The sequence below is a fragment of the Panthera pardus genome, unplaced genomic scaffold, assembly GCF_024362965.1.
Source record: "Panthera pardus isolate Hobbes unplaced genomic scaffold, ASM2436296v1 HiC_scaffold_13, whole genome shotgun sequence".
NCBI lineage: Eukaryota > Metazoa > Chordata > Mammalia > Carnivora > Felidae > Panthera > Panthera pardus.
This window is the reverse complement of record NW_026526688.1, coordinates 142,494,565-142,638,743: the sequence shown is the minus strand read 5'-3', so window position 1 is coordinate 142,638,743 and position 144,179 is coordinate 142,494,565. Positions and strand designations below refer to the sequence as shown.

General features: G+C 41.3%; 3 protein-coding genes and 1 long non-coding RNA gene across 10 annotated transcripts; 2 read left to right on the top strand and 2 right to left on the bottom strand.

Moving 5' to 3' along the window:
• Nucleotides 1-12,153: 12,153 nt before the first annotated feature.
• Nucleotides 12,154-16,678, bottom strand: SOWAHB (sosondowah ankyrin repeat domain family member B). The gene has a single exon (XM_019466804.2). The coding sequence runs from the start codon at nucleotides 16,133-16,135 to the stop codon at nucleotides 13,796-13,798; it is 2,340 nt and encodes a 779-aa protein (XP_019322349.2). The 5' UTR covers nucleotides 16,136-16,678; the 3' UTR covers nucleotides 12,154-13,795.
• A 35,037-nt stretch (nucleotides 16,679-51,715) lies between these two features.
• SEPTIN11 (septin 11) lies at nucleotides 51,716-140,048 on the top strand. 7 transcript variants are annotated; one of them, XM_019466826.2, is made up of 11 exons: nucleotides 51,716-51,911; nucleotides 95,369-95,483; nucleotides 106,678-106,873; nucleotides 113,661-113,847; nucleotides 116,987-117,148; nucleotides 121,818-121,914; nucleotides 123,160-123,328; nucleotides 128,923-129,055; nucleotides 130,499-130,686; nucleotides 136,747-136,814; nucleotides 138,806-138,985. In XM_019466826.2, the coding sequence occupies exons 1-10, from the start codon at nucleotides 51,885-51,887 to the stop codon at nucleotides 136,769-136,771; spliced, it is 1,299 nt and encodes a 432-aa protein (XP_019322371.1). In that variant the 5' UTR covers nucleotides 51,716-51,884; the 3' UTR covers nucleotides 136,772-136,814; nucleotides 138,806-138,985. The 7 variants fall into 7 exon arrangements, with proteins under 7 accessions (XP_019322371.1, XP_019322367.1, XP_019322396.1 ...); XM_019466822.2 differs by lacking the exon at nucleotides 138,806-138,985 and adding an exon at nucleotides 139,493-140,048 and having other exon boundaries at nucleotides 51,717-51,911; XM_019466851.2 differs by lacking the exons at nucleotides 136,747-136,814; nucleotides 138,806-138,985 and adding an exon at nucleotides 139,493-140,048 and having other exon boundaries at nucleotides 51,717-51,911.
• On the top strand, nucleotides 56,323-57,545 carry LOC109277290 (mitochondrial import receptor subunit TOM5 homolog). Its single transcript, XM_053901471.1, has one exon. It carries the CDS (start codon nucleotides 57,036-57,038, stop codon nucleotides 57,222-57,224), a length of 189 nt encoding a protein of 62 aa, XP_053757446.1. The 5' UTR covers nucleotides 56,323-57,035; the 3' UTR covers nucleotides 57,225-57,545.
• Nucleotides 138,050-140,672, bottom strand: LOC109277299 (uncharacterized). The gene is made up of 2 exons (XR_002085089.2): nucleotides 140,513-140,672; nucleotides 138,050-139,619 (listed from the first exon to the last, which is right to left on the bottom strand). It is a non-coding gene; the product is annotated as an uncharacterized LOC109277299 (long non-coding RNA).
• Nucleotides 140,673-144,179: the final 3,507 nt, after the last annotated feature.

Genomic DNA, 144,179 nt, shown 5'->3' with positions numbered 1-144,179 from the left:
CTCCCGGAAATATTGGTGGTCTTATCTGAAATTTTCCACATTATACAATGCCTGAGGAATGCAGAGCAGAAGTCAGTCCTCAAACTTCAGTGAGCAGAATAATTACCAGAACCTCGGAATTAAATGAGATTCCCCAGTCCTGGCCCCAGAGGTTCAGACTCACTAAATCTGGGTTGGAGGTTAGGTTTCTGCCATTTTTTTCTAAAAAGAGAAGTAATGATACAGATGAGCCATAGACCACATGCTATGAAAAACATGCTTCCCATCATCTTCCAAGGTCATGACCTATTTGTCATCCAGAAGTGGCCAATTGTCCTGAGCTCTGTCTGCTACGGAAGATAAATTCTGCAAAGTTCACCAACTTACAGCACGGCTGACCCCTGCCACCCCAAGTTGGAAGCTTTACAGAGCACTTCACATTCGCTTGCCCGCTCTGATGGAAAAAATAGAAAATAGAAAAAAGAAAAAGAAAACGCCTATGCTTTAAATTTGAACCGGTGTCTTATGTCTTGTCATTTTGGGATAATAACACTATAGGTGAGCAGTCACTTTTATCACTACTAAACTGGCCGCGTTGATAGGTCTGTTAATGTAAAAAAAACAAGCTGAAGAATCGCTCTAACTTTCCTTTCCTGATTCTAAGAATCTCTGCTACTCAGTCACTGGACATGCACTTCGGATAAACAATGATAATATCTCCTCAGTGCTTCGGTGTAATTTTATCATCTTAAAACTTGGAGGGTGCAGTGAGAGTCTGGCTGTCTGGCACGGATTCCTCTCCCAGAGGTGCCCTAGAGGCGAAACGGTGGGATGTCCACACATTCCATGTGATCACCATCCTAGCACTTGCCAAATAATACATCCAACTGCTTGGAGACTATACTGGGAGGAAAAGGCAATCTTTGCTGGAAGCTTTCACCTAATTCTAAAGGGAATTTTATTCCATTTGTAGCCAGCCCCGAGTTCCACTTCTCCGTCAGGCGTGTAATTAAAACACAATGATTCTTCAAGAGTCTGAGTCATAAAGTGAAGCTTGTAAGAAAAAAATTGCTTCAACACACCCATCAACCGCTGTGCTGCTGTTGTTGTTACACTGTATAATTTAACTTCTTCCTTATTTCTCCCCACCACCCCCCTTTTTTTTCTTACCTCAGGTTAAGGGGTTGGTGCCGGTGCATATATCTACCTCTTCCCCTCTCCAGAGGGCGTCTCTATGAAATTGGCTGGGTAAAGGAATGGTTAGGTCAGGAGACTGTGGGGTCTTTGGAAAACTACCAGCAGAGAAGACAAGGGCTCAAGATACCCTTTTAAAACTCAAGTGATTTTGGCAGCTGGGTGGCTCAGTTGGTTAAGCGTCTGACTTTGGCTCAGGTCACAATTGCGCAGTCTGTGGGTTGAAGCCCCACGTTGGACTATGTGCTGACAGCTCAGAGCCTGGAGCCTGCTTCCGACTCTGTGTCTCCTTCTCTCTCTGCCCCTTCCCTTCTTGCGCTCTATCTCTCTCTCTCAAAAATAAATAAACATTAAAAAATTTTTAAACTCAAGTGGCTGCTAGGATATACTTCAGGATTACACTGGAACCTTTATTTCTCTGGCCAGAAAATAGCCTGTAGTTATTTCCTCCTCTAGCCCTGCCCACTTCCTCCTTGCAGGGACCCGGATTCTGCCCAGTAACATGTCATTTGAGATTCCCATTGGCTGTGACTAACCTTAATTAACAATATCAGCAACAACCCTTTATTACATTGAAGGAATAATTATTGTTGGGTCATTGAGGTTAGGTTTAGTTCAAGAAAGGGATCATCTGTTACATATTTTTTAACTTTCTAGTTTGAAATAATTTCAAACTTGGAGAAAAGTTACAAGAACTGAACAAAGAACTAGTTACCTTTTACTCCTATTCCTCAAATGTTAACATGTTACCATCTTTATTCTGTACTTCCCTTCCTATCTATTAATAGACTTATTAAGAACAACTTTAGATTTACAGAAAAACTGAGATAGTACATAGAGTTCAGATATACTGCCTCCCCCACCCCCACAGTTCCCCTATTAGTAATATCTCACTAATAAGATTACTATAAACAGGTATAGTACATTTGTTTCAATTAATGAACCAACATTGATAGCATATTGGTATTAACTAAAGTCTACAGCTTATTCAGATTTCCTTAATATTTACTTCCTTGCTGGTATCACTTTACCTTGACTCAATCTTTCGGAAGTACAAGCTGATAAATGTAACAAAAAACCTAAAATTGCACCTGGTAAAATAGCCAAGAAATAAAAGAACCTCCTAATTATTTTTTTACAAAGATATTGACATCAGTACTATTTGTGACCTTGAGAAATGACCCAAATGTCAAACAGTAGGGGAATAGCTAAGCAAACTATCATATATTAACATAGCGGCGTACCTTCTGGCTATTGAAAATGTAAACTAAATTGTTTACATTTGTTCTGAAAATAGTTTTAATGTATGGAATATGTTGTTAATGAAAATAATGCAGGGCAAAATGAAATATGCAAGCTAGTTTGAATTAGGCAACCCGAAGTTAAAAAGGAATGTAAAGGATTGGAAATCATTAGAATTTATTACTCCTTAGACTATATCTTCTGTGAGCATGACTGAATTGCTTTTAAAAATTATTACGAAAAAAATAAAACTACAACATTGCTCATCTTCAGAAAATGCTTTCAATAAAAGATCTATGATAAGATGTAATATATGATAAAATAAAAATATTTTCAATTCGGGGCGCCTGGGTTGCTTGGTCGGTTAAGCATCCGACTTTGGTTCAGGTCATGATCTCGCAGTCCGTGAGTTCGAGCCCCGCGTCGGGCTCTGTGCTGACAGCTCAGAACCTGAAGCCTGCTTTGGATTCTGTGTCTCCCTCTCTCTCTCTGCCCATCCCATGCTCATGCTCTGTCTGTCTCTGTCTCAAAAATAAATAAACGTTAAAAAAAATTAAAAAAAAATATTTTAGATTCCTATTCTCCCTTCTGCATCCTTTCGTTGAGTGGTAAAGTAGTTCTAAAATAGACTCCCTAACTCTCAGGAAAAATAAAGATAAAAAAACTGGACCAGTGGTACTGGTAGATCTAGCCCATTTTGAGTTGCAGTCAAGCGTAGGAAAGGTTCTTCAATCATATCTGGCCCACACCTGTCTCACGTCTCCGCTGCCCCATAAGCAGTTACAGGTGAGAGATGGGTAGTCACATTTGGGAGTTCCTTCCCTGGGTGGGAGCAGGCAACCAGTTTCCTGGAGGAGGGGCCTCATACCTGAAAAATCGTGCACCCAGAACAATGGGCAATGAAGCTGGACAAAAGCAAAAGAAAATTATTGCTTCTAATGAAAGGAATGCAAAGAATGACTTTTTAAATAATTCAACACTTAGTACATTTGAGATATAGTTCCTTGGTTGCCAGAGAAAGGAAGTGACACTGAAGCAGAATCTGGTCTACAAATAAATTCTGAAGTGGCCCACATTCAGCCATCTGAAGACAGAAATTTTCTTTACCTTGAACTCAATATATAATACCTAATTCAAGTGGGAAAATAACAATACATTAAACAAAATAAGTTGGAAACTGCTATGCATAGCATCGTTTCATTTTTGTTATAAATTCTGGAAGGATACACACAAAAATATAACTAATTCCCTTAAGGTGAAGTGAAGGCAGTTTTTGTGTTCTTTTCTTCTCTTTACCTGTGTTATCTGATCTTTTTTTTTTTTTTTTAGCAATAAGCTTGTATTATTTGTATGATTTTCAAATTTTTTAAAATCATACAAATGATGTAAAATTTATAAAACTCAAACTTTCATCAACTGACTTTGGTTCTGTGCATCTAAAATGCAGAGATAGGGGCGCCTGGGTGGCTCAGTCGGTTAAGTGTCCGACTTCGGCTCAGTTCATGATCTTGCGGTCCGTGAGTTCGAGCCCCGCGTCGGGCTCCGTGCTGACAGCTCAGAGCCTGGAGCCTGTTTCAGATTCTGTGTCTCCCTCTCTCTGACGCTCCCCCGTTCATGCTCTCTCTCTGTCTCAAAAATAAATAAACGTTAAAAAAAAAAATTAAAATGCAGAGATAAAGGGCGCCTGGGTGGCTTAGTTGGTTAAGCGTCCAACATCAGCTCAGGTCATGATCTCACGGTTCCTGAGTTCGAGCCCCATGTCTGGCTCTGTGCTGACAGCTCAGAGCCTGGAGCCTGCTTGGATTCTGTGTATCCCTCTCTCTCTGCCCCCTCCTCCATTTGCGCTCTGTCTCTCTCTCTCTCTCTCAAAAATACATAAACATTAAAAATTTTTTAATGCAGAAATAATTGATATTCATAATGATAAGCACAAAGCACTTAAAGATCTGCATGGTTTTTTGAAACACATAAATTACTTTGTGCTTAGTTTTACTGCTGTGTATATTTAACTGTAGTTCAATTATCTTAAACTATTAATTATGTAAAGCATATGTAAGAAAACTCTGTTAACTGGAATAATTTATTAATCAAAGCAATCCATTTCCCAAACCTACCAGATAATGGGAATATATATAGTGGTACCTTTCCACATCACAAAATACTACTTCACTAACCTCTCCTCATATAAGTTTTCTATTTCTTTTTATGAACACCAACAATCCATTACTTCAAAGCCATTTTCCATCATAAGTCAGTATTCAGGTGCTGCGGCTTTACATTTATAGATAGGATTTCCTCAACATTTTCCCAACTCACAGACAATACATAAAGGCATAGGGAGTTTTGAACTGAAGAATATACCACACTAAAACCTCCAAAACAGAATCTGAGTCAGAGATGTACCACAATAAAGAGGGAAGCATTAACTATGGCAGAATAAGAGCCATCTCGTGCCCACAGTGCTGGGATTGCCAGGTGATACTTGTCCACCTGCTCTGCCACTCGGCTTTTAATGCTTTGAAGAAGCATTTATAGGGAAAACACCTGGACCCAAGAGACCACAAGAACGTGTTAGGTGTCACACATGTAAGAGACAGAGAGTTACGGTCAGGTAACCTCTAATACAACTTCTGCCTACAGATGTCTGTCTTTGCTCTGTGCTTAGAGAATTAATCCTTTTCTCAAAGAATCACAGGCTATTCACAGGATTAGGAATTTTAGTGGTCTCTGGGTTAGCTGCCTCATGCAGATGCTTTCCTTCACTAACAATCGGGAACACATCTTAAATAAGTACAATAAATCCTATGGTGGAAGAATACAGCTACAACCAGTTCAACTCCCTATTACGCCTTTAGAACATACATGGTGGGTGTGGGGGTGACAAAAATATCAATAACACCAGTAATTGATGTTTTCAAATAATTTTACCATCTTAATAAGTAGTCTTGCGTTTCAACCCCTCAGTCAGTCCCTGACTAAAGCCTGTAGCTGGCCAAGAACGAAGATCAGAAGAGAAAATTCCTGTGAAATATCATCTACACTGAAATTCACACTGATTCTGAAAGAAGTGCTTATACCTCAGTTTTGAAAGGTGGTTCTAGAATTTGGTTTTCCCAAGCATCTGTAACAGGCATCAGGAATCTTGCCCAAGAAATCAGGGCAATATTTTCTGATCTCTCTGCAATGCACAGAGAGATGGCTCCACGGATTAGCTAATTATATGCCATTACGAAATGTTACTTAGGTCATATGCCCCTTAGGAATCAAGAATTAAAATCACTACTGTGAGAAGATTTGGCCTCAGGATAAAGCAAAATCCACCTTTTATGGTTTCCCCAAATTTGCTGCTACCTGTTAGTAATATTGCACATTTCAGCACCTTCCATCCTGAAGATCAGAGGCCAACTTGATGCCATTGGTCTCTTTTTCTTTTTCTTTCCCCTCTCCTTTCCTCACAAAATCAAGGCTCACAGAGATTTCATATTCAGCATAGAGCAATTTAGTGTCATACGAGGTGAAAATTAAGAACATTCAGTCAACATACACTGTAAAAGCATAGCCAGTCCTATGTAGGTGATATATGCTAGCCCTTTCCAGAAAGAAAAATCAATATGACTCCCTAGACCATCAATTCAGACAAAGCTATTGGCATTAACTGAATGAATACTCATTTGGTCACTTTTTTTTTTTAAGTTTATTTATTTTGGGGACAGAGAGAGACAGAGCATGAATGGAGGAGGGTCAGAGAGAGAAGGAGACACAGAATCTGAAACAGGCTCCAGGCTCTGAGCTGTCAGCACAGAGCCCGACGCAGGGCTTGAACTCACGAATCACGAGATTATGACCTGAGCCGAAGTCGGACGCTCAACCGACTGAGCCACCCAGGCACCCCTCATTTGCTCACTTTTAAAAACTTTTTTTAATGGTTATTTATTTTTGAGAGGGAGCATGAGCAGGGGAGGGGCGGGGAGAGAGGGGCACAGAGGATCTGGAGGGGTCTCGAAGCAGGGCTCCAACTCGCAAATGCAAGATCATGACCTGAGCCAAAGTTGGCCGCTTAACCAACTAAGCCCCGCGGGCACCCCTCATTTGCTCACTTTTTAAAGTTCATTTTAATTACAAACTCCAAATACTCTCATCGAGACAACCTTATGTGATCCGGCAAGCCTAAGTCCTCAGACCACTAAGGAAATAGGACTATTCCTGGCCTGATTCCTCCTGGTCTCAGTCCTACCTTGACTGGCTCAGTCATTCGTACTATGAGACCCCTCGTGGGATTGAGGTAAATTGCTTGGTTTCACTATAGTCATGTCCCTGCATCACTTCCCTAGTTGACAGCAAAAGATAAGAGCTCAGTGGAAAGCTGATTGTATTTCAGGACATAAATGGCAAAAAGCTTCAAGTCCTGTAAGATTAACTCTTATGGTTTCAGAAAGACTGATGGTATAGAAATACCTATTAGAAACTGCTAGATTTGGGAGTGTTTACTCATCTCAACAGAAGAAATAGAACACAGAAAAGAATTAGACCCTCTCAAAACAGGGTGCTGGCTTTGGTCCCAACAAACTAGTTGAAAATTATCTTTATTTGTCTTATCATTTCCTTGCCTAATTGAGGCATAATTTACATACAATAATGCTTTTTTTTTTTTTAACCCAACTCTTAAAAAGTAGAAGAGTTAAACTTGGAGGTGGGGATCAAGAAGTACTATTTTCAGACCAAAAAGGAGGAATAATTTAATATGTCAATAATTTTTTTTAGATTTTATTTTTAAGTTATCTCTACACCCAACATGGGGGTTGAACTTACAACTCTGAGATCAAGAGTTGCACGCTCCACTGACTGACCCAGCCAGGTGCCCCAATGTCAATAATTTTTAATCCACTTCAATGAGATTTGATTTTGACCAAGTTAGTGAAATTTTGATGAAGTTTACTACATAGTTGAATTTAGATGTTTTAAATTTCACAAGTGATAATGGCTTCAAATAACCACACACTCAACTCCTCATAAACCTTACCTCTTCAGAGTTTTGCCCGGTTTTTAGTTCCAGGCCAGAACAGAACTGCTAATTTGACAACTGTCAGTTTATGTGACTTCAGTTCGACATAATTCTGTTTAATGACATATCGTAATAGCTAGTGATTGTTACACACAAGGGATAGTTAAATAGACTTTTTCATCAGAAATGAGAAATGCGACCATCTTTTTTTTGTAGGAGCATAAGGAAAAAGGTTTGAGTAGCAAACCTTGTTCTTGTAGCACCTTTTTAATCAACCAGAGGATTTTTGTCTCCAGCATAGATGGAAATTTAAAGTGAACTGCTTTAATGCTTTTAAATGGTGTTAAAAATAACAACAGCTGGGGTGCCTGGATGGCTCAGTCGGTTAAGTGTCCGTCTCTCGATTTCAGCTCGGGTCGTGATCTCACAGTTTTGTAGAATTGAGCCTTCTGTGGGGCTCCATGCGGACGATGTAGAGCTTGCTTGGGATTCTCTCTCTCCCTCTTTGCCCCTTCCCCACTCATGCGTGCTCTCTCTCTCTCTCAAAATAAATAAACATTAAAAAAAAGATTCTCTGTCTTGTCCCTCCCCTGCTTGTATGCACATGCTCTCTCTCTGTAGATAAATAAATAAATAGGTAACAGCTAACATTTATTCAAGATCTATTGTGGACCAGGCACAGAGGAACTCAGGCAACCTAGCTTCATTGTCATGTGCTTAACTACTGCACTTCCCTTTGCTTTCATTACACATTTTGAATTATTTGTTTGATGTTAGCAAACACAAGCACACACTGTAGCTCTGCTATGCTGATCAGCCCATATAGAGTTTGACACTCTTAGATCCAGTGGCATCATGAACCTAGACAGTCATCAGAGTAATCAAATGATATAATCACTGAACAAGGGCAGTTTACAGATGAGAGGAAATAGAACCTTTTGGTTCTTCCCTAATTCTATTCAACCAAATCAGCCTCTCTGACTAGAATTTGCTCTCCTCACTGTAGGCAACCAATCTTATTCACCTTATCTGGCTACGATATTTGTAATATTTCTAACATAAATCTAAGAAACTATAGTGACTGGTCTCCGCTTCTTGTTTGTTTCCCTTACCCTAGCAAGAGGAATCTGTTTTGCTTCAGTCTACATAAATCATTCCCCTGCAATAAACTGTCAATGGCTTCCCATTGCCTGGGTCAGTAGGTCTCAAACTTATACAGGAATTTATTGTGGTGATGGTTGAGAATACACTAAAACCCACCGAAATGTATGTTTTAAATAGGTGAATTGTATGGTATGGGAATTGAATGTCAATAGTTATTTTTAAAAATTTACAATCAGGGGCGCCTGGGTGGCTCAGTTGGTTGGGCGTCCAACTTCGGCTCAGGTCATGATCTCACGGTTTGTGAATTCGAGCCTGGCGTCGGGCTCTGTGCTGATAGCTCGGAGCCTGGAGCCTGCTTCGGGTTCTGTGTCTCCTTCTCTCTCTGCCCCTCCCCAACTTGTGCTCTGTGTCTCTATGTCTCTCAAAAAATAAATAAATGTTAAAAAAAAATTAAAAAATTTACAATAAAAAATGTCTGGAAGCCTTGGCATGCTATAGGTAACATCCTGAAATGTTGAACCATAAGCTATTTTACTAGAAGGAAATAAGACTATGGTATATACCATATATATTTATAAGATTGAAATTCACTACTTTACAACTATGCCTACACAAAAAGGCAAGAGATTGAGCTAAGGTTATCCGACAGTTTCTGATGTTTGTCTTTATTATTAAATTGCCATTTGTTAAATTATTCTGTTGCCTACCACTACTTCCTGGCAAATAAGCATTAACAACGCTGAAGACTTAAGAAAGATTTGAAAGGGAAACTTTTAAACTAAGTACATCCTACCTAATACTTTGATATATACTTTTGTCTTCATATTAAGACTTTAGGAAATCATCTATATTTGCAATAACACCAAGGCTTTCTGGAGGAGTTTCGACAATCCTTAGCTTCTTAGAAAGCGCCTATATTTCTTTAAAAACATTTTTTAAATGTTTATTTATTTTTGAGAGAGAGAAAGACAGAGTGCAAGCAGGGGAGGTGAGAGAGAGAGTGAGACACAGAATCTGAAGCAGATTCTGAGCTGTCAGAACAGAGCCCGATGCCAGGCTCAAACTCATGGATGGCGAGATCATGACCTGAGCTGAAATCAGACGCTCAACTGACTGAGCCACCCAGGCACCCCGAAAATGCCTATATTTCTTGACATAGCATAAAAGACCCTTTTCTCAACCTGGCCTTAAATTACCGTTATATCTTCATCTGTCTCCACACTACCTCACCTCAGCCTGTGTATTCGCCACAGCACAAGTGTCCAAGTATCCCTCAAACACACCCTGCAGCTTTACTCAAGCTCCTTCCTTCTTCTGGAATATTCTCTCCTTCTTTCTCCACTTGGCCCTTCAAAGACTAACTTCCATTTTACCTTTTTTTTGTTGTTATTTTGTTGTTTTCTTTCAAGAGAGAGTGTGAGAGCATGAGGAGGAGGGGTGGAGGAAGAAGGAGAGAGAATCTTTTTTTTTTTATTGTTTTTATTGTTTATTTATTTTTGAGAGAGACAGAGACAGAGTGGGAGCAGGGGAGGGGGCAGAGAGAGAGGGAGACACAGAATTCAAAGCAGGTTCCAGGCTGTGAGCTGTCAGCACAGAGCCTGACACGGGGCTTGAACTCACAAGCCATGAGATCATGACCTGAGCTGATATTGGATGTTTAACTGACAGCCACCCAGGTGCCCCAGAAGGAGAGAGAATCTTAGGCAGGCTCCACTACCAGCACAAAGTCCCACAGAGGCTCACTGGATCTCACGACCCTGAGATCATGAGCTGAGCCAAAATCAAGAGTCACACAGTTAACCAACTGAGCCACCCAGGCAACCCCATTTTACCTTCTCAACTTCCCTGGTCCTAAAAAGTGCTGTGAGAGCAGGAAATGTGTCTACCTTATTGGATGTTGTATTTCTATAAACATGTTGTATGTCCTACAAACATAGAGCCTAATACAAAGAAAATCCTCCACAAATACTATTCTCATAGTCTAGATGCACTCATCTATCCATCTACTTTGCGGTGCTAAAATTATTTTTCAGTGACCCTCCTTCCCCAATAGATTATGACTTCTTGAAGGTAAGAATTATATCTTTGTCACATAGTAGATGTTCCATAAATATCTGCTAAATTTTGATGCATTGAAAACGTATTCTCCAATCTTCAGACGTTCAAAGTCTTCAGGAAAAATAAAACATTCAAACAATTTATTAAACTGCCCTGTGGCAGAAACTTTCAGTGAAGTGTGTGCACAGCATTATGAGAATTCTGGTGAAAAAGCTATACATCTTCTGGTTTGGAGGTGTTTACCCTGGAATCTTCTTAGAGGCTTGACATTTGAGCTGTCCCTTGAAAAATAAGGAAAAGGTTGCCACTTAAACTGTGATAGGGATTCTGAGCTGAGGGAATTTAGCACCAAGACAGAAACAGAGAGGGTAGGGCCATTAGCACTCCAGTGGGTCTGGTGTGGCTGCAGTTTAGGGTTCATGCCAGGGAGTGGTTGGCAGGAGGCTGGAAAAATATGCTGTAGGCCTGTCAGCCCTCCTAGCCTGGACTTCACAAGTTGAGCAAGAGAGTGACACAATCAGATTTGTATTTTACTCTGCTCTCAGTACCCTCTTCAGCCCTTCCCCCTCCTAACATAAATGTTGACCATGTAAGAGAGTTAACCAAAGCCATAAGTATGATGTGTGGACAAAGGCCAAAGGAACCTGAATCCTCATAAGAATCAACATGAGACCCAGGACTGTGTTCTAACCAGTGAGCCATCTGTCAACACCAGTGCTATGCAAATCACACACTGAAACAGATGTCAAGAATGTGGTAGAACCAATAAAGCTGGTTTCTTTGGAAAGCCGGCAGCATTCACTTGAAGATCCCAGGCCTCCATGAAGCCCTCCCTGATTTTCCCAGCCCAAGGAAATCTCTCCTTTGAAATTCTCTGGAGCACTGAATTTTGTACTTAGGACACTTTGAAAATTTTTTCTTGCATAGTGGCTGTTTTGTCCTCATTCCTGGTACCACCTTTTTTCTCTTTGTCTCATTTTGTTTTAAGTAGGCTTCACACCCAGTGTGGAGCTCAAGGTGAGACTTGAACTCATGACCCTGGGATCAAGAACTGAGCTGAGATCAAGAGTAGGACAATTAACCAACTGGGCCATCCAGGCGCCCCACTCTCTGTCTCATTTTAAAAACTTATATCTAATATAATGCAGCTTTGAAAGACACCTTGGGAGCAAGATAAGGTATACATCAATCAGCAACAGATCTCATTAGATTTTAAGTTAAGATGAATTATTAGATGGTAAGTTTCAAGAAAGGTGAGGTCACAGCGCACTCACCCCCAGCACTAGTCAATAATATGTTTGCTGAATAAATTGATGTTGTAATGAAAATACGGTAAGGTAAAAACATTCTTTGACTTTTAAAAAAAGTTGATATTTATAAATTTTTTTCCTTGAAAATCTCTCACTAGGGTACTTATATAGTTGTTTATCTTTTATGCTTTCAAATTTCATTTCTCCTAACCATGCCCCCACCGTCTGTGATCGTTGTTTTTTTCTTGATTTGATTTGCCAAAGCTTCATCTCTTATAAAGGTCTTTTTGGAAAAAAACAACCTGTAGAGTTATGTATTATACCTATCTTTTGTATGTTTTCTAATTGAACAGTTATATTTATTTCAGCAAAATTATAAGGTAAAACTACAAAGAAAGAAATATTTGACACTCATTTGAAACACAATTTTCTAAAGAAGAAAGTCAATAGTAATCAGCATAAGTACAATAACTTATAAAGATTTGTTGATATTTCAATGGTGAAAAATAACTAGAAGAAACACAAAAATACTGTGAAAATACATCACTGACATTGCACATGAAAACATTCCATAAAAAATTAACAATTTCCATATGGAAATTTAATTTTTCAGCTCTGTTTGAATTTACATTCTGAAATCTTAATGTTCTACTGCAATTTACAGGGTAGCCATTCTCTCATTCCATGGACCCACAGAGATCAGAACCATCACAAACAAATAAAAGGAACACTTCCTGTTAGAGATACAGCACTTCAAGGCTAATGTTTAATCTTAATTGGCAACAAGTTTAGTGCAAATTAAATTATATTTTTAGCAGCTTAGAAAATTCCCGGTGGGGAAGCATTTACCTCTTAACCCTTATTGCTTCCCCAGAATATGAACATTGGCTCTTCCATCCTATTGAAAACTACTAATGCTGATTTTGCCATTTGTTACACAGGGAGTTTCCATGAAAGATGATTTCAGCAACTATGCAAATGAGCCAACAGTTTTACATTTGGAAAGTTTCCCTTAGGTTGATTTATTTAAAAAAGCAGAGCCTGAATGCCAGTCATAACTGGATCTTACCTAACTGCTTCTCTAATCATGGAGAAGAGATACAAATAAGGTATTAATCATCTCACATATTAGCCACCTTAGGTTGTATTCAAAGGAAGATCTGAAGATAGGGCTGAGGAATCCTAAAATGAGTTCCACTCTCCAGTAATAATTTTATTTCATTGATTTGGAAAGAAAGGAAGAAAGAAAGAAAGAAAGAAAGAAAGAAAGAAAGAAAGAAAGAAAGAAAGAGAAAGAAAAGGAAGAAAGGGAAAGAAAGAAGAGGGAAGGAAGAAAGGAGGGAGGAGGGAGGGAGGAAGGAAGGAGGAAGGAAGGAAAGAAGGAGAGGGAAGGAGGAAGGGAAGAAGGAGGGGGAGGCAGGGAGGGAAGGAAGAAAGAAAAAGAGAAAAAGAAGAAAATAGGAGCCATCTGATTTCAAACCTGGTGCTTTCCACTCAGCCAGGATTTATTCTCCAAATGAATAGAGGCCAAAGAGGTACTAGCCAGAGGATTTTGTTTGAGCTTCCTCAATCCCTTGAATTGGCTCCCTTTTTCTTAAACATCTGTTCTCTCTGTAGTCAAGGCCTGGGGCTGCTGCTTCAAAAACCAATGTGGCTCACTGTGCCCAGATCTGTGGTGACAAGGAAAGAGGAAGACTATTTACTGGGTTTTAAGTCTGACTCCGCCCTGTGTCTAGGTTTCACTGGCCCAAAGACTTGAGCTGTCAGAAAGTTTGGGTGACCCCTAAGGTCCAGGATGTGCTGACATAAAATCCAGGCAGGTAAACACGAGGTAAACCACGTCAGACGATCTCTTCCTTACCAACGCCTCAGCAATTTTTCTATTCCCCCTGAATTTTCTCAATGAACACCTCAAGGATGTGCTGGTGTGTGGTGTGTGGCTGCATGTTCAAAAGAGGGGCCCACCTCAGTCACTGTACTCTTCTCTTTCCCTTGGATTGGGGAATTTCTCATACTGGTTGGCCAATTTCCATTTGCTGTGCTGACTTTTGAGTAGTGCAGCAAAGGAAGACTTCCGGGTGATATTTCTAGATATTTCCCGGCTCTTGGCCTTCCTGGTGGGGGAAGAGCTTCGGACTAAAGGATAGACAGGAAAAATGGGCCTTCCCCGAGGGGCTTCCAGTAGCTGCCATACCTCCCCAGAGGTATTACTGGTCAGATACTGCCATGGCTTCTTCCCACTGCTGTCCCGGACATTGACCCGAGAAGCCAACCTCTGCACTAGCACTTTGATGACCCCCTGGTGGCCGTGAATGGCTGCAAGGTGCAGAGGGGTATATCCACAACTGGACTTCACATTTACATCAAGAGTAACCCCAGCTTTCTGTGCACTAGAGACAAAGTCCTGAAGGGCCCTGAGGTCACCATGTTTGGCTATCCAGTGCAAGGCCGTGTACCCAGTCAAGAAGTCTTTGTGCAGAGCCAGCTGGGGGTCCTCCCAAAACAAAGTCAACACGTGAATCCAAGAGCCACTGGCAAGCTTCACGATCCATTCATGCTCCCTGGCATCTAGGGGGACCAGAGATGACTTGTGCTCAGGTCTGTGCGGGACCAAGGCTGCAGATTCCTCCCCACCCTCGGCCCAGGGGGTGTGAGGACGCCACTCAGCAGCAGCAGCCTTAATGTCTGCAGGTTGTGGTGTCAAAGCAGCATCCACTCTTGGGCTGGACACTGCTCCTGCCTTGGAGGGTTTCCTGGACCGTGGTGGGCGACGAGTCCTTTTCAGCAAGTCCTGCTCAAGACACTCCTCATCGGAAGAAGACAATTTGGCTCTCCCTGCCTGTGAGCTCCTCCTGAGGGCTCTCCTTAACTTGGGAGTTGGCCAGGGGAAAGACTCCTGGGGGTGGCCTACAAGGCCATTAGCCTTTGTCGAGACCTGCTGAGAGGTGTGACCATCCCCTCTGTTTCTGAGGCCCTGAGGGCTCCTGCTGGGGCTGCCCTCTTTTGGAGAAAGGCCCCCAGCCGGATCCCTGAGCTTTCTCCAATCTGGGGTTCCCAGGGTAACTTGCAGCCCCTCTTCAGAACCCCCTGGGGACTCTTTGGGCCCACTGCTGCTCTCTTCGCTGCCATGGCTCTCTTGGTCCACAAAGTCATCCAGATCTTGGAGGGACAGCTGACTACGAATGCTACGAAAGATTGTCAATGGAGGATTCTGGGGACTGGATTCCGGAACAACAGGAAGGAGAGAATGAGATGAAAGAGAGGGGTCTAGAGGCTCTGAGTCAGGTTCTGGGACACAGAGGTTGGGCTCAGATGGTATCTGGGGGAAATTGTCCGGCAGCACTGACCAGGCTCTGATGGGTCCTTGGTTCCGGGCCTTGGGTATCTGGGGATGTCTGGCCACCCATTCCCAAGTGCGCTGTTGCTGCTGCTGCAGGATGGAATAATGCAGAGAGCTCGGGGTCAGCAGCTCTGGCTGGTCTGCAGGGGAAGTAGGGAGGGACAGGAGAGGAGGCGGCCAAGCCCCACTTCCAGCAGCCTCGACGGTTGCAGGAGGAGAGCAGGGCGCTGTGGGCACCGGTGCGTGCTCAGCGGGCAAACCTTCCGGCTGCTGCCCGGGAGGCTCGCGATCATCCCGGGCCAGCGGGACACGCGCCGGCTTGTTCCCGGCGGTGGCGGTGGCGGGGTCTGGGACTGCGCCGAGCACCTGCTCGCCCGGGAGTCCCTCCAGGCTGTTTTGGTGGCATTCCCAGCAGCAGCGGCCCTGCGTCTCCACAGCCGCGCACCTCGCTCCGGCCCTGTGGCCAGAGCCGCCCCTCCGCCCGCCGCCTCCCCGGGCTGCCTCCCGGGTGCGGCTGGCGGTGAGTCCATTACAACCTGCGTGGGCGGCTGGGGCTGCGGCACCTGCTGGCTCCTCCTCTGGCCCCTTCTCGTGCCGCCGCCTCCTGGGCGGCTGCGGCGGCGGATCCCTTTGGCGCGCGCCTTGCGGGGAACAGGGAGCAGCTCTCCCTGCAGGGGCGGCGGCAGCGGGCGGGTCGCGGGGTCGCTGCAGCCCCTCCTCCCCCAAAAGGTCCCTGTACCTCCTCTTGAGCACCACATACTTGGTGCCGTCGGGGTCCTGGCGCACTGCGGCTACCGAGTTGACGAAGCCCTTGAAGAGCTCGCGGCGGCGCTGGTGTTGGCTGGGGGGCGCGTCGGGGTCTCGGAGAAAGCTCTTGAAGTGGCCCAGCAAGGCGGCGTTGGTCACTCTTCCTCCAGCCTGGCACAGAAAATCCAGTAGTGCCTCCTGGCTCAACTCTCGGGCCATCGCTGCCTTGTCGTCCCCTGGCCCCGGGTGTCCGCGCCCTCCCAGCGCTCTCCCCTGCCAGCCGAAACCCTGGCCTGCGGTGTGTCACCTGCGCTCGGGGCGGCACCACCCGCCTCCATCAGCCTTGGAGGGCGGCGCTGCTTGCAGTCCCGGAGCGCGCCAAGAGCGCGCGAGGCCCCCGGGCTGAGCCCCCGCACGCAGTCCGGGTGGGAGAGGGCGGTTCCCCCACCGCCCCTGCGCGACGCGGGCCTCTCCCAGCGAGTCCCCGCAGCGAAAGTTCCCGGGATAGGTCGGAATCGGTTTCACCTGCGCCCCGGCGACGCCTCTTCCCTGGCTCTGGAGGAAGGGCCCGGCCCGCCTCCTCCTGTCCTTCCGCCCTCTGAGGTCTCCCCGGCCCTGCCACCTCTCCCAGATGAGTCAGGCTGGTCCCAGCCAGAGACAGCTCCGTAGGTGAGTCGCCAGCCAGAGGGAGCCGGCAGCGAACCTCTCTGCAGGACCAGGAGCCCCTCCCGGGCCGGGAAATGGAAAGCAGGTAAGCGACCGGCCGCTCCTTTGGGTCTTGGCCACATAGAAACGAAAGCAAGGAAAACCCGTTCCTGCGCAAGTCATGGCGAAAGTCGATGGGTGGGGAAGAAGGTGTAAATTTACTGGCATTCTGCGGTCTCCCAAAAAGGTGCCTTTATTAACGCTCTGGGGTAGTAATTTCAGATTCCCTGAGGTGGTATTGAAGTCGTGGTATTGAAGACTTTGCATCCCAAATAAGCCTTCCTTGATCTGGACACACTGCCCCGGCTTCTCCTCCGGCACCCGGCTGCAAGAGATCTAAATACACCTAAGTCTGTACTGAAAAGAGAAATCATGATGAAAGTTGCCGGTTGGTTTCGGCCTTTCTTTGCCTTAGTAATTGTCTCACGTTTAGGAAAAATCAGATAGTTGATTGCCCCAGCAGCTTTAAGGGAACAGGAACTATGCAGTTAAGGTATTTGTTGTCTATTGTTACCTTGCTTCTATTTACTCCAAAGTTTGTGAACAGAAGAGATTTTTGTACAGTCCCTTTTGTGTTGGCCTGAGTGGTGTTTCTTGTCTTTCCTCTCAGAATGTAAGGTTTCTCCCCACACGCTGAAGCCTATTAAGGTGCACATTACAAGCTTGCCTACTTTAACCCCACTGCTCCCAACCTTAGAATGGCGGCTTGACTCTCATTCTCCATTGAGAGCCTGCAAACTTCCTAATATCCAGTCCATTTGTAGATTGGAGCTGTCTTTTTCATTGGCCTCAAGACTGTGGAATTACAGTGCTTTTCCTAACAACTGCTTTCCCCTTCCATTTCATCTGTTTATTTTCTTTAATTGAGGTCTTTGAGTGGAGGTCTTTCTTGTTTGTTGGTTCTGTTTCCATGCCCAAGATACTTTTATTGTTTTACCTGTGTGTGTACCTGTACAGTTCCATGCCCTCCCCCACTCTTTCCTTCAGCTGTATTTCTTATTATAAAGTCTCTATCTCCTACCCTGTCACACCACTTTTCTCTCCTATACTCCCCGCTTATCTTTGCACTTTTCCTTCTGCTCTACTATTTTTGGTGGTTTCATGAGTCCCTATCCTTTTTGCCTAAGGGAGGGTGTTGAAAGTATGTTGGCCCGACAGTTGTCAACACGGACCAATCTTCGTGACTGCCAGGCACATGAGCTTTAAGTTCCCAGTAGTACCCTGGTAGTTTTCCATGAATGAATTGGAATCCTTGGCTTTACATTATCTAGGTCAGAATGAAGAACTGGGAACGATTGTTGTCTGTTTTTGGCATTTTCAAATGCCAGTGGTGGTTCAAACCCAACACTGGGTTGAGAAGAGGATAGGGGTTTTTGCTGAGGTGGAACATTAACATCAAGTTTTTCAGATGATTATTAAAATAAAAGTTTTGTATTAAACTTCAGCTTCCTTTTGTGTTTATTTCCTGGTGTGGAGTTTTGATGGGACTGAGGTGTGTGTATGCCTAGGTCAGGAAGGAGTCCAAATGGTAAACTCAGGTGGGCATTTTAGAGCAGAAAGTAGAAAGAACCACCCTTCCCCTCCCCGCCCTTTGATATTTCTCAAAACTTCTGGTTAAAACAAGGGGTCTTGGGGCACCTGGGGGGCTCAGTTAAGCATCAGACTTGATTTCAGCTCAGGTCATGATCTCACAGTTGGTGAGTTGGAGCCCCACATCAGCCTCTATGCTGACAGTGAGGAGCCTGCTTGGGATTCTCTGTCTCCCTTTCTCTCTGCTCCTCCTCTGCTTGCTCTCTCTCTCTCTCTCTCTCTCTCGAAAATAAATACGAAACATTTTTTAAAAATAAAAGAAGGGGTTGGGGTGCCTGGGTGGCTTAGTTGGTTAAGCGTCTGACTTCAGCCAGGTCACGATCTCGCGGTCCGTGAGTTCGAGCCCCGCGTCAGGCTCTGGGCTGATGGCTCGGAGCCTGGAGCCTGTTTCTGATTCTGTGTCTCCCTCTCTCTCTGCCCCTCCCCCGTTCATGCTCTGTCTCTCTCTGTCCCAAAAATAAATAAAAAAATGTTGAAAAAAAATTTAAAAAAAAAATAAAAGAAGGGGTCTTATGGCAAGGAGGAGTGATGATATGGACATAAGTTTGGACTTGAAGCACTACTCGTACACTTGTATTGCAAGACATCATTCATTTATCAAGTTAAAATTTAGTAGAAATGTTTGCTCATCTTGCAGAACACTCGCAGAACAAGTTACTGGTAATCCAGGTTTTACTGTACTAGGCTTTAAGGAAGACTGTGTGCAGATGTGCTGGAAAAGAAACTGGAAAAGCAGGAGAGTCAGAAAATGAAGGGCCTATAGCATGGAGGGGAGTGGAGGTGGGGTGTTGGGGGGGATGGGGGAGGGGAAAGGAGGGGAGCTTTGAAGAATTTTGGCAAAGGTAGTGACCTGACTAGATTTGTACTTTAGAAAGATCATCCTGGAGGCAGTGCTGGTTTGGAATCATGACCCAGATTAATAAGTAAAAATAGTACATTGCAGAACAGTAGTATATTTAAGAAATTTAAGATGCCATGGATTGTATGATACATTTTGGTTTCAGAGATGTTAAATGTGAGGAAAAACAAGTGCCTCTTAAAGTAAAACAAATAGAATATGTTGAATATGATCATATTTTTAGAAAAAACAAAAGGCTTATTTGGGAGTAAGATTTGAGGACTGGATTAAGGTGACTTTAACTTTTTCTTTATGACCTTATAAACTTTTTGGCTATTTTACAATAACAGTGTATTACTTTTTAGTTTGAAAAAGACACTAAAGAGAAAAAAGGACATAAATGAATCGCCATGACAAAGAAAAAAACATTATCAAATCTCCAGGCTGGAGGAGGGAGAGGAAGCTCTCAGCAGGGAGAACAGTCCAGAAATTATTGAGATGATCCAGAACAAGGTTGTGAAAGGTCTGAGTTCAGCAGTATCAAAGACAGGGAGATGAACAGATGGATTGAAGAGATAGCTAGTGGGTAAATTCGACAGGATTTGGAGCCAGAGGAGCCAGGACGGTGGGGAGGACACAGTTGAGGTGGGGAGGAACAAACTTGGCTTCTCTCTTGTATCTAGCCTGAGTCACTGGATGGATAGTTGTTATATCTACATGGATAGAAAATATGGAGGAAAGTCAGTTTTTGAAATGGGAAAGATTATAAATTCCATTCAAGGCATATTGAGGTGGAGGTGCCTGTGGGCCATAAAAACAGGAATATCTAGAAAGCAATATAGGTTTGAGACTCCAAGAATGTATGAGATTAGCATATGTGAATAACTGTTGAAGCCTTAGGCAATGACAAAATTGTTTAGAGAGAGATTTACAGGTGGTGGGAAGGGAAGGGGTGGAGGGTAAATCCTCCCTTACCAAAGAGAAAGAGGAATAGAAATGAGTTAGGGAGACTTAGAAGGAGCTGCTGGAGGGGCGCCTGGGTGGCGCAGTCGGTTAAGCGTCCGACTTCAGCCAGGTCACGATCTCGCGGTCCGTGAGTTCGAGCCCCGCGTCAGGCTCTGGGCTGATGGCTCGGAGCCTGGAGCCTGTTTCCGATTCTGTGTCTCCCTCTCTCTCTGCCCCTCCCCCGTTCATGCTCTGTCTCTCTCTGTCCCAAAAATAAATAAAAAACGTTGAAAAAAAAAAATTAAAAAAAAAAATAAAAATAAAAAAAAAAAAGAAGGAGCTGCTGGAGGGGAAGAGGAACACCACAGAGTGGGGTGGCACAGAAGCACAGAAGCAGAAGAAGGGACAGCTTTCTAGAGATGACGCCAAGTTTGATAAGAAGTGAAATAGGACCGTAGCTTGTTAGGTCACTGGAGTCTGGTCTGGAGCAGTGTCAGAAGAGTGGTGGGGACAGAAGTCAGGTTTCAGAGGGATGAAGAGTGAGTGGGGTGACCATGGGGTGAGAGACTTGGCCATGAAAGGAAGGAGAGAAATCTAGATAAGGAGAATATCAGATCCTGTAATCTAAGTTTGGTTGGTTGTTTTTTCAGTAGTTGTTTGAAGAGATATGATCTATGTGCTGAGGGAAAAACGCCAGGAAGAGATAAGTTGAAGACCTAGAGGAGAGAGTAAATAATTGATAAATTAGGAGCTGGAGGTGGGGCTGGAGTCCAGAGTTCAGGTAGAGAGATTCCCTGGGACAGGACAGGGAGAGCCACTTTACCTATTGAGAATAGAAAGAAAAAAAAATAGCTACTACATTAATTGGTGGGCTAAGAGATGGGGAGAAAAGGTTTGAGGAAGTCTTGGTGGGGTTTGAAAAGCAGGGACAATGGGAGTAAGTGAATATGAGAGCTAGAAGGGTGGGATATTGTGAGCGGAACATCGAATATTCTTACGTCTTGGGGCTGAAGGTTTCCACAGTGGAGTTGTTTTGAGGGTACGATAAGATTCAGAGTGCAACCATGAGAATGAAGCATAGTGGAAGTGAGAGCATCGTAACATTACGGAACCATAAGGGGGTGCTGAAGGAGATATGGGAGTCATCTGGGATAGAGAGGACACAGAAATCGCCTTTGTAAACCCCCCAGTCTTGTGGCATGAGTAACACAGAGGACATTTTGCCAGGAGTACTCACTTTCCTCATCAGCAGTGTAATATAGTGACTTATCCATGTGTGGCACAATCCAGATCACTTCCCTTTATCTGATCTTCAGAATACATGTGGGAAATGTGTAGAGTAGAGACCATTGCCTTGCACAAAGTAGCTCTCTTTGCTATTAATATGATTGTATTTCTTGTAGGATGTATTCTGATGTGCTTATTCTTTGCCTTTGGTCCAAACCTCTACAGTGGATATAGAATGACATTTCCATCCAAGAAGGTGGAACTGCCCAATGTCCATCATCCAGGTAGGCAGGGAGATCCTCAGGGGAAACCAGAGCTAAAGTGAACCTTACACAAGCATGAGAGTAAACCAGGGCTCCCCACCACTCTGTCTTTCTCTCCCAGTCTCTCTTTCTATCTCTTCTCTTCCTTCTCCTTCCCCTCCTCTTCCTTTCTGCCTTCCTCTTTGTCTCTCTCTCTCACTCACTCACCCACTCACTATAAGTCTGGGTAGTCCCCAGGGCACTCTGAAGTAGCCAGGGGAAGGCATTTTCCTGCTGAAGTTCAGGGCTCTAACTTACAAGTCAGATGAACTAACGATACAGGGCTCTCTGCACTTATGTCCTTTCTCCAGCCCAGAGCCTACCTTTATTTATTTGTTTGTCTGTTCATTGGTATTCATTGAAGGCCTACCATGCATATGCATTTTTCAGAGGCTCCAAAACCCAGTGGTAAACCAAACAGACAACTTACATTCCAGTAGGGAACATTACAACTTACATTCCAGTAGGGAAGAGTCACAATAAACATAAAAGTGAACATGAAAATATCACTAGTGACAACTAATTAGAAACAAAAGCCAATGGATATGATGGAGACTGACCAGAGAGTTACTCTAGCAAGGATGGACAGAGAAGGCCTCTCTCCGAGGGTGACAATAAACAGAGACCTCAGTGATGAGGAGGACAGCCATGTAAAGATAGAGAATAGCAAAGCAGGAGGGGGAAGGCACCCCAGATAGAGGGAATAGCTAATGTTACATCAGAAATGAGTGTGGTGTGTTTCAGGAGCAGAAAGCAAACTGGGGGCTAAGCTGGATCAGAGAGCGAGAAAGAGGGAGTGAGAGATGCGGAGTGAGAAGAAGTCCAAACAGTGAGCAGGGTTGGATCTTATAAGGCCTAGTGGGGTTTGGGTTTTAATCTAAGTGCGATGGGAAGCCTTGGAGGTTTATAATCAGGAGGGTAACCAGTGATTTCCATATGAAACAGTTTATCTGGTTGCTGTGTGGAGAATAGATTAAGGGGGATGCTGAGGTAGAAGCAGAAAATCCACTTGGGAGACTAATGCGGTGGCCCAGGTAAGAAGAGATGGTGGTAGTTTGCAATAGCAAGTATCAGGTGTAGAGAGGGATTGAGATTTGGAAAATGTTCTGGAGATAAAACCTAGAGAATGTGCTCGTGTGTTGACTAAAACTCACCAAGATCGTGACTACTGAGGTAAGACCTGGTTTGGGGGCAGGAAGTCAAGGGTTCCCTTTTGCGAAGCTTAAGTTTGAGATGATTATTAGACATCTAAATAATGGTCTAGAGTAAGGCAGCAGGGCATGTAGGTTTGGAGCTCAGGGGTGAATTCAGAAATGGAGAAATAAATCTGAGAGTCTTGGGGCATCTGGGTGGCTTAGTCAGTTGAGCACCCGAATTCGGCTCGGTTCATGAACTCGCGGTTCATGAGTTCGAACCCCACATCAGGCTGCATGCTGACAGCCTGTCAGTGCAGAGCCTGCTTCAGATCCTCTGACCCCCTCTCTCTGCCCCTCCCCTGCTTGCACTGTCCCAAAAATAAATATTTTTAAAAATAATAAAATTATTGAAAACTTATTTTATTATTAAAAATAATAAAAAATTAAAGCTAATGGATGAGATGAATTTATCTACAGAGGGGATCTAGAAGGTGAAACAAAGAGTTCCATGACCAGCCCCAACATTAGAGGTCTAGCCTTTACTAGTATCTTACTTAATATTATATAACGTGTCTCAGCCATACTAATGGCAAAGAGAGGAACTGTAAATCCATGTTTTCCTCCCATGGCCCATCTGCTGGTTGTGGCTATGAGTGTGACAGAAACAAGAGTAAGGTTAATTTCAGGGTCTGGACTAAGGTCCAGCTACTGCTCTCCAAGTGGAAAGACTCCTCCCAACTTTAGAAGGTATAGGTATCAATTTGTCAAAAGAGTCAGTAGATTTTCCACATACGTCCTGATTTTACCCGTGGGAAAACCAAGTCTCTCAGAGTTTAGCATCTTGTGGAACTGATACTCAAATCAAGTTGACTTCAAATGTAGCATTTTGCACTAGAGTCATACTCTTCCCTCAACTTTCTGGAGTATTTGACTCAGTTGACCATTTTAATCCTTTGAAGTCTCTGTCTTGGCTTCATTACTCTTGTCTGGTGCTTCTCTTACCTCTTTGACCACACTTTTTGCTAGCCCTTCTTTCCATTTCTCCTTTCCACATTCTCTGCTCATTCACTGTGTCCTACTTGAGTTACTTTGACTGTGTGCCCAGATTCACTTACCACTTCTATTCTTGGGATTTCCAAATCTATATGTGAAGCCCACTCAGGGAAAGCAGACTTTCAATTGATTAGTCAAGTCTTGGCTCTGCCTCCAACTATTTCTTTAAACTTGGCCAATTTACAAACACTCTCAGCCTGAGTTTCTCCATTTGTACAATGAAGGCATCTGACTAGATGATTCTGAAGTTCCTTTCAGTGCTCACATTCTGATTCTAAACCTGATGCTACTTTTAATAATGTTAATAGTAATAATGACATTTATTGCATATTCATTGCCAGACACTGAGCCAGATACTTTAAACACATATTAATATATTTAATTTTCCTAACAAATTCCTATGAGGTAGGAGCTATTGTTATGCTTTTTTATAGTTGAGGAAATGAAGATCCAGCGAATGTAATTTCCTACTATTTTACAACCAGTAAGTGACAGATAGTTTTAATCTGGAGTCAACATCATTTAGCCTTTACTCTGTACCTGTTTCCCTTCAAAGACCCTGATACCTACACTGTTTTCCCACCTTTGCCTCATAGCATCCCGCCTGCTCTGAAACATTACTCCTTCTGAACCCCTCTGCCCTGAATCTGCAGCCTCTTCTCATCACCTCTACTGGCTGTTTTCCTTCCTAAAGTAAAACAAAAGCAAAAATGAGAGCCTTGTTTGGAACTGCCCTACCTTTAGTCACTGCTTTAGCTCATCTATTCTTCCTGCATATATCACCTCCCCCAGACCATCTTGATCAGTGTCCCACCTCCATGCATCTCAGGCATTTCTATTTGGGAAAAGTTAAGTTTGAGATGCCCGTTAGACATTTAAGTAGAGATGGCAAGTGGGCAATTGGATATAGAATTCGGAGCTTAACTTTCATAGCCCCTAACACCTACTACTAGAAATAATTTATGGGGGGGGGTGCCTTGGTAGCTCAGTTGGTTAAGGGTTCAACTTCCGCTTAGGTCCTGATCTCAGGTTGTGAGTTTGAGCCCCACATCAGGCTCTGTGCTGACAGCTCAGAGCCTGGAGCCTGCTTTGGATTCTGTGTCTCCCTCTCTCTGTGCCCTTCCTCTGCTCATGTTCTCTCTCTCTCTTTCAAAAATGAATAAACATTAAAAAAAATTTTTTTTTAATTAAACAAAAAGAAGTAATTTATAGGGGCGCCTGAGTGGCTCAGTTGGTTAAGCATCTGACTCTTGGTTTCGGCTCAGGTCATGAGCTCATGGTTCATGAGTTCCAGTCCTGGCTTGACACTGACAGTGCAGAGCCTGCTTGGGATTCTCTCTCTCCCTTTCTCTCTGCTCCTACCCCACTCATGCTCTCTCTCAAAAGCAATAAAAAAAATTAAAAAAAAAAAGAAATTATATATTTGTTCATTTTTGTGTGGCCCTCTCAATCAGAATGTAGGCTCCATGAGGGCCAGGACTGCATCTTGTTCACCACTAGCAAAGAATTAGTTGTGCAGAGGACTCAGAATAACAATGTGTATTATTCCCGGGGCTGCTGTGATGCATGGTCACAACCTGGGTGGCTTAAAATAACAGAAATGTATTCCTTCATGGTTCTGGAGGTTAAACGGTAGAAATCAAGGTGTTGGAGGAGCTGGACTCCTTCTAGAGACTCTAGGAGAGAATCCTTCTCTTCTTCTTCCAGCTCCCAGTCACTGTCCACATTTCTTGGCTTCTTTGGCTTGTGGCCACATCACTCCAATCTCTGGCTCTCTTCACATGGCCATCTCTTCTTCTGTCTCTTACAAGGATATTTGTCATTGGATTTAGGACCCACTCAGAAAATCCAGGATAATATGATCATAAGATCCTTAATTTAATTACATCAATAAAGCTTTACCTTTTTACAAGTAAGGTCACATCCGCAGGTTGCAGGGATTTGGACATGCACATATCTTTCTGGGACCCAACATTCAGCCTACTACACAAGAGAACAAGAAGTTCAGGAATGTCTTTCTCTATATCCACCCTTTTTCCCCTTATGTTAGCTAACTTAAATTGTCTTCAAGATTCATCTCAGTTGCCACCCAATTGAGGGAGCCACACTCCTAGGCCCATTACCTGCCCCTCCTATAATAACAGTTAATACATATTCAGCACTGTTTTAAGGGTTTAATGTGTAGAACTTATTCAATTCTTGCTACAGCCTATGAGATAGTCCCTGTTACTATCCATATTTTATTAAATCCTAATACTCTGTTTTGTTGTCCCTCTTCCCCAGGCCATCAACCAAGACTTAGTCATCTCTCTGTCCCTGGCACACACTGTGGCACATCCAGGCTCTCTGTAAGGACTGATGGGTTGAATAAAAGACTGAACAAGAGATAAGTTGGCAATAGACTGAGAAGAGTTTTGAGTATTGATTTAAGACATTTGGATTTTATCTTTTAGATCACAGGTGTCCAACAGCCTTAAAGCTGAGAAGTGATAGGATGAACTTCTCTTTCAAATGTATCATCTCTTTGGGAGAAATCTCATCATCAAATATTGTTTTAATTATCACCTCAAAATAGGTCATTGCATTTGAGCCTTCCTCCTGAGCTCCAGTCTCACATTGCCAGCTTTTTTCTGGGTCTCTGGGGCTCAAATTCAGCATGTCCAGACCAGCCCTCATTATCCTTTCCTTCCCCCAAAGTCACTCTTCCTATATTATCAAGTTCACAGGCATCCAAACTAGACAACTTGAATTAATGCCAAACACTTCCACACCCCCACAGCCAATAAGTCATTAAGTCCTATCAACTCCATCTCTTGAACTTTATCTCAAATTCCTAGCCTTCCTTCTCCAACTCCAGTCCATCCTCCACCCTCCTGCTCATCTTCTAAGCCTAAAAACTAGATCTGATCATGCTGCTGTCTTGTTAAAACAGTAACAGAAAAGGTCTACAACTCTGCAATGGTTCTTCATTGCTTACAAGGTCAAGATCTTTAAGATCTACCTACAAAGATCTACCTTTTCTCCCTATTCATTCTTTCATTCATTCAATACATGTGTATTGAATGCCTCCCGTGTATATCGTATTGTGCTCATTGACTTTATATACTAATGAGGGAGATGTCACACGCATATATAGATGGGCACTTGGACCGCCTCGTGTTGTAGGCAGTAAGGGAAGTACCCTGAGGGAAGATGCTACAGGTTGATGGTGGCATCCTCACCTCTTTGCTTTAGTATAAAAGTTTTTATACTAAATAGTTTTTGTTTTTATACTATACTATAACATTGTTGGTATTTGTATACCTTTTTAAAAATAAGTGTTTATTCATTTTTGAGAGAGAGAGAGCGTGCATGCAAGAGAGAGACCAGGGGAGGGGTGGAGAGAGGGGGACAGAGTATCCGAACTAGGCTCTGTGCTGACAGCAGTGAGCCACCCAGGCGCCCCTGTATTTGTACACCTTTTGAGTGAATTTGCAGATTATATTATGTAGTTTTAAATTAATCTTCACCAAGAAGGCAAATGATTTTTTAAAAATTCTCAAAAGAAACTACAAATTAAAGATAATACTTAATTTTAAGCCTAAAGGAGGCTTACACCTAGTATGAGCCTTAAACAGCCTTAAACTTAAAACAGTATCTACATCTGACAAGAATTGGGCCCCAAATTTAAAACTGTAGTAAAGAACATTTGAAACAGTGATTTATATTCTCCATTTTTAATGATGAGCTACTCCTCAAGTGTGAATTGGGGCTTGAAGTATTAGCTGATAATAGTATTAAAAGCCATCATGATAGGGGTGCCTGGAGCTCAGTCAGTTAAGCATCTGACTCTTGATTTAGACTCAGGTCATGATCTTATGGTTCATGGGTTCGAGCCCCCCTTGGGGCTCTGTGCTGACAGCTCAGAGCCTGCTTGGGATTTTCTCTCCCTCTCTCTCTGCCCTTCTCCAGCTCTCTTCCTCTCTCTCTCTCAAAATAAATAAATAAACATAAATCCATCGTGATTAGCAATATCTTTTTTTTTTTTTTGGCAACATACACATAGAGCCTGCTGTGACTATAATTTTTGTGTTTATAGAATGATGGTTCACAAACATTCCCAAGTAGCGTATCATGCTTTTATTAGGTCTCATGATCTTCCCCACTTTCCCAGAGAAAGTAAAGCACCCAGCCAAACATAAATAAATTGTTCAGTTTCATATTGTTAGACATTACAAAGTTAGAAAATAAATGAATGAGCTTTCAGTTCTCACTGTTTTTAACTACCTAGTGCTCACCATGGTCATGATTACAACTGCTTATTTTTTCCTTATAATTTTTATTTATGTTTGTTTTTATAGTGTACATTAGTATAGCAGTATATGCATATAGTTTTAAATAAATAAATTGCCCTGGGCTACTTGTCATTCCCTAAGCCTGTTCCATTTTTTTCTACAGTTTTATGCTTTTGTTACTTTTTCTCAGTCTGGTTTCTCTCTTCTCCATTTGGCAGGGTCCTAATGATTGTTCAAGACTTCTCTAACATCCTGAGGCACAAATAATCCCTTTCTTCTCTACTCCTTTAGAACTTACCTCTGTGCTTGTCTTGTTAGCATCTCCCTAGTGGATTGTGAGTCTCCAGAAAGGAAGGATCATTCTTAGTCATCATTTGTCCCTATGCCATACAGCTCTTGTGAGTGGGTGTTGCAAGTGTTAATTGAATTTAATAATCTCAAAACATTCTTTTTAAAAAATGTGCTTATTTATTTATTTTGAGAGAGAGGCAGAGAGCCTACGTGGGGAGAAGATCAGAGAGGGAGTGAAAGAGAGGGAGAGAGAGAAACCCAAGTTCCACTCTGTCAGTGCAGAGCCTGATACAGAGCTCACACTCATGAACCGTGAGATCATGACCTGAACCGAAATCAAGAGTCTGATGCTTAACCAACTGAGCCACCCAGGTGTCCCTCAAAACATTCATTATCTTAAATCTCCAACCAACATGAGATACATATGAGATATGCAGAAACATATGAAATATAAAGAAACAAGAAACAGAGAGCTGCAGATTTAAAGCAAGAGCCTTAATTTCACATATAACATTTTATAAGGATGATTCTCAAGGTATGACCTGTAGCTACTTCTGACAGACTGTAAGTTTAGCAAATGCATATCTTCACTCGCTACATGTGAAAGATGTGTAATTTCAGTGATTCTTCTTTTTGCAGGTGGCTAAGGGCTACTTAGTAATCTAAATGGGTTATTAAAAATTGACGTTTATAAACTACAATTGACACGTATCAACAGAGTGCTAAAGATTCTAATTGAGCTCTCTACTCTAGTTTTTTTCATATTTATTTATTTTTGAGAGAAAGAGCATGAGCAGGAGAGGGGCAGAGAGAGAGGGAGACACAGAATCCAAAGCAGGCTCCTGGCTCCTGTCAGTGCAGAGCCCTATGCGGGGCTCAAACCCATGAACCGTGAGACCACAACCTGAGCCAAAGTCGGACGCATAATCCTCTGAGCCACATCCTTTAGCTCTCTACTCTAAAGCCTGCAGCCACAGAAATGCTTGGCCAATGCACATCTGCGGATAGTTGGATTTCCCTCCGATTTCAAACAGTCCATTTATTATGTATCATCAGGAGTAAACTGAGGTAGCTGAGGCTCTGCTTACAGTTGTCTTATTTATTATTAATTATATATTACTGTTAGTTTAGTATTATCATGGTCAATTTGTTCTTGGTTCATTAATTTGTTGGTGTCTCAGCCGGACAGTTTCAGACATGAGCTCTGGAGGCAGTGTCTTCTGTGTGTAATTTGTGTGAACTTGGGCAAGTTATTTAATTGTCCTGAGCCTCAGTTTTCTATCTCAAACTGAAGGGAGGTGGTAAGTGTAAGAGCACTTATCTCATTGGTTTGATGTGGAGGATCACTGAGTTAAGGCACACGGAGTGTTTCTGTAGGATGGTACCCGGCCCAGAGAGAAGGTGCCCAGCACGTTCTGGTAGACGATTATTGGTTAGGATTCAGTTCAGCCAAGAGTGACAGAAAACCAGTCACAGTGACCTAGTAAGATAAAAGTTTCTTTCTTAGGGGAACCCTCTTGTAGGTGGGAATGCAAACTGATGCGGCCACTCTGGAGAACAGTATGGAGGTTCCTCAAAAAGTTAAAAATAGAACTACCCTACGACCCAGCAATTGCACTACTAGGTATTAACCCAAAGGATACAAAACTACAGATTTGAAGGGGTATATGCACCCTAATGTTTATAGCAGCACTATCAACAATCGCCAAACTGTGGAGAGACCCCAAATGTCCATTGACTAATAATGAATGGATAGAGAAGATGTGGTAGAGGCGCCTTGTGGCCCAGTCAGTTAAGCATCTAACTTTGGCTCAGCTCATGAGTTCGAGCCCTGCGTCAGGCTCTGAGCTGGAGCCTGCTTCGGATTCTGTCTCCACCTCGGTCCCTCTGCCCCTCCTCCGCTCATGCTCTGTCTTTCTTTGTCTCTCAAAAATAAATAAACATTAAGAAGATTTTTAAAAAACACAATAGAATATTACTCAGCCATCAGAAAGAATGAAATCTTGACGTTTGCAATGATGTGGATGGAGCTAGAGAGTATCATGCTAAGTGAAATGTCAGTCAGAGAAAGACACCACATGATTTCATTCGTATGTGGAATTGAAGAAACAAAACAGAGGAGCATATGGGAGGAGGGAAAAGGAGAGAGAGGGAAACAAACTATAAGAGACTCTTAAAGATAGAGAAGAAACTGAGGATTGACAAAGGGAGGTGGGTGGGGATGGGCTACATGGGTGATGGGTACTAAGGAGGGCACTTGTTCGGATGAGCTCTGGGTGTTGTATGTAGGTGATGGATCCCTGAATTCTACTCCTGAAACCAGTATTACACTGTATGGTAACTAACTAGAATTTAAATAAAAATTTGAAAAGAAAAAAAGTTTCTTTCTTTACACATGACCACAAGCAGCCCAGAGTTGGTATGACAGTGTGCAATCATCATACGTCCATTTCCTCCCATCTCGTTGTGCCACTGTTTCTCAAAATGAGATTTTCCTGTCATAGTCTAGATGGCTGTCCCACCACCATCCATCACATCTGCATTCCAGCTGCCAGGAAGGAAGAACTGACCCTCACCAGGCCAAATAAAATCTTTTCCCTGGTTTTTAAAAATTGGCGTTAGGGCAAGCAAGCAAATGAATAAACAAAAAAGCAGAAACAGACCTCATAAATACAGAGAACACACTGATGGTTGCCAGAGGGGTGGATAAAATGGATAAAATGGGTGAAAGGAAGTAGGACATACAGGCTTTCAGTTATGGAACAAATAAGTCATGGGAGTAAAAGGTAGAGCATAGGGAATGCAGCGCATAGTATTGCAATAGCATTGTGTGGTGGCGGATTGTAGGTACACTTGTGGTGAGCATAGTGTTACTGTAGAGACATGTCAAATCACCATGTTGTACACCTGAAACTTATGTAACATTGTGTATCAACTATACTTCCATGTAAAAAAATGGAGCTAAGGGAGGAGTTTTCATTTCTTCATGGGTGAAGAGATAATATCCAGTGCTGTTCGCACACTCCTGGGAGGAAAGTAAAACGGTGCTGCTACTTTGGAAAACAGTAATTTTCCCAAAGGTTAAATATGGAGAAACCATGTAACATAGCAACTCTACTCCTACTCATATATCCAAGAGAAACGAAAACACGGTCACATAGAAACTTGTACCTGAATATTCATACCAGCATCGTTCAAATAGCCAGAAGACAGCAACAGCTCAAGTGTCACACACCAAATTGATGATGATTTTTGTCTGGATGAACAAAATGTGATCTATCCCAATGGAATGGAATATTGTTAGTCAATAAAAAGGAATGCAGTAATGATGATTCATGCTACAACATGGACGAACCTTGAAAATATTATACTAGTTGAGGGGTGCCTGGGTGGCTCAGTCAGTTAAGCATCCGACTCTTGGTTTCAGCTCAAGTCATGATCTCACGGTTTGTGAGTTCGCACCCTGCGTCAGGCTCTGTGATATCAGCACAGAGCCGGCTTCAGATCCTCTGTCTCCCCCCTCTCTCTGCCCCACCCCTGCCTGCCCTCACTCTCTTTCTCAAAATAAATAAATAAACTTAAAGTTAAAAAAAGAAAATATTATACTAGTTGAAAGAAACCAATCATGAAGACCATATACTATATGATTCCATTTATACAAAATGTGTAGTATAGGCAAATCCATAGAGACGAAAAGTAAGTTACTGGTGGCTGTGGGAGGTGGCAATGGGTAGTGACTGCTAATTGTATGGGGAGACTGAGACCAAACACATAACTGTGATTTAATCAATCATATCTATGTAATAATGAAACCTTGATAAAAACTCTAGAGGTTCAGAGTTGGGGAATATGTTAATGTACTGGGAGGGTGGCATAGGCTTCCAACCTTTCCTCTTCCAGACCTGGTCCTATATGTACTTCTATTTGGTTTTAAAGTTAATAAACTAGAATTCAGAAAGATTACCTGCCCAAGGTTACATTGCAGGTAAGGGGCAGACCTTTATAATAAAGTTGATCCTGAGTTGATCCTTTATAATAAAACAGTAATTAAAAGTACAGTGCTTTCCTGAGGCGCCTGGGTGGCTCAGTCCATTAAGCATCCAACTCTTGATTTAGGCTCAGGCCAGGATCTCACAATTTGTGAGTTGGAGCCCTGCATCGGGCTCTGTGCTGACGGTGCTGAGCCTGCTTGGGATCCTTCCCCTCTCTCTCTCTTTGCCCCTCACCTGCTCACACTCTCTTTCTCTCTCAAAAAATAAATACATAAACTTTAAATAAATAAATAAATAAATAAATAAATAAATAAATAAATAATTAAAAGTATAGTACTTTCTGAGTTCTATGACTCATTCTAGTGAATTATGAAACCTCAACAGATTATAGAAAGCCCCAAATCTGCAGTCAACCTCTTCTATCTAGTGCAGGTGGCCCCCTGGACTTGCAGATGTTTGCCAAGTGGGGGCAGTCTTGTGAGACTGAGCCCTTAACCAGTGGGGTCCTCATAGTGTCAGATTTGAATGGAATTTTTTCTCATTTTAAAAGATTGCCGTTAGAGTCTTACGACGGGTCTTTATAGAGTGCCTTTACACTAGAGAAAATGTCTTATGTTATTTTCCTAATATTTTAAAACTATAGGAGTCTCTGTTCATAGCACCTTGAGGAAATGGCGAACATGAACAAAATTATGTAGACAATTTTCAGTTTGCTAATTGAATAACACTTTATTTCATTCAAAGTGGTTCCTAGAGACCATAACGAATAAGTAGCTCATTTATTTTTGATTGCTTATTTAATTTCAGCTTTACTACTTTTATTTAGGAAATTACTTTATAGGAGAGAAAGTATCAGGCAACACGAAGAGAACTAATCAAATACGTAATAATCTTTAGGATTCCATCAGGCAGGACTCATGATACTATTTAGAAGAAATGAGGCCATTCTGTAATTTTAACTTCCAAATGGAACGTATATTATATTTGTGATAAAAATAAATATGTATCTTTTTATTTTATCAATGAGTTAAATAAATTTCAAAAAGGGCTGTGCATTATAGTGGAAGGAAACTGTATGGAAGTCTCAGGTGTTGGTTCTAGGTTCTACTCTGAAACCATCCAGCTCTATCACCTCAACTCACAAATTAATGCAGCATCCTGATTCCTTACCCTGGGAAACAGACTCAAGAATCTCTAATGTACTTCCTGGCTCCAAATTTCTGTAATTAATTCTATAATCTTCAGGGTGTGCCTACAACATTAACATGTTGTAGGAGTAGTAATGAGCATAGGATTGTAGTCGCACTAAACGGATCCCTGGTCTGCCCCTTACCTGCAATGTAACCTTAGGCAGGTAATCTTTCTGAATTCTAGTTTATTAACTTTAAAACCAAGTTAATGTTGCGATGAGCACTGGGTGTTGTATGGAAACCAATGTGACAATAAATTTCATGTTAAAAGAAAACAGGTTAATACACTGACACTGTCAATGTCATGCTCCATTGCCCCTCAGCCCACTGCTGCTGCATGGGATAGCTCCCATGCCCTGTCAGCTGCCCGCCTCTGGGCTGCTTCCATCTCTTTCACTGCTCTTGGGCTTTTTCTGGTGCCCAGGGACTTGGACAGCCCAGAAGTACAAGGAGTTAATGTCCCCAAGTGCAAACCTTCACCAGTGAGAGAGAATCTTCCTGACTCTCAGCGGGGCAATTTGGGGCACATTAACAAGCTCCTCAGTGTGTCTCCAATTGGATTGAGCCCCACAGTGGTAACCAGCTTATTAATAAACCCTGTATTGGCTTTTCTCACCTACTTGTCTCACTTTTCCTGCTACCTCCCTTGTGCTTCCTGGGATCACCTTCCAAATAGTCTATTTGCACGTAATTTCTTGTCTCAGATCTTGCTTTTGGTAAGCCCATTTCACAATTGCTGTGATGACTGAGAATGTGCGGATAGCACCTACTAGATCCTATAGTAAGATCCTAACAGATAGTAATTATTATTATATCTGACAATTGAGACAGAATTTCATGGTTCTAGGCAATGCTTAGATTGTGTTTCTACAGTAAGCCAGCGTTGACATCTTGCTAAAGCATATTTACATAATTTTGTGAGGTTATCTAAAATATACAGAAAACTTTGTAAGCAGGGAAATTTTAGGTATGATTAAAAATTCAGTATAGAAAGTGGTGCCTGGCTGGCTCAGTCAGTAGAACATGTGGCTCTTGATCTCAGGGTCATGGGTTCCAGCGCCGCATTGTGTATAGAGCTTACTTAAAAAAAAAAAAAAAAAAAAAAAAAAAGGAAAAAATAATCTGGTACAGGAGAATATTTGGTAAGAATTTTTTGCTCTTTCTTTCTCCTTTCTCATTTCTCCTTTTCGTTGTGTTTCTATATTGAGGTCATAGTTCTACTTATATAAGAAATGTCATAAATCGAGTACTATTTCCTTGAAGAAATAAGTAGAAGAGCATTAATAAGAAACAACCTGTATATAAATATAAATCCTTTGACTACTATTCAACGATTCCACAAATGTTTAGTCACAAAAGGTCATTATCTAACATGACAATTCTACAGAAGAATGCTAGAAACTTTGTGTTTCTCAGCACTAGGATTGAATTTCTTTAATTATTTCTTAGGCTATATCTTTCCTAAACAAGTATATTTAACAAGTATGCTGTTGTTTGCTGTCAGTATGTCCCTTTTCAATTCACAATACTTTTGTGGCTTATGTGGAAGTTCTAAAAAATGGTGAAAATGGAATAGAATGAATCTTGTAATAAGCAGCCGTAGGTCTGTCAATACAAGTTCTTAATTACACATGCTAATTGAAAAGACCACTGTAGGACTTCTGGATTTATCTGAACAGGCTTAAAGAAGGGCATCCCTTGGGCAGCGCCGGGTATGTGCAAAGGGAATAATTTGTCTTCTATTTTTAAAATTTTATTTTTATTGAGGTATAATTGACATATAACATTGTGTAAGTTTAAGGTGTACAATGTGTTAATTTGATGCATTTATGTATTGCAATATGATTACCATTGTAGCTTTATCTGATAGCTCTATCATGTCACATAATTATCATTTCTTTTTTGTGGTGGGAACAATTAAGATGGAACTCTTAGTAACTTGGATGTTTATAATTCAGTATTGTCGCATATAACTACTATGCTGTGCATTAGATCTCCAGGACCTATTTATCCACTGGTTGCAAGTTTGTACTCTTAAACAACATCTCCCCAATTCCCCCACCCCTGGTAACCACAATTCTACTCTCTGTTTTTGTGAGTTCGGCATTTTTAAATTCCATATATAAGTAATGTCATACATTATCTGTCTTTGCCTGACTTATCTCACTTAGCATACGGCCCTTACAGTCCTTTGATATTGTTGCAATGGCAGGATTTGCTTGTTTGTCATTGCTGAATGATATTCTATTAATATTTATATATATATATATAGTGTGTGTATATATATATATATATATATATATATATATATATATATATATATATTTACACATCTTCTTTATCCATTCCTCCACTGGTGGACACTTAGATTGTTTCCATATGTTGGCGGTTGTGCATAATGCTATAATTAATGGGGCGGGGGTGCATATATCTCTTTAATATCCTGTTTTCATTTCCTTTGGATACATACCCAGGAGTGAAATTGCTGGAACATATGGTTGCTCTGTTTTTAAGGAAGCATTTGTCTTTATGGAAGTGTCTTGGCCTGGGGACCCCAATATATAGTAATGGGAATATAAATTGCTTGGTTCTTTCTGAAAAATAACTCTATATATCAAAAATTTTTAAATATTCATATTCTTACATCCGGTAATTTCACTTCCAGGAACATCTCTTAAGGAAATAATTACAAATTTAGACACATGTGTGCAAAGATGTTTATTGTGTTTTTTATAATAGCAGGAATGAAGAATAAAAGGAAGGAGAGATGAAGGAAAGAGAAAAAAGAAAAAAAAAACATGGAAACAACCTAACATTCAATAATCAGAGAATGATTACGAAATTTTGATGCACTGATACAATGGACTATTTTGTAGCCAGAAAGATGTTTTATATATCTATAACAATGGTTGATACCCTTCATGCATAAAAACTTCTATGATTCAATAAAAAAGTTAAATACTCCTTATGGAAATAATAGGCAAACAATACAAGTAGAAAATTTACAAAGAAAGAAAATAATGGCTAATAAAAATATTTTAAAAATTCAACCACTAATTGTCATAGAAATTTAAATTTAAAAAACTACAAAAACATAAATTTAAAAAACTACAAACTGTCATTCGTTACTATGAAAATGGCAAAGATTTTTAACAGTGATACCCAGTGATGATGTACGGAAGTATTGATTTGCTATATGGTACACCTGAAACTAATATAACACTGTATGTTAACTAACTGGGATTTAAATAAAAACTTAAAAAAAAAAAAACAACTGAAACTCAGTAGTGGCAAGAGTGTAGAGAGCCTTCCTGTAAAACATCAATATGGATCAAAACCTTCAAAATGTGCACACACACAAAAAGAATCCTAGCCTAATTAAGACTTCTTAAAATTTTCTTTATAGGAACTTGTTTCTATCCGATAGTAGTTAGATATTGAATGAAAGGTAAAAAGGAAGTATGGGCATATTGCTATCTGAAAAAAGTCAGCCTGAAAAGGCTGTATAATGTATGATTGCATTTTTGTGACATTCTGGGAAAGGCAAAACTATAAACTCTGTAAACAGATCAGTGGTTGTAAGGGGTTTGGGAAAGGTTGACTAGGTATAATACCGAAGATGCCTTAGGATGGTGAACCTATTCTGCATGATGCTGTATGAATCATATATGGAATGAAACCGTGACATTATGCATTTGTCAAAACCCACATAACTCGCATAAAGAGGGAACCTTAATGAATGTAAACTAGAAAAAAAAATCATTTAGGAGGTTGGGGATCCCAGGATGGAACACAGAGTGTGACGAAGGAATCTAACTGTATTACAGATGAATGAAAAGTCCTCACTGAAGGGAAAGGTGCTGACCTGAGTAACTCTGGAAATGAGTGAAGTCTGTAGATTAAAGTCAAAAGAAACTGTACACAAGGTAGAACACATAATAAACACTGTGCTCCAATTGATACAGTTGTTTCTTATAGGGTGTATGTTAACAATTCTGAAACTACAAGTACACTAACATTGAACAACTCACTAAATGAATGGTGGATGATTTGAGCCACGTTTCTCATTGCTGAATTGGGAGGTTACAAACAAGGAAGAAGGCTATAATGTTCTATGGACTAATGGATTTGAGTTGGGGACGTTCGTATGGACTCATGTTTATCTTCATATAGATATAAATCACTACGTATAAAAATATGTGTAGATATATGCAAATACACAGGTAAGTAGACACACATATGTCCTTACTCCGACACTAGGAGGGCCTAGAAGCAACCATACCCCAATGAGCAATGAGCACCCCTAGCACCTAGATCTCAGTTTCTAATGCCATCCTCCAGTGAAAGGAACCAAAGCCTATTAGAGAAGTGGCAGATTCTAGGACTGGAGCAGGGAATATACAAGATAAGCCTGAAGCATTTTGTAGTGCCAGAAAATAAGAAAGTGCTCAAACACAAAACAAAACACCACCCCCCCCAAAAAAAACCCAAAAAAACAAAAAAAGAAACCACACCCAAAAACTAAAACAAAAATCAATAAAAGAGGTATGTTAAAGGGACACAGTAGCCAACTGAAATAGCTCCCAATGCTATTCTCATTACATCATATCATGGATACTATACTATCAACATGACTCATTGTTGATATTGACTTAATCATCAGGCTGAGGTAGCGTTTGTCATCTACACTGTATGATGTAATTAGAATGGCGCTTTACCTCTTTAATCTTCCTGCCACAGACTCATAACCTCAGTCTAAGCTTGAGGAAAATATCAGACAAATCCAAGCTGAAAGACATTCTACCAAACACTTGAGCAGTACTCCTGAAAAGTGTCAAGGGAGGGGCACCTGGGTGGCTCAGTCAGTTGAGCATCTGACTTGGGCTCACGTCATGATCTCACAGCTCTATGAGTTCGAGCCCCACATTGGGCTCTGTGCTGACGGCTCGGAGCCTGGAGCCTGCTTCGGATTCTGTGTCTCCCTCTCTCTGACCCTAACCCACTCGCATTCTCTCTCTGTCTCTCTCAAAAATAAATAAACATTAAAAAAAGAATTAAAAAAAAAACCGTCAAGGGCATCAAAAGCAAAGAAAGTTTGAGAAACTGTCACAGCCAAGAGAAGCACAAGGAAACACGACAACTAAATGTGCTGGAACAGGAAAAGGACATTAGGTAATCTGAATTACCCGATGAAGGAAATCTGAATAAATTATGGATTTAAGCTAATAATAATGGATAAATATAGGTTGATTAATTCTAATAAGTGTACCATAAAAATATGTTAATAATAGGGAGACTGAGTATGGGTTATATGAGGTATGCCATCTTTAGTTTTTCTACAAACATAAAAACATTTTTAATAGAATGTTCATTAAAAAATGATAGCCAATAAAAAAAAATAAATAGCTTTGAAACTGGGAAAAACTTTAAAGGACCAGAAGCTTGTAGTAAACAAATAAATACCACAGATCCCCTTCAAGGACGGATTTGCTTTCCAGCCACTGGGAGTGCAGTTAGCAAACAGTCTCAACTAACAGTTCCTTCAGAGTGTGCCTGAGCTGTGGAGAAATGCCCTTCCTAAGGTCACAGCTTCCAGAAGCCGTCATCTAGTGACCAAGCAGGGTGGGTGTAAAGGCCTGGCCATCTCTGCCCAAAGACAGACAACTCTGATGGGTAGTATTTGCTCTAGAAGTCCTCACTGGGGGCGGACTCTCCAGTATTTGCTCTCTTCTCTGTTTTGGATTACTTCGCTCTGGAAGGTCAGTTGCTGTGTATGTCACAAGGACACTCAATCGGCCCTGTGGTGAAGTCTGTGTGGCGACGAACTGAGTCCTCTCACCCACAACCAGTGCCAGTTTGCAGGCGTCTGAGTGAGTCACCTTGGAAGCAGACCATTTACCTCTGCCAAGCCTTCAGATGACTGCTGCCTCGACATTGCGACTGAGATGTCATTAAGAGACCCTGAGCCCAGAATCACCTAGCTAGGCTGCTTCTGATTTCCTGACCCACAGAAATTGTGATAATCATTGTTTATCCAGTCACTACATTTGGGGGTAATTTGTTATACAGTAACAGCTAACCAATATTCAATATCATATTAGTGTCCTATTTGTCTTCTGCTCCAACATCAGACAATTGAGAGAGCAGAGTTTGAGGGCAGCATTTTTGGAAAAGAGGAGGGATGCTGAGGGCTATGGACACATGCACCAACTTGTACGTGAGGATATATAAGGGCACCTCTGTTCGGAATACATGGTTTTCTCTTTAAGTAAGAAGCATAAAATAGCTACTAGAGGAAATGTCAGGCAATAGAAAAAAACAAAAAGCAGGTGTATTGTGTAGATAGCACAAATATATGGTGATCTGATTTACAGGGCTCTTATCTTTCTCCCTCCATCAATTCTGTAGTGTAGGAGTAGAAATGATGAAAATAGCCAGCAACTGGGGAAAGCCCAAGGGAAAAGTTCATTGAGGGCCAACATATTCAGGGCATTGGCATGGGAGGAGTGATGCCCTTGGTACTAACATGCGTATAATTTCTTTCATGTGAACACTATGGCTAGTAATTTATACTATAAAACTGCCAGTATTTGGAGTACCAGGGTGGTTCTGTTGATTAAGCATCCAACTTTAGCTCAGGTCATGACCTCGCAGTCTGTGAGTTCGAGCCCCGCGTTGGCTCTGTGCTGACAGCTCAGAGCTTGGAGCCTGCTTAGGATTCTAGGTCTCCTTCTCTCTCTGGCCCTCCCCTGTATGCTCTCTCTCTCTCTCTCTCTCTCAAAAAAAAAAAAAAGGCATTAAAATTGCCAATATTTGACCATTTTGACATATAAATATGTCAATTTCATATAATTCCACCTATATAACTCTATAAAGGGTAACTCCACATCCTTAAGATTAAAGGGAATTTTTGTTAAGTGCGATTTCCCAATGCTTGGAACACAATGAACTCTTAAAATCTTTTAAAATAGATGTACATGCACATGATTTAAAAAGCAAAATACAGGAGATATATAAAAGGAAAAATGTCTTTACCTGCATTCATTGTTTTCAGCTGCAAGTAGCAGAAACTTGTCAGCTGACTAAAACTGGCTTGGATGATAGGGAAATGTATTAGTTCGCTTACCAGAGAGATGGGGATAGGGTTCAGAGTTAGTTGATATAGCAGCTTCACAGTATTGTTAAGGACCCAGATTTTATCGGTCTTTCTACTCTGCTGTCTAGTCCATGGGCTTTAGCCTAAGGCTGAATTCCTTTTATACTTGAAAAATGGAAACCTTGGGCTTCATGGTTCCTTGTTTGCATCCAACAGGACAGAGAAAAACTGACCTATGAACTTATAAGAGTGAGAAAGCATAAATCTGAGAAGCTTCCAGCAAACCTCTCCTCTCATTTCATTAGACAGAATTGGGTCACCCATAACAGGTCACTGTCAAGGGAATGGAACCATATTTATACCAATCAGAGCCATCCCTGGAGAAAAAGTCAGTTTTCCAGATGCATTTGAATAAAATGGATATGGTTGAGTCACCCACAGTGTTTATTACCTTGGTTCACACCTGCCCCATATGCCCTTTCACAGAGGCAAACAGTATTTCCAGTTTCCTTTGCATCCTTCTAGAGATGTTCTATGCATGTTCATTTTTAGGAGTTCTTCTCTTTTTAGAGAAATGGTGGCACAGTACACATTGTCTTACATTTTTTGTATAGTACATTATTGGTAAATGTTTAATAAATGGTAAGAACATGTATTTTGTAAGCCAGATGGGTTTTTAAAAATATTTTTAAATTTATTTATTTAGAGAGAGAGTATATATGCACATGAATGGGGTAAGGACAGAAAGGGAGGGAGAGAGAGAACCCCAAGCAGGCTCTGTGCTGTCAATGCAGAGCCCAATGTGGAAGTCGATCCCACAAACTGTGAGATCATGACCTGAACCGAAATCAAGAGATGACACTTAACTGACTGAACCACCCAGGTGCCCTGTAAGTCAGATGGTTTTTATCCTAGTTACTGACTTTGCTTATTTGCCTTTTGTACTTCACTAGCATTAAAGTCTTGTTGTAAAGTTCTAGCCAATTTCTATTGGGCTAAGGGGCAAATAGGGAGGAGTTTTTGGTGAGACTGAGGCCAAAGCATTAAATGGGATCAGTGGACTCTGGATATCAGTATAGTGGTGGCAGCAGGAAGAGAACCTAAGAATTAGTGAAAATGATAGAACAACAACAGTAATAGCAAATGTATATTGAGTGCCTCCTATGTTCCATGTTGTGCTAAACATATACTCTGTAAGAATCAGATTAGGTCTGCTCGGTCAGCTATCTCTTCCCATCTAAAGATTCTCCTTCAAATGCTAAAGCTTGTGTTAGTATTTTAATAATGCAGCTTATTCTTGGTAAGTAAAGCTCCAAAGAGCTGCATTAAGAAAGATGCAAGTGCTAAGAAGGAGGGACACAGCCTGATGATGAAAGACGTGAATAATGAAGTCTAACAAACCTCAATTTTGATCTTGGCTCTGCCTCTTACTAGTGTCACGATGATGACTGGACGCTGGACAATTTTCTTAATGTCTCTGTGCTTCACTATCCTCATCTGTAAGGTAGGGAGATATCAGAGAGCTCTTGTGAGGACTAAATGAGGTAGGCATACAAAATACTTTGCATGGTGCCTGACAGAGTAAGCATTCGATAAGTCTAAACAGAAATTTGATGGTATGTGATGACTTCTAGAGAAACAGACCTATCATAGAGTTTTTGATTATAAAAGCAACTACATTGGTACAGTGATTTTTTTTTAAATATATTTTTTTAACGTTTATTTATTTTTGAGACAGGGAGAGACAGCATGAACGGGGGAGGGTCAGAGAGAGAGGGAGACACAGAATCTGAAACAGGCTCCAGGCTCTCAGCTGTCAGCACAGAGCCTGATGCGGGGCTCGAATTCATGGACCACGAGATCATGACCTGAGCCGAAGTCGGATGCTTAACCGACTGAGCCACCCAGGCGCCCCAGTGATTTTAAAAATAAATTTTATTGATATATAATATACAATAATACATATCCATTTTAAGCATATAGATCAATAAGCTTTGACAAATTCACCTGTATAATCACTACAATTATAGAACATTTTCATTACTCCAAAAATTCCTCTTGTGCCCTTTTCAAGTCAATTCTCCCCAGTTGAGACCCTAGGTTACCACTGTTTTGCTTTCTATAAGTATAGGTTTGTTTTTATAATTTCATGTAAATGGAATCACATTGTATATACTTCCTGTCTGGTTTCTTTCACTTAGCCTATTTTTATTTTTATTTTTTTAACTTATTTTTGAGAGAGATTGAGCATGAGCAGGGGAGGGACAGAGAGAGAGGGAGACACAGAATCTAAAGCAGGCTGTAGGCTCTGAGCTGTCAACACAGAGCCCAATGCCGGGCTCGAACTCGTGAACTGCGAGATCATGACCTGAGCCGAAGTTGAATGCTTAACTCACTGAGCCACCCAGGCTCCCCATCACTCAGCCTATTTTTTAGATTTATCCACATTTTGCATATATCTATAGTATATTTTATTGCTAAGTAGTGTCCAGTTGTATTGGTATATCACAATGTATCAACTAACCAGTTGAGACTCTTGGATTCTTTCCATTGTTTAGCTATTATAAACAAAGCTGCTACAAACACTCTTTTTGTGGATACATGTTGTCATTTTTCTTGTGTAAATACCTCTGATAGGAACTGTTGAGTTACATAGTAGATAGATGTTTAACTTTATAAGAAAGTGCCAAGCTGTTTTTCAAAGTGGCTGTATATTTTACAAACAATGCATCAGAATTCCAGGTACTTCATATCCTCCCTAACCATTAGTATTGCCAGGTTTTCTGATTTTCAGCATTCTAGTAGGTGATATGTGTGTGTGTGTAGTCTAATTTGCATTTCCCTAAAGAAAATGATGTTGAGTGTCATTTCATGCACATTTGGCCAAATATGTATCTTGTTTTATGATGTGTATATTCATGTGTTTTGCCCATTAAGAAAACTAAGTATTACAGATTTTTTTTTTTTTTCCAATCTGTGGCTTGCCTTTTCATTTTATTAATAGTTTCTTTGGAGAAGCCAAAGTTTGAATTTTGATAATGTCCAATTGGTTAGTGCTTTCTGTGTCCTAACAAATTATTGCCTAATCCAGTCATTAAAATTTTCCTGATTTCTTCTAGAAGTGTTACTTGTTAAAAAAGTAATCTCTTGGGGCGCCTGGGTAGCTCAGTCAGTTGGGCGTCCGACTTCAGCTCAGGTCACGATCTCGCGGTCCGTGAGTTCGAGCCCCGCGTCGGGCTCTGGGCTGATGGTTCAGAGCCTGGAGCCTGCTTCCGATTCTGTGTCTCCCTCTCTCTCTGCCCCTCCCCCATTCATGCTCTGTGTCTCTCTGTCTCAAAAATAAATAAACGTTAAAAAAAATTAAAAAAAAAAAAAGTAATCTCTATGCCCAGCATGGGGCTCAAATTCATGACCCTAAGATCAAGAGTTGCATGCTCCATTGACTAAGCCAGCCAGGCACCCCAAATGTTAGTTTTAGTGTTTACATTTAGGTTTATGACCCACTTGGATTTAATCTTTGTGTATAAGTAAAATAAAGGTTGAGGTTCTTTTTGTCTATATGGACATGTAATGGTTCTAGTAGGATTTCTTGAAAAGACTATCCTTTCCCATGGAATTACCTTGGCATCTTTATCACAATTCAATTGACCATACATGTGTGGGTCTATATTTGGATTCTCTGAATCATTCAAAAACTATGTGACTATATTTTGGCCAATTCAACGATGTCTTGATTATTTTAGCTTTTTAGTAAACCCTGAAATTAAGTAGTTTAAGTTCTCCAACTTTGTTATTTTGTTCTTTTTCAAAATTATTTTAGTTATCCTAGGTCTTTTGTGTTTCTGCATTAAATTTTAGAATCAGGTTTTCAATTTCTATTACAAAAGCTCCTTGGGATTTCAATTGGGATTACACCAAATCCATAGACTGATTTGGAGAGAATTACATCTTAAAAATATTGAGTCTTCTAATCCATGAACATGGTATATTTCTCAGTTTAGGTTTCCTTTCTCTCAGCAGTGTTATGTAGTTTTGAGAGTACAAATCTTATGCATATTTTGATAAATGTATCTCTATTTTATGATTTTGATACTATCGTAGAATAACTTTATATTTAGTTATTTCATTATCATAATGACCCTATCTATGAGGTAAATATGAACTTCATTTTATAGGTACAGAAAATGAGACTTAACGAGATCAAGAGACTGGCTCAGTATCATAGGATCGGCTAACCTTACTTCTGGAAATGTATCTTACAGATATGCTTTCTCATGTTCAAAATTACAAACACGAGGTTATTATTTCAGCATCATTTGTAATGGTAAAAGATTAGAAACAACCCTGAATTTATCAATGGGACTATTAAATAGATGATGATACAGCCTTAAAAGTACTAGGCAACAGTATAAAAGAATAAGATAACTAGTCAGTCATATAAAAGGATGTGCAAAATAGTGTTAAATAAACAAAATAAGGTACAGAATGATCTGTGTGGTTTTTCTTTTATGTAAAACTTGGGATAAGGTAAGAAATAAGAATATATATTTAAATTTGCTTGAAGTTGCTTTAAGAAAACTCTGGAAAGATATACCAGACACTAATAAATTATTTATCTGTTAGGGAAAGGGATGGGGACTGGACAGATGGTATATGGAGTGGGAGACTTCATTGTACACAATTTTATATTATTTTTTTAAACTACGTAAATATAGGGGCGCTTGGGTAGCTCACTTGGTTAAGCGTCCGGCTTTGGCTCAGGTCATGATCTCATAGCTCACGAATTGGAGCCTCCGTCAGGTTCCGTGCTGACAGCTCAGAGCCGGGAGCCTGCTTCAGGTTCTGTGTCTCTGGCTCTCTCTGCCCCTCCCCACACACACTCACTATCTGTCTCAAAAATAAACATTAAAACAAAATTTAAACTATGTAAATATATTACATCTGAGACTGATTTCCCCCAGTATCTATTTTTCATTTCTTCCTTTTAGCGTGGCATTTGGTGTCATATAAGAGATCACAAATCCTAGCCTCCCCTGCACCTGAGTACATTTGTGTGACCGAGTTTTCGCAATGGATTGTGAGCAGAGGTGACGCATACTATGACCAGGTCACTTCCTTAAAAGGAAATTGCTTTCCTTCCGTTGCCTCTTCATCTCTTTCATCTTTCCCACGGGCTGGACTATGGATACGGTGTTGGTGAACCAGCTTTATTCAGAGTGTACAAGGTAATAATCAGAACTCGATGGAGCAACAAGGTTGCAACAAGGAATGTGGACTTCTGGATGGCCTCAAGAATCACAGCTGCCAGGCCTCTGGACTGCTCACCACCTCCTGAACTTTTCATCAGACATAAACATTTATCTTTTTCGGGTCACTGACTTTTGGGGTGTTTCTTTTCTTTAACAATTTTTTTTAACGTTTATTTATTTTTTTGAGACAGAGACAGAGCATGAATGGGGGAGGGTCAGAGAGAGAGGGAGACCACAGAATCTGAAACAGGTTCCAGGCTCTGAGCTGTCAGCACAGAGCCCGATGTGGGGCTCAAACTCACGGATCGTGAGATCATGACCTGAGCTGAAGTCAGATGCTCAACTGACTGAGCCACCCAGGCACCCCAACAATTTTTTTTTGAAGTTTATTTTACCTACCGAGAAAGAGAGAGAATGGGAAGGACAGAGAGAGTCAGAGTGGAACCTAACAAAGGACTTGAACTCACCACTGTGAGATCATGACCCGAGCAGAAATCAAGAGTGGGTCGTTTAATGGACTGAGCCACCCAGGCATGCCTGGGGTGTTTTTACTATAGAAATAGCCTATACCCAAATCAATATATCAATTTAAGAAACTGCATAGCATATGATATTTGGCAGTGCAGGAACATGACCCCTATTGTTCTGACTCCCAAGCCCATGTTTTTTTGCTATGGATGAATATGGAGGAAGCCTTGCAATGGCTGACTCTATTATTCTTCTAAAGAGTATAATGGCGAGGCATGAAGCATAATCCGCTAAAATTTATCATACCAACTGACTGATATCCACTTCTGTTGATCTAGATGGACTAAATGAAAACAGAAGAAACTTGGAATATAGTGCTGGTGATTTTTGAAATCTCAGGTTGGAAAGGGAGAATTAATGGCAAAGCAAACAGAACTTGGAAAACTTAACAGAAGGAAATGAATGCAAGTGGACAGATATTGGTAGATGAAATAGCAAGGAACCTATGGCTGAAATACGGAAGTATTACCTCATTCAAAAGGAACAAGTCTACAAGACAAGAAATGTAGGTGCAGAGTAACCCCATGCAATAGAATTATTCAGCTGGTGGAAACTGATAATGGTGGAATGGTAGCTAGCAAATAGGTTGAGACAAAAGGTGAGACTATAGAAGCGATATTGCTGTCATAATATACAGGTGCATATATAGGATTCTCTTCTCCGTGGCAACATCTAGTAGTCAGAGGGACTTCAACTACATACTTTTTTAGGCTCACAAAGAGAAATAATAACTGACATGGAAATGACTGCTCCCAGGGAGAAAGGAATTATCTGATAATTAGGGGTGCCACAACAGGGGAACTGACCCTACTCCAGGGCTGGCTGCCAAAGAGAGTGGCCAGTGTCCAAGTCCTCATATTCCAGGGAGCATGTCATTTCACAGGGTGTTTCTTAACAAGATCAGATTTTAAAAGAGCATGTATTAAAGAGTAGCACAAGCCTACAAGGACAAATACTGTAGGCTTACATAATTTTTGCTTTTAAAAAAAGAATACCAAGGAATTTCCAGAATTTTTTTGTTTTTCAAGTAATGCTTGCCACAAGAGGGTGAACAAGAAAGGATGAAAGTCACTTCTTGGGTTCTGAGGATACAATGCTATCAAATGACAAAAAGGGGTGGGGGGGGGACAAGACCTCTCCATTTTTGTCTCCTCTCTTAAAGACAGTAATTTTTTAATGAAAAAAAATTATTTTAATGATTAAAAGGCTACTAAAATCCAATGTGGTTAACGAGCAACCAATTATTTTAAGTGAGTTAAACTTTCCAGGCCTAAATGAATTATCCATGAAATACTTAGCATAAGTGATTGTGGAATCAATACAGCCAGCTTTGGAAAGCCAGAGAAAAGAAATGCCAGAAGACTAAAGAGGGGCAAATATTGTCCTGATTTTCAAGGAGCATAAAAAGCAAGAGAGAATTTGAGAATTACTGGTAAATTTACAATGTTTAGAATGAATTTTTTAAAAAGTAATCTCTACACCCAATGTAGGGCTTCAATGTACAGACCCTGAGATTAAGAGTCAGAGGCTCTACTCACTGAGTCAGCCAGGTGCCCCCAGAATGAATTTTTTAACAAATGTTTTCACAATTAGGAAAAGAGATTGAGCTCATGGATGACAATTTCAAGTTTTTGTGTGTTTCCATCTATATCTACCAGGTTCTTAGTGGAAAAAAGAATTTAATGCAGATTTTTCAAACAAAGAAACTTAAATAAAGGAACTGCTTATCAACTGTAAACCCTTGCTAGTCTAGTATGATTGATTACCAGACCAGCAGTATCAGCATCACCTGGGAGCCAGAGGGAACTGGAGACTCTCAGGCCCCACGTAGACCTAGTGAATTAGAATCTGCATTTAAACAGATCCCTAAGAGGCACCTGGGTGGTGGAGTCAGTTAAGCCTCCCGATCTCAGCTCAGGTCATGATCTCACAGCTGGTGAGTTCAAGCCCCGCATTGGGCTCTGCACTGATGGTGCAAAGCCTGCTTGGGATTCTGCCCCTCTCCCACGTGTGCTTGCTCTCTCTCTCTCCCTCAAAATAAATAAACTTAAAAAAATAAACAAACAGGATCCCTAGGTGACTCATAGGTACTAATATTTGAGAAGCGCTGAAGTAGGCAAAGTTAGAAGGACAAATAAGAGATGGCAAGTCATCCCAAAATTAGTAACACTAAGAAGCCGTTACTACTCCTAGGGCTAAAGGAACAAAGTAGAATGTCTTTCTTGCTGTCTCTCCTGCTCCACTTCCTTGGTGAACCCTTTCCTGTTCTGACAGAGTGAATAGTTCCTTTTACCATACTTTAAAATCCCATAATTCATATATCTTTTCTTTTTTTAAAAAAATTTTTAATGTTTATTCATTTTTGAGAGACAGAGCACAAGCAGGGGAGGGGCAGCGAGAGAGCGAGAGCGAGATTCCAAAGCAGGTTCCAGGCTCTGAGCTGTCAGCACAGAGCCTGACATGGGGCTCAAACCCACAAACTGTGAGATCATGACCTGAGCTGAAGTCAGACACTCAACTGACTGAGCCACCCAGGTGCCCCCATAATTCATATCTTTTCTAGGATTTGTCTTATCTAGCAGAATTGTTTAAACATCTGTCTCTCAGCAGACTGCACACTGGTTAAGAGTCAGAGAGCCATCTGCATTTAAAAATTTTTAGTTCTTACCACAGTATAATCTAAAAAGGTAATCTAATCCCTTTGTAACTATTACGGAAGAGCTATTATTAAACAGATTTTAAGATGAGAAAATTGAAGTGCTGAAAGGTTAAGTAACTCGCCCAAGGTCACACAGTTATGAAGTGGTAAAGCCAGGATTTTTGAACCTAGGTAGGTCTGGTTGTAGAATGATTATTTAAATAGCTTCATAATGGGGGGCGCCTGGGTGGCTCAGTCGGTTAAGCCTCCGACTTCGGTTCAGGTCACAATCTCACAGTCCGTGAGTTCGAGCCCCGCGTCGGCTCTGGGCTGATGGCTCAGAGCCTGGAACCTGCTTCCGATCCTGTGTCTCCCTCTCTCTCTGCCCCTCCCCCGTTCATGCTCTGTCTCTCTCTCTCTCTCAAAAATAAATAAACGTTAAAAAAAAATTTAAAAAAATAGCTTCATAATGAGAAATGACATTCTGAAATAGACTTATTGGCCAAAAGTAATAAAACTGTATTTTTATTAAATATATTTATGCCTACCTGCCAAAACAACAAAAAGCAGAGAGAGGGGAACTTAAGGCAATGCTCCTTGTCAGTGAAAAAATTCAGGCAGAAGTCGGGTAAACTGGGATCATTTTGTCCTAAAAGGCTTTCTTCCAACAGTTGAGCTGTTGGAATAAGTGACTTTAAGCTTTTGTGATGAGAATAAACTAACCCACCCACCAAGTAGCGAGTTCATAGTCTTACAGTCTAATCTGAGGTTTTCAACATAAACACGAACCAAAGAAGTAAATAAAAATAAAAACAATTAATTAAATCCTGCTATCTGGCCTGGTCAACGGAACACAAAATGGAGAGCTGGTTTCCAATTGCCCTTACATCTGGTTGGCAAGGTGAAGAGCGATGTTTTTTTACAGGGTTTACGTGAGACCTTTGGTCCGTGGGCAGTGCCACTGTCTAATCCTCCCTAAGGGAGAAGGAAAAAATGGCTATATACAGAGAGCAGATCAAAGTATTTCTCTTTTCCCCTTCCCTTTGCACGTCACCCATCCACACGGTCATCTGAATTCAACACGTAGTGCCTACTGTATGCCTGGCATAAATGTTGGTCCATTTCTTCAAAAGATTTGAAGTCAAGGGGGCAGATATTGGTCAAAACTGACTAGGTTCGTTCCCTGCTAGTCTGGGCCCGCCCACACGCACAACAGGTCTCCATTCAGAGATCCTCATCTTGCTTTCATCGGTACTCTCAGCCCTGCGGGTGGAATTCAGCACTGAGCCCCTCAACCCTTCCCGGGGCAACCCAGCGTCTGCTTCACAGCGGCTGGGCCCACGCCCGGAGCCCACTCATCCTTAGCCAAAGGCGGCGCGTTCTAATCCTGCGGCCCACTGTGGGTAGGTGGATGGGTGGGGGCGGGTGGACAGAGGCAGACGCAAAGCCGCTACAAACCTGGGCGCTTAGGTCAGACTCCGAGGCGCCTCAGTCTAAACAGGCGGTTTGTCTTTCACCTAATTCAATAGGCCCAGGCTTTCCCTGAGGGCGCGATCGCGTGGGCTGATCACCACCCTTCACCTCCGCACCACACTTTCCCCGCTCTCCAATCCAGCCGCGGACAGGTTGCTATGCCCAATCACCTCGTCCTCGAGGTCCGCCCCTCCCGCTCCACGAGGGGCCGCGGTCACCTACAGCAGCTCTAGCACACCTCGCCACCCAGCACGCGCCAGAACCCTGCCATTCCGTCCGCCACACAGACACGCAGTAACGCCCCAACATCTGCTGCGCAAGTCCTTCCCCACAGCGGAGGAGTTCTCCAGCCCCACGCGGCCGGAGTCGCGCCGACTTCACGGTCACCCGCCCGGCGCTGTCGCCAAGCCCCTCCCCAGCCGCACTCCCGCCCGCGCGCCTCCGCGTCGTCGGGTCTGTCTCCAGCAATCAAATAAGGTCGGCTGAGCCCCCACGGGTGACCAACGAGCTCTCGCTGCACCCGGGGAAGGCCTTGGCCCCACGCTCTGGGGCTGCCAACAGCTGCGTGAATTCTCCAGCGGGGGCGTCCTTTTCTTCCTCTCCAGCCGGCGGTGGTTGGGTCGTCCGCAGCCGCAACCGCTATGGCCTCTTCCTCTCCATGTGATCCCCTACCCAGCCGCGCGCTTTAGGGACAGCTTCCAGCCTTTTAGTCTCTCCCTTATGAAAAGAATTGTGGAGGGGCAACGCTTCCTCGTGGGGGTCTGCCCAGCCCCACCTCGGTCGCCCACCGCTCTCTCTCTCCCAGGTTGGCCCGCAGCCCTTCCAAGCCGGTTCCTCCGGGTGGAGCGTGCTTGCCCTGGGCTAACTGGCCGCGAGACGCTGTCCCCGCAGACCCGTCTAGCCCCAGTGTCCCTTCACCTTCTCCGCAGCCTCTCCTGCTTGGTGAAGCGCGTGGCGGAACCCGAGGCTAGGACCTCCGCGCCCAGGATTTTACTCGGACTCCAGCACGTGGTGGAGCGGGGGGGTGGCGGCCAGAGTACAGGCTGCGGGAGTCTCGGTGGCACTGGAGAGGGTCGTTTCGGGGCCCACGGCTACCTTCGCTGAGGGCGAGTCCTGCGGCCTGAGCCCGCTGACCCCGGCTGGAGGCCCGCACGCCATCCCCCCTCCCACCGCCTCAGCCCCGGCGCGCAGACTCACACCCCTTCCCGGGGAAGCAAATGGTCCCTTCCAGGCGGGTGGCCATGTTGCTCTAATAAAGCGGGAGGGGCGGCGGCGTGGGGGGAGCAGATGCCGCTGGCTTCGAGCGGGAGCCGGGTGTTGGCAGAGCGCAGCCGCGAGGGAGGCGCGGGGGAGGCGAGCCGGAGCCCGAGCCCGAGCGGGAGCAGCAGCCAGTGTTGGCGGAGAGCACCCGGGCGCAGCTGGAGTCGGAGCCGCAGCCGCGATGGCCGTGGCCGTGGGGAGACCGTCTGTGAGTGCTGGGGCCTCACCACCCTTGCCCGCGGCTCTCCCGGCACTGGGTGGTCCCCGCTTTCAGGCGGGTGCCGGGGGGGAATACCGGGGCCCGGGCGGGGGCTCCGGATGGTGGCGGCTGTGGGTGTGTGCGTGAGATTGGGCGCGCGTCTGGAGCTGAGGGGAGGGCTAGGAGACTAGAGGCTGGGCTACTACGTGATGCAACAGTGTATCGCCTCATCGCGCCCGGGTTCCCGAGATGTGGGAGAGAAAGGACCCCTTCCCTCTTTTCCCTTTAAAAGGTTTCTTTCAGGCACGGTATTTCTCGGCTGCCTCCCTCTCGGCGTGCACACCTTTTCTCTCGTGACAGTCGAGAGAGGCACCGAGTGCGGGGGTTTCCTCCTGACTCCCCCTCGCCGAGGGGCGACCAGGGCATGGGAATTGTTCCCCGAAGCGCGCTGTCACACGGCCGTAGAAGCGGGTCAGAAATGGAAGGCTGGGATTTCCGTGGTGGCTTCCCCATCGTGAGAGCCGGGACACCCCCAGGCACCCACCCAGCTGACCTGGCCCTGCCCAGGATGTGGACAAAAGCCCTAGCTACACACACAAAGTTTTCACAAGGCCCCCTTGTCGTGGTGGGTGGAAGTATTAAATGCTCCGAGGTTAGAAGACCGGGGGCGGCGAACCGAGGAGGCGCGGACGCGAGGAAGAGGAAGGTTAGGGCGGGCGAGTGGAGAACCCGGTGCCCCGCGGCTCGGGGCGAGCGAAGGACCGAGGGTGCGCTCCCGCCCCAAATTCACGAGCCGGGCAGGGGCAGCGCCTGGTGGGGTGCAAGACTCAGCTCGCGATTCAGAGCCGGACTTTGAGGGTGCGGTCTCAGTCGGTGCTCCGCATCCTAGGGTGAAAGGCGGAGGGGGGTGGGGGGGAGGGACGGCGGCGGCCCTTCCTTTTTTATTGAAAGGAGCAGAGCCGGGTGGGAAAGGCGGAGTCCTCCTTCCTTCTCTTTCCCCATTTCTTTGTCGATGTTCGAAGTCCACTTTCGCACCACCGGTTTTGGGGCGCGCCTCGAGCGAGGTTTTTCCCGCTCTACCTCCTTCCTTTTCTCCTCTCCCTCCCACAACTGTGTGGCCGCAGGTGGTGGCTTGAGAGGTCTTGTGGTTCCACACGAAAGACTTACAGGCGTACTGGAAGCTCCGAAGCCCCAGGAATGCAAGGCTGTGCTCGGACTCCAAGCTCTTCCTCGAACTCCTCTCCAGATACACGCGCCTTTTGCTGCCCCCGCCCCCACCCCGCCCCGGGAACTTCGCGGGGTCCTTCTGCGTGCTTTAACTCGGTTTGGTGGTTTGGCTGCAGGCATGTTTTCAAAGACGTTCTCCACTGTCACAATGTGCTGTGGTCCTATTGAAGTGTAACTGGGTTTTTTGGGCATTTTATACTCTAATATTTAATGACCTGACGCTTAAGAATCAGGTTTCCTCTTGCACACAAATTGTGCCCTTGATAATTAGTGGTCCTGGATTATTGTTACTGAGGGAATTTACATAGTCTCTGTGCTAATCCCTTTATTTTTCTGGTGGGGGAAATTGAGGTACAGAGAGGTCAAGTTTATCTGGTTAAATTACTCCCTTCTCTCTCACCGTCCCCACACTGTACTTATTTCCAGGGCACATATTTCCATAACTAAAATAACTGATAACTGCTTGAGATAATTGGAGAGTGTCTAGGAATGCAAATTTGGGGGGGGGGGGTGTTCAGTAACACCTATTGCTGGTGCATTCTTGAGGCTTGGGGGAGGTGGAAGAAATAATTTGCTGCACATTTTCTATAAATTAGTTAGTTCATATATGTCAGTTAAATAGGAACAGTATGTGGATTTGAGATTTAGTTGTGTGGCCATAATCATATCCAACACCAGGTCTGCCAACCAGATGTGAGCTTAATCCCACAGAATTCTTCTCTAAGACCTCTTATTCAAATAATAGAGGAGATTCCAAAAAGAGTATGTGTACAGAGGAGGTAACTGCTTTCTCTGCACATTCCCCGTTGTCACTGGAATTAAGATTAAATTGCAGTTTAAAAACAGAAGACTTTTTTTTTTTTTTTTTTTGGACTGAGCCGTGGTCTGGGTGATCAAAAGTTGACTACAAAGTTGAAAAGTCTTTTCATACATTTCCAACGAATTGTTGACTTGTTTTACTTTGTTCATTCAGTTCTTGCCTTAAGTGTGGTGCCTATAGTCGTACCTTCAAAACAACCCTCGTGAATACATATTTATCCAAATCCAGCTCCAAGGGATCAACACTACATCCTTCATCTTAGAATTCTCTGCCCCTCCTGTTCCTTTATCTATTCTCTGATTTGAACAAATGAAAGGAAGGGTGTGTTGAGAGAAAAGAACCACTCCAAAGTTGATCTATGTATGAATGGAGTTTCCCTAGTTACTCCTTTAGAATTTAGACTTTTTTAAAAAGTTGTTTAGGGAAACATGAATAGATCTCCTTTCCCTACAAACTGCCTCTCCCATCCAGATTGAAGGAAAGTTCAGTTAGAATAATTTGCTCTCAATGTTAGGCATTCTTGAACTTGAATGTCTTTGTGTGATATCCTAGGTAAATATGAGATTTTACTGGGGAAAAACCTTGTATGTCAGATGCAGTATTTTCTGTCTTATGAATTGGTTATATTCAGTTATAACCATTTAAACCTTAAGGCTGAATTAAGATGTTTCTTAAGTTGATTTGTTGGCTGGAAAACAAAAGTTTGAGTTTAGTGTGATACTGTTTATTTTTGTTCTAATCTCAACCCCTAGTGTCTCCATTTTCTCTTGGATGGTGTTGCTGCTTGGCTCTGAGAAGACCCTAAAGCACATCTGTTTCAGAATATAACTAATGATTAACGAGAGCATTTCTCCCTTAGGGATGTGTCCACATTTTGGGTGAGTTAGTATTTTTGCATCCAAGTCCCAGGACAGCTATTATCTTTCTTTTAAACAGAACATGGTAATTTACTCTACTTGGGAATCAGGCTTTATGTAGCTGATCCACTCTCTCTTAAGGTGTGGTGTTCAAGTTATATAGCCTAGGAGTTGAAAGGAACTTTAAGAGATTATTCAGTTCAGCCTTCTTCCCAATGCAAAAATATTTCTTACTTTATCCCTAACAGATGGTATGTATTTAAACTTTTGCAGCGATGGAGATTTCGCATGATATCCTTCAAGAAACCTATTTAATTATTCTTTTATCTGTGGAGCCAAAAGAAATGGAAAAACCAAGTTCATTCACTCATTTAAAAGTATTTACCGAGTACCTCCTATGTGCCAGGTACTGTTCTGGGAGCCAGGGTTACATCAGTGGACAAGAGAGACCTTCTCTTTTTACCTGGAGCTTTTATTTCTGAGAGATTTAGTGTCTATGCGTAGTGAAGTGATGAACTTCAGTGAGTATGGAGTATGTAAGCCATTTAGGGAGAAAGGAAATTATGTGCCTGTTGCTGACTCAACACTTATGATGCAGGTAAAGATCTTGTCTGGGAATCATTAGAGATGGTTCCTGAAGATATGGTCTGTTTTCAGCAGGAGGAGGGTGAGGACTGACAGTGAAACGTTATTTTCCCGTGTTACAAAATTGCCATTTCTAAGACTTGATGCTGTGGTCCTTGCATGAGGGATTCTGGCTCTTTTGTACCTGGCAAAAGCTTAATGGAGCTGAAAAAGGTCTTCGGGATGGCTATCTAAATGATAAAGGGACTGTCATCTAGGGGGAGGTCTTTAAAAATTAAAATTCTGTCAGTGGTATAAATTATACACACTGAGACTCTATAAGCAATTATTAAGGAATGCTGGAAGTGTTTGAGGTGTAGTAATCTGTCCTTTTCAAATCTTTGAAAGCTATAGTTTTTTTTTTTTTATATGCTTTAAAATATCTTCCTTAAAAATGAAGTGTTTACATTGCAATGAAAAACAGACTCGTGGAAATCGACTAAAAGAACAAAACTACCCATACCCCACCATCCTGATGTAAGAGTTATTAGATTGTTAGCACGTTTTCATCAACTTTGTGAGATTTACACAAGTAAGCTTAACCCATCTAAAAACTGTGACTTAGAAACCAAACTGTGTGTCTGCTAGACCCTGTCTTTTTGGACACCCATATAATTGACACCAATGCTTAGTGCTTTCAAAGGGGCCACCCTCTGTCTGTGTCCAGACAAAGGAGCGAATGATTTGGATGTCCTACTTTGATTGATTGCCAGAAGGCCTAGTATTTATGTCCACTGATGATGCCACAGCTGATAATGATCTTTGGGTTTAGACTTCCTGTGGGGCAGGGTATAGAGTTTTCTAAGCCAGTGTTTCTCTTTATAGGACCTTAAACTTGACTGGGGGTGGGGTGGGTATGGGCTGCTCTTGGATTTTATAATTTATTGAAAACTCTTCCATAGTGCTAGCTAGACCTGTCTCAACTGGGGTCAGTGAAGTGAACCATTATTTAAACAAAGACCCAGCAGATCCAAAGCTTCTATCCTGTTCCCTAAGGAGATCTACTTTACAATATAATTGATACCTGCTTTGTGGTTGTTGTTTTTTAAATCCAGATTGACAGAAAACTCCCTCCCAACTAAGCAGTACTGCCTCTGACCCACTCAGGCCTGCTGGCAACCTATCAATGCAACCACTGTGGAACATGAAAACCAATATTTGGGCTGAGGTGATAGAGACAGGCTTCTAAAAATAATTTTGCTGGGTGATATGAAATCAAATTTGTGTCCTCTCAGGGCTGGTCTCAGGTAGAAATCAGGAGTCTTTACCCTCATATGCCAGAACCAAGGCATTAGAGCCACCTTTTTAAGGATCCATGCCACTGAGTGTGAGTGTCTTGCTCAAGTCAAAGGATGCAGGAACTTGACCTATGTGGTTGCATTCTGTCCACCTGCTGAACTGTGACCGTGTGGGATTGAGTGTGATATGTTGTGGGAGGGGCAGGCTGAGATGAAGAGGTTGATCAGGCTTCATGTTCCAAAAAGAATGTCTTTGGTATCCAACAAGCAGAAACTTTGTTCATGCCCCCCCTCCTTTTTTTGCATTTTAAAAATTGTGGTGAAAAAATACATAGCATAAAGCATCAGCCTCTGAAAAGAATAGAGTATGGCAGCTGAAAGCTGGGGAAGCAAAGCCGAGATGTTTCTGATTGAGGGGCTTGTGCCAAAGCTGGACTCTGAGGAGGTGAAAGGGAAGATGCTCAAGGATGTGATCTCCTCCATATGGAACTTCCTCAGCTATGTGGCCCTGCTGCAAGTCACATCTTTTAGCCTAAAGAAATTGGAAAGCATATGAAGATGGGCGTCACATGTGAATGCATGATATGAGGAGCCCAGTTACAATTTCTACTCCTATCTGCAAATGAATAGGCACAGAAAGATGTGAGGGACTCTTTGATTGAATGGATATAAAAATTCTACTTGTTAAGAACAAGTTTGGCTCTGGTAACTGACCTTCATAGCTATAATTTAAAACTACTTGAGAAGTAAAGACATTTTGTAGTGATAGTACACCCATATGCCTGTGACATTCAGCCTGTGTGAATGTTGAAATAATACTAAGTAATGTCAAACTCCATTTTCTAGCAAGTATTAATTATAAGGGAATTATGTCTCCAAAAAATGTGTGTGTGTGTGTGTGTGTGTGTGTGTGTGTGTGTATACACATACTTGTTTTGATAGTTAAGTAACATTACTTTGGGATGAATTTATGATTTTCTTCATAAGTTTTTTCTTATAGAAGTAATACAGATAGCTTAGAAATTGAAAAACAAAACAACCCACAACAACCTAAACACATCAATAGCCATTCTTAGTTTCCTAATCCATCTGCTTCATCAGATATTTCTTTCATACTTTCTCTGAGCAGATGCTGAAGTTATGATGTTGAGTATTTGAGATGCCATCCCTGCTGCTCTCTAAAAATTTCTCTGAAGGATGGGTAAGGAAGCAAAAGGATGAGTAAGGAAAATGAGGTGGAAAAGTGTACTAAGCCAAGGGAATAGCTCCTGCAAAGCTCTGGGTGTGAGACAGCCTTTTGAGGAAATCCACCTATGACGTCACTGTTCAGGGTGGGGTAGAGAAAATAGATGTGAGTCGAGGCAGGTGGGAGGAGACCAGATAATGCAGTGTATTCTTTAAGACACGTGCATATTTTCTACACAGTTTTAAAGATATTTTATATCCTACCCACCCTGTGCCCCAACTTAAGATATCTCAGATTCTTGGAATTGGTTGATAGACCTCGAAAGTCTGCAGAGTATTGAATTCTTCAGGATTCAGTAGAATAGAGGGGAGATGAGAAAGGATAGAGGAGTTGATTCCTTTCATGACCAGATCGCATCCTTAAGAATAGAGGAAGTGAAGACAGAGGAAACACACAAAGAGGAGGAGGGATCCAGTGACAACATCCCCAGCATAGGTCTTCCTCTGTTTAGTCTTCTGTATTGAGGCCTTCCTCAAGATGTAGAACTACAAAGTCTTATTTTCTTAAACATTGAAGCAAGTGAGTCCTAAAGGGTGGAAGAATGGTAGGACCCCTTCTATCTTGGACTACAAGTGTCCAACAGTGTTCTCCATAAAGAATATTAAAAAAAACCATAGGATTGTATGAAAGTAGGAGTAAAGTCTATTAAAAGCTATGGTTTTCTTAAGACTTAACACCTTTTCATTCACTACATCCCTTTGTGTATTGTTTTCATGTCAATATAAGTTTTGTGAGTATCATTAAGGGTGCCCATTACATTTACTCAGACCTACTGTTGAAAGGAAAAGGCTTAACCAAAACCATCTGTGCACAGGAAGCTGTTCAGCATCCTGATTTTTAATTTTTTTTAAAGATGAAAGAAATTGATGACACAAATGGAAAGATATACCATGCTCATGGATTTGAAGAATTAATATTGTGAAAATGTCCATACTACCCAAAGCAATCTATAGATTCAATGCAATCCCTAGGAAAATGCCAATAGTATTTTTCATGGAACTAGAACAGATAATCCTAAAAGTTGTATGGAATCACAAAAGACTTCAAATAGGGCAATCTTGAGAAAGTACAAAGCTGTAGGTATCACAATCCCAGATTTCAAGATACACTTCAAACTTATGGTAATTAAAATAAAAGGTACTGACACAGAAATAGACACATAGATCAATGGAACAGGATAGAGAGCCCAGAAATAAACCCACACTTATGTGGCCAAGTAATCTATTACAAAGGAGGCAAGAATATACAATAGGGTAATGAAAATTTCCTCAATAAATGGTGCTGGGAAAACCAGACAGCTACATGCAAAAGGATGAAACTGGACCATTTTCTTACACTATACACAAAAATAAACTCAAAAGGGATTAAGGACATAAATGTGAGACTTCAAACCATAAAACTCTTTAAAGGAAGTAGTAATCTCTTGGACATTGACCTTAGCAACATTTTTCTAAATATGTCTCTTGAGACAAAGGAAACAAAGCAAAAGTAAACTATTGGGACTATACCAAAATAAAAAGCTTTTGCACAGCAAAGGAAACCATCAGCCAAACTAAAAGGCAACCTACTGAATGGCATGAGATACTTGCAAATGAAATAGCTAATAAGGGGTTAATATCCAAAATATATAAAGAACTTTCACAACTCAACACCCTCCCAAAAAAATCAATTACAAAATGAGAAGAGGACCTGAATAGGCATTTTTCCAAGGAAGACATGCAGATGGCCAACAGACATATGAAAAGATGCTCAACATCATTAATCATAAGGAAATGCAAATCAAAACCACAATGAGATATCACCTTACACCTGTCAGTACCAAAACAATAAGAAATAACAAGTGTTAGCAAGGATATAGAGAAAACGGAACCTTCATGCACTGTTGGTGGGAATGTAATCGGTGCAACCATTGTGGAAAACAGTATGGAGGTTCCTCAAAAAATTAAAAATAGAAATACTATATGATCCTGTAATTCCACTATTGGGTATTTACCTAAAGAAAATACAGACAGTACTTCAAAAAGATACATGCACCTTTATGTTATTGCAGTAGCCAAGATATGGAAACAACCTAAGTATCCATTGATAAATGGATAAAGAAGTTGTGTGTGTGTGTGTGTACACACACACAATGGAGTATTACTCAGCCATAAAAAAGATCTTGCTATTTGTGACAACATGGATGGACCTAGAGGGTATTATGCTAAGTGAAATAAGTCAGAGAAAGATAATACTATATGATTTCACTTAGGTGGAATCTTAAAAACAAGGTGAATGAACAAACAAGATGCCAAACATAATCATAAATACAGAGAACAAACTGATGGTTGCCAGAGGGGAAGGGGTTGGGGGATGAGCAAAATAGGTGAAGGAGATGAAGAGAATACAAACTTCCAGTTATAGAGTGAATGGGTCACAGGAATGAGACTTTCGGCATGGGGTATATAGCCAATAATATTGTAATGGTGTTGTGTGGTGACAGATGGTAATTGCACTTATGGTGAGCATAGCTTAATGTATGGAGTTGTTGAATCACTATGTTGTGCACCTGAAACTAATGTAGCATTGTATATTAACTATAGTTAATTTAAAAAAAAAAACAAAAACCTCTGTGCACAGCAAGCCTTCTTGGCATCTTGATTTTTAAATTTTATTTGAATTGTCAAGATAATTATCTCACTTTATCCTTACAAAATTCCCAAGAAGTAACATAGACAAGGAAACTGAGGAACAAAGAAACTAACACCTAATGTGTACAGCCAGTTACTGGGAGCACTAGGCTTTAGAACCAAGGTTCTTAGACCAATATACATATAGACCTACAATTTGTGTCGGTCTGTTAGACTAACTTATGCTACAATTTGTGTCGGTCTGTTAGACTGACGTATGCTGAAGTAACGCATTTGTCCCAAATTTTGGTGGCTTACACAACAAAGGTTTATTTCTTAACCACAATCTTTGATTCATCCTCTGAGATCTCCATGCTGTTCTGACCCCAGGATCCAGGTCCTCTATCTGGACCTTGCCAGTCCGGTGGCAGAGGAAAAAGATAAACTGACCCCTGAACTATCAAGCTCTTACCATGGGTCACTTCTACATGAATTTCATTGGCTAAATTTTCACTCCTAAATTCAGCAAGATGGTGATGGATAATCCTTCTGCAAAGAGTGGCTCTGCCAGTCAATTGACCAAGACTTGAGGGCCCTGGAATGAGGATTTAATTCCCCATCCTGGGCTGGGGTGGGGGTGATTATTTTGAATAGTAACAGTTCACCATACTGTCCTAGTCAGGGAATCTACAATGGAGCCAAGGGTCCTAGTCAGGGAATCTGCTACGGAGCCAAGGGTCCTCATTATTTTCGAAAAGTCTTTCCCAGTCTGTAATGATTTTTCCCACTCTCTGTCCTGTTCTGATTCTAGTTGGACATGGTAGAATGCTGAGGAATAGTGTGTGTGTGTGTGTGTGTGTGTGTGTGTGTGTGTGTGTGTGTGTGTTAAGCAGCCAGAATGAGTTGAAGGCAGAGGATGTGATTATTCCTATTGTTCACTCACCGTGAGTTTGCAGTAGCATCCTAACTAAGTAAGGGATGGGTGGTGACCTTCTGAAAGACCTTCTGTGCTGTTCTCTGGTGGCCCCAACTCTGGGACTGTACTCTCTGGGAAATGGTTTTGAGGCCATTAGGACTTCCAGCTGCTTGACAGAATTATTTCCCTTGGGATGCTTCCAAATCTGTCCTTTCCCAGCCCATCTGTTCCTAAATGCAGATGCATCAGATGGCACCCTTCTCTTTCTTGCTTTGTTTTCTCTCACTGAGAGGCAGTAGTACTATATCACATTTGGATTATGAACATAGGCTCTACAGTCAGACTGCTTGGGTTCTAGGGTATCGGCTCTGCCATTTAACCATCTCTGTGATCTTAGGCAAGTTACATACCTTGTGTACATCTCATGCGTCAGCTATAAAATAATAATGGTACCTTCCTCAAAGATTTGTAGGATTAAATAAGTTAAGACATACAAAGTGCTTTCAGTGATGTGTGAAACATTCATCCTCAATAAAAAGGAAATAAATATGGAACTAATAATGACTTTATACCAAAGACTGGGCTCCAGCCAGAACTGCCAACCCACCGCACCCCACCCCAGCAGGAAGTGAGCATTTGCCCCTTCTCTCACACACCTAAAATGCAGTCTTCCCTTTTTCTAATCAGAGCACACCTCTGAGGCATAGATCCAATATACTGTCTGCTCGAAACCTTGACTCGCCATCCAAGTTTTGGTAATTTTTCTGTCTCTGAATTCCTGCAGCAGTGATTGCCTGCAATGCTCGTGTGTCACCTTTATGGTGTTCTGGAGTCTCCACCCCAACCCTCACCACTCCTTTCTTCAAGACCCTATTTAAAATAAATAGGAATGGGGCACCTGGGTGGCTCGGTTGGGCATCTGACTTCAGCTCAGGTCATGATCTCGTGGTTTGTGGGTTGAGGCCCTGTGTCCAGCTCTAGGCTGACAGCTCAGAGCCTGGAGCCTGTTTTGGATTCTGTGTCTCCCTCTCTTTCTGCTTCTAGCATGGTTGTGTTCTCTTTCTCTCAAAAATAAATAAACATACATACATACATACATACATACATAAACAGGAATGATCAAATATAGCTGTGAATGTTTTTAAAAAAAAATCTCTCAGGGGTGCCTGGGTGGCTCAGTCAGTGGAGCACCTAACTTTAGCTCATGTCATGATCTCCTGGTTGGTGGGTTAGAGCCCAATGTGGGGGCTCTGTGCTGTCAGCTCAGAGCCTGGAGCCATGATTCAGATTCTGTGTCTCCCTCTCCTTTTGCTCCTCCTCCACTCACTCTCTGTCTCTGTCTCTGTCTCTGAAAAATAAACATTAAAACATTAAAAAAAAAAAATAAATCTCTCATTACCACAAACATATGTTCTGCTAACCTTGACCACATTCATGTATTCTTAGCCTTACTTCCAGATTTGCAGGGAGAGACTGTGTTGTGCACCCCCCCCCCCCCACCTTCCCCCCTGGTTAATAAACATGTGACTGAATGAACAAAATTGATCCTTTGGATAAGACTTGTGCCAGCCTGCTTCCTCTCAGTCCACCTTTATGTAATTCATGCTGTTGCTGTGTGCGTTTCAGGCAGGTGTAGACCTCATATCTATAGCTTTCTCCCCCAGGCTTCTCTGCTGTAGCCACCTGGGCTCTGCTTCACTATTTTGACCTATGTACACATCTGGCTGTCCAAGGGCGTTTCCATCCCATGGGCCAACACTTGCCTGATGGGAGATGGAATCTGGTGGACAAATACTTCTCTCTTTTGTCACTAACTTTGGACAATTCTGAGGCACAATATATATGGCTCCTCAGAGGGTCCCACATGGGCCCTAGCCTCAGCCCACAGTGTGATTAGCTCCATATACATATGTTTAGGATGACTGTGCCTCCTTCTCTGTTTCATACTTCTCGGTCCCCACTCCTGTTCCTTTGGATCATTTCCCCAAAGAGCTTTATATGTGCAAGCCCTAGTCTCAGGCCTCTGCATTTTGATGAAAACACCTTGTTTCCTGGTTTGGGACTCTTGTACCTTATGCAAATGAGGGAGTGTGAATGTTACTTGGTAACATACCAAATTCCTCTGGAATTAAAAAAAATACGCTGAGAACAAACTGATATTTCTTTAATCAGGGTTTTACTATTTATTGGAGGGAAGACTTCAAACTATTAAGAGCTATGCTCAGAAAAGAAGAAAACTGAATGCATCATCTAATCTTTTCTATAATTTTCATTTCTACTTCATTGGAGAGGAACCCACAGTCTCTCAGGATGGAAGTACTTGTCTCTGAATGTATAGTGCTTACTTTGTTCTGTGATTTCTTTAATGTACCCATTTCAAATCAGTTACATATTTTATAATCTAGAAACTAGATACAGAGTGTATGGGGGAAAATGTTTTTGATACATGAACTGTGAATTTGGGCCAAAGCTTAAAACTGTTTTTGAAAAAGAAATTTTGTGGCCTATACTGCATAGATTGGAAGAATGAGGTAAAAATTTTTGAGGCAACTTCTTGTGAGCTAATGTTCAGCAATTTTATGGGCCCAGATTAACTTAAGTATCTGCCTGAAAGTTCTTCAACTCATCAGAGTTATTCACATCATCTCTTCACTTTGAGCCTATCCCATAGGCAGTTTCTGATAATGTAGGGGACATCCTTGGAAATACCACAAGCCAAACAGATTCATTCTCCAGTTTTCCCCAAATATCTTACCTTTGCTTTCACTCTGAGGTTGGTTTAGACTTTTTTGGGGGTGGGCGATATAGGTCTGTACCTCTGCCTTTTGGAATGACTTGATTGTTTATTATATACTTCTTTGTTTTCAAAGCCTTTTCCAATCCTTTGTTTTTTATTCCAAAATAAAGGGAGTGGGAGGGAAAACTTAAATTGGATACTGAAATGTGTTATTTCTCAAACTAAAACTGGAATTATTTTTCAGATTTTTTTTTTTTTTTGTCTTTAAACATACATTTGGAATGTTGCTAATTTGCACATTGCCTTTGCCATTGAACTCCTTGCACCCACTACAGTGGTGTCCTAATTGAAATTGTACAATTCCACACATTTTTCTTGTTGATTAGCTTTCATTGGGTAAACATTGATCTTTACAGTTTTCTTATGAGGTAGTCTGAGTAGACACTGTTCTTGAACCCAAGCTTTTCAGCTTGAACCCAAGCTTTTCAGCTTTTCAGTCCTTGATGGATCAGGACTCAGACTTGCCATGGTAAATAAGTTAAAGTCTTCTAACTACTGGTTACAGCTTCTTTCCAAATGGAGATACAACCCTAGTCTGCAGAATAATGCTGTCAGAACTTTTTGCAATGATGGAAATGTTCTATTACTGCATTCTCCAGTATGTATTCACTATCCATATGTAGCTATCGAACACTTGAAATGGGGCTGGTGCAACCATAGAATTAGATTTTTTTTATCTTGTTTAATTATAATTAATTTGCATTTAAATTTAAATAGCCACATGTGGCTAGTGGCTACCATGTTGAACAGTGAACTTTACGAGTATTGTCTAGGGGGCACCTGGGGGACTCAGTCTGTTAAGCGTTCAACTTTACTTCAGGTCATGATGTTGTGGTTCATGGGTTTGAGTCCCACGTTGGACTCTATGCTGACAGCTCAGAGCATGGAGACTGCTTCGGATTCTTGTCTCCCTTTCTCTATGCACCTCCCCTGCTTGTGGTCTCTCTCCCTCTCCAAAATAAATAAACATTTAAAAAAATAAAAAATTAAAAAATTTTAAAACAAGGGACGCCTGGGTGGCTCAGTAGTTTAAGCATCTGACTTTCGCTCAGGTCATGATCTCATGGTTCATGAGTTCGAGCCCCGTTATCAGGCTCTGTGCTGACAGCTCAGAGCCTGGAGCCTGCTTCAGATTCTGTCTCCCTCTCTCTCTGCCCCTCCCCCACTCATACTCTGTCTCTTTCTCTCTCTCTCAAAAATAAATAAAGATTAAAAAATTAAAAAAATTTAAAACAAGAAGTATGGTCTAGAAGTATTTATAATCTGATATTTCTTTCTCATATTTTAGAAAACTTTATTAAGAAAAATTCCAAACATTACACAAGAGAGAAGGTATACTCAACCCTTCTATCCTATCACCTAGGCCATTCTTATGTCATCTCTTACCCCTTCTCTTTAACCTCCTCTCTCCTCATCCTGACCCCCCAAATTGTTTGTTTTTTCAAGTTTATTTATTTTGAGAGAGATTGAGCAGGGGAAGGACAGAGAAAGGGAGACAGAGAATCCCAAGCAGGCTCCACACTGTCAGCACGGAGCTCTATGTGAGGCTGGATCTTACAAACCGTGAAATCATGACCGGAGCCCAAATCAAGTCTGATGCTTATCCGACTGAACCACCCAGGCGCCCTTGTTTGTTTTTCAAGGTTTTATTTTTTAAGTAATTTCTATACCCATCTTGGGGCTTCAACATACAAACCTGAGATCAAGAGTCACATGCTGTACCAACTGAGCCAGCCAGGCACCCCAAGTTTGTTTTTTAAAAACTATTATCATTATCATTATTATTATTATTATCATTATTATTGTTATGTAATCTCTACATCCAGCATGGAGCTCAAATTTGTAACCCTGAGATCAGGAGTCATATGCTCTTGCTCCAGCCAGTCAGCGCGCCCCTCCCCTCCCCCCCCCCCCCCCCCCCCCACGCCCCTAGTTATTTTGGAGTAAATCCCAGGCTCAGTCTGATCTCATTTTGTTTTAAGAGCTATGCTGGTGACCTGGGGGTAGGAGGAACATGGCATCAGGAAGAGGTATTCAGGGATCTTCAAAGTGAATTTGTGATTTAAAACAAAAGACAAAAAAAATTTCAAGTGTATGGATGGTAAAAGTTATAGTTTGTCAAAGATAGGTACTGAGTATATAGATGAGTGATATTCTCTGTAGTTGAGATATTTCATCATCACCATCATTGTAATGAATGGCCAGGCATGAGTGCATAGATGGAACAGTTACTGCCCCAAGCTTGGTTACATGTGCTTTTCTTGAGCTTCGGGTTCATGGATAATTTAATCATTTAAACATTCATACGGAGTGTTTATCATGGAACCTTATTGAATGCCAACAGTGCTATAGAGTCATAGGATTTTTAAAGGTGGAAAGCAAGCTGAGGATCATTTGGCTTTAGCCCAATCTCCTCAGAATGTTTATTTCCAGAGAGGAGTAGCTTGTTCTGAGCTCCCTTTGAGTGGCCCAGCACTTGGTCTGTCACCCTGGCCTGATCAGCTGACTGGCTGAGGTAAAACTGTAGCATTAAGTTATGCTTACCTACTTTTTAAAACGGCAGACTCTTAGGGCCTCTTTTAGAGCAGACATGTTTTTTCTAAGTCTATTTGAGGTATTATAGATACTCTTTTGGAGAGAAATGTTTGTGTCAATAACAAAATTTTCTCTTATGGGTTGAGAATTTATGCCTGTTACTGGTGTATATTATTATAGGAAATGCCTGTTTATTTTCTGTATTTCTGTTTATAAAAGAAACTCTTGTAGCAAGCACATTTTGATCATGTGGACACATTGAAGGAAATAATGCTTGCATCATTGATATTTAAAAGTGCTTTTTTTCCTTCACAACGTAAAGCAAGAATTGTTACTGTGCTTTTGTAGTTGAATTTAGGAGCTAATAATAATTTTCTTCCTTATGATATTGTGCAGAATATGTATATTCTAAATTTGGAACTTAGGATTTAAGAGGAAGAATTTGTGATGGTAAAGGATCTTGTATCATCAGAAATGTGCCCAGGCCTTGGCTCAGCTGTTTTATTGATGGAAAAAGATGATATGTTTCAGAATAAGAGCTATTAAAAATTTCAGCAACATTCTGAACAACTGCAAGCTTACTGTTGCAACAGGATGCCATTCCTTTTCCATAGTTAACTCTCCAGGAGTTGTTCCCTGAGCTTCTGTTAACCACATTCCTGGGAGAGAGGGAAGAGCTATGTCTAATCTCAGCATCTACATTGCAGCTTTGTCCAGTTTGCTTTTATTGCATAGTTCCTGGAGAAAGCGAATAGTTGGTTAATACCCTATGTGTTGATGTTACTGTGACTCAGGATTTATGCCATTTTTTTGCAAATACTCCAGTGAAATGGGTTTTCTTATCTCTACTGTCCTTTTCATGCAGGGTAAAAACAAGTAACTAGTAAGGCTTGTAAAATGACCATGACCTGATTGGGAAATACAGCAACTATTTTCAGCAAAGAGGGTGAAATATTAGTATGAGTAGCAGATTTTTCTTATTATATTAAGTTCACAGATTTAGAAAAAAACCAAAATTTAAACCCAGCAATAACGCATCTTGAAAAAGAAAATAAATTCATGTAATCTAGGTCTCAATTAATGCTTACACTTTATTACAGTTAGAAAAGTGCTGAACTTGATGTAGCCATCACATTAATAAAAAATAGAAGTTTGCCTTATGTATTCTCTTTAAAATAGTTAATGAACAGTGGTTTATCACAGCTTTGATAGGCCTCAGTTTGGTTCTGGATTGAATTATTTATGGCATGGTAAAATAGTAAGGGAGAGATATAAATAAACCATTTTTGACCAGCTTCATTATTTGGCCTATTGATGAGAGGAAAAAAAAGTACCGAAAAGGACAACCCTCAGATTCTTCAGTTAAATGTTGTAAATGGGCCACCTCTTAGCTCTACCTGGCCAAATGAGGACCTCAGTGGTACCATAGTTTTCAGTTTTTCAAGAGAACACGGACATTTAGAGTTCGAGGTGAAATTTCCCCATCTGAAAATTTTGGCAGTTAAGTCAAATATTTTTAAAATACTGTGTGGGCCACATAAACATGTTCGTGGGCTGAGACTGCCAGTCAGCAATCTGATTTCCATTGAAGATACTTCATTTATATTTTCTTGTATTTGAATAAAGAAGCCATTAACTTTTGGGGGGGGTGTCTTTTTAAATGCTTTCAGATTTGAATAAGTAAAGCATTTTTTCTAGAAAATGTGCTTGTTTTTAAAACAGAAGTGAAGCAATTACTTGAAGGCAGTAAGGAAAATGGTTTCCTTAACAGGGTATCTCCTAACAGGTTTGAGCTGTAGGAGATCAGATTGGGAGAAGCAGGACCTCGTACAGTGTGTCTAGGGCCCACAACGAGAGAGCAGTGGGGACTCTTGAGTGTTGGTGTCCAGTGCCAACGTCCCTCTGCAAAAACGTGTGCTATATATAGTGAACGGGGTTGGATTTTTTTTCTTTTTGGTTTAGGTCCAATGACAGTTAATGGCTGTTCCTTACAGGCTGTGAAATTATTTATGAGTTTGGCAGTAGGATGATGTGAAATGCAAGTGGAGATAGGTAGAATAGGGTCTGTTACCAAATCCCAATAAATTGTTAGCGCTGGAGCGAGGACAGACTTCAGAGGTCACCCAATCCAGGGACTTCCTTTGAGATGAGGAAACTGAGGCCTGGGGAGTTGGGCTGAGGCTGAAAGTTCTCATTAACTCTTTCCTGTCCAGCAGGAACCCAACCTTTCCTTTCTTTTCCTCTCTTCTTCTTCCTGCCTATAGGAAAATGTGTCTTCCAGGATTTATTTGTGGCAATTGGACAGTCTTTCAGAAAAACAAAGAAGTCAGGTGTTTAGTAAACAGAATAGGTAGAAAAGATCTTCCTAGGCTGTTGATTTAGTTTGTCCTTGTTAGAACTTTTTTTTTTTTTTTTTTTTTTTTTTTTTTTAACAGAGTGAAACAGTGAGTGTGTGCCAGTTGGGGTGGGGCAGAGAGAGGGAGAGAGAGAATCCCAAGCAGGCTCTACACTGACAGACACCAACAGGGGGCTTGATCTCTGGAACCGTGAGATCATGACGTGAGCCAAAATCAAGAGTCAGACACTTAACTGCCTGAGCCACCCAGGCGCCCCAAAACATTTTTATTGTTAAAATTTCTGGTGCCGTTTTTGTGTCAGTTTTCGTACGCTTCTTTCCAAAAGCCTACCTTTCCATACTATTTTTAGAAAGCAAAAACCAGTTAGGTACTCAACAGGAAAATGTGGCAATTTATTACCTTTCTGCAGTTTCCTAGTGTTGGGTTGAACCACATGAAATAGTTGATTTCAGTTGTTTCAACTACAAAAATGGTAGTGTCATATGCTTCAAGACAGTAGCTTGAGCAAAAGGGTGATGAGTATTGGGGTAGCTTCCTGTTCTTCTAAAGGCATGGTTGACATTTTACATGGTCATCGACCATTCAGCCCTTCTCATGTTACCCTGCTCAAACATTGTTATACTAGAGCATTTGTTTTTTACGGAGAAATATGGTATTGAAAGCTCTGTGTGCATATGTGGAACAGTCTTTCCCCCACGTGCTATGTTTGGCTTGAAAAGCCTCCCTTCGCCTTGAAGAAAAGACAACCAAGCCAAAGTCAGATGCTGGATTTGTTTCTGATTTTTCAGGCCAACAGAAGTCAGTTGAAATGAGAATGATTTTCATTTTGTCTTGGTCAACAGCACAATACTTTGGTATGCAGTTATATTAATATTACACCCCGAGTTGGGGATCTGAGACTCTTGAAAACATTGCCCTGTTACTGAAATTGAAGCCTAATTGTGATTTGGTGGTGGAGGAGTCAGGGGAGCAAATGGACCCACAGAAAGAAATGTCATAAACTTTAGACCTTTTCTTCTACTAGTTTTCTGAATTGAATCCACTGAACATTGGCTTTCTCAAAACAACTTTTGTAAAAGATGTGGCATTTTAGTATTTTGGGGATTACAAAACTAAGTATAAAATAAGAGACATGGGAACTTAACTCTGATAGGGGAAAATTTATTTGAAGGATATTATGACCTCTGAATCATATTTGAGACCGCTGACAAAATGAAATATATCTTTTGACTTTAGGCATCAAGGGAATTAATATTTAATATATGCTCATTTTTCTTAATAAATTAGAAAACAGAAATCCAACCTAAATCCAGTCAATTGGAGAAAGCCAAACTACAAAATTCATGGTTCATAAAGATCTTAGTGCGCCACAGCTGAATAAATACAGCTAAAGAGCCATCACAAACAGCCACTTGGAAATGCGATTTTTCTGTACTACTTTGAACTGGAGGGTTAGTTAGAAATTCACTTCTGACATTTCAGGCCCCTTTTGACTATTACTTTAAATTCGAGTGCTTTACTCTAGTTCTTGAAAAGAACTACAGAACTAAACTTTAGAACTAAAGGGCCTTTTTATTGGGGTAAAGGTTTTCTGAAGGAAAAAAGTATCAGACAGGCTGAGTCTGTTTTCCTCCCTCTTAATTTATTTCTGCAAAAATACCCTTCCCTACTGTTCTCTTCAGGATGAAGGCTCACCTCCCCAGGATGGTATGCTGGTCTTTCCATGATTTGATGCCTTTCTTTTCATAATCCTCAATTGGTTCCTGCGGTTCCTTGCAGGGCCCTGGGCACCATATGTCCCCTTTTTTCACACTCTGTCTTGCACCTCATGTAAATGCCTTTCTCCTGGCCTCTTCCCACCCTCTGTAGCTACTCATCCTTCAAGACTTTCCAGGCCCTTCTGCTTTCCCTTCACCCAGGCAGAGTTTGGAAGACAGCTTTCTGAATTCCCATTTATCTTAGGCTCTTGTAATAAGCAGGTATGTTGTACCATAGTTTTCATGCCTGATTCATTTTCGTATTGTCCATTCAGCAAAGAATAGTGCCTGGCAAAAGGAATTCCTCAGTAAATACATCAAAAATAACTGTGCAGTAACAGGCCCAGGCTTTCTGCCTGTATAGTGGACTTAATCAGTAAAAATAACTGGCATAACATCCTGGAAGGAGATTACAGAACAAAGAATTTAACGATCTGCTAAATTTCCCCAGGAATTCTCAGCATTATTTAATGGTTGACAAGAGGGAGCTTTGAAGGGCTAAGAAATGAACACAAATGCAGTGGGCTGAAGATTTAATTTTCATTTCACCTGTTTCTTGTCTCAGCCCTGGGTTGCTCAGACCATAAAAATTGGAGTTGACAAAGCATAAGATAATTTGCTCCTGTTCATCAGAAAATATTGTGGAGTGACCGGGTGAGGCAGCCTTGGGAAATGGTAAAGGTTGTTCTCTTTGTAGTTTTCTTTGATGCTGCGTTGAGGGTCTTCCCTGGGTTTATTTTTCCTAATTATTGAAATTATATGTATGGCAACAACCCCTGAAGCTATTCTGTGTAGCAATTAGTGTGCTGCTTGGAGTGTTTTTATTACTTACTACCTTCCTGAGAACTGCCAACATGCTTGGTGAAAATGCTGGAGATTATAGCGTGAGAAGTGGTTTTTCATAGATGTCTCGTCCTGTAGAAGTGAGGATACAGGATTCATGGGAAGAACAAATCTTCACATTTTTTTACAGTTTATGTGTGATATCTGTATGTGTGTACCATATAAATGTATTCAATGGCTAGCAGAATTGACATTAAATTGATAAATATTTTAAATGTTGTCTACTATGAAATTGCTCAAAGTGGTCAAGACTATACCAGGGGCTTTCTATTATGTCAGTTGAAACTATAGCAAACCTTTAATATCAATACTATCCCTACTTTACAATTAAAGAAAAGGGGACTTAGAATCAACCTGCCTCAACAGTTGCAGAGCTGGGGTTTTTTACTCGTGACTGACTTGTAGCTGATGCTTATCACACTGTTCCATGCATCTTTGTATTTTTTATATTAATTTCAGAGAGTTCTTTTTTCCCAAGCCTATCACTTAAGATATTGGTATTTAAATATTAAATTAGATCTAAAAATGGCACCAGAGACTTCATGCACATTTGCCTGAGATGTCGGTTGGTGAGAGATCACACAATTTTTAAAACTTAAATCATTTTATGCGTTGTTCTGTAACAGAGTATTGAAGTTCATTATTTTAGCTAAATGTGTCTTAATTATGATCACTGAATCTTGTCTGACTGTAGCATAACACTTGTGAATATACCAAGATTTTTACGAGCTACTTAAAAGGGTAGTATTTGCTTGGGAAAGTGGGGGAAAGAGAGCCACCTTAACATGGTCATGACTGTGGGGATATTTGGTGATACACTGCTCATCTTAAAAGAATATCGGAATGAGCCAGTGAGGGTCTGGGTATGAAATGCCAGGTGGTACTTACAGTGCCTCTTTTCTGTCCAGCTTTACGTGGTCCTTTAAAAAATAGGCCTTTTAAAATATAGGAATGGAAATTACTTTCCTAAGTAATTCTTAAGTCAAGATGGTCAGTGGCACTGCAAGATACAATAATCTTCAGGTGGTTAGGCTATCTAACTGCCATGATTATAGTGAGGCTGAACATCTTTTCATGTGGTCATTGGCCATTTGTACTTATTTCTTGTGAATAACCTATTCACATGCTTGCCTTCCACCCCTCCCCCCCCCAACCCCCAGCTGGGCTATTTCTTTCTATTTTGCTGACGTTCATCCTTTTATATGTGCAAATAATCTTCTCCCAGTCTGCCATGTATCTTTACTTTTGTTTTTGGTGTCTTGTTGTACAGAAGCTTTAAATGTGTCATCGTCTTTTTGGTTTGTATTTTGGGTCTTGCTTTAGAAATCTAGTTCACTCTTCACAGAAGTTCATTTAATTATAGTTAACAACTGTTTTGTCTTTTGCTCAGTGGTTTAGAGGGGACAAGAATGTAGCAACTGTTAAGAAACAGAGTCTATTCATCCAGTGGGAGATGTCCTGAAATAATAAATTAGAAACAACTCAAAGAGGAGACAGAAAGGGAAGAGCTCGGAACCCAGGACGTGAAAAGTAACAGAGCTCAAGAATCCAGCCTTTTTTACAGGGATGCAGACATTCAATGCTCTGTGACTTGAAGAGACTTTTATGAGTTAATTAACACCTAACTTGTAATTAACAGTTGAGTACACACTGAGCTAGCTGGAGGACAAACAAGGGAGCTTGGGTTAGTGATAGGGCCTTTACGTTAGCAGTTTGGAGGTGGGGGAGAAATCCCCTTTTAATATTCCTTTCAAGTGGGTTATTTCCAGGTTTAAAAAGTTCTCTTAGTAATAATAATAAGTAATAATACTGGATACTCAGTGTATGGCAGGTACTGTGCCTGAGCACTTTATATGCATCATTTCATTTAGTCAAACTTACGAGTAGGTGCCATAATTATCCCATTTTACAGATGAGAGAACAGACTCTAGGAGGTTAAATAACTTGCCCAATTCACACAGCTGGTAAGTAAGTGGTATCAAGATTTGAGTTCAATTCTTTCTGAACTATGTGCCATCCAAAAGTGATTGTTACACATTTTTGGAAATAAGAAGTATTTGTGAAGATACTGAGCGATGAGTCCCTGGAGTCGATGATTGTGCCTGTTCTACTTGAAAAGCAGGCTCGGTCAAGCATCTTTTGGCATGCCCTGAGTTAGTTGCTCTTAGTGGAAGCAAGAAGATTTTGCAGGACTTTATTGCTTGAAACTTTTAAAAACAAATCAAAGCCCTTTCCTTGCAAGGGTCCATCTTCTCTACCCTTCTTTGCTACCTTCTGCCTGGGTGAGGAATGGGCCAATTTCTCCCAAGCTATGACCTGGCTCTCTAGCACCTTCACTCAGGTCAAGGGCAAAACTCCATGTTGCTGTACGGGATTGGGGATCCAATCGCTAAAGGGACTGGATGGACCTTGTTGGCATGTCTTCATGAGACACACGCATGCATATGAGGCAGCCACACAGAGCATGCACAAGGAAAGCAGGTGTCTTGCTGATACTCAGAGCATGACCATCTCCCCAGGGCTCCTCCATCCATGGTTCAACTCTCCAGCTTGGCATGCATTTTGTCAGACTATCCTAAACCTAACCTTCCACTTCATTGACAGTGAGACACAAGTCAAGCAAACCAGACAAAAACTAACATTTGTTTATATGCAAGAAATGCTGAGGTGAATCACTAATACAATTTCATAGTGTTGAAGCAGGTTAAAAATTCTGGCATTGCTACTTACTTGCTCTGAGACCTTGGGCAACTTTCTTTATATCTCTGTGACATCTGTAAAATGCGGATCATTGTATCTCTCTTATAGGGTTGTGAGGATGCATACTTTAATGCATATTAAGCCCAGGATATAAATAGAACCATGTGAATGTTAGCACATTTTATAGATTTAAAGCAATAAGCTGCTATTTCTAGAGTGGGGGTCCTTGTACAATTTCAGTACACTTCATGGACATCTTTATATTCTTATCTCTGATAGTTTGGGTGAATTGGTAGCACTTTTACCTCCCCTTGTTGATGAAGGCATTTCTTAAGGTCTCTAGAGAAGTAGGGTTTATTTGAGCCTCCAGAATACTCCCTCTGGCTTTGGTTCTTTTTTCACTGTCGCCATGTTCTTTTGATCACTCAAATGAAGTCCCCCCATTTAAACCTAAAGAATTGGGTTCTTTCCCCTTCAGTATTAGTGGTGGTCATACATTTTACCCAGAAGCTGAAATCTGGATTAAAGTATCCTGTGGGCCCCTGCGTGGCTCTGTTGGTTAAGCGTCTGACTTCAGCTCAGGTCATGATCTAAGTTTGTAAGTTCAAGCCCCACTTCAGGGTCTGTGCTGACAGCTCAGAGTCTGGAGCCTGGAGCCTGCTTCAGATTCTGTGTCTCCCTCTATCTCTGCCTCCCTCCTGCTCACCTTCTGTCTCTGTCTGTCTCTCTCTCAAGAATAAACATTAAAAAAAATAATTAAAAAAAACCCAACATCCTGGATGTCCCTGTTGATGCTCCCTACTTCCTCTTCCTGTTGCCCTCTTCCTCCTTAAGATTACCCCTTAGCTATGGTGCTTGTCAACTGTTTACAGCTCAGTAACCCATGTTGATCCCTGACATTCTGCCACACCCTGTCCTAGATGCTGTGGAGGCAAAATTAGCCTCTGCCTTCGGGTTTTTGTTGCTTGGGCTTTCACAGAGTGTTTGAGCAGGAATGATTTTTAAAGAAATAATCTCATCCAGCTCTTTCATTTGACAGAGAAGGAAGCCAAGACCCAGGAGAGTAAGTGACCTGCTTTAGGCCCACAGACTCAGAACTGGAGCCAAATCCCCTGACTTTTGCTTATACTACAAATCCAAGGACAGTTGAACTGAGGCATTCTGGATAGGTAGTTTGTCAGCAGATTCTTTGGTGGTTTCTAGTTGCCCAGTGGAGAAAACCTAAACTCCCCTTTCAGGCTCTTACCTCATGTTTAGGACACTGGTCACCCACTAGTTTATGATGCAAAATATCTTAACGGTTTCAGAGCTGGGCTACAGATGATATTGAATCAAGTTTAACTTAGGTCCTCAACACACTTGGACATTTATGGTGAAGCACGCTTTGTAAAAATGTGAGCCCTTGTAAAAGTGTTATGTAACACAGCTTGGGCTACTGTTGGTGCTGTGTGTGCCCCTCTAGCCTGTAGACTAAAGAGTATCCAATGACTTAAAACACAGAGCACCATTTGAAATTCTCTGCCATCCCAAAGTGCTTACTGTGACAGTGTCAGTTTGGGACATACTTGGTTAGTTGGCATACTTTACAAAACAAAGTGTGTCCCATAGCCATTCCCAAGGGGTTTTTGTGACAACATCAATCCAGTTTTGTTTTTTTAAGTTTTAAAAACATTTATTAAAAATATTAAAAATAACAATGATCACATTCTGTGTTAACATACGTAACAGTTTTATGCAATATAAATACATTTTTCCAAACCAAAACATTGATGAGATGCATTGTTTTATATTTTTGCAGATCTTTTTAATGTCTGACTTAATAGAAGACAGCCTGGTCTTCAGATCTGCTTTTCATTTACTCTAATGCAGTATATCGTTGTAGTTGAAGTACATGAAGAAGATTTAGCTGTGCAGAAATATGGTTAGAAAAGGAAGAACTTATACACCCCAAAAAAGTTCCCAGAGAGGCCCCAGGAAACCTTTGACCACACTTTGAGAACTACTCGTTTCAAGTAACTCTCCTAGTCTCTGTATCCCCATTCATTCCCCTCCAGGGAAGAGCATTGGATTTCCTGATAGGTGGCATGAAGAAGGAAGTAGGCACTTCTATTATTTTGAAGTTAGGACTCTTAATGACTATGCCGAGGTGGTGTATAAGTAACACTATAAAGAAAAACAAGAAAATGATTTTATGCAAATCCAGGATAGAGTTTGCATCTGCTGGTGGCTATGAGAGACAGGGATGCCATCATATAGGCTGCTCTGGGGCATCAAAACTTTCGGTTAATGTTCAGTTACTTGGGCTGGATGTTTCTAGTACTTGGGGGAAACGACGAATCTGTTCTTTTCCTCATCCAATCCTTTCTGCTGTTTTGGCACAGATCTCTTGAATCTTTCTAGCTTTAAAACACACCTGTTTAGATACACGAATTATAATTATATCTATCAGAGTCCCTTTTCACTTCCTGTACTTGTGTTAACACAAGAGCTAAGGCTTATGATTCCCTTATTGTTGTATGAGTAAAAAAATTAGAGACTTTCAAACTGAAATATGGGGCTAGAATCATGAGCTCTCTTGGTGTGGGAATGGTCTAATGACAATGGCCTCCCACTGCTTCAAGCCTTCTGTGTCTCATTGATACAGGCCCACAAAGGCTAGTCAGTTGTTTTGCTTTCTGCTGGAAAATAGGCTGGTTTTGTGGTTTCAAAACTGTACTAAAGTTTGTGCTTCTTGGACAGGGCAACCAACTATTTGACTTGCATTAGGATCTGTCCCTCCGTTGTTTCTTCACATTTGGCTTCAGTATTTTATACTTTTGTTTTGATGGCTGAATATTTGTACTAAGGTACTCTAATGTGGGCTCTGGCAGCTTTTCTTCTCTGATCCCATTGTGAGTGATAGAATCTCGTAATTTAAGAAGTAGACATCATTCATGTACCCTTGCTCAACAGCCCCTCTCATCTGTGTTGTAGATGATGAAACTGAAGCCCAGAGAAATGGTAGTGTGTGTCATTTAAAGTATACCCAACCTGGAATAAGGCTGGAAGCCTTCAATGATTTTTAGCTTTGGAACATAATGGCTGAAGTAGTTTTATATGTGTGTGTGCTTATTTGCTTTAAGGTGGCTTTGTCCAGCTACACAATATAATATGGAATGAGGTGGGGAGGAGAGTATTCTGAAGGGTACATATTTGGTGAGAGAAATTTAGACCATAGGAAAAATCTTAAGAAAAAGCAACTACCAGTTTTTATTGGAGGGGAAGAAAATGGTATTCAATAATATGTAACTTTAGATTTATTAAAATTTGATTTTAGAATGTTTTGCCATTTGTTTCCCAGGCAGAAATATTATTGCCTAAATAGATGAAATCTGAATATGGTTTCCATGGCCTTGAGTAAACTATTTGTAATTACCTCATAGATTGTTAGCAAACAAAACAAAACAAAACGGGTATTTTGTGTTGGTGCCACAGTGGCTGGCAGTCTGGACATTTGTTTCAAATTGTAAGCTGCAGAGAAGTGCATGTAAAGGAATGTGATTGCAAGTAAAATGCCTTCAGAGATGGGAGTCTGAGTAAATATTACATTAAGTGAAACAACATAAGTGAAATTGCCAACTAATGCCTAGATCAGGGTGAGCTTTAGAATTATGAATGTTAGTAACCCTGAGGGTGAAAATATTACTAGTTTTAAAGGTTTATTTTTATTTTTATTTTTTTAAGATTTCATTTTTAAGTAATCTGTATACCCTGTGTATTGCTCGAACTTACAATCCTGAGATCAAGAGTTGCATGCTCTACTGACTGAGCCAGCCAGGAGCCCCTAAAAGGTTTATTTTTTAATATAAACTCAGGAAAAGTGGAAAATGGTGTTCCATCAGTATATCAACAGATATTTATTTTCTCTTTAGTCTTAAATATGTGACTGATAAGCCTCTTTACCCTCTTCTAGACTGGATGAGGTAATGAATCTGGAGATGTCCTCTTATCCCAAAAGGGACATCTTTTTAAAGAAGAATTAAGTTGATAAAATGGCTTGCCAGTTCCTTGCACACAGTAAGCAGGGATACAGAAAATATTTCTTCTTCTGTAGCCCTTACTTCCTGGAAGTTTTAGGGGGAAATATAACCATCTTTGCCTTCGCTCCTCAGTGGTCTGTGAGTAGCCAAGGTGGAAGTGAGGAATTTGAGGCATTAGTCATGTGGTTTTAATTAGTCCGGATGGCTAACTACATTTCTTACTCTATCTCTGATGCATGTTCCTTGCATCTTCTGTATGAGCTTTGGTTGATTTTCTTCTGTGACTGGTTTTTATAGCCTTGCTAGAGAGAAATAAGGAGGCTTGCTAAGTTTTGCTTTTTAGATGAGTGAGGGATTGCTGTGGGCTGTTAGCTTTAATCTATAATCTTTAGTTTAGACTTGTTCTTTTTGTGTGCAAAATAAATCAGTTTGGGCAGTTGTGGAAATGCATGGCTTCTCAGATTCTTACTCCTCTTGCTTCCTGCTTTCCCCACGCCCCTTAGCATGGCTAAGGGCCACATAGTGGCTTAGGACCTGTGGTCTGGCAGGGCTACTCTCATTTCTGACCCCGGGGATGGTGACCTCGGTAGCAATGCACTTGTGTGAAGCTGTGGATATGCCCTGATGGCCAAGACATGCATATCACTCTGTGGTATATAAAAGGTTGGCCAGGCCTTACTAACGTAGTAGCAATCACTTTGGAGGTAGTCTGCCTGGCTTGGAACCAACCACCCTGAGCAGCTCAATCTCTGAGCTTCAACTATAAAATGGGAATAATAATAGTACCTATCTCAGAAGTGATGATGAGAGATAAGTGAGATCAATGTAAAGTACCCAGGATGGTGCCTGGCATATGCATATAAATCTATTTATGGAGAGAGGGAGAGAGTGCACATAAGCGCTTTGTAAGTGTTAACTTTAACGTAGCAGAATGATTATTTCCTGAGAGCAAGAGCCCGTATGATGTTGGACTTCACACTAGGCACAATTGCTTGCCTGTAAGTATTGGGAAGAGACCATACTGAAGCATGTGGCTGAAGCATTAATCTCTCTTCTCCATTTTCCAATGGCCCTCTTAAACCTCATCTCCTCCATCAAACACACCCTGGGCATTTTAGCCCATAACGAATGCCATGCCTGCATGGCAGTCCTTTTTTGTTGGGGGAGGCAGAGGAAGACTGTTAACTCTGTGAGAACTGTGTCTCTGCATTCATTCACCCTAAATATACAGCACTGGCACAGGTGACCTTGTGGTACCGTACAGAGGAAGAGGAGTAAAGCAGGTTTCCTGTCCTTAAGAAATCCACATTCTTCCCAGGGCCTGACCAGTAGAAAGCTAAATGTAGTATTAGATGCTGGATGTGATGAGTGGCCCCAGTACAGTGAATAGAGAGCAGTGGTGTGTAATTTAAGGAACCAGAGAAGCTTAATGAAGAAGATAGGATTTTGCCTGGAATTTTAAGGATGAGTAGGATTTCTCACATAGAGTTAAGGATGGAGGCATTCTCGGTGCAGAGATGGGTTGCTTCGAAAAGAGTCAGTTGTCCAGTTTAAGGTATTGGTGGTGATGGATTTGGAATCTGGCAAAACTGGTTTGAATGCTGGTTCTGCCATTTAATTGAGCTTTGGTTTGTTTCCTCATCTATAAAATGGAGCTAATAACATCTGTTTCACGAGGTCATAAGGATTAAGCAGGAAGATTTTTTTATAAAGGTCCAGGTACAGTATGTGGTAAAAAAAAGTATCCAGTAAACCATTATTTACATGACGGTTGTGGCAAAAGGAGGAAAATACTCGAAGAGACCACACACGGTCATCTTGGGGTATCTTGTTATCTTGTTTGTTTTTGCTAAACCACACTTAGCATTGTAGTCTTTACATAAATCTTCAGTTATTGCTTTTTGGTTGATTGATCAAGAGAAATATCACCCCCCCACCCCGCTTTTTAGTTCTCTGGCTAAAGTAGTGGTAGAGCCTGTTCCCTCTTTTCACTACTCTGAATACTTAAACCTTCATTGTTCACGTACTCCAGGCAACTTTGAATTGATACCTTTAAAAGATATCAGTCTACTTTTCCACCCTGATCCCAGAGTACAAAGTACATTTATTAGTGCTTTACTCTTCTGTGAGGACTGAAGCTTCACTAATAATTAGTGATTATTCCCTGAGTGTTTTGTGCGTGTGAGTAGCCAGCCAGATGACTTGTGGCTGTCACACTGTCTTCTGAATTATTAATATCTGGGCTAAAGAGTGTGTAGGAAGTTGGCTTGAGCAGGAGTCCTGGGGGGATAGATGCCAAGTTTCCCTACATTGGTGGTTGCAGCTACCACAGTGCACAAAACCCACTCCTGGTAATAACCAACCTCACTATGCACAGTTGGTGCAATTGTGGCAAAAGGGGTTTAACTCTGTGTAGCCATGATTATAGTAAGATATATGGTCTGACCCTCTTTATGTGGGAGGGATTTGAGGCTTGGATTTTTCTCAAATCTAAATGGCCAAAGTTGCTTTTCTTGTTTTTGCCAGTGTAATTACCACTTTTTCCCCCCTGCCTGCCTTTCATTTTCACTATGTGAATAATAATTATTCTAATGAACCATTAGGCTTTGGAAGAGTTTAAAGGCAGCTACTTGGATCAGTGCCTAAGACTTTCTTTCACACTGGCTCTCATTTAACTTTCTCAGTTTTTCCTTCATACCGAATATATAAATTACAGTAAGGATCTCTTGCCAAGGTATAATTTTTCAAGTTTTGATTTCAGTTTAATGCCTCCCTCTAATCGTGCTATCAGAGACTGTCAGAAACATATTCCCATTCACATATCCCCTAATTCTTAATCTGTTAATTGAGGAGCATTGGGGTGGAACCAGACCCCATCTCAGTGAGAAGTCTGGGCTGCTGACCCAGCCCCTTTGTGCTCTGTGGGAACAACGTGCATGAAATTGTAACCTCTGCTATTTGCTGCACATATTTTATCATCTATTTTTGAGAGCTAATGGGATTTTATAACAATGTTGTATGTAGTAGAGGTTTCCGTCCATCCTCCTTTCGTCCTACTTGGTTATTCAGAAATACCATGATAATAATGATAATGAAAATGCTTCTTTAAGAGACAATGGAGGGGGTGAAGGGGACTGTGGGAACATTCTTCTGTGGCAGCATGTGAAAAGAAGGTTTGTTTTGCATTAGCTGATCAAGACAAGGAAGCCAGCATCCAAAACCGTCCATCAGTAGCAAACATTTGAGAATAGAGGAAAATTATAATGTAGTCCCTTGGGTCTGCTTTGCTAAGCACACCAATATGTGTGAGAAAACCCCTAAACCACCTTTCTTTTATGGCTGGATGGATGCTTCTATAATATGCAGTTAACTTCTTTAAGGCAGAAAGTTGTCTGTTCTGCTGGTGGAAGTATTTCTCTTTTAGGGGTTAATTGGTTCTATTTTTTTGAGGAGAACAGAGTAAGAAAGAAGAAAGCTTTAGCTTGATTAGAATGGCAGAAATTATAGTCATAACTACTGGAGTCAATGTATTAGGTTCTCTGCAAGACACACTTTTTTTTTTTTTTTTTAAATGCTCTAAAGGAAGTTTGCATGAAATAGCTTACCATTTGGATGGTTGCCCAGGCTTCTAATCTGGGTTAAAACCTTGGCTAGAAGGCAGTTCTACACTCAAGATCCCTTGGTCTGTTGCTCTGGTGAGATGTTCCTAAGTGCACTGGTTGGAACAGAAAAATCTTTCATGATGACTGGTCAATGATTGTTCCTAGTTCCCATCCCTCACTCAGCACTGGAACACACAGCAACAGAGCCTGGGCATGTATTTAGTTATGTATTGCTTATATATTTCTTTATAATACTTGACTTTAAGGAATATTTCCAGTAAACTGAAATGTGAACCAGTTTTAAAGTCTTATATCCTCTATTCTTAATTATTCTTCACTTTTTCCAGTTCGTTGATTTCCTTGCCCTGTGGATCTCTTTGTTTTCCTGCTGCTTCCCTTGACAGACTACTTCTTTCTCTCCTCCCATCTCCATTCCTTCTCCACAACACTCTGAATCTAATTTAACCTTACCATGACCTAGGTCAGATCTGTCTTCCTCTAAGGAAACCTTACCTTCTTGCTAGGGCCGATGTCCATCTCCATTGTCCAATCTTGATAAGCTTTGTGCTGTATTTCATCACCAGACATTTTCCATTTGTCTTCTGTTTTGTCTCAGTGACTTTCTCCCCTAATAAGGCTTAAGTTCCTTAAAAGCTTTTGCATTTCCTAGAATTCTTATTATGTGGAGGCACTTAAATATTTGCAAAGTTTACTTCCGTTATTGGAAGGAAAGGCAAAGTGACTCTCTAGTTAGTGGTAACTTGCCTTGAGGGAGATCTCTTTCACTATGCTTTTACTAATTTGTCTTTTTTTTCCTGGAGACTTAGCTGTGTTTTGTTTTGAGTTAGGTAAGTGCTAATATTATCCTATCCTAAAGTTACATGGGAGAATATAGGCATATTATAACACAGAATCATAAGATGGCCCCCAAATCCCAGTGCCCTGGTGAACACACCTGTATAACCCCCAGAATTTGGGAATATGATGGGACAGTCACTCCCATGATTGAGTTATGTTATGGCACAGCTGACTTTCAGATAGGAAGATTATCCTGGGTAGACAGGACCTAATCAGTCCCTTAAAAGGAACTAGACTCTTCTTGAGGGAGATTTGAAATGTGAAGAGGGACATGAGGGATTCCCTGTTGGCTGTGAAGAGGTGGTGGCCACATGGCTAGTAACTGTAGGCGACCTTTTGTGTCAGTCCCTGGCTGATAGCCATCATGGACAGGAGGACGTCAGTCCTACAGCTGCAAGGAATTGAATCCTGACAATAATTAAAATGAGCTTGGAAGTGGAATTTTCCCCCAGAGCTTCCAGATCAGAACTCAGCTTGGACACCATCACCTTGATTTTAGCCTTGTAATATCCTGAGCGGAGAACGCAGCCATGCCACACCCAGACTTCTGACCTTTACAACCAAGAGCTAATAAGTAGGCATTGTCTTAAGCCCCAGGTTTGTGGTAATTTGTTACATGGCAATAGGAAATTAATACATGCCCCAAATGTATGTAAACGACCTCCATTCCACCCTGATAGTGTTTTATCCAGGATTGAGATTAAGATGCAGTAGAACACTTAGGAAGACTTGAGAATTTTGGCCAGGATTGTTTAATAATATTTGCTGAGTGATATCAAATGTTAACTTGTATGTCTATTTCCTGAGAATGTATTAACCATGGCATTGGTCATTTTCGGTATAGCCCCTCAATTCTCAGGTGCTAGAAATGTATTGCTGCACTCCGAGATGTTCTAGACCAGCCTGATTTAGGAACTGAATATGGCTACTTTTCATTAGCAAGGTTGGGGCTGAAACATCCATGGTGCTTTTGTTTCTGACTGCTTTAGAGCTGGTTTGGATTTTTTTCTTCTCCTTTTTCAGAGACTACCATTACATGGTCATTGCCATAACTGAAATCCCCTTCCATTATCAGAAAGGGACAGGACAAAATGATATCTGTCAAAAAGGAAGTCGCTAATTTATATCCGGTGATAGAAATGGTGGCATAGGGAAGGAAGTGTCCCATCCATATTTCATTATTTGCTGATTAATGCATTCAGTGAATAGAAATACATGAACTGAGCCACAATATTTCTCAGAAAGGAAGCACTGAGGAATTGATGTGTGAATATGAGGAGTGGAACTGTACATGAGAAGTTGAGGAAAAAACTCCCAACTGATAAGGGCCATTAATTATCTTTGACCTCCTATTCATCACTGTTTTGAAAAAGCTTGCATGGAAGCTATAGTACACCATAAAGGCAGGCAGAAGGGACAAAAATGACCCACATGAGCAACTGTGAGACATTTGGGTGTTTTCTCCTCTGCAAGATAGGTGATATGTTTGAAATGGAATCCAGTTACTTGGGATCCCACTGCAGAGCCAGAGGGTTTTTAAATGATTATGGCCCTCCTCCATGGTTTTTTCATTAACTTTCCTAGGTGGCTAGCCATGGGAAGGGCTTCTCATCATCTCTGTGATGTGGAGTGGTGCGAGAGGACAGCTATAGCATCTGTTTCTAATTGGATCGTGCTTTTATAAATACTTCTTGACTGTTTGTCACATTGCTTCCCTCCCACCTCGTCTTCCCTTCCTCTAAGTACTGCAAAATTTGTAAGAGTCTCTGGAATGCACATGTGGGCCTTGTCATTCCCAAACATGAGACTTTCTGCTGATCAGCACTTTGTAACGTTAGGCTGTTACAGGCATTAGTCACTTTGACTCAAAAAGAAAGACTGGTCTTTGGAAACTTAAGAAAATGTCTTTTTTGTTGTTGTTAATTCTTGGCATGCAGTTAGACTTAACCTCTCTGAGCTTATACGGACTTTTAAAAACACATTCTGTCTGTAAGAAAAAAGTGCTCCCACTTTTGCAATTTTTGGATTGTCACACTCGGTGGCTATTTGCTGAAAGTCTGCTTTACTAATAATTCAACACCATCTCCCTCCTCCCCCTCCCCCACTCCCTCACAATCCAGGGTTGTAAGCGGCAGCTGGGGCTCTGTGCGCTTCTCATACCCATTTCTGAGGACTGCTTTTAAACAGTATCTTTCCTAATTATGTGAGAAATCGAATTTCTGATGGGTCAGAGGTGGGACTCTAATCACAAACAAGCCAGCCAGGTCTTGGAGGAAGTGTGGGACATTGCTGTGTGATGTGAGGTAGGATGTAGAGAAGACAGAAAGGAGCTGGGGGGCACCAGTGAACAAGAACCACGCCAGCACTGTGTGTCCAGGGCTTTGGGATCAGGCTTCACTCAGCAACCGCTGTGAATTCTTCCCTTCAGAGCCAGGCCAAGTGTAATGGAGAGAAGGGCAGACCAGGCCCCAGGTGCTGGGTGTTCACTGCAGTGCTGTCTGTCCACCTGGCCCAGTTTATAGGGAAAACCAATCGGGAGCTGTACTTGCCTCCTTATCAGAGAATGAGGAGGTGGAGAATATGACTGTGTGAAACATTACACAGATACAAATTTTGGTGAAGTCTAATGGGGGTAGTGTGAGGAAAAGGGGAGTATCCAAGTCATGAAATCAGCTGATAGACTGGATTCAGTCACTTAAAGGGTTGGGTGGGAAAGGTTTGGCCAAAAATGGTGTGGTGGGTGGTTGTTACATTTGGACACAAAGGAGAAAAGCCAGCTTGGTACGAATGTCCTCAAGAAGTCTTCACGGTTGGGGGGCCTAGGTGGCTCAGTTGGTTAAGCATCTAACTCTGGCTCAGGTCATGATCTCTCAGTTCGTGTGTTCGAGCCCCACGTGGGGCTCTGTGCTGACAGCTTGGAGCTTGGGGCCTGCTTTGGATTCTGTGTCTCCCTGTCTGTCTGCCCCTCCTCCACTCACACTCTGTGTGTGTGTGTGTGTGTGTGTGTGTGTGTCAAAAATAAATAAACATTTAAAATAATTTAAAAAAGAGAAGTCTTCACTGTTTTCACTGTTCAGAGGCTAGCAGGGGGTTTAAGATGATTATGCAGTGGACTTTTTTTTTTTTTTCCTGCAACAGGGTGGAAGCCTATAAATTTATGCAGATTTTTATCAGGGTTATAGCAATATGCATGCTAATCAATGTTATTCTAGGGACTCACTGATACCTTGAGGTAGATGTTGCCACTTGACATAAGTAAAGGTGAGGAAGGACAGATTTAAATTGAGAATGGAAGATAGGATGAGCTCCACTTGGGAGATGTTGACTTAGTGATGCCGGCACCAGGGATGCCCAAGAGGGAGAAGTGGCTACGGGTTATGCCAAGGCAGTCATTAGCCTTTGGAAGGTCATTCAAGTGGCAGGCTAGGAAGAGGTCATCTGAGAAAAGTGTGTAAACTGAGGTGAGGATAGAGAATTATGCTAATTCCTGCAATAGCCCTGTGAAGTCCTTTATCTTAAAGTTGACAGAATTGAAGCTGAGAGTTAAATGACTTACCATAGGTCACACAGCTAAATAATGCCAAAGTTGCCCTTGAGCCCTCTGACTTTACATGTCAAGCAATTTCCACTGTGCTGTTCTACTTTTCTGCTCACTTTTATCACTTTCAATGGGACTTGGTTCTGTTATTAGAAAAAACCAAATACTTGCACATTTTATCCTGTTACCCCTTTATTATTACTTCCTTTAAAACGATTTTTATAATTTGTTATTTGTTATTATTGCTTTTAGCATTTCCTGATGTTTAAAATCTTTTATTTCTTTTCCATTTAAAAGGTGTGAGGTGTTTGTTCATAATAAGTCAAATATTACAGAAACATAACAATTAGAAAGTAAAATTTCCGTGTAGTCATATCATTCCCAAAGAAAACCCCTACACCAAATTATTTTTGCAAGGATCTGGCAAAGCAAAATTTGTTCCTCCTCTGGCAGTCTTTTGGAGAGACTTAACTTAGAAAGGACACTTGAAATTGGGACACTCAATATTTATCAAAATCTTTTCTGGTTATTTGGTGGTGTTTTTAAGGGTGGCTCCTTGGGTTTGTTGGGCAGAGCTGATCTACCTGGATTTCTGACTTGGGAGCTTGCCCCTAGGGATGTTCCTTCTCTGGGTTTTGTGACTTGGGAGCTGCCCCCTGGGGATGCTCCTTCCTTGGCTTTGTGACTTGGGAGCTGGCCCCTGGGGATGCTCCTTCTCTGGCTTTGTGACTTGGGAATTGGCCCCTGGGGATGCTCCTTCCCTGGCTTTGTGACTTGGGAGCTGGTCCCTGGGGATGCTTCTTCTCACTCAAGTTTTTTTCCTCTTAGGGTTTTCCTCGTGACTGTTCCTTCTTCCTGACTGTCTCTATACTGCTGCTTGTGTGAGACAATTTCCTTGGGGGTTTTCTTGGCTCCAACATTGGGATTTCATGGTATAGATGACAAGCAGCATAGCCAGTGTTTTCCAAGTCATCCTTAAAGAATGGGATCCTCATTGGTAACAAGATGCTTCAGACGTTTTATATTATGGAAATTACCCCAGCAATGCCTGGCTTTAATGGCATCCCCCTGCAGACTTCATAGTTGTGGTTTGAGATACTTCACATTCCAGGGTTTTCCCCTTTGCCTGGGAACTAAAGGCGTCTCCCATCTTCCCACCAACTTTGCTTTCTTTAAAAGAATATGAAACCAGTTCAATACTCTCTAAAACGTGGTGTTGATAAGAATGTGTATTTATGAAAATGATCCATCAGGCACTTGGGTATAACTTACTTCTTGGGAAGTTGGTGAGGCCAGGATCTCTCCAAACACTGGCTGGTGTTCAGTCAAGGATTTCATGTAAGGCACAGCATGTTCTTCTCTGCCCAGCTTCATCTGGGTGGCACCCGTACCACTGAAACAGGACCTCATGACAAGGCACTACCTAAGATGAAGAAGGATACGCACCTTCTCTTTTCTCCTAGTGGGCATCATCATTATGGGGATAAGACAGAGCAGAGGGAGTATGTCTCCTGGTTCCATCTCAGCAGTACTTAAAATTGGACATTTGCTTTAAGACTTGAGTCTTAGTCATTTCTACCTCCACCCATCAGGCAATGCTGGTCAAATAGACTCTGCTTTCATCTGAATTCAACTATACATAGGGGCTATATACTAAATTAATATCTGACAGTGGTGCAGGCTAACACCGTTTTTACATACTCCAGGCAGGTGGATTCCCTGGAAGAATGACTAGCTAATCACATGAGTTATAAGGTTGCACCACATCTTGTACTTTGGATAGTTTATGATTATATGTTAGTGACTACTTGATTAACATCGATGTGCCCCACTAGACTATATGGTTCATGAGTTAAGGATGCTTTATTTTCTCACTGTCACCTCCTTAGCATTTTGCAGTGTCTAGCACATAGTGGCACACAATAAATATTTGTTGAATGAATAAAAGCATGAATAAACATTTACTTTTTTTCTTGAGCACAGATGATTAACTTACACAGAAGAGTTATTTTTTGTTTTGAGGCTATAAATCCACTTTTCAAAAATCTTGTGGATGTCAGCAGATACAGCTGAAGGAATAAAAAAATGTTTCTAAGCAGGGCAGCTGTAAAGGGTGGGTTTATAACATTTTTTAAAAACTAACTCATAATTATAGTTAACTTTACATTTTTGTTTGTTTAAGCCGGAAAACAGAGGTATACACACAGATTTCAATTAGGTTTGGAGTTTCCCAGGATAAGTGATAGAAACTCGCTTTCAAGGGTCATTTAAAAATTGAGCCATCTTGATTTGGGAAGAGAAAATACACTATCAGGAATTTTCCACCTTGTGTTGGCTTTCTTCAAGCAACATGACAACTGGATTTATGTGTCTGTGATTTTCATACTCAAGAAACCATAGGGGACACCTGGGTGGCTCAGTGGTTAAGTGTCGGACTTTGGTAATGATCAGGTAATGATCTCTTGGTTCGTGAGTTCAAGCCCCGTGTTGGGCTCTGTGCTGACACCTCAGAGACTGGAGCCTGCTTCAGATTTTGTGTCTCCCTCTCTCTCTCTCTCTGCCCCTCCCTCTCTTACACTCTGTCTCTCTCAAAAATAATAAGTATAAAAAAAAAAAAAAACCCATAGAATTAGCATTAGAACGAAAGACTTTGCTTAGAGGCTTTTTGGTTAAACCTCATTTACAGATGAGGAAACATAAGCCCAGGATTTGACTTGGATCAATATAACTTATTATCTATAAAATGAAGCTTTGAGAAGAATGTAATTGCCACTTCTTGTCAACAAAATCTCCAGTTCTCTAAATGAATGCATAAAAGTTATTGCTTAAATATATATATATATATTTTTTTTTTTTTTTAAGGGGGTGAAATCTTTCTAAACTTAAATGGTAATATCTACTTTTAAAAGGAAAACTTAAGTCTAATTGTTTGTGTGGTACATTAAAACCTACATCACCTTGGTTAACAAGCTCTCTTTCTTGTTTCTGTCTGATAAGGATCGGCAGCCATAGATCACCTAACCACACCCACGGAAGCCTTCAGTTTTAAATGTAAAGAAAGGGGCTAGCCTTTCACTTTGAATATGGTGAATAGAACCCATCTGGGCACATCCAGTTTGTTCACCTCTGGAGGCTCTGGGCTGAATTAAAATACAGTGAAGAGTGAAGCGGGGAATCCAGAATGGTTTCCAGCTGTGGAAGATGTTGATGCCTCCAGACAGGAATGTGATTCTGTGGCTTCCCCCCAGCTTTGTAAATGACTTTCCTATTTAGGGTGAATTTTCTTCCTGTTAGCATCTTCTTTCTCTCCTTCACTTCTTTTTTGTTCTTTCTGTTCTTCCCTTTGTGATCTTTCTTTCTTGGTGAGTCTGAGGGTTTTGCTGATCAGCAGCTTCTCCTGGGGTGCCCAGCAGCACTAGCTGAGCTCATTCATTTCTGATTTTAAACTCACAGCCGTCTCTTCCTCCCACCCAATTTAGGGAAAGGAAACCCAGGTTTCCTGAGGACCTGTTAAGTGTTAGGCACTCTCATACTTGCTGACTCCTTCACTCCCAGCCACCCTGCCAAGTGCTCCATCAGACTAAGAAAAGTAGGAAGCAAAGCTGGCATTCAAATTCACGTCTGTCTGACTCCAGGCCCTTTGCCATCCTGCTCCTGGTTAAGCAAGATTTGGAGTTGTGGAACTTATTTTAAAGTAGCACTCATGGGGCACCTGGGTGGCTCAGTCGGTTAAGCATTCTGACTTCGGCTCAGGTCATGATCTCACAGTCCGTGAGTTCGAGCCCCACGTCGGGCTCTGTGCTGACAGCTTGGAGCCTGTAGCCTGCTTCAGATTCTGTGTCTCCCTCTCTCTCTGACCGTCCCCCGTTCATGCTCTGTGTCTCTCTGTCTCAAAAATAAATAATCATAAAAAAAATTTTTTTAAAGTAGCACTCAGAATGTAGGTGTTGGCATATATTCTTAGATAACTTATTTTATAATTATTTCAATAATGAAATCAGTTAGGTATCTTTGAAAAACTTGTCGATTATAAACTTCAGAGTCTATATTCATAGTAAACTGACCCTTTGGGCAAAGACAGGCTTTTCTGGAACACTGGAAATGGTCGATAAATATTTATCTAGAAGGCTTCTGCAATTTGGACTTCTTTCCCCTGGTAGATTTGGGGAGCTCTGGCCTCCAAAAGATGTTCCTTGAATTTCCCTAGCCAAAAGCTACTTCTCCCCCTATATCAACCTGTCTCAACCATAAAGTCACTTTATCATTTTTATCCTTAGTAGTATTACATTAAATTATATCCTGCTACATGGTAAACCTGTTAAAGGCAGGAAGAGTTTATCAATGAATAACAAAAATAACATCTGCTCCCTTAGTGCTTTGAGCAGTGAGTATATTTTTTTAATGTTTATTTATTTTAAGAGAGAGAGAGAGAGAGAGAGAGCAGGGGAAGGGCAGAGAGAGAGAGAGAGGGAGACACAGAAATCAGAAGCAGGCTCCAGGCCCTGAGCTGTTAGCACAGAACCTGAGGCGGGGCTCAAACTCACAAGCTGTGAGATCATGACCGAAGTGGAAGTCAGATGCTTAGCTGACTGAGCCACCCAGGTGCCCCTGAGCAGTGAGTGATTCTGAGTGAACAAATACATAATTGTGTTCATGTGGAGGTGACCTAAAAAGAGAAAAATGAGGCCATTAAATTACTTTATACCATAGAATTTAGTCACAACTCATTTCAAGATGGAGCGGGCAAAGAAATCATGTAAGCACAGACCCTTCATGGATAGATTAGCAAATGGAGGACTAACTCAATTAAGGTCTTATAGTTAGTTACCTAGTGGCTCTGTGTTGGCACTTTCATTTAAAGAATGGTCAGAACTAAGCCTTATTATTGGCTTCATGTGTCATGGCTGCATAAATCAGTCTGGCCTTGGCATTGCCAAGACCAGTGAAAATATATTTGGAGCTACTTTGCCAATTCTCATTCTCAACTTCCATCTCTAATGGTTGGCGAAGAATTATGATTTTAGAGAATTTTTTTCTACTTTAACATAACAGATTTTGTTAGTGGCTGAAACCATTGTATTGTCTGGGGCTACCTGAGAACTTAGTCGATCATCCTGTGATACCAGTGACTAAACGCAAGGTCTCTGGATTCTAGAACCTAACTTCTGGGCTCAGATTTCAGCTCCTCAGCTTATCTTTGTGACCTTGAGCAAGTTACTAAATTTCTGTGCCTGTTTTCTCATCTGAAGTTGAGGTTGGGTAATAGTAACTACTTCATAGAATTGTTAAGATAAATTAACCAGTTCACTCGTTATTAAGGCTTTTCTGGAACATTGGAAATGGTCAATAAGTATTAGCTGTTATGATGAACATGGAATACCAAATACCCTGACCCATCTTTATCCAATCATTATTTTCCTTTCTTTGCTAAGGGGAGTATTTATTGAAAGTCTGAGATTTAATAATAAAGATAATGCTGAAGATCAAATTTCAGCAGTATCTGGAAGGTTTGGATATGTAAACATTGGCTATAAATGTCCTTCCAAGTAGAGGAAATGGTGTGAATAAACTGTTGGGGAGAGACGTGGGGGTTGTCTGAGGAACAGTAAGTAATTCAGGTTAGCGGCAGTGGAAGGTGCTCCATGGGGAGAAGTGGGAGAGGAGGTAAGGGATTTGGGGTTAACCCATGGAGGCCCTGAGATGGCAGGCCAAGGGGTTTGGATTGTGGGTCTTTGTGTTCTGAGATCCTTTTGCAGCTACAAAGATTAGGGGGAGTGGGGTGGGGGCAAGGAAACAAATTGGAAGGTGGTTGAGTAGGTAAGAATAAAGAGGAGGATGTGGTCTTGGTAACTCTCTGGAATTTATGCAAGGTGTAGGAGGGTCTCAAGCATAGGTAAGTGCCATTAACAGAAATAGAGAACTCTGGAGTAGGAATGGGTTTGGGATAGAGAAATACAATTTCAGTTTCAGGAACATCAGTTTGAAGTACAGGTGGGACAACCCAAGGGAACCATTCCAGAAAGTCAGAACTGGAACTCAGGCAAAAAGTTCAGTATTAGAAAATGCTGAGAGTCATTTCTAGATGTGTGGTAATGGTAAGGACATGAAAATACAGTAAAACCTTGGATTGCAAGTAACTTTTTCTGCGAATGTTCCACAAGACGAGCAAACATTTCTAATAAATTTTAACTTGATAAACAAGTGATGTCTTGTAATACAAGTTGTACGTGGTGCCAAATGTCACGTGATCACAACTGAGCCAGTGGTTCTTGAAATTTACTTTGATATACGAGTGCTTTGGATTACAAGCATGTTTCCAGAACAAATTGTGCTTACAAATCAAGGTTTTACTGTATATGAAATTCCCTCAGACCGCATCCGTAACTCAAAAGAGCTCCCATACTTTTTGGGGAGAGGCAGCTAAGGCAAGAAGCAGTAAACATGGAAACATAAAATGTTGGAGTGCAGGAATTCAATTCAGCTGCTGTGTGGGACTTAGAGCCTTTCTTTGCTTTGCTTATAGCGCTTTCCAGTTTTTAAACCGTCTCATGAACCATAGGAGGAACTTCCTCCTTGCCTTTTCCCAATCACATACTGATGGGCAATAGCCCTCAGAATTTTTTTAATCCTGGGCAGAGAATTAGGCTCAAATTATGGAATTTTAAAATGGCAATATAATATTTACATATTTCATATTACAAAGTTATAAGACTCTGAAGAAATAAATTTAAATTTAAAAAATTTCAAGACCAAACTGTTTTATAACCCTTCATTTTGTATGTGGTTTTCAGCGGGTATAAAAATACTCAGTGGGTGTGTGGGTGGTTTCTCGTGTTTTGGAAATGGTGAGAATATGAGATGCTGTGCATTGGGTTCTGGGATGAGAGCTATAATTACTAACTCTGATTCTTTCCCAGGATTGGCTCATGGGTGGATATCTATCTGAATCTAAAAACCCAACAATGTGGAATCCACAGTAATAAACCACTCTTTCCTCACCCCCACCCTCCTCCGGAAATGAAAAGAATTGTTGTGGTGGGAGGAGGGGGAGGGTAGGATGATGGTTCTTCCTTGCTTTGCCTCTTTTCAGGCCCTTCACTGACTGTTCAGGTCAGTGATGCAACTAAAATGAAGGCTCGTGTGATGGTGTCTCCCGGGCCTGATGCACGACAGCCATTGTGCAGCTGTGGTGGAAAGAGATCTAAATATAACCCAGACTCCTTTCAAATCCTCCTCCCCCAAGTCTTGGAGGATGTGGTAAACACCCTAAAAATACCTGATGTCTGAACCTTTGAGGTATTGAAGAGGCAGGGGCAGGTGGTAGAATTGGGGCCACACAGTGCTTTGGGAGGCCTGGCCAGCTCCCAGGCCTGCTGCGCATGGGGCCCTGCTACCAAAGCTGCTCGGGAGCTGTCGACCATGCCATCCTGTTCAAGGAGAAGTGCCTACTCTCGAGTCTCATATTCACTGTTGGCAGGTTTCAAGGAAACTATTCATAGACCAGGCATCTGTTCTTTGTCCCATTGACCTCAAACCTGCAGCTGCCATCATGGTATTCAGGCAGCGTGCTGGTTTTTAGTTTTATTTCACAGAATGAGAATTTTAGAATGGCAAGGACCTTAGGCATTATAATGTTCATAAAACATTCCATTAAAATCACTATATTTAGAGAGTCACATTTCCCTGCCTGTATAGTGACCAGAGAGATGTGAAAATGGAGTCTCAGTCCTTGATTATTAAAAGAAATCACTCTCACCATTGTGTAACAAATAGAAGAATAATGAAAACCAATATTTTTGAAAAGAAATACTGATTAAATGATCCTGTGCAAAGCTTTTTCTTTTTTATTACAAAAATAGAATTTTGAGGGTCATTTTCTCACTCAAAGTTCAGTATTTTGAATTTACCTATTTATTTATTTAAGTGATCTCTGCACCCAGCGTGGGGGGCTCGAACTCATGACGCCAAGATCAAGAGTAGTATGTTTTACCTACTGAGCCAGCCAGGTGCCCCTAGTATTTTGAATATAAAGACCTGGTAAGAGAGCCAGAATACCAGGAGTCTTGTTTTCAAGGAGGCTTTCAGTATCTAGTTTCTGGAATCCCAAACCATAACCATGATGTTGTAATTGAAGGACCGTAGCTGACCTCTGTTTTCCTGGAAAGAAAGTTTTCACAGATTACCTCCAACACATATGAGATTGATTCAAAGTCATGGAGGCAGTCAGCACATTATAAAGAATATAAACCACCCAACTTTTTAAGTGTATGATGACTACCTTATCCCAGTCTCCTTCAGTAGACTCTGAGAAGTCCCAGTGAACGCAGAGCCTGTGCTGGGTGCTGTGCAGGGTGAAGCAAAGATGCCCTGAACACCTGTACAACAGATGGTGGAGATGGGATCAGTTCAAGTGCCAAATAGTTTTAAATATGTTGCATGTATAGTGGTTACAGAATTTTTATATTTGTAACAAGTATGTATCCTCCACTCTGAGGGTCTCAAACTCCTTCCTATATCTAGAAGAGTGTTACTTATTTTTCATTCTGGGTTGAAAGTAAATTGGAAGTTTTTTTTGAATTCTTGAAGCCATCAACATGATTGTTTTTTATATCACTTAATGCATATCTGAAGTAGCCACCTCCGGAAGCTCCTATTTCCCTGGGCCAGTACACTTTTAGCAGGAAGCGAGATGCCTTGGGATAGAATCTGCTTTGGGAGTCAGTGTGATTTTGTGGTAAGAGCATGGCTTTGGAAGTTTTGGTCCCATCAGCTGTGCAGGAGCCAAGAAGGATGTGGGTACAGAGGGAATCTCCTTCTTCCATACCTGTCAAGAAGAGAGGAAGGAAATGGTAATGTCCACAACGTGGGAGACCCAGGTGGCATAGTTCAAGAATTCTCAAATGTTTCCCCTCTGAAATTCTAGAATGAAGAGCTTCGAAACTTGTCCCTTTCTGGCCATGTTGGATTTGACAGTCTCCCTGACCAGCTGGTCAACAAGTCTACTTCTCAAGGATTCTGTTTCAACATCCTCTGTGTTGGTAAGTGACTCATCTCTTGCTGCTGAGCAAGGAGTCTGACCCTTAGCTGTTGGCAAGTGACTGTCAGAGTGGCACTTTTCAGGGAAAGAGGGGAATGATAATTTTGTTCGCTTTTTTCATCAGTAAAGCAGGGCAATAATACCCGCTCTGTATATGTCACACAGTTACAGAGGTTGAGACTTGTGTTTGGTAAATGTTTTGTAAGCTTTGTGATGTTACTCAAATTGTTTTTATTTGTGTCACACCATCAAGCAGTCATTCAATATTGTTATTAAAATATTTATTTTAACTTTTTTGGGCGGTGGGGTGGGGAGGACTTAGATCCTAACTAGACTATAGGAAATTGTAAGAAGGAACTGATATGTACACACATTGTAAGATCATTGAAAAGCATTTTTATTTCCAGGGTCTCTGACTACAATGCAACAGTTACCACCGTTGAGGTCTTTTTAAAGATATACTACCTAACATAAGTAAAATCTGAAATTATTCTTAACTACCTTAATAAACATAATGTTTAAATTTTTTATTTTTAGAGCAAAAGAATTTAAAATTCTATTTTATAGTTGAAATAAATTTTCTGCCTGAATTATCAAATTAAACTTCGTTTTTATTTTTTTTAATTTTTTTTTAATGTTTATTTATTTTTGAGACAGAGCATGAATGGGGGAGGGTCAGAGAGGGAGACACAGAATCTGAAGCAGGCTTCAGGCTCTGAGCTGTCAGCACAGAGCCCGACATGGGGCTCTAACTCACGGACCGTGAGATCATGACCTGAGCCGAAGTCGGACGCTTAACCGACTGAGCCACCCAGGCACCCCTAAACTTCTGTTTTTAAATTGGAATTTAAAATTGACCTTAGTTTATTCCTGGTAGATAACTGGAAAAAAAAACCCCAAGAGACCTGATTTATCTGCTTCCTCAATATGTTTGTTGTTGTTGTTGTTGTTTCAGAGTGGGTGCCAGAGGGGGAGGGGCAGACTGAGTGGGCGAGAGAGAATCTTAAGCAAGGTCCATGCCCAGCATGGAGCCTGACCCCAGGGTCAGTGTGGGGCTTAATTTCACAACCACTGTGAGATCATGACCTGAGCTGAAATCAAGAGTCAGATACTTAACCAACTGAGCCACCCAGGTGCCCCACCTCCTCAGTATGTTTTATGTATCCTGTAAATGTTGTACATTAGCCGAGGCCTCTGGCCTTGCTACTTTTCTTCTGTCTTAGCCATATCCTTTTTAAAGTAAGAGAAGGAAAGTTAGAAATGAATGTGGGGGAAAAAAGAGGAAAATATAAATATAAATTGGTTGGTTTAAAGCAGAAATGTCCCTGGAACAGATAATGGCCTTTCCTTCACTGTCACTCCTGATGAACAGCCAGGCTATACAGCAGTAAAGTGCTTTGGACTGCACTGTTTTGTGGCCGTTGTCTTCTGGGCGTATACTTACGAGATATCAGTCTGAGATGGACAGGAAGAAATTACACATATGTAGCCAAGTGGACCATCCTTTCCCTAAACTTGGCAGAATGTACCAGACTTATTTCTCTCATCCAAGTAAAATGAAGTGAATTTAGAAAAGGTATGCATTAAACATAAGAACCATCATTTTTAAATTTTCTTGGTTATTGGGAGAAGGGGCAGATATTTTCTTTTTCAGAAACTTCTTGGGGCCACCTCGCTGGCTCAGTTGGTTAAGCATCTGATTCCTGATATCTGCACAGGTCATGATCTCACAGTTCGTGAGATCAAGCCCCAGTCTACTCTGTTGACAGCATGGAACCTGCTTGGATTATCTCACTCCTTATCTCTCTGCTCCTCCTCCTCTTGTGCATGCATGTGCCTTCTCTCTCTCTCTCTCTCTCTCTCTCAAATAAATAAACTTAAAAAAAAAAACAAAAACTGCTCAAATGTATTAAATGTGGCCCCTGTACTGGGTGTTCATTTGTGGAGAGCCACAACTGGCACACGAGATGAGCTCCCACTCTGGCATTATGTCTTAAGCATTGGATAAGAGAATAACTGGAGAGAAATATGACCAAAGCAGCCAGCTCTCATGCATTCCCCTTTTCCCTGCATGAAGCCATTTAAAATTCAGTAGCAGAGCTCCTGAATGGCAGCTAGTTCTACAGCGTGGCATAAATGAGTTATCTTTTCTCTTAGGGTAAATGCTCATTGCAGAGCAGGGCAATTCTTCATTAGCGTAGCAATTTGTTGGCAATTTGTTGATTTTCTATTGAAAAGTGTGCTAAATTGTAGGCCAATTACTATTCTGGCTTCTCTTCCCCATTCCCCCCAACCCTGTCTCTAAAATCAGCTTCAAGAATACATGTGAGAGTTATGTCCCAGCCCCTACAAGCAGGGTAAAGCCTTTCAGTGGGGTTGGGCTGGCTGGAAGGACCTGGTTTGACCCAGTATGTAGTGTGCAGTGGGGTGTATTGGCTCATTGGCTGACCCTGTCTGCTAAATAGCACAATTAGGATGCTGGTTGGAATTCATCACAAGCCACATGCATGCTGGATGGATTTGTAAAGCAGCTGCTGTCCTGACTGTCCTAGGTGGGTGAACATGCCTGTGATTCTTAGATCTTTATTCTGGGCTTATTTTTGTCTTGTTCTTTTCTTTTCTTTTCTATTCTTTTTTTTTTTTTTTTTTTAAGGGAGAGAGGGAGAGAGTGCAAGTAGGGGTGGGGCAAAGGGAGAGAGAGAATCCCAAGGAGGCTCCATGCCCAGCCTGACTTGGGCCTCGATCTCACAACTGTGAGATCATGACTTAAGCTGAGATCAAGAGTCAGATGTTAACCAACTGCACCACCCAGGTGCCCCTGGCTCATTCTTAAACATTAAAAAGAAAAAAAAAATTTTTTAATGTTTATTTATTTTTGAGAGAGAGAGAGAGAGAGAGAGCACACAAGAGAGAGCAGGGGAGGGGCAGAGAGAGAGAGAGACACAGAATCCGAAACAAGTTCCATGCTGTCAGCACAGAGCCTGACTCGGGGCTCAAACTCAGGGGACTGCAAGATCATGACCTGAGCTGAAGTCGGATGCTTAACCGACTGAGCCACCCAGGCACTGCTCATTCTTAAATATTTTTAAAATTAGTTTTTAATCTAATTAAAATAATATGTATTTGTTGCTTAAAAAATTATAAGGTCTCCCCCAGCCCTTTTCCCCTCCTATCCTATTTCTATTCCATAGAGGTAGCACTGTGGAATCCTTCTAGAAATCTTCTGTATTTTTCCATACTTAAAAATTATTTTTGGTGGCTTAAAACAACACCAATTTATTATCTTACCGTTCTGTAGAAGTCCCACATGTGTCTCACCAGACTAAAATTAAGGCATCCATAGGGCGGTGTTTTTTTCCAGAACCTCTGGGGGAACATACATTTCCTTACCGTTGCCAGCTTCTAGAGGCGACCTGAATCCTTGGCTCGTGGACCCTTTCTTCCATCTTCAAAGCCAGCAGTGTTGCATTTCTCTTTGATTGTTTTTGTATTAGGAAAATTTCCACAGAGAACTCCAGAAATCTGGTTTAAACTCAGTTAAGAGGCCTCTGCAACTCCAAAGCACACTAAAAAGGTAATCTGTGGAATCATGTAATTAAGAACAGCTGTCTCTAGGGATCCGCAGCATGTTTTCAAGACTATGTCTCTGGTTCTTGATCCTGCTTGCTTCTGCTTGGCTTCATGTTCAGGCTTTTTCTTCATGGGGGTAGTATGGCTTCCAGCAGTTTTGGCCGGCTTAACAACCCCAGAGGAAAGAACCAGCCGTTCTGACAAGTCTCGCTGAACAGTCACAGGATGTCTCTGATTGACCAGGCCTGAATCATGTGCCCACTCAGGGTGGGATCAGGGGTTAGTCCACCGCAAAACACAAGGGTTTCCCTGTGAGAAAGAAGACACAATCAGAAAAGAGGTTGGGCATGGACAGATACAAACAGATCTCTCACAATTACATAAATACTTTTATGTTTTGGTTTTATACAAATGAGATCATGCTGTTCATATTCTTCTGTTACTCCTCCTCCTCCTTCTTCTTCTTCTTCTTCTTCTTCTTCTTCTTCTTCTTCTTCTTCTTCTTCTTCCTCCTCTCCTTCCTCTCCTTCTCCTCCTCCTCTTCCTCCTTCTTCTTTTCACTCCACTGTGAATCCTGGCTATTCTTCCATGACTCCTTAGAGCCATTTGGCTGGAGCCAGCATTAGCTCTTTGGGACACCAGAGTGTCAGGATTAAGTATTAAGCATACTTATCCACAGAGGGTAGAACACATCAAATCCCTTTGCCACAAATATTTTATAGCAAAATATCTGTATACGAAAACAACTCTCACTGCCAATTAATGGTCCATCTATTTTTAAAGTTAAGGGTGTATGAAAAAGTAACTAGTTGATTGAAATATTTTGACAGCCACTCAGAGGAGTAGGTGTCCTTTAATGTAAGTGTATCCATGGTACTTTCTTTTCACCTTGTCATCCTAATGTCCCTTTGTTTTTCTTTAAATTTATTTATTTATTGAGAGAGAGAAAGAGAGAGCACATGACAGGGGGAGGGGCAGAGAGAGAGAGGGACATAACGCATAGCCCATCTTGGGGCTCAAACCCATGAACTGTGAGCTGAGCTGAAATCAGGAGTGGGAGGCTTAACCACCTAACTGACTGAGCTACCTTGGGGCCCCGTGTATTTTAACACATTATGCACATGTGTGATAGTTATAGCATCATTTTCATGTGATAAATATGGGAGGGGATTGAGAATTTTAAAAAAAGAATTGTGATCCTTGAAAGGAAACTGATCATGTTTATCAAAAAGGTCTTAGAGGGGCGCCTGGGTGGCGCAGTCGGTTAAGCGTCCGACTTCAGCCAGGTCACGATCTCGCGGTCCGTGAGTTCGAGCCCCGCGTCGGGCTCTGGGCTGATGGCTCGGAGCCTGGAGCCTGTTTCCCATTCTGTGTCTCCCTCTCTCTCTGCCCCTCCCCCGTTCATGCTCTGTCTCTCTCTGTCCCAAAAATAAATAAAAAACGTTGAAAAAAAAAAATTAAAAAAAAAAAAAAAAAAAGGTCTTAGAATCTAATTTTATTTTGTGGCAAGAGCTTTTACCTTGCAAAGAAAGGAAACAAACCAGGGCAGAAACTAATCCTGTCATGAGTTTAGTGTAGTTTTAAATTTTTTTTTTTTTAACGTTTATTTATTTTTGAGACAGAGAGAGACAGAGCATGAGTGGGGGAGGGTCAGAGAGAGAGGGAGACACAGAATGGGAAGCAGGCTCCAGGCTCTGAGCCGTCAGCACAGAGCCCGACGCGGGGCTCGAACTCACGGACCCTGAGATCATGACCTGAGCCGAAGTCGGATGCTTAACTGACCAAGCCACCCAGGCGCCCCAGTTTAGTGTAGTTTTAGAGGGAATGAATTAAATGTCTGGTATGGTATTAGAACCCATCTCTGTTGAGTCCTGGAAAGAAATGTAATAAAGAGGAGAGTAGTATTCACTTAGCAGGGACGAAAATTCTTGGTGTTAAATTGGGCATCAGAACACCCAGGAGTTCATAGTCTCCCTTCCTGCCTTCCATCTTGCTTATAACACACAAAATCACAACCCCCCCCCCCCGCCCCCACGTTGCACTTGCATTTAAATAAAGCCCTTTCTTTCTTATGCTGTATTTCTCCAGAGAGTCTAAAATTATTCAGCCTTCTTCACAATCTTAAATTTATATATCTTATTCGTTTTCAAAAATGGCATTTGATCTATGAGAAGCTTCAACATCAGTCCAGAAGTATGTAAGTTCTTTGTGCATATACAAAGATGGATAAAATACTGTACCACACATGCTTTCGAAGAACAACCAGTGCAGTAGTATGGTCAAAGTAAATTAATAATACATCTTGAAAATAAAAATCTTTCTTATAATCCAGCTATAGTTGTTTTGAGAGGATGATAGAAGACGAATGGAAAACACACAAGTTTAAGATCATTTTAGCCAAGACTACAGTATCAGCATAAACTGTGGAATTTTACACCTCAATTTTTTTTCTAAAGAATTTTATTAAAAGATTTTTATTTGGGAACAGCTGACACAATGTTACATTTGCTTCAGGTGTACACTTTTATCCTGGTTTGCTTTTCTAGGAAAGGATATGAAATGGTTTATAGGGTGAAATAATGAGTAAATGCATAAAGATAAGATTAACCTGAGAAAATAAAAGAAGCCAGAGATAGGGTCAGAACTCAAAGCTATCAAGTCAATCTGTGCCAATTAATTCTGTCAGGGATACATTTGTCTCTCAGCCAGTGGTCAGAGCTTAGAGTGAACCCATTCATCCAAAGGACACTCACTGAGCACATATTATGTGCCAAACATGAGTTAAAAGTTCAACAGTGTCAGATTTATAGTATTTGTAAAGTAAAAGCTAAATAGTTGCTCCAGATGAAATAGTTTCCCCTAGAAAAATCTCCCCAGGGATTTTGAGAAGAGCTATGGCGTGTGTCACTACAGCTAGGCCTAGGTTCCTGGGTATTCCCTAGATTGCTGCATTAATCCATGCAATGCCAAGTGTCATAATGCCGTTCTTTCAAGTCCCTCATGCAGGCTGGTGGTATTAGCCAAAGCACGTTTCATCAAAGGAGTTAAAAAACACAGCTTAGGTACATAGCTCTCTGATTATGTGGCTCCGTCCAAGAATAAAATCTGGAATATTTAGAGGAGGCAGGCAGACCTTCATGCACAATTACTTGGATAATTATATAGGTTGCCAAATGTGGCAATCAGTAAAAGATGCTGAATCATCGATCAGCATTGATCAGCATCATCATTGATCAACTCAGTCTGCAGTTACCTTCTAATTAATAATACAATCCTTCTGTGTCTTTTTTTCTTTTTCTTTCTCTCTCTCTCTCTCTCTCTCTCTCTCTCTCTCTCTCTCTCTCTCTCTCTCTCTCTCTCTTTGTTAATGTCCAGCTTAGGGCTTGTGGTTTAAATAAGCCTGAGAATAGCATGGAAAGTAGCACTGCTTCCCTCTGTGATGTGGGTGTCATGTTCACCAGCACTGGCAGGAGCAAGAAAAACAGAAGCCACAGATAGCACTTGAAGAGCAAGTCTCTCCTGCAACAACGGAATGTTTAGGCAGATGTGTTTATAACAGAATACACAACAAACTCTGAAAAATCTACCAGAATGGTAAATCTCAGTATAAATTATCAGCATGATCATTTTTCCCCCCTCAATTAACTTTAATAAATGCCTGTTCTGTGCCAGATAGTCTGCTAGGGAGTTCTGAAATGCTTCAGAGTTGGTGTTAGTCATTTATTTTCTCAAAATATTGTTATGGTTATTGGGTTTGAATCCAAGCCTTTGCCCAGTAGGCTTTCAGTTACTCAATTAGAATGAAGCCTTTTTGCTCTTTTGGGTATCTCAGAATTATAGAGGATGCCCCACTTTCCGAGGATACAGAGAAGCCTCACAAGCTAATGCACTCAAAACCTTCCCTAGTTCTGTAATTCCTTTTATTCCAAAATCTGTCATTTCCTTCTCAGCTGCTTTTGGTGAATCACACTGCTGCTAGAGTAGCTGCGTCTAATTACGGCCCTTAAAAGCACGGAGCATAGAAATGGAAAGCAAAGCACTCTGAAATTTAGAGGAACAGTGGTTTTTCCAACCCATTGATTAACCCTGTGCTATAAGTAGTGCCTGGAATGCTAATTGTTCATAATTTCCACCTTAATGTACATGATAATTAAAATTACCTTGCCTTAAAAAAAAAAAAGAAAGAAAGAAAGAAAGAAAGAAAGAAAGAAAGAAAGAAAGAAAAAGCACGATGTTCCTGATTCACACATGCTTAACTAACTCTCAACCTAGTAAAATGGGATGGTAATTTCAGTCCTAAGTAACCAAGAATCCTTACCATGTAAATTGAAGTCTTGATTGCTGTTTTAGGAAAAGAGATGAAAGTTAAATGGGTCACTTTGTACTGACAGAAACTTTAACCTTGTGGAGAGACGTTTATAAGATAGTTCTGCTCTTGTTCCTTTGTCCAAGTTCTGAAAATGGATAAATCCTGAGAAGAAGTTGGCTGCACTTGAGAAAGTTACACAGGTAGCAGGTGCTTCAAATGACTCCAGTGCCTACAGTATTGACTTGCCTACCAGATTCTAAGTATATAGAGTGAGAGCTCTCTTTGTTTCTGTATCCATCACATAGTAACTTTGTTTTGCTCAAAGTTATTTTTGTTAAGCCATGAAACATGGATATGAATGTTTTGAGCTCTATCACATTAGGGAGCAGAAACTAGTTCAGATGACTAAAAAAATATTTTTTTTAATGCTTATTTACTTTTGAGAGAGAGAGACAGACAGACAGAGTATGAGTGGGTGAGGGGCAGAGAGAGGGAGATACAGAATCTGAAGCAGGCTCCAGGCTCCAAGCTGTCAGCACAGAGCCCGACACAGGGCTCAAACTCACAAACCGTGAGATCATGTCCTGAGCCAAAGTCAGATGCTCGACCGACTGAGCCACCCAAGTGCCCCTAGATAACTTTTATTGATGGGCTTTTTTGTAAGAATATTCAAGAAGCCAAGGAAGACAGGAAACAGTCTTCAACTGTTGCTAGACTTTGTGAAGATCTGGGATGACATTCAGGATATTATAGAAGTTCAGTCAGTATCATTTGTATTCTCTGTAGCATCTATGCTTGTCACAGAGTACTCAAATATTAGTAAGGAATGAATTTTGGATACTAAGCTCTACCTCATCTATCTGCTCTCTTTTCCTGTATTCTCAACTAGTTGTCTGTCAACAACACATCTTCTATTTATTTACAGCCTTTTCTGCCTCAAGGCTTCTTTTCCATGCTGTTGCTTTGTGTGTGGATTGTGTATCTCATTCAGACTCCGAAAGAGAGAAGTTCTAATTGGATGGACAGGTCACTGTCCAGTATGAAGCACTTTCTTAGAGCTTAATGATCAGGCTGCTCTAGGTATTTTTGGTCAAGGGGGCTAATCCTGGTCCAGTTACCTGTGGTTACTAGCAAGATCACAGGGTGTGGTCTTGCTCCTAAGAGGAATGTAGTTATGGCAGACACTTAGAATATCATTCCGTAACAATAAATTAGAGCCTGACTGCTATTCATTCATGTTCCAGGTCAAATTCTAAGCAATGGGAGAGCACCATATCAAGCTAGATCATTGTTGTATTCCCAGTACTTGGCACAAAGTAGGCACTGAAAAACTACTGGCTAAATGAAGCCTGGTGAAGGAGGACATTCTTTGGTCTTAGATGTATAAGGGCCCAATGGGAAAGGTTAAGGAGTAAGGCAGATGTACTTCAACAGTTTTTATCCTGTGAGTGAATTGTTATTGACAGTGGTAAAACATAAAGCTTCTAAGAGAAAGCTCAAATCCAAAAAGACTCCATCTTCACTTTCACATTATGTTTGAAAGCCATGAGTATTATTACAGAACTTCTCATTAATATGTGGATTTGTCGTTACAGTGGGACTGTTGCTTTAAAGCTACAAATCCCAGAGCTCTTCTTTTTCCCATAGAACTGTCACCATCCTAAAAGTCTTTATAGCAATCCTTTAGAAGAGGAACATCATGGGATTTGGATTTGTTGAAAGAGCTGCAGCATATTGGCATGTTTAAATTGAACGGGAAGTGTAATTGGGAAATTTTCCAGATTTGAAAAACAAAGGCATTGTTATGGATAATGTTTCTTGATTTTTACCTCCCTCTTTCCATGATCACACACAATCACCACCACCACCCATGACAAAGGTAGGTTCTTTCTCATTGCCAGCTATTTTTGACTCAACATAAGAATTGGGTTGAAGAGAGAATCTTGCCGGGTGCCTGAATGGCTCAATCAGTTAAGCATCTGACTCCGGCTCAGGTCATGATCTCATGGTGTTTTCTGCTGTCAGCACAGAGCCTGCTTTGGATTCTCTGTCTCCTTCTCTGTCTGCCCTTCCCCCTCTTTCTTTCTTTCTTTCTTTCTTTCTTTCTTTCTTTCTTTCTTTCTTTCTTTCTTTCTTTCTTCTCTCTCTCTCTCTCTCAAAACTAAAGATTAAAAAAAAGAGGGAATTTTGCTTGGCATGATTTTGGAGGCCTAGCTCACGTTCTTCATTGCTCCCTCCACATTTGGGTCTCATCATTTTGATTAGAGTAGTGTTACCAGTCCCTGCCACTCTTCTTTGTACACATTAGAGCTGCGATAAACACATATTTAACTAACAAAGTGAATTAACAAGGCCGTTGTTGGAAGTCATTCAACTGCATTTAGTCTCATTGTCACAGATATCACCTTGAAACTGGGAAAACTATGTAATAAATGTTTCCCATCTTGATTCCAGTTGAATAAAGAAAGAAAAATGGAAATAATAGGGAGGATTCACACAGATGCATAACTAATATTAGGAAAGATCAGGCCATCGGTTTCTCTATAATAGTAAAGTCAGGATGCTGTGTTGGTTGAGTGTAGGTGTTAGAACCACACAAACTTGGGTTTGAACCCTGACTCTGCCACATAACAATGTGACTTTAGACAACACCCTTTACCATAGTTAGGCCTTACTGTCCCATCTGTAAAATGAAGGAAACCTATTTAATGGAGGACAGTAGTAGGATTTAAATGCGATAATGCATGGGAAGGCCCTGCTACAGGACCTGGCACAAAGTAAGCTCTCAGTAACTTTAGCTGGATTTGTTATTATTGCTGTAATTGTCAAGAGTGTTGTTTTGAAAAATGTAATTCGTTTCAACTTTAGATGGTATCAGGTAATTTGGTGACATCAGATAATATAAATGAGATCAGTCTTTTTTTCCTGGTATCAGAAACAATAGAGTATTTTTTAAAGTTCTATAACTTCACACATCAACATTTAGGAGAAGAAGAGATACAGTTTATGTCTTTGTAATGTACAAACTGACCACAGGCAAGCTTACAGGTTCTTTTTCTCTATATAGAGGTTAAGAACAGCATCCTGACCTGTAAGTACAAGATCTTTTATGCTAATTGGTTTCTGGAATTCATTAAGACTTTTCTAGGGAGATATTTGATCACATAGGTAAAGAACTATCTTTTCATAGTGGGATTTCTGGTGATACTGACTTCTAAAATTTTTTTACAAATATAAGAAATTCCTAATGAATTGAACTGATGTCTGAGAGGCATTGACAGACACATTCTCTGATGTCTCTCTTGTGGCCACGTAGGTGAGACCGGCATCGGCAAATCCACGTTAATGGACACTTTATTCAACACCAAATTTGAAAGTGACCCAGCTACTCACAATGAACCAGGTGTCCGGTTAAAAGCCAGAAGTTATGAGCTTCAGGAAAGCAATGTACGGCTGAAGTTAACCATCGTTGACACTGTGGGATTTGGAGACCAGATAAACAAAGATGACAGGTACGTTTTGGGATTTTGTGGGGATAGAAATGGATCAGGAGATAGCAGGACTTGTCCTGGGTAAATTCAAAGGCTAAAAATGTTCACTAATTATGGGGCTGATTTTCTGTTGCCTAAAAGATAAGACATTCTTTTCCTCTGAGAAGTTTTCTTAGAATGTTCTTCCCCGAGGTCAGAATGAGACAACACAGTTGATTCTAGCTCGTGTAAGGAAAAAAGGAATTTCTTAGGAATACATTAGCTTATGGCATTTTTCCAGCAGGGTCATGGAACTAGATTTGGGACCTTTCCCAGCAGGAAAAGCAATCTAGAGAAACACTCAATGACCCAATAGGACAGTTAGCAGAAACCCCTGCCACTGGTCACCTGCCACTGGTACCTGTGATGCTGAGGGGAGGTGTTTAGAACCTCCACCAGTTCTGTCCTAGAGTTGGGACAGTGTTACAGGATGATGTTTATTGCCTTCCCCATCCCTTGCAAGGAGAACAACGGTGGCCTCTGCTGTGTGTTCCTCACTCCCTGCTTCCGGGTCTTGTGTGGCTGCATCTGTATGGTAGAAACTAAATTACATCTAGAATACTAGCTGCAAGAATCTGGGAAATGCGTTGTTTTTGTTTTGTTTGTTTGTTTTGCAACTCTGCAAAATAAGAAGGCATTAAAGAGTCAGGAATTCAAAAAAGCATCTGCCAAACTCTCCTAGTCCCTGAGGCACATTGGGATTTTGACTTAACCCCCAAATTCTTACAGATTTTGAATGAAAACTGAGAGCTGATGAGATTCTGCCAAAGAATCCACAGCTCAGGATTTAGGCGACCTGGGTTAGAGCCTGGATTCTGCGATTGACAGGTTATGGGACCTTGACAATTTATCTCACTTTAAGGGAATGTCACCAGACGATCTCTGAGGTCTCTTCCCGTGTGATCCTGTATTCAGTCCTATTCTTAGGCAGAGGCCTAAGGAAGGACGCTGTGAAAGGCAAGGCCTGGAAGAGGGGTATGGTAATAATAGGGGGGTATTCTTGTATTTTGATGTCTTTGGTCAAAGTGGTATTAGCTCCTAAAACCTCAAAGTGAAGAAAGCATTTTTATGGAAGATCTGTTGGAAAAATCTTGATTTCCGGCTGGCACAGATCTTGCTATTGGTGTGAGTGCTTGGTGTGAGGCACTGAGTCTTCTGTGAAGTGTCTGGGTCTTTCTGTAGGCTGCTAAAGGGGTGGGCAGCATGCCTGGTGCAGAATTGTCAAATCGAGTCTGAGTAATGATTGTGGATTCAGTCAAGCCTAATGGGGAATTGAGGTCAGCTGGATTAAACTTTCCCTTTCTATCCAGTGGAGTTTGTTAAGCTAATAAAGTAATGTATACAATAATCCATATATGTGGAAGAAAAGATGTGTTTAAGCTGCTTAAGAAATAAAATACTTTCTAAGAATTTTGTTCCAATAGTTTGTGTGTAGATAGAGGCTACTACCTGGTAAATCAATCTTATGTATTCATTCATTAAAACTGGTTCACATAAACATGAAGATATAATTATAATACAGTAAGGTTTTATTTTTATTTTTATTTTTAGAAAACACATACTCAATTTATAAAGCCAAGTAAGTTTGACTCTGCTCTCTGAGTTGCTATATGCCTTTATTGAGAGAAGCTGTTAATCTTAAAACTTCCTGGTGCTCAACCCATAGGTTAACCTCAGTCCCAAAATATTGTTCACACTCCTCGAGATCATCCATCCTATTCATCATTCTCAACATCAAGTGTCTTAGGACTATTTTGAATACTGTATTCATTTTCAAAAGAAGTCAGAGAAAGTTAAAATTTTCCCAGGCCCAAAGATGATTCTAGAAGGAGGCTTCCAGAGACATTTTCGTGCAGTGACAACATTAAGGGAGTAAAACACCACATCAATAAGTTATGTTTGCTTAGGGCTCAGAAATTTTATTAGTACCAGGGATTTTTCTTTAAAAATTTTTTTCTCCAAAATGGTATGTATTATATGTATGTGTTTTGTAAAGAGGAACTTGAACTATTTTTTTAATCTAGAATGTGTGTGTATTGCCTAGAGATATTTTAAGTATCCCTGATGTATACGGGCACCATAGTAATTAGGAAGAAATATTTAATTCATTCTCTAGCTGAGCACTGAGCTCTATTTTATCTATAGAGCAATTTAAATGCTCTTCAATAAACATTGTCCTGTAATAACAGGAGCAATTGTTACATGTAGTGAGAAGGATTTTATTTTGCATCTGGTCAAAGTGAACTATCTGTACATTGTGCGGGGTGGGGACAGCTAAGCTCAGACCCTGCAGCTGGGCTATTGCTCTTCATTTATGACCTCAATGCCAAGGAATGATGGAGAGGTTACTGCCTGAAGGCTGATTGTGATGCCAAGTGAAATAGATGAGGGGAAAGCCTTGGCAACAAGAAAAAGAGCACAGGTGCATTGTGGGAGCTGGGGAGAGAGCCAGGGTTCCTGGTCATTGGGCAATCACAGTGTACTCAGAGCAAGATGTATCTCCATCTCTCCAACCCACATAGGTTTCTCTCTGGGGTTAGAGAATGTTATGTTTGTGCACTCTGATTGGAAGGCAGTAACTGGACCTTTTCAGGGTCCCTTCCTGCAGGAATGAGAACATCTGCCAGCATCTTGCTGCTAAGATTCCATTTGCTCTTCCCGCTCAGGCTCATTGCCTCAGTGTTGCCACTGAATTGCCTGTCCCCTAAGTGGGGATTTTCCTTTAGCCTGGTGGATTTTCACTGGCCAGCACTGAATAGCCAAGTGGCTACTACAATACCAATTCTCATATTTGCAGCTGGAGGTCCCTTTAAGAAATTATCTGACTCATTTGGGTCAAATAATAGTTTCCAAGGAGATTTAGAAGAGAGGAAGTATGATATTAACCTAACCTAGATACCAATTTTTTTTTTTCTTCTGAAATTTCTTGACAGCTGTTGCATAACCTCTTTAAATGGCATTTAGAACTCTGTGCCCCAGAAGGCATTGTTGACACTGTTGACTCCAAACCCAAGTGACTATTGTCTTAAAAAAAAATTTTTTTTTGGACAATCTGATTCCATAAAAGAATTGGATGTGAGGTATGCATTTTTGCATTGATATGTAATCATATGGGAAGCAATATACCGTTTCTCTAAACCCATGATTATTTTTACTACTTTGGGGATGAGGCAAGCTTTTCTGCCATGAATGCAGGACTTCAAGAATGTCCCAGCTTGTTTATATAGGCTTCAGTCATGTCAGCATGCATTCCTGCATGAGTATCTGCCTGGGACTGAGCTAGCTAGAAGGGGGCAGGAAGAGAGATCTGGTAAGGTTTCCTGTTATGTTTAATAGCATGATTAACTCTTCATGGTTTAAGGGCTTCCTTGTTTTGCTGTCTGTACTTTCCAGTGAAGAAGCAAAGAGGTCTGGAGAAGGAAAACCAAGTTTTGTCATAGAACTGGAAATAGAATAATTCATTTGCCCAACATTTGGGAGATGGGAGCTAGAATATCAATGGCATATTGCTAACTGTGATGATTATTAGCCCTGAAAATCATGGATAATTGAACTCCTCAAACTCACCAAATCTTTATATCAGAGTTATAAAATGGTAGTGAAGTGGACCATTTGGTCTTTAATTTCTGTTTTTACCACCTTTCTGATGGGGAGGTAGTTGAGAGATGAGGAAAACTAACTTTCACTAACAGCAAGATAGAGAAAAATATATGAATGGTAGGTATCTGGCCGTATGTAAAATGGAGAGTCACTCTCTGAACAATGCCATTGGTTCTTCTGGAAGAATGGTCAGTGGGTAACTTGGGTGGATAGAAAACATTGCATAAAATATTTCTCCCATCAGTTTTAGGTCAACCTCTGTATTTTGTTGTGAATTCTGTGGCTGGAGGTATATGAAAAGAAATGAGTTGTGGGTAAAAAGGACCATCCCCATGCCTGAAAAGGAAATGATGTGAGAATGTAAATACTGCATATGATTTGCCTTCCTTCACTTTCCCCTGCTTTGTATGGCTGAAACCCAGAGAAGTTGGAATTGGCCAAACAAAAACCAGATGGGTGTCTTTTCTATAAAATGGAAACTATCAAAAGGCAAAATTGGGATTAAACCTCCTTATCTTTATGACTGGATGTAGATAAGAAGTGGAAAGGAGTAGAAGAGGGGCAGGTAATTTGTTTAAAGGATTGTGAAGGGGAATACAAAACCACTGGCTGACTTAAACACAGGGAATAATGATTTTGGTAAATAGTTCTCCTGGAATACGTTTCTTTAATTTGTTTATAATAGTTGGAAGGTAAAATTGGTGGAATTTCACACTGGATTGTGTGGAGGAAGTAGAAGAGGAGGTCTCTGATTGGTATGGATGGAGGTGCCATTCGCCAAGCTAAGGAAAACAGGGAGATGGTTTGGGGGCAAGATGAAGAGTCCCATCCTGGACACATTTAGAAGAGCCAATGCAGATATCTTGTAAGCAGTTGTATGGATGGGGCTGAAACTTGGGTGGATGATCTGGGCTACAAGCAGAAATTTGTGATTTATCATCACTTAGATGGTAAGTAAAACACAGGAATAAATGGAATTTTCTAGGGAGATCACATAAAGGGAAAAAACGGAGATTGGATGATTGGCCAGAACTCCCTGACAGGGGAAGGCAGAAAGAATTCAAGGTATAAGAGGAGAACAAAAAGTTTCTTTGGGTATATTGAATCTAGGGCAGAAAACATGCCTCGCTGGAAAAGGAGAGATGTTATACCTCCTATAATCTTGGAGGATTAGAATCAACACCAGAGGCAACAGGGAAATTAATAGAAAGCAGAAACCTATTTGGACCACTGCTGGGAGGAGGTGCTGAGAAGCTAAAAATCAGGAACTAGTGAGGCAGGAAGGAGCAATTGCTTGTGAGCTGCTTTTCCTTTCCTAAGAGGGTGCTGGAGAGAGAGCCTGGTTCCCCAAACACATGCCTCAGTGTCAGGAGACTGGAAGATCAGGCTCTCGGCTGGCATGGGTGAACCTCGGTGGAGTGGCCCAGTCAGTCCACTTCCCTACAGGGCATGAGCACAGTAGCAGGATGGTTACCATGGAACTGAGTGAGTGTAAGGTTCCTCCCTGCCACCCCCAACTTTCTCAAAAGTCAAGCTTGCTTTTCTCTTAGTTGTTGCTTTTTTAAAATTATTATTACTGTGAAATAGTTATATCTTTTATGTGCTAGGCCTTTACATATGTTAGCTCACATATTTGTCACAGTAGCTCTCTGATATAGGTACTTTTTTGTCCTTGAGTTACTTATGAGGAAATGGAGACAGAGAGGTTTAGGAACTTGCCCAAAGTTACATATCCTGTAAGTTGTGGGGTTGGAGTCCATCTGTCTTGAATCCATGCTTCTAACCACCATCCTATAATATTATCACTGTTGCTTCAGAACACCCGCTTGTATTTTGAAAGTGGAAAACATAGAAGAAACTTCTCACTTGTTCCTTCTTTCTATTGGAATTTATTGGGATTTCTTTTGTCCTATTTACTTACTGGTGTATCCTACTTTTTCTTTTAACTGCTAGAGTTTTTGTCTGCTCAGATTGAATCAGTGGATTGTAATGAATGACCAAAGAAAAATATCAAAAACCGTTTTCTGAGTGCTTTTGGTTTTTGGTTATAAATGTGTTTTTTGTTTTGTTTGTTTTTTCTCTTAGAGTGTGTGCTGTCATCCTTATTTCAAAGATTTGTTGTTCCCTTAAGGATTTCAGTTTAATATATGAGTTGGGGGAGCAAAGTGTTGAAAGGTTTTTATTTTTCTTAAAGCGTAAGTCATTCCTCAGCAAGGTAATAGGTTTGGGGAGAATTAACCCATTGTGTTCCTAGTAACCCAATTCACTGCTGCTCACACTGGTTTCTCCTGAGCAGGTCCCTGGAAACCTGAAAGATTATAGCTTTTCCACAGCAACCTACCTAATGTACTGCTTCGTCCTTGGAGAACATATGGTTTATTGAATGCATATTCCCAATATGTTATTAATGATGATGGTCTGCTAATAGAATCATACATAATTATTCAAAACAAATTTGAATTATGATTTGGTGAGAAGAAAGGGATATAGAGTTTACCTTCAAATCATAAAATTTCAGAGTTGGAAATAATCTTGAAGCCTATAATGGCCCAGGAGCACTGGGCTAGATGAGAGCACAGAGGGGCCCTCATCTCTGGAGGAATGGGACAAAGCATGGGGGCAGAGCTCCCACTAGGTTATGCCATAGCCTGAAATCAAAAACCACTTTCCTTTTGTGCGCCAAAGCCAATCAGTTGGTAGAGGCTGTCAAAATCACTTTACTGAGACAAATTTTGAGACTTCCATTTTGGCCCAGCAGGAAAGAATGCCACAATGTCTTAGTAATGTCTTCCATGGGAAGTGACAGCATGGTTCACATATTTATAATCTCTGCTTTAAAGGATGAATGTTAGCCAGGGGAATACTAGGAAGGAGACTGTTCCGGGTAGGGGGTTAGCATGAACCAGGTCATGAAGGCAGCTGTGTGTGATGACTGGGACAGAAATGGTGAGCCAGGGAGGAAGTGGGAGAGAGGAGCTGGAGGGATGTTCAGGAACCAGATGATGGAAGGCCTGGGATGCCCAGGTAAGGAACTGGGACTTCAGCTCTTAGGAGAGGGAACCATTGAAGACTTGACTGCCTGCATGGAGCTGCACAAGAGGTTGAAGGCTAGAAATATGCTGATTTGAAGATGTGTTTAAAAAAAAAAAAAAATTCTTCTGCATTCTAGCTATAAGCCAATAGTGGAATATATTGATGCTCAATTTGAAGCCTACTTACAAGAGGAATTGAAGATCAAACGTTCTCTCTTCAACTACCACGACACCAGGATCCACGCATGCCTCTACTTCATTGCCCCTACTGGCCATTCACTGAAGTCTCTGGACCTAGTCACCATGAAAAAGCTGGACAGCAAGGTACTCACTGACACTTTGGTGACTATCCACTTGCCTTTTGGATCACCTTTATCTGAAGGCCCTGATTTATTTCCTTCTTTTAATGTAATTGGAGTTGTTTTGTTTTACAAGACAGTTTATTGTAGCAGTTTTAGGTTCACAGCAAAATTAAGAGGAAGGTACAGAGACGCATGTATACCCCTGCCCCACGTCAGCACCCCCACCTGATGGGTCCCATTGATGGGTTGTTACAGTCGACGCATCTATGTTGACACACCATAATCACCCAAAGTCTGTTACTTACATTAGGGTTCACTTTTGTTGGTGCACAGCCTGTGGGCTTGGACAAACCTACAAAGACCTGTATGGTGGAGGCATACAGAGTAGTTTTCCTGCCCCCAAACTCCTCTGTGCTCTTGCCTATTCATCCCTCCCCCTTCCTCCAACCCCATAATTGTCTTTTCTGGTTTACAGAACAATAGGGTTTAGCAATGTGAGAAAAATGCTTCAAAACCTCTGGATGTTAGGCTAAACAAAATAAAACAAACAAATAAAACCATGGAGCTCTTTACCAAGTATTTTTAGTTCTTAAATTAGCACCAGCGGATGCTCTGATGAAGGTTGGGGAATTATATAGCGGAGACATCTAAATGGTCATAGGAAGGGTTAAATTTAGGGAGATTGAAATATAAAGTCACAAATTGTTTACTTTCCTAAAACCTTCTCTAAATTTCTGTTTTAAAGGTTTGGCTTTAATATGAAGTTTTGAGTGAAAAAAACAGGTGTTAATTTTTTTCCTTATGTGATAAGGACAGTCCAGCTTCTTAGATTTAAAAGTGAATTGCACCCAAATGTTTTTAAAAAGTGGTTTCAGTTTGACACCTGGGCTTTCCACATTAATAAACTCTTCCTTTTACAACATTTGAAGAGAGGTACTGATAAGTTTGATAACATTAAGTGATGTACTTTACAATTAATTTGATTTTTCATTTTGAAATAAATGGAAGGCAGTATATTTTGAATTGAAGAAGCAAATGAAAAGGAAAACAGCCAGAAAAAGAAGCTGTGGTATTTTTTTTAACTTTCCTTGAAGTTCCATAAAAAGTTGTATCATCTTTAGGGGGTTTTGTTGGGTGTTATTTTTGTGTCCAAACAATGCTGTTTGAAAGATGCTTTCTCTCCAGAGGAACGTAATGGAGGGCAGTCAGATGACCAGCTGTCCCCGAGGCCTCTGGCTGAACTGGCCGCCAAATGGGCTGCAGTGGCTGACACAGGGCTTCCAGCATGCACAGAGTTCCTTGGGCTTCCAGCATGCACAGATACCTTGGTTTACAGAAAAATGGTCTAGTGATGTGAAGGGACTATTGCAGCTGGAGGACTCTCGGGAGAATAAATAGAATCCTTTTCATGCATTTCTGTCCGCAACAGTGAGCCACGGGCAGGCAGGCAGTTGAGGGCTCTGGGCCATGAGGCTGGCTCCCCAGGCTGCCATGTCCCTGGTAACAGGGCTGGGGAGGGGCAGAGATGGAGGTGGTGTCCTAACTGAGGCCATGTTTGTGGACCAAGCCCGGCAAATATTCAACAAAGGGTTATGCTTAGTAGGGCTGGTTTAAAAAGGGAAAGAAAATAAGGCAAATGAACACAGCTGGAAAAAAAAGTCCCTGAAAACAGGTTAAACTGCTTTTAAAGAACCGATACTGCTGTAGAGATGGAGGGCTGGAGAGCATCTGAAAATGGTATTTGCAAAGGGTGTTTATACAAGTGAAGTGAAGAGTTAAGGTGCTTAAGTATATATATCATAAACATATAATTTCAGAAATGATTTTCAAGCACCTGCCACTGAGGTAAAAGAGGTTTTAAATCTCAATTGCCTGTGGTGTCTATCTACTCTGATCAAACTGGTCAAGAAGGTATGAACCTCTGCCATTTTGTCTGTGTAATAGTCACTGAATACTAAACATGTAGAGAAGATAACCAACAAGAACAACGGGGAAGTGTTTTGTTTCTTGGGCTCTGACCCAGACATATCCCCACCATTAGTGTTTCTCTTGCTGGATGAGCCCAAGCATGATGAGGTAGGAGTGGGTGGAGGAATAGGTGAAGAATATGTTATTCTATCCACATGTCTTCTCATTGTGGTGTATCAGGGGTTTTGATTCGGCTCTTGGAATAAAAGAAGCAAAGGAATGCAGACATGACCAAGAAAACCTCCCTAAGGACTCCCTCATCTCTTGCTAGTGTGGCTTTCTCACTGAGTCTGTCCCCCTTTCCCCTGAGCTGGGAGAGCATGGCCCCAGGTGTCAGATGTCAGTTGTGTCTTACTGAAACCTCTGTGGCTACCAGGGAGTGGAAGAAAGTTAATCTTAAAAAACGAATTTTTTAAAATGTGCTGTGTGGGCAGTGCTGGGCAAAGTTGGGAGAATGACCCACTTTGGGGTTTGAGGCTTGGGCTTGAGGGTGTCCTCAGCTCTCACACTGGGCTTTCTGCCACTGTTTTCAAACTCTGCCTTCTCCCTGGTCTCTAGTCAATGCTCTGAAAGCGAGCCTTTGCCGCTAGGTTTCATTCTGACATGAAGTAATGTGCTAGAAGCTGGTGTTTCAAAAGAATTAATTGGTGTGATTTTGAAAACTTTAAAAGTAGGTGAAGCCGTCTTTGTTCTGGTTAATATGTATGTTCTCTACCCCTAGTAGTCATTAGAAAAAAAGAGAGGGTGTTATCCTGCATAGAGATGAATATTCCACTATTCTAACACAGTCTTTGCTTTGCACTGTGAGGAACATGCAAAAATCAAGCTTTTTAAGTAGCTGGGAGGGGTCTAAAAGGAGTGGTTGGTTATTCAAAGAATAGGCTTCTTTGTTATTGCTATTTGTCATAGAGTAACACTTCCTTCTACTCTGTTAAAAAAAAAAAAAAAAAAATGAGGTAGCAAAGAAGAGGAAATTACAAGTATGCTGTCAGTGCCGGATGGGAGGAAGTAAAAGTGTTCACAGATGGAGCTAAAAGATTATCCATGTCTTCTTAATTTTCCCTCTGGGCACAAAGCCTTATTTTCAATATCTATTTTTTAAGTGAAGCTTTACAACTTTTGTTATGTTTCATTCATTTGTCTTATTTTTCTTATATTGGAATTGTGTAAAAATGGGTATGTTTGTTTTATAGGTGAACATCATTCCAATAATTGCAAAAGCTGACACGATTGCCAAAAATGAATTGCACAAATTCAAGAGTAAGATCATGAGTGAACTAGTCAGCAATGGAGTCCAGATATATCAGTTCCCCACAGATGAAGAAACGGTGGCAGAGATTAATGCAACAATGAGTGTAAGTCCTCAAGTTAGGAAGAACTTACCAGAAATTGTCCTGAAAGCTTTTCTTGGTAGCAGCATTGTAGAGTGACTGGAGCACTGGGCCAGGAATCGGATTCTTTAGCGTTGCCCAGCTCTGCCACTATGGCAAGTCATTTAACCACCCTACTCCTCAGGGTATCCATCTATCAAATGGGAAAGTTAGACAAGCCTATCTCCAGTTTCCTTCCTGCTCCAACAGGCAGGATTTCTACAGCAGACCTCTTGGGAAGGGAATGCCAGCCCAGCACTGTCTCACACAAAGCAGCTTAAAGGAAATAGATCTCTGCTTGTTTCTGCCATTGTTGGCAGAAATATCTCCACCTGCCTTCCTTTTGCTTCTGCGATGGGTTCCTGCCTTTTGCTCCATTCTGTTTCCCCTACTCTTTCCTGAATCATTAGGTTAATTGGCAGTTGAGGGTATAATTTCTCCATGTCCCAGGCAGAGAACAAGAGAGAACTGAGTAAAGCTTCAGCAATTCTAAGTGCACCTGTGATATGATGTCCGTGTCCTCATGCTATCTGCTGATCCCGAATCTTTCTCACTGCCTCTTTGTGTATCTCACAAAGAGATACATGGCTCATTTCTGGGCCACAATTCCTATACTTTTTTTTTTTCCATTTGGGAATGCATAACTTGTGTAAAACTAGCATCCTTTGCACATAGTAGATGACCAATGATGGCTTTTGGGATTCTTAAAATTGTAGGTTAGCTTCTGTGAAATATAATTAGAAGCTATTAAATAAGTTGCCTTCCCCTGAATACGTGCTAAAAATTGATTCAAAAGTGTGCTGGTGGCAGCAGAAGTCAGTGTACATTTTTAAATTGTGGTAGGTTGAGCTGTGTTCTACTTTCCTTAGATCTGATCATGAAAAGTGTCTAATGAAGTAATTATTAAATTGCCCTGAAGGCACTCTTTTTTTTTAACAGCCATATTGAGATATAATTGATGTACTGTACAAGTTACCCGTTTAAAGCATACAATTCAGTGGTTTTTAGTATATTCAGAGTTGAGCAACCATTGCCACCACCAATTTTAGAACCTTTTCATCACCTGAAAAAGAAATCATGTTCCTTTTAGTTGTCAACCCTCTAACCATCCCAGTCCTAGGCAACTACTACTCTACTTTCTTGTCTCTTCTGGACATTTGCCTATTCTGGACATTTCATATAAAGGGACTCAGACTGAAGCTCATCTAGAGAATTAAATGGCTTGGTCAAAGCAGCACTGAGATTTCAACCCTGATACCAGTTTTGTGTTGTTTGCTATCATAATTTAGGAGAACAGAGATATTTCACAAAACTCCTTCTTGTTTCTTCAGTTCAGCATATGGACTTTTCTATATAGCACTGTTATCATTTATGGAGGAATATTTTCCTTAAATTTTTCCCAATAAGACTAGGACTTTGGAAGCAAATATAACTTCTCCCTTATCTGGGGCTGTTTGTATGAATTGAAAATTTAGGGGCCCATTAGAGCAGAGATTGTCCATTCTCCACTCTGCTCTAGTGTGGTCACACTCGGAGTTGTGTGACCTACTCTGGTTGTCTTGCTCCTGTGGCCAGGATCGTGAAGACTCTGGAATTTGTGAAAACTGGGGAGCAGATTCTTCCTGGGAGGATGGCCGGAGAGGGTACGAAAGGAAGGTCATCATGACGGAGGGTAACTGTTCTCATTCAAAAGACAGAACTGAAGGGTAGTGAGGGGTTGGGGCCCAGCGAGAAATGAACGTTTGGCCATCGGTGCCACCGCAGCACAGCAAGCACCCTGTGGAAGGAGTGAGTTCCCATCACAAGGTGGTGGACAACAGATTCCGTATCTCAACTCATTTAGATACTGTAGAAGCAGGATCGAAATGGATAACATGTGAGGTCTCTCCCACGTCTAAATTTCTCTGGCTATGGGTACTGAGAGTTTCATAGCCATCATAGCACCAGTCATTTTTGACATTTATGGAGGATTTACTGTGCATCAGCCACCGTGAGAGGTTTTATTTACATCTAATCCTCACACCAGTCCCATAGGTAGGCACTATTATTATCCCTAACTCGCAATGAGGAAACTGCAGCCTGGCATGGTCCAGCCATCGGTCGTGCAGGGAGGATTTGAACGCAGGCAGCTTAGCTCCAGTGCCAGCAGAGCAGTGTGCCTGTTTTACAGCATCATTAGAGCCCAGGCTGAGATAGCACTGGTTTATTCTGCTGTAGAACTTCAGTTTGGGGTTCTTCTGCTGTAGAACTTCAGCATAGGATTCAATAAATGACATGAGTGAATATTGTCTAATGTTCTCTTTATATCTCTCCCCTTCCTTTTAAATTATTTTGGGTGCTCATGAAACTAAATTTGTGTTAAATTTCTTGGAAAGAAACTACCCATGGGGATGCCTGGGTGGCTCATTCGGTTAAACATCCTACTTTTGCTCAGGTCATGTTCTCGTAGTTACTGGGTTTGAGCCCCGCATCGGGCTCTATGCTGATAGCTCAGAGCCTGGAGCCTGCTTCAGATTCTGTGTCTCCCTCTCTTTCTGCCCCTCGCCCACTCACTCAATCTCTCTCTCTCTCTCTCTCTTTCTCTCTCTCTCTCTCTCTCTCAAAAATAAACATTAGAAAAAAGTCCCATGAATCTTGGCTCTTTGTCTCTTTATCAGATTAATCAAACTGATAGTCCGAAATTAATCTTGTTCTTTAACAAGAATTTTTTTTAAGTCTCTTCCTTGCCAATAATTCCTGGTGATGAAATCCCATATGATATGTGGAAAACAGATTTCACTGGCAGTTGCTTTTGTCACTCAGTGTGAGCGGAGAAAACTCTTTCCTTGGTCATTATGGCAGAATGGTGGCCAGCGGGGCCCTGTTGCTCCTCAACTTCAGGGGACACATTACAGTTCCAGACTTGGAGTCTGTGAAAGGAATGTGCTTTCTTTCCTTCCTATAGAGTGTGAGATGAACCAGAGAATATAAGTATCTTGAGCAGCAAATGAAGTACCACCTGGGCATCCTGGGCTGAGGGTTATGTCCTCTGTGGGAGAGGATTTAGCTGTAGGACATTCTCATCTTTCCCAACTTGCCTACAGTAGAAGAGCAGTGGATCAAGGAACTGAAATAATAATTCTCAGAACAACCATTTCAGATTTTCTTATTCTTATATTTTAATAGAAAAAAAGATGGAATTACTGTCCCTACCACCCGCACTCCCAGAATGTAGCCATAGCTACCAAATAAAGCAACGTGAAATAGTCAGTTGTTTTGAACACCACCTCTGCTTGGGAGAAGTCTGGGTTGCAAGGCTTGGGCCAATAATTTGGGCCAAAATGTAGTTCTGATTTGAATTTTGTGCAATGGCCAACTGTAAAGCAATGCTGTTAGAAATATAATATGAACCACACAAACAATTTAACATTTCCCAGTAGTCACATTAAAAAAAGTAAAAGGAAATGTGAAATTAATTAAAAAACTTATTTAACTGAATATATTTAAAATATTATTTCAAGGGGCGCCTGGATGGCTCAGTCGGTTAAGCGTCCGACTTCAGCTCAGGTCACGATCTCCCGGTCTGTGAGTTCGAGTCCCGCGTCGGGCTCTGGGCTGATGGCTCAGAGCCTGGAGCCTGCTTCCAATTCTGTGTCTCCCTCTCTCTCTGACCCTCCCCCGTTCATGCTCTGTCTCTCTCTGTCTCAAAAATAAATAAATGTTAAAAAAAAAAATATTATTTCAATATGCAATCAATATAAAAATTAATGAGATATTTTCATAGTAAGTCTTTGAAATCCAATGTATATTTTACAGTTACAGCATATCCCAATTTGGAAGCATACCCAAATTACTCCTAACACACTTGAAAATTTTTCAACATGAAATAAGTACCAAAAAGATAATTTTCCTCTAATGTTTTCATCCACATTGAGTAAACTAGTTTTTTAGTTTTTTGTTTTGTTTTTTTTTTAGAAAATTTAAGTTTAAAGCAAAATGAAGTGCAGTCCCAAAACAATACAGTTTTATTTCACGGAAAAATATTTTGTTATATTTTTAAGTTCAAAGGTAAAATAATTAAAAGTAAATAAAAGTGGGACATCTGCGTGGCTCAGTTGGTTAAGCCCCCAACTCTTAATTTCAGCTTAGGTCATGATCTCTTGGTTTGAGAGTTCGAGCCTCACATTGGGCTCTGCTGTCAGTCAGGGCCTGCTTGGGATTCTCCCTCCCTCTCTCTCTGCCCTTCTCCTACTTGCGCTCTGTCTCTCTCAAAATAACTGTACTTAAAAAAAAAAGAAAAGAAAAGTATATAAAACTAAAATTCAGTTTCTTGATCCTGTAAGCCCTGTTTCTGATGCTCAGTGGCCACATATATTAGCGGCTACAGTCTTGGACAACATGTGTCTGAAGCTTCCTGTGTGGTTGCAAAGACACCTACGGTTTCCTTTGAATCTAGCTCATACCACATAATCAATATTTGGTCATAGGAGGGGTGGGGTACACGAAGCCCACCTCTGCTGACCTGCAGAGCTTCCTCCCTCTTCTACCCACCCTCCCCTTTGTCTCCCCCTCACTAAGTGAGGCTGGCAGAAGGGGCGGAGCCTAGGCAAGGCGGAGAACCAGCCTGGGCAAGACCTGGAGAAGGTAACAACTCTGTCCTTGTGTTGCTTCCCAGGTCCATCTCCCGTTTGCTGTGGTCGGCAGCACTGAAGAGGTGAAGATCGGCAACAAGATGGCGAAGGCCAGGCAGTACCCCTGGGGTGTGGTGCAGGGTATGTGCACATTAGGGGGAAAGGGGTCTCCACATTTAACTCCTGTGGTGACTGTTCTGGCTTCTTCTCTCTCTGCCCTATTTGGGGAGGTTTTGGGGGAGGTCCTCAACCAAAGGCAGGATGAAGGGAGGGTTGTACACATGGCAGTTGTGAAGTGAGGAAGCAAGACCCTGTGACCAAGTAGGTAGATGGTGGGGAGAAGTGACCACAGTGCCCTACTTCCAGTGAGGCAGCCCCTCAAGAATGTTGGCTTGTGTGGCAAATTGAGTATAAATTCCTGGTAGAAAAGAGCTCTTCCCTAGAAGTTTCAACAACTTTCATACCAGTTTCATCAGCAAAGTATAATAAGAAAGCTGCAAAAGATTTCTTGTAAACAAGAAGTTACTTGTTTCTCCATTATCTCTGGAAAACCTGTCTTTCAATTAAATGTTATCTCAGTGGATATCTGAGAATTATGACCTATTTGGTGCTGGGAGACATGATCATAGTCTCTGACCTGAAGAAGCTTCCCATGTGTCACTTTGATAGGCAAGGACCCTATTTTCCTGCCTTTGTGTGTTTTGAGGGAGGACATCTGATGCTATAGGTTAAGTAGGATAGCTATAGAAAGTTTCTTCATTAGTTTAAGATCTATCAGTCCCCCTTTTCTTTTTTTCTGAATAAAGGCAATAAATCTGTGAGAAGGGAAAAGAAATTGTACCTTTCAGATCTCTAAGAAAATTACAATTTTTATGAATCTTACCTATTTCTCTATAATAAAGCTTTTTTCATAGTGTTGATGAAATTAAAGGAAGTGGTATGTAGAACCTGCCTTGTATACTTCCAGGGGGCACGGAGTAGTGGAAATAGACCTGGCTTTGCAGCCAGATGTTGTGTTTGAACGTAGATTCTGCTCCCAGTACTCAGGAAGTCAGCTTCCTTATCAAAGCCTTGCTTCTGCATCTATAAGACGAGAGTCACAATGCCTACTTGGCAGAATTGTTCTGAAGGATAAAGACAATATTTATAAAGTTCCTCTTGCAATGCCCTGCCCTGAGCAGGCACTCTGTGATCACTGTGGTCATCAACATTATGGTCCACATTGTTGAAAATCTTGTCCTCGTTGGGAATGTAAGGCGAATCCAGTGAAGGGTCTTCACAGCTTTGAGATTTCAGGAGCGATGGTGATAACTTTTTGAAAGTGTCACTTCATATTTTTAGGGATGTCATTGCTGATAGCCGCTTCCACCTTCCCATCTCTTGCAGTTGAGAATGAAAACCACTGTGATTTTGTGAAACTTCGGGAGATGCTGATCCGCGTGAACATGGAAGATTTGCGAGAACAGACTCACACCCGCCATTATGAACTGTATCGGCGCTGTAAGCTTGAGGAGATGGGGTTCAAGGACACTGACCCTGACAGCAAGCCCTTCAGGTATGAGGGCACCTAGCAATCACCTGTTTCCCAGACAGTGGCTTGAATGGTGTGTTGTTCCATCACCAAAATGCTTGTCGGATTGAGATAGCAGTGATTGAGGGACCTGGTGGGGACACGTTAGTAAGCATAATTGCCAGGCATTGCGATAACCACTTTACTGGTATTATCTCAACTAAGCGATGTAGATGATGTCACTGCCATCCTCATTTTACAGATAAGGAAACTAAGGCACTGAAAGTGTAAGCAACCTACCCAAGGTCCTACAAGTAGGAAGTGATGGAGTGAGTTTTGAACCCCTGCTCTTAATCATTATACTCACAGAGGCACAGAGCCTGGTCTAGGCATTTACAGAGGTGTGGCCGCTCAGTACAGTTTGCTCCGTTCGTTCATGGTTGCCAGCCAGGTTTCACTTCCCAGGACTCTTATCAGCTCTCTGTGTTTCAGTCCAATGCTAACAACTAATGAGGAAGAAAGGGAATAACTTGTAGAAAGTTTCTTGTGTGTTTTCCCACATCATCGATGGATGGAGATGAAGTGGCAAAATGTGAAGGGGGGAATTAATGCAGAATTAGCGGCCCAGCAAAGGCCCAGCTGCTGTCAGAACCTAGGCCGTGGGGGAGGGGCGGCAGGGGCTGAGTACCTTGGCCACAGAGTGGGGAGGGAAGGCAGGGCCACCAGGCCAGGTTTGCCACCTGTGGGCCCAGAAGAGGATTGCTTTGTCCAAACTGGGCCCACACTGGGTCTTAATGGAGATTTCAGTTGAGGTGATGTGAGGTGTGCCTGGGCATGATTAGGGGCTGCCGTTTCTTGGTAAAGACTGTTCCCTCTTCTGCTGTCTCTGTTTTTGGCATTTAAATTAAAATACCTCCTGCAAGCGCAGGGTAACTGCCCACCAGAAGGAGGTGTTGCTGAGTAGGTCCAGCAGGGCTCTTGAAGGCCTGGCCAAGCTGGGTCCAGCCTCCTGCTCTGGCCTCGCTCACTTCAGGGACTTCAGGATGGTGGCAGATGTTGTCCAGGCCTTTTGACTTGTAGAGGATATGCTTTATTCACACATCTTCCATGTCCCATTTGGTTCCATTTCTTCTGGCCTAAGGTTTCCTTTTTGTTTTGTTTTGTTTTTACATCTCACTATATTTATTATTTTTATTGAGGTATAATTAACATACAGTATTATATTCGTTTCAGATGTACAACACAATGATTCAGTAATTCTGTACCTTCCTCAGTGGTCACTGTCTGTCACCAAACAACATTATTACAATATCATTGATTATATTGCCCATGCTGTACTTGTCATCTCCATGACTTACTTATTGTATAACTGGAAGTTTGTACCTCTTAATCCTCTTTACCTATTACATCCATTCCCCTGATCCACCTCCCCTCTGGCAACCACCAGTTTGTTCTTTATATTTAAGGGTCTGGTTTTTGTTTGCTTGTTTGTTGCTTTGTTCGTTTGTTATTATTATTTTTTAGATTCCACATATAAATGAAACCATATGGTATTTGTCTTTCTCTGCTCAACTTATTTCACTTAGCATAATATCCTCTGGGTCTATCCATGTTGTCACAAATAGCAATATCTCATTCTTTTTTTTATAAGCTGAGCAATATTCCATTGTGTATATATGCCACATTTTCTTAATCCACCCATTTATTGATGGGTGCCCAGGTTCCTTCCATATCTTGACTATTATACATAATGCTGCAATAAATATAAGGTACACATATCTTTTCAAACTAATATTTTTATTTTCTTTAGGTAAATATTCAGTAGTAGAATTGCTAGATTATATGGTATTTCTATTTTTAATTTTTTGAAGAATCTCCATACCGTTCTCCACAGTGGTCGCACCAATTTACATTCCCAGCAAAAGTGCATGAGGGTTCTCTTTTCTCCACGTCCTCACCACTGCTTATTATTTCTTGTCTTTTTGATATTAGCCATTTTGAAAAGCATAAGGTGATATCTCATTGTGATTTTGATTTGTATTTCCCTGATGATTAGTAATATTGAGCATCTTTTCATCTGTATGTCTGTATGTCTTCTTTGGAAAAATATCTATTCAGGTCCTCTGCCTTATCAGCTATTTCATTTGCAAATATTTTCTCCCGTTCAGTAGGTTACCTTGCCATTTTGTTGATTTCCTTTGCTGTGCAGAAGTTTTTTATTTTGGTGCAGTCCAAATAGTTTATTTTTGCTTTTGTTTCCCTTGCCTGAGGAGACATATTTAGAAAGAAGAACAAAGCTGGAGGTATCGTAATCCCAGATTTCAAGATATACTACAAGCCTCTAGTAATTGAAACAGTTTGGTACTGGCACAAAGATAGACCCATAGATCAGTGGAACAGGGTAGAGATCACAGAAATAAACTCACCCTTCTGTGGTCAGAATCTGTGACAAAGGAGGCAAGAATATGCAATGGGGAAAAGATAGTCTCTTCAATAAACGGTGTTGGGAAAACTGGGCAGCTACATGCAAAAGAATGAAAGTGGACCACTTTTTCACACCATGCATATAAATAAACTCAAAATGGATTAAAGGCCTAAATGTGAGCTCTGAAACCATAAAACTCATGGAAGAGACCACAGGCAGTTTCTCTGACATTGGCAGTAGCAACATTTTATAGACATCTCAGACTTTCCCTCTGAGGCATTTCCAGCATCCCCAGCACTTCTTGAGCCTGGGACCACACTGAAGGGGTGCAGTGAGGGGACCCTGCATGAAGGGCACCACAATTAAGGGGAAGCAAAAGCTGCTGCTGATATGAGTTGTTTCCCAAAATTTCATCTTCAAAGCCATCATTCCCAGATGCTCTTGGATTTTTTTCCATGTGAATTTTGGGTGAGCTGGGAGGAATATAAGTATATTCCCAAAGCAGAGGATTTCTTTGTGGGTGTACAGTGAGGTCCATCCTTCCTTTGAGCACCCGGTATCCACTCTTTGTCCTCCAAGCTGCTCTTGTGTTTATAAAGCACAGAGTAATCTTAATCTCTAAAGCCAAGGCTAGTAAGGGGCAGCCATCACCTGAATATATCGTACAGCAGGAAGCAAAACCAGGAGCTGGACAAACACAGTAAGAGGCTGTATGAAAGCCTTGGAAGTACGTCAGAGCCAGTAAAGCTAACTGAATGTATTTCTGGTGGTGTCCTTGACCTGCCTCAATTTAGAGTTGTGTCTTTGTTGTCCTGTGGCAGAATCTGTGTATCTGTCTACCTACCTACCCACATGTCAGCTTGCTTTCTCCTGTGCCCATCTTACCACCTGCTGCCCTGTGGTCTTCAGCCCAACCAGGGCAGCATGCATTCTCTGGACCCAGGTCCCCCTCATTGAGACCTTGGCCCCTTCCGGCTGGCATCTGAAGATGCCAGAAGAGGGAAGAGGATGTAGGACACAATAGGGACTGGACTGATCCTGTTCCTGATTCTCTTCTCCTGAGACTCCTTTGTACTTTACCCCAACAGTCCCTGTCCAAACTGCCCATTCCTTATCTCAGAGTGCCCCCTTCCCCTGACTCTTGTCAGGTCACAAAAAGGGTTTAATTACCACTATTCTCTCAAGAGATCACAAAGTTTTCAGGTTCATGAGACCCATTTGTTTTGGGGAACATGCAGACCTCTGTGCAATGGAGTGCAGTGGATAGAGTTCCTGTCTGAGCTTGATGGCCTGGGTGCAAATCCCAGGTCTGTTACTCTTCATTGTGTGACCTGGACAGATTACTAAACACTTGTCTCCAAGTTTCTTCATCTATGAAGTGGGAGGTAGATAGTAATACCCACCTTATTGGGTGTGTAAGGATTAGTGAATTCTTGTGTGTAAATTGCTTCGTACCACTGGTGATGTGTTATTCTCCAGGATACCCTTCACCAGGTAGTTCCAGAAGATTGTAACAGAGAGAGAATTACACTGTGTGAATTACCAGAATGAAGTCTGAACTGAAGTACCTATTCTCATTCTCCTTTCCCTTGAAAAGGGAGATCTATTCATTATCATAAATGAGATATTTATGAGAGATTCCCCCCAAATTTTATAGCAGGGAGAGGTCATCTTCTGCCTTCAGCAGTTCTGATCTAAATACTGGTAATGAAGAGTTTATTAGATGCTAACAAGCAAAATCAAATCCATGAATTAGTTCTGTCAATACATTTCTATATCTCCGTGGCTATGTATCTTAAATCTCAAGTCTAAATATTGCTATTAGTAAGTATTAGCCAATGTCAACATTGGCCCAGAATGTTTTTGTTTCATAAGTGAAAGCTAAATATACCTCTGGAAACTCAAAGTGCTTGATTGTTCATTAACAGGTTAGTGTGGACACCCTTGAGGGTAGGAGAACTTATTTTTAATCAACCAATAAAAGTGTTGATTATAGAAGTATAAGCAATCCTATTGAAGACATTTTCTGACTGTTTGACTCCATGCATGCTTGCTCCTACCACCTGAATGTCCTTTTTCTCCTTCTGAAAGGACCAGTGTGGATGCTGGGAGGCAGCTCTGCATGGTCCCCGGGGTTATCCACAGGTTATCCACTCCAATTTGGAGTCAGCACTTAGGATGAATTCAGCCCACGGGTAGAGATGGATATTCTGCAGACTCGCATTACTGTAACGGGTGCTGTTCTAGGGAGACTGCAAGGGAGAACTAGAAACCGCACCTTATCAAATATCAGCACTTGTCTCTCTGTGTAGGTGTAGGTATGGGGGTGTGTTTTCTTAAGTTGTGTTACCAAAAGCAATTTTTCTGCCAATATATTTGTTCTGACTTAGAGGTAAAGCTGAATCTAGCATTCAATTTAAAATATTGGGCTCAACGTTCTGTAGAGAGTCAGGAGGAGGATGGGATTTAAGATAAAAATAAAACTCTTCCCTGCTCTACTTTCAATTGATAATATAACTTGAAAAGCAGCAATTTTCTATAATATGTTTAGATATACTATTGTCTCTAGATGGTTCACTGAGTCTGTTTTCTGAATTGGGGGCTGGAGGGAGGTGAGTGGGGAAGGGTAATATTTGCTAAGCACTGATGGTATATCGAATGCTTTACTCACTTTGCCCTCACTGAATCCCCATAATCCTATCCCTAGAAGGTAAATGCTGGTGTAGCTGCATCTTACACAGAGAACACGGAAGCATAGGGTCTGTGCCCATCCCAAGATCAGTCAGTAAGTTGCTGTGGCCAGAATCCAAACCCTGGTGTGTGTGGCTCCAGTGCCTTTGCACTCTCTCCCTACACTACTGCTTTCATTTTTTAAAATTCTAACTCTAATCTTGGTGTCTACTTGTTTGCTGATCTGGAAAATACCAGCCAGTCCAACCCAGGCTTTCTCTGTGTGAATAGAGATAGGATACACTTAGCCAGTAAGACATCCCTGTAGTGCCAAATTATGTTTATTGACTCATCTCTGGCTCTTGATGTGCTTGTCTTTCTGATCACTGCATAACTCAAAAGAAGATGGTGTGCCATTTTATGTGTCCTTTGATATGGTAAGTGGCAGCCTTACCTATTTTTTGGAAGCAAAGAGTAGAAATTATATGAGCTGAAATTTCCTATTCAACTTCACAACACTGTCCTTGGTTTGGCTTTTGAATAGTCTTCAGGAGACGTACGAAGCAAAAAGAAATGAATTTCTGGGAGAACTTCAGAAGAAAGAAGAAGAAATGAGGCAAATGTTTGTTATGAGAGTGAAGGAGAAAGAAGCTGAACTCAAAGAGGCAGAGAAAGAGGTAAGCCATCTGTCCTCCTTCAAGTGAGAGAAAAATAAGTAAGATGTGTTATTAATACTTCACGTTATATAGAACTTCATGCTCTCCTAAGTACTTTCTACATATATTTTATCACATGAGCAGCTACCATGGTAAGAGAAGCAGGTCATATATTATTCCCATTTTACAGATGATAAAACTGAGAGCCATAAAGCTAAAATGAGTTATTCAGTCACATACCTAGTAAGTAACAGAGCTGAAACCAAAACTAGACCTTAGGTCTTCAGGCGTGGTCTCATGTTCTCTGTAGCTCAATATCTCCTTAATTTATAAGTCTTGCAACATAAGAGTTGGGATTCTGGGACTATTATTACTACTATTGTCTTAGTCTATGAGCCAACTCAGTGAGCTAAACAGTGGATGGGCCCTTGGGCACAACCTGATGGGTAATGGTCTCCATATGCCCTATCTGTATATGCATCTTCTTCCTTTGTGGGCATGCTCTCCCTGCTCCAGCATCCTTTGACTCCTCTCATTGCCCGTGACCAGGCCAGATTAACTGCCTCCTAGAAGGTCATATGGGTTTCTGCATAACACTTATCTCATATGGAGAGCGTGAGAGGGGGAGGGAGGGAGAGTAATCTGTTTGTCTCTGATGGCAGATAATGAGTATCTCAAGTGCATGACCTATAGCTATATTCATTTCCAAATTGTCTAAATAATTTCTTCATCATTCTCTTTTCATTTATCTTTATAAAGGCTATTGAAATTTAGAGGTTATTTAAATAGCTAAGCACTCAGTATAGTTTTGCTACAGAGAAAGGAAAGTTGAGCCTTATTTGTTGTTGATTATAAATACCAAGTGCATGCTGGATGGAAATCTAGAATTATCTACTAAGAGTTATTTCCTTCATTCTTTCTTCCCTCCCTCCCTCCCTCCCTTCCTTCCTGCTTTTGTTTCTGCCTTGTGATAATTTTCTGAATTTGGTTTGTCAAGAAATTTGCCAGAAATCTCCCAACATATTCTTATTATTTGAACACCATACATCATCTGTGGTCACTGTGTATGTCTCTAAGTAACTGTATATTATACATTTTGAAAAAGGACCAGAAATAAAGAACTACCATTACCACTTGGGTAATTTCTGTTAGGAGCATGGATAATTTTTATTTTCTTCCTTATGCTTTTTACAATGAATATGTATTTTATTATCAGTAAAAATGAACAGAATTCCCTTTAGTGAGTGCCACAGGCTCCAAATCTCAAAGGCTCATAGGGCTCCGAGGGGTGATCTTTGCCCTCTCAGCCTGGCTCCTCCAGGAGTGCCAGACGGTGCTTCCCTCGTGGGATTAAAGCACGTGCAGGAACACGAGGCATGTTTGGGGTTTGAACAGATGCAGAAGATCTTCAGCTGTAACTTTCCACTCCCCTCACCAAACTTGGCCTCCTCTTTTCCTCTCCAGCTCCATGAGAAGTTTGACCTCCTAAAGCGGACACACCAAGAAGAGAAGAAGAAAGTGGAAGACAAGAAGAAGGAGCTGGAGGAGGAGGTGAACAACTTCCAGAAGAAGAAGGCAGCGGCTCAGCTCCTGCAGTCCCAGGCACAGCAGTCTGGGGCCCAGCAAACCAAGAAAGACAAGGATAAGAAAAAGTAAGCGGGTGTCCCCCCCATGCATCGGGGCCCTCTAACCATTGATTCCTCTTGCATGTTTCTACTTTTTCCCATTTACAGACTGGAAACTGGTCTGTTACCAGAAAGATAAATGCAAGTCTTTTCTCTACAGTGCAGGGAAGATGATACAGGTTTTTAAAGTATTTGTAAAGGGTACAGAAATATTAATTTATAAAACTTGACCACATGACCAAGCAATCAGGGCTGGAGGAACCTGCTGTCTCCGGTGGCATCTTCTGCACCAACACTAGGACTCTTGAGAAGACAGTCCATATCTCTTCACTACTCCCTGGAGACAATCCTCATGACTCTTGATAAAGGGCATCCTAAAATGATGATTGTTAAAATTTTTCTATCCTGTGTCGTGAGGCTTGATAAGCCGGTCACTGAAAGCCTTGTTTCCAAAATGGAAGATCGGGACGAACCGCTAGTGGCCACAAGTTTTCCCTTAAATTCAGTAAGATGGTGAATTGTTTTATTGTGGAAATGGGATCAAAATACCCTTCCAGTTAAGACACCCTCACCAATCCTCAAAACACACCTATCTCCATACCAAAAAAAAAAAAAAATTTTTTTTTTAAATATGGCTTTGACTTAATGTGCCAAAGGGTCAGATTCTGCTCTTAAAGTAGTCACTTCCTGTAATACTCCAATAGTGGCTGCCTGAATCCAGTGGGAGACTTGGGCCTGCCTTGAAATTCTCTCATGATTTGAAGCTCTACATCAAAGCACCTTAACGACTAGAGAGTGCGGTTTTATGACAATCGCTACTGGATTGACAATAAGCACAGTGGTCAGTACAGTACCTTCTAGGAAATCTTTTGTGGCGGCTGGATGGCGAACCCACAGATACTGCCCTGCTTGGTCTAACACACGGTGCTCCTAGGGCAGCGATAAGGCAGCCCCGAATGTGTTTCAGGATTCTTGCTCTTTATCCTTAGATGCTGAGATTCTAGGGGAAAAGCGGACAATTAAGTAAACGATAAAAATGTTGGTACTTGGGTAGGCAAAGAATTAAATTTTAACAAATAGAGCAGATAGGATTGAATCTGCGCAGTAATTGAGACCTATCATGGGGGACTGGGCACAGTGGTGGTGTCCTTAGTCTTGGTGAGCATGCAGACTCACCCCTGAGGGACCTCATTACACTGCCTGTGGCAGAAAGCACAATAGACTTCTACAGTGATACACGGAGAGAGTTTTAAATTATGCCTTTGACTTTCCAAGCTCTGAGACAGCAGAAAATGTGTCAAGAGAACAAAGAAGTAAGCATGTTTTCTAAGCAATAGAAAGTAGCTGGTGTAGATGTGGTGTGATTTCTATGGGGTTGGTGCAGACCCAAGTGTTCAAGGCCTCCCAAGGGGCTGAAACTTTACTTATGCTGGATTAATTCTGGGAGTAACAATTGCCTAGATTTTAATCCAGTTCAAGAAAGTGCCTTGTGCTGTGCTTGTTGGGAGAGTATCAGTCACTCATGGTGACGTTCCCCATGCAGAGATTCAGAGATGAAATGAAAGTCATTTGGCACTATCTATACACTTGTTGATCCTAACTAACCCAAGATAAAAAAGAGAGAGAGAGAGAGTGTGTGTGTGTGTGTGTGTGTGTGTGTGTGTGTGTGTGTGTAAATGACCACATCCATAGGCATGGATGAAACAAAAAAGCTGCTGACTCACAGCTTAGGAAACCCAAAGTCAAGTTTTTCTTACCCTTAAGCACTAATGTGCATAAAGGTACATGTTTCAGAACTAAAAATGTTTTTAAAAGACCAGCAGTGTTCCAAGGATATTTCACGTACGCTGGATGTGCCTTTAAGCAATACTAGTTCCAAGAGCGGATCCGTACTGTGCCTCCATTAAAAAAAGGTCTCTCCAGTAATAGACTTCCCAGCGTAGGGAGGTTTTCCTTGCCCTTTTGATCATTTTAGGTTATTTTCACCCCAGCCTTGGGCCTTAGTGGTGTATAATGCTTTTCAAGTTTACATGAAGTATGTGCAAATTCTATTTTAGCCTTATTTATACATTCTTGTGTATCATTAATAGAATTAGACTTCATTTGGTGTGCAGTAGTGACCAGGTTTTGTACCTGACGATGGCACATATGTGTTGGCAGGTTCTTAACCTTTTCTAAACTTTCCCATTTGAGCACAGAAAGCAACTGCAAGTTGGAGGCCTGAAGTATAAAAGTTAACCACCCCTCTCCCACCCCCGCCACCCCCTCCAGCCAGGGGAGAGTTCTGGTTAGAGAGGACCACAGAAAGACAGTCACCAGGGTAACCAGAGCAGCTCTTTGAAAATAAATGGGAGACTCTTGTCTCCTCGTGTAGCTGGAAGAGATGCTGGAGTCACCATACATGCCACTTAGGGGCTGGCTCTGTTTCAGGGAGACAATTTTTACGAAAGAGACGCTTATTTATTCACCTGGTATGCTTCCACCTCGGAAATTAGTTTTTCTAATAGTTTTAAATTCTGTTTTTTCTATTCTAATGACACGCTCCCTTTATAACGTAGGTAAGGCTTTATGCTTCTACTTGAGCTGTAGTGGCATGAGAGCATATAACCTTCCCTAAGATTACAGACAAAGTAGAGCTAACCCTGGCACTGCCGTTAGCCGGACCCCACCTCCTGCCCTTTCTGGCCACCAAGGCACTTCCCTTGTTTGCGGCTATGCCGCAGTGGTGCGAGTACCCGAGGGTAAGTTGTTCAGTGGACAGCATTCTTTTCTGAAACTTTGCACAATTGCCAGTGGGCGTTGGTGGTGACGTTTCATCCATCCCAAAAGGAAGTTTTAAAATCCATCATTTTAAAACTGTACCCGGCATCTGATAACCATGGTTTATACAGTCATCCACTCATCTTAAAAAAAAAAAAAAAAAACCTCAACTTTTTTTTTTTTTTTTTTTTATTCTTGCTAAGGAGTGAAGTTGCATGTTTCAGACTTGCCTAAAATTAGATGTGCGGATCTCGGGTTTGGTTTTGTGTTGTACCTAAACGCGGGGGAAGGCTCCTGGCACCTGCTGTAGCTGTAGCCACACGATGCTCATCCTGTTTTCCCTTTCCAAGTAGATTAATAGCATGACCACTCACTGTATCCCAGTCCCCAAGTTCATCTTTTGAAGACGTTATTGTAGATTTATTCTCTGACTCCAGCCGCTCAGTAATGGGAAGGTGTTGCTCCTATTCAGTACCGATGTGATGACCAAACCTAACAGATTGTGATTTATGTTATTTGAGAAAATGAAAATCAAATAGCAAATCCTTCCACTGTCACATGTAGTGGTTTCAAGAAGTCACTCGTAAATTACATGCAAACGGAAACTAACCATGTGTTAATTCAGTATTAAAATTTTGCTTTTGCTTGTCGTGTAGAGTAGCTTACTCAAATTTGTGGTTTTAATTTCTGTCGATTCCATAATCATTGCATGAGCATTCACCATCACCGAATGCTGGTGCTGGCACTCCTAATTTTCCTTTCTTTTTTATTTATTATTATTTCTAACTTTTTTGTTTTGTTTTTTAACTTGCAGTGCAAGCTTCACATAAAGCCTGGCAAGCCAAGGATGGTCCCGCATTCACCTGCTTTTGCAGTAATATTGTATCTCTGCCATCTGTGTCCTTTTGTTTTATTTTATTTTTTTACCCTTCCCCAGACACCAATAACTATTAACTCATTTTGCTGAATGTTGTTGGGTAGTGGAAAATGATAGAACAAGAGAATAACACCAAAAGCCCTGTGCAGCTGGACTTTGTTTCTGGAAAGTAAATGATTTGCCTTTTATGCCTGTTCAGAGCGGCAGCAGGAAGCATGCCTGTTGCTTGTATGTTGCTTTGGACCGAGGGACGGAGGGTCAATGGCTCCATGTACGTCTGTCAGGAGAACTTCTCATCGTCTCAGCAGCTGAACCATAACCCTGAATAGCCATGACAACAACTTGGCTTTTCTTGATTTCTCATCTCCATGGTGGCAGAAGCCCTGAACTCACTCTGCCTCTTCTCCACATGTGCCCCAACCAGGGTAGCTTTGTATGTAGGTAGAATGGTGGGTCAGCTTTTTAGGACCTATGCATTTGCATGGAGATTCATTATTATAATTTTATTTGACCCATGTTGTGGGTCTCTTCACACTGTCCCCTCATGGCTTTCAAAATATGTCTGAACCCCTATCTCTCAAATCCTTGACAAGTTGGACTGTAATGAGAGAACTGCTGATGGTCTCTTTTATCAGTACAACCTGATCCTCTCACAGTTAGTGATCTCCAAGGTCAGGTCATGTAACATTGCCTAGTAGAAGAATCCTCTACTAAGGATGATGGGTTTCCCACAACCTCCCTTCCACTTACAATGAGCACTCTTTCACGCTCTCCGTGGTCAATGACCGATTCCAGGATATCCGTACTTCTAATAATACTTTTCAATCATGAGGAGAAAATTTTCAGAAATGCTTCAAATAGAAAATTTGTTAAACTGTATATCATCTGCAGCACAAATTATGAGGGGATCTCATCAATTTAAGGTAGAAACAGGAAGGGGGGCACGCCTGGGTGGCTCAGTCAGTCAAGCATCCGACTTGGGCTCAGGTCACAGTCTCACAGTTCATGAGTTCAAGCCCCGCATCGGGCTCTCTGCTGTCACCACAGTCTGCTTCAGATCCTCTGTGCCCTTCTCTCTCTGCCCCTCCCCCTGTTTACACACACACTCTCTTTCTTCCTTTCTCAAAAATAAAAAAAATAAAACATTAAGAAGGAAATGGGAAGGAACTTGACACAAAGCCATGAGTGAAGAAGGTAGAAATTCAGCTGCACATCTAGCTTCTGTGCATGGTCTCCTTTCCATATTTGGCGATAACGGGAAGGAGAACTAGAGCAGCTGGTCTTTCATATCCAGTTGTCTTGAAGGAGTTTCTTCATTTTGTCCTCACCATGACTAGCTCCACCTGCTCTCTGTGTCCCAGCCCATCACCCTGTCATTGAGAATCAGGGCCAACCCACAGGCCACGACACAGACGACGGAAAGGGGCATATTGACTCTCCTTTTGGTTCTGTTCCTTTGTGAGGCTTATCCCTTCATCTTCTTGATTTTTCCCCCCTCCATTAACAAGATCTTCCCAACTTCTAACTCAATAGTCTCCTGTTCCTTACTTAAAAGAGTATTCTTTCTCACGAACCTGATGCTCCTGCTCTGTGCTTCCTCCCAGCCTTCACTAGTCAGACATTAGGTAAATAGGATAGAAGACACTGTACCTTCCCTGACACACACATGCAATCCACCCCCCCCCCCCCTTTTTTTAAATAAGTCTCTAGTTGATTCCAAAAAAGTTTCTTTTTTTTCCTTCTCTTCACTCTCAATCATACTTTCAGGGGAAAGAAGTTATGGTCTTCCATGAACTGAGTTAGGCTTAAGTAGGCAAAGTAAAAATTCAGTTTCACTGAAGCCCAAACTAAGCTGGGCTAGAAACTGCAAACTAGAATCAGCAATGGTGGTATAAAGACTGATTTAGGAGGTACTGGACTAATGTTTTTGTTTTGTTTTCTTTAATGATTCTAGTCCAAAGCTAGTTGTGGAGCAGCCAAATACTAGATGGCATGCCGATTCTAACCATGGCTAAATTTGCTCATGTGCTGTGCACCAGACAAAAGCTTGAATACTTGTGTTGTATGCTTGTTCCAACCGCTGCTTGTGTGAGCATTTTTGTGCCTTGTAACAGAAAATATACATGTAAATTCCAAAAATGGTCATTTTAAAATTACCATTTTTAATGCATCACTGAAACCTTTTCAAAAGTGAGCCTCGCTGTGAAAGGCATCCATCCAGCTGACTTTTTGATTCCAAGATTGTTGATTTTTTTTTCCTCCCATGAAAATTTTCATGACAAAATGAATCATATGGAGAGTCAGGGAATAAAAAGTCAAAAGAAAGTTCTAGAAGCTTTTTTTTTTTTAACATGTTGCTTCTGAACTCTTTTCTACTCCTGCTGCCCTGCCCTGTTTGGTTTGTTATTGCTGCCCTTCTCTTCTTTCTGTATCTGTGCCTTTTTTCACAGTAGTCCTTGGCTCTGCACGGAATAAATGATACCCTCAAATCTAATTGGATGTGCTTTCGCCTTTGCATGTAAGTACAGTAGTAAGAAAACTTTGAGATCTTTTGGACTTTTTTAAAATTAGAGAAACAAACGGGATAGGTGAATTTTTTTTTTTTTCCTTTTTTGGAGGGAGGTATAGGGAGGTAATGGTTTGAGTAGCCTTTGCTTACAAAAAAAAAAAAAAAAAAACCCTATATATTTAAAATAACCACATTTGTACCTTTTCCACAAGAAATATAAATTCAGTTTTTTGATACCAGTATGGAGGTCAGAAATTATTGTTCCCAGCTGTGTTCTACACAGCATTGTGGGCATCGCTGGAGATTAGAGGGTCCTTGGTTCTGACTATGTAAATAAAGGTAGAATAAGAAACTACCACCTTCCATTGGAGAAAATCAAGAGGAAAATGTTTTTTATGCTAAGCTGCTTTTATGACTGCTTAATTTTTTTGACGATCTTGGTTTAATGGTCTTTCCCTCATGCTAACTGCTAGCAGTGAACACACCTGTTTTTTTGTTTTTTTGCCAGATCTAGCTGGCCTCTCCCCAAATCTTTTGTTCAACCATAATGACCATTGCTTCTGGACTTTAGATACTCGTAACAGTTGTACATGCAGGAGAATGTGATGGAGAAGCATTTTGGGAATTTATTAGCAGTTAGAGACTATGTTTTCCCAACCTAGGCTCCTTCTTAACTGGTCAAAGTTTTGTCCAGAAAGGGCATCTCAACCAGGGGAACATTTAATGTCACACTGAGCACAGGTTCTTTATTACCTTCCTTCTCTGCTTTGGAATCTCACCAGCAATAACACTTAGTCTTCATATCTTGTGCACCTCAAACAAATGGACTGGGTTTCTTCACTTTCTTGACATATCCATTAGTGTGTCACATACAGACTGTTGAATCTTGGTTTCAGCTGTTATCAACCCATGTCATACTGTCTCTGTGTGGTCCTTCCAAACCGTCCTTTCAGATCCCTTTGCTTTGCCATTTGCAAGTGTCTGAAATCGTCAAGTCTCAGCTTCCAGAAGTCTTGGTTCCATTGACAGGATACATATGTGATGACTCTTTAGTGGAAATTATGACCTACAAAGTCTAGATTGTATGTAGGTATGAAGGGAATTTTTTTAATAAATTGAAAAGCTGTGAACAGCATTAGAACTTTGTCTATTTCTTAATTTTAAAATATGCTGATATGCCTTAAACTGTAGTTGTAGAACACTGTCATTTTGCTGTTTGAAAATAACCAATGTGTTTCTAAAAAAAAAAAAAGTGTTGTGTAATCTACTTTCAGTGTTAATGCAGAATTGTCATATATGTAAGCTGCATGTTAGACACTCGTCCTTTTTAAAAACTAAAATAATTGTATCGATATGAGCTATATCATTTTTTTCAAGTAAGAAAGTAATCACTTAGCAAACATGCTCGGTAATTTGGTGTCTGTTAAGGTAGGAGAGTGGTGGACAGGTAATCTATGCATATATCACTAGTGCCAAGACATAAAAGTGGGGGAAAATATATTTTTACCCAAACAATGTGTGCCCTTTTGTGAGTTCTTTTTAGTCAGTGTTTGGTATGCATATGTACACATGGTTATTATGTTGGGCAAAAGAAGTAGGGATGAAAGAGTCTCCTGCTTTCCTGCCTTGTCTGGTGGATTTCAAATGCTACCATCTGCACGGCTCCAGCTCCTCCCAGATACTTGCCATGTGGTATCCTGTATTTCACATATGGTCTCTGCTACCCTTTCTCCCTCATTCCCATTCCCTTCTGTCCTGATTGGTGTTCCTGGCACCGCACCGCCTCCAGGCCAAGCCGAGGTCTCCTCTTCTTCCCTGGCCTCTGGTGCTACCGCTGCTGGGCTGCTCAGCCCCAGCTGTGCTCCGGGAAGTCATCCCTGTAACTGATACACTGCTGTTCTTTCACAGTTGTAGAAAAGCGCCCCCCCCCTTTTTTTTTTATTTTTTAAGACTTTAAGAATCAAATTTGAATCTGAATCTTTCTTTTTTCTCTTCTGTAGCTTCTTCTTTATGTAACCATCCTGTTGACAAGCCCTACTCTCTCCTAATGGACATAGAGCATTAGAAGAGCAGGAGCTGTCTGTTCACACGTGTTGGGGAAGAGTTACCTCATTTCCACCATCGCCTCCTATTCTTTTAAAGTCTGGGTCAAATATTGCATTGCTGTTTGTACTTGTCAATGTCTGTTTACAAACCACTGCCCATAGTGGTTACTAAAGTGACTCATCACTACCAAAAACAGGAATACTCAATAGTACTTAAAAGGAAATTGAGTGAAAAAAAGAACTTGGGCCAAGACCCAAGATAGCCATGTGTTGGAATCCTCTTGCTTAGCTGTTATGTTCTTGAAGCTGCTGATCTGAGAACTCACGGACTGAAGACAGCATGTATCCTACTCTGAGGTGGTCACCACCTCCAGGGTCCACAAACTTGATTTCATGTTAACTCCAGACCTCTCTGTCCCATGAGCAACATTCTGAACAGCCCCATCAGGACCCTCAACCATCAATCAGGTCATAAGATCCGGGCAACATTCTCCTTCCTTTTGTTAGTTTTATGAGTTGTTTTCGCGTTTGGGATTTTTTTTTTTTTTTTTTTTTTTTTTAACATTTGATATTGCATGAACAGAGATGGCTACAATTTTTTTATTCGGAGTGTTCTATTGATGCAATGTTTTTATTTTTCAGCTGACCATCTGCCTCTTGAGAGAGAGAAGTGGGCATCCTTCCTTTAAATTCAGGAACCATTGTTGTTTTATTTAACTCTTTTTCTGTTATCTGCATCCCTTATAAGAGTTGTTTTGGGTTTGGGATTCTGTTTTGGAAAAAAAAAAAAAAATCCAGTTAGCCAGTTCTGTTTTATGTATTGGTTATTCAAACTTAGTTTGGTATCAAAATTATGCCAGTTTTAAGTTCAAGGGGAAATTTAAGTGAAGTTTAAATCACAGAATTCTGGTTAAGAATCTGTCATCTCAGATACAACCAAAAGATCCCTCTGCTGTCACTGGAGTTATGACCTACAAGTCTTAATCATGTTTAAAATGTGCCAGTGTTGGGTAGAGGACTTTTCTGCCCCTGGGACTCACTTTATACTTAAAGGTACCTTAAAATAACTTTCTGGCCCATCCCTGCCTTTCTATGTACTGTGAACCTCCGCTTTACCTTGTTTCCAGAGTTTTTTGTGTCCCAGACCATGGGAACAAACCCCAACAAACTATAAAGTTGTCCCAGACAATCGCTTCAATACAGTGGTTCTGATCACATTGTCTTCTCAGTTACCCAGGTGGCTTTCTCTACCATGTCTGTGGAAAAAAGTTTGCTAGAATTCACTTAAAGTACACCCAGCCTGCAAACACAAACTTTTGCCAGTTGAGCCTGTGGTTTCTAATGCTGACCCAATTGTGAAGGGCTGGAGAGATGGAAGGGCTAGATTACTTTATTAGCAGTCACCTATTAGGGACACTTTTCCTAATCAAGGGACAACTTCTAAAGTCATTTCTGTTCTAGAGCATGAACATGCATTTAAGTTACCTTATAATTTCATTACTTGTCTATATCTAGTCTTTGCTTATTTCCATCACTTTTCAGCCCCATATTAGGAGGACCATGAAAATACTATTGGTGGCACGGGTTGCACTTGGGAGTGTTCTCCTCCATTTAAGAATGGTAACACGTGCTTCTGTGGTGAAATGAAACAACAGTCCCTACCTCTTAAATCATTTGAATCATTTGCTTCTTGGAAAGAGGTTTCTTTAGAGCAATTGGATGAGCACACTGATGAGAGTCTTTCTTAGATACTGTAATTAAATGCAATAAAGTCAAATTCACCTGAGCCATTAAATGATCGAAATATAAATGTCAAGAGCCATCCCCTCCATATTACATTATAATCTGTAAACATATAAACCTGCTAGTGATGTCACCATTGGTGACACTAGTGATGCTAGTGATTGGTTTAGGGGTGGAAGGGTAGGTGGCAACTCCTTAACTGATACCAGAGCATGACCTATCAGTTTCATAAGTTAAACACAAACACCCTATTATGTGGAACCATGTACGTACTAAGAACAGTAATGATATTTATTTTTAATATTTTGATATGAATTTAACCCTATCAGTCATGTTAAAAATGAATTCTGCATCAGCTGGTAAAGACCTTTTTTTGAGCAATATTTAAAAATCCAACCAGGTAGTTTTTTGTTTTTTTTTTTTTTAAAGTAGAGAAATGTACAGTCTATTGTTCCTATTCCCTTTTTTCTCCCATTTTGGCCAGGTTAGAGGAAATGTGGGGGAACAAGTTATTACAATAAGTTAGCTTCTGTTCAGTGACCTAGGGAAAGCTGACCAGATACCACCGGTCAAGTGTGCTGCCCTCTCCATTGATTTGGAGTTTTACTTCAGGTGGTTCCTTTTCTCAGGTGTTGAAAAAACTAATAGGTTCTCAAGTTCTCCTGGCTGACCAGTGAAGAGATGTGAAACCATCCCAGGACTAATTATCATCAATAATAAAAATCATTTGCTTATCCCTAGCTAGATTGTCGAAAAGAAAAGCAAGAACTGAGCCAACTGAACGGATTTCCATTGGTAATGGGCTTTTTATTTTTCATTTGGTCTTTTTAAAAATATTACTTGATTTCAGATACAGATTGCCTTCTTGCTTGCTACAAGTGTAGTCTAGATGGTCTACTTGAGATTGGCGCATGTATGAAGGAGACATCTTCTGAATCAGTATTTGCTGAGCTGGAGCGGAAAAAAAATTAGCTCATCTTCCCAATATGTTAGACCAAATCCCCCCCCCCCCCCCCAATCCAGTGTATCTACCAAATGAAACTTCCTTCTTATTGATGGGTTTTTGCCTATTGGCCTAGCTTATAAGTAAACCGTTCTGGATGTCTGAAAAACTACAGAACCTTCACTGTATTTCAATGCTGTTTCTACACCAAACCTTTTGCTTTGCAGATGACTGTCCTTTCCACCCTGGAGACAGTGGTATCAGTGTGGATCCCTTTGAAGATCCTTGCACTTGAGTTCTTAAGACCATGGCATTTAGTCCTTGTGACTGGTACCATCTGGCTTTCAGATCAGTCTCTAGCAAGTAGCTGAAACCCCCTTGGCTATCGAAGGGATTTAATGTGTTGATTTGAAAAGACTAATTGTAGTTTTGCATAGTTGCACTACAAGAAGAAAAGATGATTGTGAGCCTAGATATCGACTCACCTCCCTTCCCAACCTTCCTAACCTGACAAGTAGCTATACAGAAATGAGATCTCTTGGCTGTCAGTGGAATATTGTTGAAGCACAAATGAAGATCTAACATCTGCCTCAAATCAGTTACTTGCAGTGCTGTGAGTTGAATGGTTCATGTAGAAACTTTCAAAATTACAGCACCTAGATCAGAGGAGGCAGAGGCTATTATAAGGAGGCTGGTCCCTGTCCCACATTTAAAACAAACAAAAACCCAAAAGTGTGTATGGGGTAGTGTAGAATAATAATTGTTCAGAGTCCAACTTAACCATGCATTCTCTGCCCAATGCTCTTAGAACTGTGAAGGCGCCATTCTAGCACTCCTGCCCTTTATTCACATCCATCCACCCACCTTCCCCACCCTGTCCCTCTCTCTCTTTACAAACACTTTATTCTCTATACTGTACCAGGCCTACATTAGATGCTGGGAATGTAGCCAAACACACTGAATTGCACTTGTCTCTGTCTATCTTATGAACACAGCAAGTTTTTGGAGCAAAAGGTAAGCCCTTTCAATGCTAAATTGCTTAAAGACATTGTATTCTGAAAAGCAAAAGCCCTCTCCCCCACCTTGCCCAGATTGCTTTTCATTGATTGCTTAAGGTTGCCCTTCAGTCTGGAGTGTCCTCTTTCCTAACAAAATAAGCTGTTTCTGAGAAATGAGAAACCAGTTCACCGGGCCTATACTTTTCTACTACTCTGCTGTTGTGTAACACATTAAGATCAACAATTCTGGCATTTGATAGGCTATGAAGATTGTACTTTATAGTCAAGACAAAGGGAGAGGTTTTTCCCAGTTCACCCTTAACTCAGAAGCTCCTGGAAACTAAAAATGAATTGTGAGCGCTGCCCAAATTTCTCTGGTAAGATATTCTTGGTTACCTCTTATTACACTTTTCAATAATAAAGGGCTTGCAAGACAGAGGTCTCTATCCTACACCTGGGTCTTAGGCATATTGTTACATCATAGAAACCATAAACTCATTGTGAGTGAAAGCTTTAATTCCTTGATGCAATCTATGCTATATAAGCCTGTACTTCATCTTTTCTGTCTTAGTGAATTTGGTCAAATCAACTTAACTCAAAGCTTGCTGGACTCAAATCCAGCAAGGTTTGGGGGGTTGGCTATTTTCAAGTATTCTCAATCACATTTCTAGGTTATTTTGCAGGACTAGACAACTCACAAAAATTATGATTAATTTTGTAAAACTGGTTTTGTTTCTGTTTTTGGTAGACCTGTCGTCACAATCTGCTCCATACCATGGCAGATCTTGGTCATTTTCCCTCAGTCCCAGATACATACACAGGTCTCCTGTGCTTAAATGTGAATTTATAACTGCAAATGATGTTAATGTTTAACAAGAGACAAGTGTTAAACTCCTCACTCTCCTACAGTCAGCCCAAGTGACTCAATTTCTCCCAGATACTTAAAAAGATGTTTTATTTTCGAGGCACCACCTAGTGGCCAAAGCTCAAAACATTATTTAATAACAGGAACAGGAGACATTCTATTAACAATTTAAAGGCTAATTTCAAGAATTTTGGAGGTTTCAGAAGTAATTACATTAGACAACGCCTTGTGTTATCAAATATAAAGGGCAAAGGTTTGAGTTAGAAATTGAGCCTTATTAAAAATTCTTAGCTATGTGGCATTAGGTAATTCTCTAACCCTCAACTTGCTAATGCAGACCAGGGGTAGGAGTTTTCAGGATGGTTGTGAGACCATCTGGCATAGTATCTTCCCTTTCCACCTGAAAATGTACAAACTACCTTTAGGACAAAGATAAGCTCCTTACCATGTTGGCCTAGTACCAGCAGTCACATTAAGTGAAAGGCCAGTGTTGCTCTGGGCAGTAATGTTCAAGCACGACTTACTTTCTTATTTCAGGAACTCCAGAATGAGTAAATTAGGAAGCTTGAAAATCCAGGTATGTAGAGTACAGCGGACACACATATGTTGTTTCTAACAGAAGAAAAGAAATACTACCTGGGGGACAGGCACCAATGTCTTAATTCCAACAGTGGAGATGTTAAGCTCCGTCTCATCAGCTCAACTGAGTGAAGAGCTATGCTCTAGCTTCCTTCAAACCAAAGGCAGTGTCAGCAACACTTGTGGCAAAATTGGTTTTAC

Excerpts from the sequence above, each read along its gene's own strand:
- LOC109277290 (XM_053901471.1), top strand. The coding sequence starts at position 57,036 with ATGGCAGCTGAAAGCTGGGGAAGCAAAGCCGAGATGTTTCTGATTGAG.
- SOWAHB (XM_019466804.2), bottom strand. The coding sequence starts at position 16,135 with ATGGCCCGAGAGTTGAGCCAGGAGGCACTACTGGATTTTCTGTGCCAG.
- SEPTIN11 (XM_019466822.2), top strand. The coding sequence starts at position 51,885 with ATGGCCGTGGCCGTGGGGAGACCGTCT. Across the intron at positions 106,874-113,660 it reads CAGATAAACAAAGATGACAG|CTATAAGCCAATAGTGGAAT; the intron begins GTACGTTTTGGG and ends TCTGCATTCTAG. Across the intron at positions 123,329-128,922 it reads CCTGACAGCAAGCCCTTCAG|TCTTCAGGAGACGTACGAAG; the intron begins GTATGAGGGCAC and ends GCTTTTGAATAG.